Source organism: Triturus cristatus, chromosome 4_1 (genome assembly GCF_964204655.1).
Source record: "Triturus cristatus chromosome 4_1, aTriCri1.1, whole genome shotgun sequence".
NCBI classification, from domain to species: Eukaryota; Metazoa; Chordata; class Amphibia; order Caudata; family Salamandridae; genus Triturus; species Triturus cristatus.
The window spans coordinates 626996786-627140964 of NC_140585.1; positions in this window are offsets into that span (position 1 = coordinate 626996786).

Consider the following 144179-nt stretch of genomic DNA (forward strand, 5'->3'; position numbering starts at 1 on the left):
AGTTTAACTGAGACAAAATCCTAGTCCTAAAGTTAGGATTTTGTCTCAGTTAAACTTAAGTTTGTCTTAAGTTTAATTTAAGACCAAAATTTAAGATTAACTGAGACAAAATCCTAACTTTAGTACTCCTAAGTGCCTTCTGTGAATACCGAAAGTTGTAAAGTTAGGATTTTGTCTCAGATTACTTTTAAGAATCGGCCCTGCTTTTGTAAATATTGGAAGTACAGTGTTCAAAAAGGGAATGGCATACGTTGCATTGTCTCATGTAAGAACATGGTTTGTATTTGGTTTGTATTTGGTTTGTATTTAATAGATTTTGATGAGAAAAAGGTTAGTGCTGATGCAAATTGTGTAAGAGAGTACAATCGTTTAAGAAGACTTTATGCTCCTGATTTAGGTGAATATCCCTTATACGAGAAACGTGTAGTGTGTCCAAAACGAAATATGTCAAAGATGCTATTGAGGTTCAAAAAGAGAAAACAAATGAAGAGAAACTTGAAGGTGTAAAGAAAAAGAAAATGTAAACCGTTGATGAAATTGAAGGATACCATTTGGAAAATAGTTCAAGTATCAACTGTTATGCTAATGTGATTCTGAATGTTGTGTTTTATCTACAAGATCTTCATCATGAAATCATGGGACATCATGAAAAAAGATTCTGTTCTGAACTACATAATGTATTTCAACAGTTGGAAACTGACAGAAGTAAAATCCATACTGTTTCTGGCATTCGGCATCTTTTAGATATATGTACTGGGTCTTTGACATTTACTCTCAATATACATCAAGATGCGCAAGAATTTCTAAAGCTTCTGCTAGGAGTATTAGAACTTGAAGGGATACAGATTGAAAACGTTTTTGGACTAAGTTACAGATGGGATCATAAAAACGAAGAGTGTTCATTTATTTCTACCACTGAAATACAGACAGAACGATCCATATACTTGACAATGCCATACTGCAAATCAGTACCTTTTAACAAATTGATAAAAACAGCCAATCAGGACATGAGATGTTTGCATTATAGATCAGAGATGTTGTTTACATTACATATGGAAAGATTTTCAACATATCTGATTTTAATGCTACAACGTTGTAGAGCAAATGGAAGAACATTGGAAACCAAAGTAAAAAATGTAATGCAAGTTAGATATCTATTTCAGGAAGAACTTTTATAGAAGTGGCTATTATTTTCCATGATGGACCTACTACAACATCTGGACACTATACTGTGTATTTAAAGTGTAATAAAGGATGGACACATTGCAATGATGCCCACTTGGAATTCAAACCTAGATTGCCTTAAGAATTACCAAATTCGTATTTGTTTTTTTGAAGCCAAAGGTTTGAGTACATCATTCGGCCTATTGGGGAAGATGTGAACAGAAATTAGACAGGAGCGCAAACTATTAGTATTTATATTTGGTGTTTGGAATAATATTTGCGCTAATTTATATTGCATTTAGAAAATTGTGTTTAAAAGCAAATAGTGTATATATTTGTTGTCTATGTTGTACCAGATGTAAATCAAAGTCTACATTTTGGCAAATGTATTTGAGATAAATAATAAAGTTAATGTAGATGAAGGAAGTAATTAACAAAGTGTAGAAAGACAAATAAAGAGCTACACATACTGAAAATGATGCTTTACACTGATTTATTTCTTTTTTACAGTCAAGTTGATTGTTGTTTCACCTCAATTATGATACTACATTGAAATCACCTTGTATGGTGAAGTTAAGTGGAATCTGAGAACAGCAAAAAAAGGAAACTGAGAATGTACTGTAATTCTAAATTTATGTTGTGTTCTTAAAAATATAATATTATTATTTCTGTAATATATTATCATTAAATAACAGTTTTTCTTCTTCTTCTTTATAGTAGCTACTGTTGAAGTTTGAAACGTGTTTTAATGCTGTTTAGGACATTACTAGTCTAAAATACTTCTCTTGAGTAATGTATCTAAATTACTTGAAAGGTAAGAAAACATAATAGAAATATTCATGATAACGTGAAAAAATTTTGAAAGTTGATTTATATGTTCTTTGTTTCTAATATAAATAATGTTGCTCCTTTACACTATTTCAAAACTATCATCATGTTGCTCATGTAATTAGCCAGGCAGTCATCCTTTCATGTAGAGACTACCTGTGCTCTCATCAATTCTCTGTAGCACAGCTCTTGCACTAATAGGATAACCCAGGCATTATCCTTGCATTCTTCCTTTTACACAGGCAATACACATGCACTCATCCAATCACCTAGGCACTACCCCTGCACTCATGTAACGACATACACACTACTCATGCACTCATACAACCACTCAGGCAGTACTCTTGCACTCAACCATTTACTCAGGCACCACCAATGCACTCATCCATTCTCTCAGGCACTACCCATGCACTAATCCAATGACCCAGAGATTATTCTTGCAGTCATCCTTTTACTCAGGCACTACTCTTGCACTCATGAAGTGACTCAGGCACTACCCATGCACTCCTCCAATCACCCAGGCAGTACCCCTGCATTTATGCAATCACCCATGCCCTGCCCATGTACTCATGCAATCACTCAGGTAAAGTAATTTTGCTTTCCATCATTCACTCAGGCACTACACATGCACTCATGCAATCAAGGAGGCACTCCCTATACACACATCTAATCACTCAGGCACAACCCATGCACTCATCCATTCACTTAGGCACTACCCATGCACTCATTCAATGACCCAGGCATTACCCTTGTACTCATACTTTCACTTAGGTACTTCTCATACACTCATCCAATCACCCAGGCACTACCACTGCACTCATGCAATCATTTACGACTTTCAGTATTCACAGAAGGCATTTAGGAGTAATAACGTTAAGATTTTGTCTCAGTTAAACTTAAGTTTTGGTCTTAAATTAAACTTTAGACAATCTTAAGTTTAACTGAGACAAAATCCTAGTCCTAAAGTTAGGATTTTGTCTCAGTTAAACTTAAGTTTGTCTTAAGTTTAATTTAAGACCAAAATTTAAGATTAACTGAGACAAAATCCTAACTTTAGTACTCCTAAGTGCCTTCTGTGAATACCGAAAGTTGTAAAGTTAGGATTTTGTCTCAGATTACTTTTAAGAATCGGCCCTGCTTTTGTAAATATTGGAAGTACAGTGTACAAAAAGGGAATGGCATACGTTGCATTGTCTCATGTAAGAACATGGTTTGTATTTGGTTTGTATTTGGTTTGTATCTGATAGATTTTTATGAGAAAAAGTTTAGTGCTGATGCAAATTGTGTAAGAGAGTACAATCGTTTAAGAAGACTTTATGCTCCTGATTTAGGTGAATATCCCTTATACGAGAAACGTGTAGTGTGTCCAAAACGGAAATATGTCAAAGATGCTATTGAGGTTCAAAAAGAGAAAACAAATGAAGAGAAACTTGAAGGTGTAAAGAAAAAGAAAATGTAAACCGTTGATGAAATTGAAGGATACCATTTGGAAAATAGTTCAAGTATCTACTGTTATGCTAATGTGATTCTGAATGTTGTGTTTTATCTACAAGATCTTCATCATGAAATCATGGGACATCGTGAAAAAAGATTCTGTTCTGCACTACATAATGTATTTCAACAGTTGGAAACTGACAGAAGTAAAATCCATACTGTTTCTGGCCTTCGGCATCTTTTAGATATATGTACTGGGACTTTGACATTTACTCTCAATATACATCAAGATGCACAAGAATTTCTAAAGCTTCTGCTTGGAGAATTAGAACTTGAAGGGATACAGATTGAAAACGTTTTTGGACTAAGTTACAGATGGGATCATAAAAATGAAGAGTGTTCATTTATTTCTACCACTGAAATACAGACAGAACGATCCATATACTTGACAATACCATACTGCAAATCAGTACCTTTTAACAAATTGATAAAAACAGCCAATCAGGACATGAGATGTTTGCATTATAGATCAGAGATGTTGTTTACATTACATATGGAAAGATTTTCAACATATCTGATTTTAATGCTACAACGTTGTAGAGCAAATGGAAGAACATTGGAAACCAAAGTAAAAAATGTAATGCAAGTTAGATATCTATTTCAGGAAGAACTTTTATAGAAGTGGCTATTATTTTCCATGATGGACCTACTACAACATCTGGACACTATACTGTGTATTTAAAGTGTAATAAAGGATGGACACATTGCAATGATGCCCACTTGGAATTCAAACCTAGATTGCCTTAAGAATTACCAAATTCGTATTTGTTTTTTTGAAGCCAAAGGTTTGAGTACATCATTCGGCCTATTGGGGAAGATGTGAACAGAAATTAGACAGGAGCGCAAACTATTAGTATTTATATTTGGTGTTTGGAATAATATTTGCGCTAATTTATATTGCATTTAGAAAATTGTGTTTAAAAGCAAATAGTTTATATATTTGTTGTCTATGTTGTACCAGATGTAAATCAAAGTCTACATTTTGGCAAATGTATTTGAGATAAATAATAAAGTTAATGTAGATGAAGGAAGTAATTAACAAAGTGTAGAAAGACAAATAAAGAGCTACACATACTGAAAATGATGCTTTACACTGATTTATTTATTTTCTACAGTCAAGTTGATTGTTGTTTCACCTCAATTATGATACTACATTGAAATCACCTTGTATGGTGAAGTTAAGTGGAATCTGAGAACAGCAAAAAAAGGAAACTGAGAATGTAATGTAATTCTAAATTTATGTTGTGTTCTTAAAAATATAATATTATTATTTCTGTAATATATTATCATTAAATAACAGTTTTTCTTCTTCTTCTTTATAGTAGCTACTGTTGAAGTTTGAAAAGAGTTTTAATGCTGTTTAGGACATTACTAGTCTAAAATACTTCTCTTGAGTAATGTATCTAAATTACTTGAAAGGTAAGAAAACATAATAGAAATATTCATGATAACGTGAAAAAATTTTGAAAGTTGATTTATATGTTCTTTGTTTCTAATATAAATAATGTTGCTCCTTTACACTATTTCAAAACTATCATCATGTTGCTCATGTAATTAGCCAGGCAGTCATCCTTTCATGTAGAGACTACCTGTGCTCTCATCAATTCTCTGTAGCACAGCTCTTGCACTAATAGGATAACCCAGGCATTATCCTTGCATTCTTCCTTTTACACAGGCAACACACATGCACTCATCCAATCACCTAGGCACTACCCCTGCACTCATGTAACGACATACACACTACTCATGCACTCATACAACCACTCAGGCAGTACTCTTGCGCTCAACCAATGCACTCATCCATTCTCTCAGGCACTACCCATGCACTAATCCAATGACCCAGAGATTATTCTTGCAGTCATCCTTTTACTCAGGCACTACTCTTGCACTCATGAAGTGACTCAGGCACTACCCATGCACTCCTCCAATCACCCAGGCAGTACCCCTGCATTTATGCAATCACCCATGCCCTGCCCATGTACTCATGCAATCACTCAGGTAAAGTAATTTTGCTTTCCATCATTCACTCAGGCACTACACATGCACTCATGCAATCAAGGAGGCACTACCTATACACACATCTAATCACTCAGGCACAACCCATACACTCATCCATTCACTTAGGCACTACCCATGCACTCATTCAATGACCCAGGCATTACCCTTGTACTCATACTTTCACTTAGGTACTTCTCATACACTCATCCAATCACCCAGGCACTACCACTGCACTCATGCAATCATTTACGACTTTCAGTATTCACAGAAGGCATTTAGGAGTAATAACGTTAAGATTTTGTCTCAGTTAAACTTAAGTTTTAGTCTTAACTTAAACTTTAGACGATCTTAAGTTTAACTGAGACAAAATCCTAGTCCTAAAGTTAGGATTTTGTCTCAGTTAAACTTAAGTTTGTCTTAAGTTTAATTTAAGACCAAAATTTAAGATTAACTGAGACAAAATCCTAACTTTAGTACTCCTAAGTGCCTTCTGTGAATACCGAAAGTTGTAAAGTTAGGATTTTGTCTCAGATTACTTTTAAGAATCGGCCCTGCTTTTGTAAATATTGGAAGTACAGTGTTCAAAAAGGGAATGGCATACGTTGCATTGTCTCATGTAAGAACATGGTTTGTATTTGGTTTGTATTTGATAGATTTTGATGAGAAAAAGGTTAGTGCTGATGCAAATTGTGTAAGAGAGTACAATCGTTTAAGAAGACTTTATGCTCCTGATTTAGGTGAATATCCCTTATACGAGAAACGTGTAGTGTGTCCAAAACGGAAATATGTCAAAGATGCTATTGAGGTTCAAAAAGAGAAAACAAATGAAGAGAAACTTGAAGGTGTAAAGAAAAAGAAAATGGAAACCGTTGATGAAATTGAAGGATACCATTTGGAAAATAGTTCAAGTATCAACTGTTATGCTAATGTGATTCTGAATGTTGTGTTTTATCTACAAGATCTTCATCATGAAATCATGGGACATCGTGAAAAAAGATTCTGTTCTGCACTACATAATGTATTTCAACAGTTGGAAACTGACAGAAGTAAAATCCATACTGTTTCTGGCATTCGGCATCTTTTAGATATATGTACTGGGTCTTTGACATTTACTCTCAATATACATCAAGATGCACAAGAATTTCTAAAGCTTCTGCTTGGAGTATTAGAACTTGAAGGGATACAGATTGAAAATGTTTTTGGACTAAGTAACAGATGGGATCATAAAAATGAAGAGTGTTCATTTATTTCTCCCACAGAAATACAAACAGAACGATCCATATACTTGACAATACCATACTGCAAATCAGTACCTTTTAACAAATTGATAAAAACAGCCAATCAGGACATGAGATGTTTGCATTATAGATCAGAGATGTTGTTTACATTACATATGGAAAGATTTTCAACATATCTGATTTTAATGCTACAACGTTGTAGAGCAAATGGAAGAACATTGGAAACCAAAGTAAAAAATGTAATGCAAGTTAGATATCTATTTCAGGAAGAACTTTTATAGTAGTGGCTATTATTTTCCATGATGGACCTACTACAAAATCTGGACACTATACTGTGTATTTAAAGTGTAATAAAGGATGGACACATTGCAATGATGCCCACTTGGAATTCAAACCTAGATTGCCTTAAGAATTACCAAATTCGTATTTGTTTTTTTGAAGCCAAAGGTTTGAGTGCATCATTCGGCCTATTGGGGAAGATGTGAACAGAAATTAGACAGGAGCGCAAACTATTAGTATTTATATTTGGTGTTTGGAATGATATTTGCGCTAATTTATATTGCATTTAGAAAATTGTGTTTAAAAGCAAATAGTTTATATATTTGTTGTCTATGTTGTACCAGATGTAAATCAAAGTCTACATTTTGGCAAATGTATTTGAGATAAATAATAAAGTTAATGTAGATGAAGGAAGTAATTAACAAAGTGTAGAAAGACAAATAAAGAGCTACACATACTGAAAATGATGCTCTACACTGATTTATTTACTTTTTTACAGTCAAGTTGATTGTTGTTTCACCTCAATTATGATACTACATTGAAATCACCTTGTATGGTGAAGTTAAGTGGAATCTGAGAACAGCAAAAAAAGGAAACTGAGAATGTAATGTAATTCTAAATTTATGTTGTGTTCTTAAAAATATAATATTAGTTTTTCTGTAATATATTATCATTAAATAACAGTTTTTCTTCTTCTTCTTTATAGTAGCTACTGTTGAAGTTTGAAAAGAGTTTTAATGCTGTTTAGGACATTACTAGTCTAAAATACTTCTCTTGAGTAATGTATCTAAATTACTTGAAAGGTAAGAAAACATAATAGAAATATTCATGATAACGTGAAAAAATTTTGAAAGTTGATTTATATGTTCTTTGTTTCTAATATAAATAATGTTGCTCCTTTACACTATTTCAAAACTATCATCATGTTGCTCATGTAATTAGCCAGGCAGTCATCCTTTCATGTAGAGACTACCTGTGCTCTCATCAATTCTCTGTACCACAGCTCTTGCACTAATAGGATAACCCAGGCATTATCCTTGCATTCTTCCTTTTACACAGGCAATACACATGCACTCATCCAATCACCTAGGCACTACCCCTGCACTCATGTAACAACATACACACTACTCATGCACTCATACAACCACTCAGGCAGTACTCTTGCGCTCAACCATTTACTCAGGCACCACCAATGCACTCATCCATTCTTTCAGGCACTACCCATGCACTAATCCAATGACCCAGAGATTATTCTTGCAGTCATCCTTTTACTCAGGCACTACTCTTGCACTCATGAAGTGACTCAGGCACTACCCATGCACTCCTCCAATCACCCAGGCAGTACCCCTGCATTTATGCAATCACCCATGCCCTGCCCATGTACTCATGCAATCACTCAGGTAAAGTAATTTTGCTTTCCATCATTCACTCAGGCACTACACATGCACTCATGCAATCAAGGAGGCACTACCTATACACACACCTAATCATTCAGGCACAACCCATGCACTCATCCATTCACTTAGGCACTACCCATGCACTCATTCAATGACCCAGGCATTACCCTTGTACTCATACTTTCACTTAGGTACTTCTCATACACTCATCCAATCACCCAGGCACTACCACTGCACTCATGCAATCATTTACGACTTTCAGTATTCAGAGAAGGCATTTAGGAGTAATAACGTTAAGATTTTGTCTCAGTTAAACTTAAGTTTTGGTCTTAAATTAAACTTTAGACAATCTTAAGTTTAACTGAGACAAAATCCTAGTCCTAAAGTTAGGATTTTGTCTCAGTTAAACTTAAGTTTGTCTTAAGTTTAATTTAAGACCAAAATTTAAGATTAACTGAGACAAAATCCTAACTTTAGTACTCCTAAGTGCCTTCTGTGAATACCGAAAGTTGTAAAGTTAGGATTTTGTCTCAGATTACTTTTAAGAATCGGCCCTGCTTTTGTAAATATTGGAAGTACAGTGTTCAAAAAGGGAATGGCATACGTTGCATTGTCTCATGTAAGAACATGGTTTGTATTTGGTTTGTATTTGGTTTGTATTTAATAGATTTTGATGAGAAAAAGGTTAGTGCTGATGCAAATTGTGTAAGAGAGTACAATCGTTTAAGAAGACTTTATGCTCCTGATTTAGGTGAATATCCCTTTTACGAGAAACGTGTAGTGTGTCCAAAACGGAAATATGTCAAAGATGCTATTGAGGTTCAAAAAGAGAAAACAAATGAAGAGAAACTTGAAGGTGTAAAGAAAAAGAAAATGTAAACCGTTGATGAAATTGAAGGATACCATTTGGAAAATAGTTCAAGTATCAACTGTTATGCTAATGTGATTCTGAATGTTGTGTTTTATCTACAAGATCTTCATCATGAAATCATGGGACATCATGAAAAAAGATTCTGTTCTGAACTACATAATGTATTTCAACAGTTGGAAACTGACAGAAGTAAAATCCATACTGTTTCTGGCATTCGGCATCTTTTAGATATATGTACTGGGTCTTTGACATTTACTCTCAATATACATCAAGATGCGCAAGAATTTCTAAAGCTTCTGCTAGGAGTATTAGAACTTGAAGGGATACAGATTGAAAACGTTTTTGGACTAAGTTACAGATGGGATCATAAAAACGAAGAGTGTTCATTTATTTCTACCACTGAAATACAGACAGAACGATCCATATACTTGACAATGCCATACTGCAAATCAGTACCTTTTAACAAATTGATAAAAACAGCCAATCAGGACATGAGATGTTTGCATTATAGATCAGAGATGTTGTTTACATTACATATGGAAAGATTTTCAACATATCTGATTTTAATGCTACAACGTTGTAGAGCAAATGGAAGAACATTGGAAACCAAAGTAAAAAATGTAATGCAAGTTAGATATCTATTTCAGGAAGAACTTTTATAGAAGTGGCTATTATTTTCCATGATGGACCTACTACAACATCTGGACACTATACTGTGTATTTAAAGTGTAATAAAGGATGGACACATTGCAATGATGCCCACTTGGAATTCAAACCTAGATTGCCTTAAGAATTACCAAATTCGTATTTGTTTTTTTGAAGCCAAAGGTTTGAGTACATCATTCGGCCTATTGGGGAAGATGTGAACAGAAATTAGACAGGAGCGCAAACTATTAGTATTTATATTTGGTGTTTGGAATAATATTTGCGCTAATTTATATTGCATTTAGAAAATTGTGTTTAAAAGCAAATAGTGTATATATTTGTTGTCTATGTTGTACCAGATGTAAATCAAAGTCTACATTTTGGCAAATGTATTTGAGATAAATAATAAAGTTAATGTAGATGAAGGAAGTAATTAACAAAGTGTAGAAAGACAAATAAAGAGCTACACATACTGAAAATGATGCTTTACACTGATTTATTTCTTTTTTACAGTCAAGTTGATTGTTGTTTCACCTCAATTATGATACTACATTGAAATCACCTTGTATGGTGAAGTTAAGTGGAATCTGAGAACAGCAAAAAAAGGAAACTGAGAATGTACTGTAATTCTAAATTTATGTTGTGTTCTTAAAAATATAATATTATTATTTCTGTAATATATTATCATTAAATAACAGTTTTTCTTCTTCTTCTTTATAGTAGCTACTGTTGAAGTTTGAAACGTGTTTTAATGCTGTTTAGGACATTACTAGTCTAAAATACTTCTCTTGAGTAATGTATCTAAATTACTTGAAAGGTAAGAAAACATAATAGAAATATTCATGATAACGTGAAAAAATTTTGAAAGTTGATTTATATGTTCTTTGTTTCTAATATAAATAATGTTGCTCCTTTACACTATTTCAAAACTATCATCATGTTGCTCATGTAATTAGCCAGGCAGTCATCCTTTCATGTAGAGACTACCTGTGCTCTCATCAATTCTCTGTAGCACAGCTCTTGCACTAATAGGATAACCCAGGCATTATCCTTGCATTCTTCCTTTTACACAGGCAATACACATGCACTCATCCAATCACCTAGGCACTACCCCTGCACTCATGTAACGACATACACACTACTCATGCACTCATACAACCACTCAGGCAGTACTCTTGCACTCAACCATTTACTCAGGCACCACCAATGCACTCATCCATTCTCTCAGGCACTACCCATGCACTAATCCAATGACCCAGAGATTATTCTTGCAGTCATCCTTTTACTCAGGCACTACTCTTGCACTCATGAAGTGACTCAGGCACTACCCATGCACTCCTCCAATCACCCAGGCAGTACCCCTGCATTTATGCAATCACCCATGCCCTGCCCATGTACTCATGCAATCACTCAGGTAAAGTAATTTTGCTTTCCATCATTCACTCAGGCACTACACATGCACTCATGCAATCAAGGAGGCACTACCTATACACACATCTAATCACTCAGGCACAACCCATGCACTCATCCATTCACTTAGGCACTACCCATGCACTCATTCAATGACCCAGGCATTACCCTTGTACTCATACTTTCACTTAGGTACTTCTCATACACTCATCCAATCACCCAGGCACTACCACTGCACTCATGCAATCATTTACGACTTTCAGTATTCACAGAAGGCATTTAGGAGTAATAACGTTAAGATTTTGTCTCAGTTAAACTTAAGTTTTGGTCTTAAATTAAACTTTAGACAATCTTAAGTTTAACTGAGACAAAATCCTAGTCCTAAAGTTAGGATTTTGTCTCAGTTAAACTTAAGTTTGTCTTAAGTTTAATTTAAGACCAAAATTTAAGATTAACTGAGACAAAATCCTAACTTTAGTACTCCTAAGTGCCTTCTGTGAATACCGAAAGTTGTAAAGTTAGGATTTTGTCTCAGATTACTTTTAAGAATCGGCCCTGCTTTTGAAAATATTGGAAGTACAGTGTACAAAAAGGGAATGGCATATGTTGCATTGTCTCATGTAAGAACATGGTTTGTATTTGGTTTGTATTTGGTTTGTATCTGATAGATTTTGATGAGAAAAAGGTTAGTGCTGATGCAAATTGTGTAAGAGAGTACAATCGTTTAAGAAGACTTTATGCTCCTGATTTAGGTGAATATCCCTTATACGAGAAACGTGTAGTGTGTCCAAAACGGAAATATGTCAAAGATGCTATTGAGGTTCAAAAAGAGAAAACAAATGAAGAGAAACTTGAAGGTGTAAAGAAAAAGAAAATGTAAACCGTTGATGAAATTGAAGGATACCATTTGGAAAATAGTTCAAGTATCTACTGTTATGCTAATGTGATTCTGAATGTTGTGTTTTATCTACAAGATCTTCATCATGAAATCATGGGACATCGTGAAAAAAGATTCTGTTCTGCACTACATAATGTATTTCAACAGTTGGAAACTGACAGAAGTAAAATCCATACTGTTTCTGGCCTTCGGCATCTTTTAGATATATGTACTGGGTCTTTGACATTTACTCTCAATATACATCAAGATGCACAAGAATTTCTAAAGCTTCTGCTTGGAGAATTAGAACTTGAAGGGATACAGATTGAAAACGTTTTTGGACTAAGTTACAGATGGGATCATAAAAATGAAGAGTGTTCATTTATTTCTACCACTGAAATACAGACAGAACGATCCATATACTTGACAATACCATACTGCAAATCAGTACCTTTTAACAAATTGATAAAAACAGCCAATCAGGACATGAGATGTTTGCATTATAGATCAGAGATGTTGTTTACATTACATATGGAAAGATTTTCAACATATCTGATTTTAATGCTACAACGTTGTAGAGCAAATGGAAGAACATTGGAAACCAAAGTAAAAAATGTAATGCAAGTTAGATATCTATTTCAGGAAGAACTTTTATAGAAGTGGCTATTATTTTCCATGATGGACCTACTACAACATCTGGACACTATACTGTGTATTTAAAGTGTAATAAAGGATGGACACATTGCAATGATGCCCACTTGGAATTCAAACCTAGATTGCCTTAAGAATTACCAAATTCGTATTTGTTTTTTTGAAGCCAAAGGTTTGAGTACATCATTCGGCCTATTGGGGAAGATGTGAACAGAAATTAGACAGGAGCGCAAACTATTAGTATTTATATTTGGTGTTTGGAATAATATTTGCGCTAATTTATATTGCATTTAGAAAATTGTGTTTAAAAGCAAATAGTTTATATATTTGTTGTCTATGTTGTACCAGATGTAAATCAAAGTCTACATTTTGGCAAATGTATTTGAGATAAATAATAAAGTTAATGTAGATGAAGGAAGTAATTAACAAAGTGTAGAAAGACAAATAAAGAGCTACACATACTGAAAATGATGCTTTACACTGATTTATTTATTTTCTACAGTCAAGTTGATTGTTGTTTCACCTCAATTATGATACTACATTGAAATCACCTTGTATGGTGAAGTTAAGTGGAATCTGAGAACAGCAAAAAAAGGAAACTGAGAATGTAATGTAATTCTAAATTTATGTTGTGTTCTTAAAAATATAATATTATTATTTCTGTAATATATTATCATTAAATAACAGTTTTTCTTCTTCTTCTTTATAGTAGCTACTGTTGAAGTTTGAAAAGAGTTTTAATGCTGTTTAGGACATTACTAGTCTAAAATACTTCTCTTGAGTAATGTATCTAAATTACTTGAAAGGTAAGAAAACATAATAGAAATATTCATGATAACGTGAAAAAATTTTGAAAGTTGATTTATATGTTCTTTGTTTCTAATATAAATAATGTTGCTCCTTTACACTATTTCAAAACTATCATCATGTTGCTCATGTAATTAGCCAGGCAGTCATCCTTTCATGTAGAGACTACCTGTGCTCTCATCAATTCTCTGTAGCACAGCTCTTGCACTAATAGGATAACCCAGGCATTATCCTTGCATTCTTCCTTTTACACAGGCAATACACATGCACTCATCCAATCACCTAGGCACTACCCCTGCACTCATGTAACGACATACACACTACTCATGCACTCATACAACCACTCAGGCAGTACTCTTGCACTCAACCATTTACTCAGGCACCACCAATGCACTCATCCATTCTCTCAGGCACTACCCATGCACTAATCCAATGACCCAGAGATTATTCTTGCAGTCATCCTTTTACTCAGGCACTACTCTTGCACTCATGAAGTGACTCAGGCACTACCCATGCACTCCTCCAATCACCCAGGCAGTACCCCTGCATTTATGCAATCACCCATGCCCTGCCCATGTACTCATGCAATCACTCAGGTAAAGTAATTTTGCTTTCCATCATTCACTCAGGCACTACACATGCACTCATGCAATCAAGGAGGCACTACCTATACATACATCTAATCACTCAGGCACAACCCATGCACTCATCCATTCACTTAGGCACTACCCATGCACTCATTCAATGACCCAGGCATTACCCTTGTACTCATACTTTCACTTAGGTACTTCTCATACACTCATCCAATCACCCAGGCACTACCACTGCACTCATGCAATCATTTACGACTTTCAGTATTCACAGAAGGCATTTAGGAGTAATAACGTTAAGATTTTGTCTCAGTTAAACTTAAGTTTTGGTCTTAAATTAAACTTTAGACAATCTTAAGTTTAACTGAGACAAAATCCTAGTCCTAAAGTTAGGATTTTGTCTCAGTTAAACTTAAGTTTGTCTTAAGTTTAATTTAAGACCAAAATTTAAGATTAACTGAGACAAAATCCTAACTTTAGTACTCCTAAGTGCCTTCTGTGAATACCGAAAGTTGTAAAGTTAGGATTTTGTCTCAGATTACTTTTAAGAATCGGCCCTGCTTTTGAAAATATTGGAAGTACAGTGTACAAAAAGGGAATGGCATATGTTGCATTGTCTCATGTAAGAACATGGTTTGTATTTGGTTTGTATTTGGTTTGTATCTGATAGATTTTGATGAGAAAAAGGTTAGTGCTGATGCAAATTGTGTAAGAGAGTACAATCGTTTAAGAAGACTTTATGCTCCTGATTTAGGTGAATATCCCTTATACGAGAAACGTGTAGTGTGTCCAAAACGGAAATATGTCAAAGATGCCTTTGAGGTTCAAAAAGAGAAAACAAATGAAGAGAAACTTGAAGGTTTAAAGAAAAAGAAAATGTAAACCGTTGATGAAATTGAAGGATACCATTTGGAAAATAGTTCAAGTATCTACTGTTATGCTAATGTGATTCTGAATGTTGTGTTTTATCTACAAGATCTTCATCATGAAATCATGGGACATCGTGAAAAAAGATTCTGTTCTGCACTACATAATGTATTTCAACAGTTGGAAACTGACAGAAGTAAAATCCATACTGTTTCTGGCCTTCGGCATCTTTTAGATATATGTACTGGGTCTTTGACATTTACTCTCAATATACATCAAGATGCACAAGAATTTCTAAAGCTTCTGCTTGGAGAATTAGAACTTGAAGGGATACAGATTGAAAACGTTTTTGGACTAAGTTACAGATGGGATCATAAAAATGAAGAGTGTTCATTTATTTCTACCACTGAAATACAGACAGAACGATCCATATACTTGACAATACCATACTGCAAATCAGTACCTTTTAACAAATTGATAAAAACAGCCAATCAGGACATGAGATGTTTGCATTATAGATCAGAGATGTTGTTTACATTACATATGGAAAGATTTTCAACATATCTGATTTTAATGCTACAACGTTGTAGAGCAAATGGAAGAACATTGGAAACCAAAGTAAAAAATGTAATGCAAGTTAGATATCTATTTCAGGAAGAACTTTTATAGAAGTGGCTATTATTTTCCATGATGGACCTACTACAACATCTGGACACTATACTGTGTATTTAAAGTGTAATAAAGGATGGACACATTGCAATGATGCCCACTTGGAATTCAAACCTAGATTGCCTTAAGAATTACCAAATTCGTATTTGTTTTTTTGAAGCCAAAGGTTTGAGTACATCATTCGGCCTATTGGGGAAGATGTGAACAGAAATTAGACAGGAGCGCAAACTATTAGTATTTATATTTGGTGTTTGGAATAATATTTGCGCTAATTTATATTGCATTTAGAAAATTGTGTTTAAAAGCAAATAGTTTATATATTTGTTGTATATGTTGTACCAGATGTAAATCAAAGTCTACATTTTGGCAAATGTATTTGAGATAAATAATAAAGTTAATGTAGATGAAGGAAGTAATTAACAAAGTGTAGAAAGACAAATAAAGAGCTACACATACTGAAAATGATGCTTTACACTGATTTATTTATTTTCTACAGTCAAGTTGATTGTTGTTTCACCTCAATTATGATACTACATTGAAATCACCTTGTATGGTGAAGTTAAGTGGAATCTGAGAACAGCAAAAAAAGGAAACTGAGAATGTAATGTAATTCTAAATTTATGTTGTGTTCTTAAAAATATAATATTATTATTTCTGTAATATATTATCATTAAATAACAGTTTTTCTTCTTCTTCTTTATAGTAGCTACTGTTGAAGTTTGAAAAGAGTTTTAATGCTGTTTAGGACATTACTAGTCTAAAATACTTCTCTTGAGTAATGTATCTAAATTACTTGAAAGGTAAGAAAACATAATAGAAATATTCATGATAACGTGAAAAAATTTTGAAAGTTGATTTATATGTTCTTTGTTTCTAATATAAATAATGTTGCTCCTTTACACTATTTCAAAACTATCATCATGTTGCTCATGTAATTAGCCAGGCAGTCATCCTTTCATGTAGAGACTACCTGTGCTCTCATCAATTCTCTGTAGCACAGCTCTTGCACTAATAGGATAACCCAGGCATTATCCTTGCATTCTTCCTTTTACACAGGCAATACACATGCACTCATCCAATCACCTAGGCACTACCCCTGCACTCATGTAACGACATACACACTACTCATGCACTCATACAACCACTCAGGCAGTACTCTTGCGCTCAACCAATGCACTCATCCATTCTCTCAGGCACTACCCATGCACTAATCCAATGACCCAGAGATTATTCTTGCAGTCATCCTTTTACTCAGGCACTACTCTTGCACTCATGAAGTGACTCAGGCACTACCCATGCACTCCTCCAATCACCCAGGCAGTACCCCTGCATTTATGCAATCACCCATGCCCTGCCCATGTACTCATGCAATCACTCAGGTAAAGTAATTTTGCTTTCCATCATTCACTCAGGCACTACACATGCACTCATGCAATCAAGGAGGCACTACCTATACACACATCTAATCACTCAGGCACAACCCATACACTCATCCATTCACTTAGGCACTACCCATGCACTCATTCAATGACCCAGGCATTACCCTTGTACTCATACTTTCACTTAGGTACTTCTCATACACTCATCCAATCACCCAGGCACTACCACTGCACTCATGCAATCATTTACGACTTTCAGTATTCACAGAAGGCATTTAGGAGTAATAACGTTAAGATTTTGTCTCAGTTAAACTTAAGTTTTAGTCTTAACTTAAACTTTAGACGATCTTAAGTTTAACTGAGACAAAATCCTAGTCCTAAAGTTAGGATTTTGTCTCAGTTAAACTTAAGTTTGTCTTAAGTTTAATTTAAGACCAAAATTTAAGATTAACTGAGACAAAATCCTAACTTTAGTACTCCTAAGTGCCTTCTGTGAATACCGAAAGTTGTAAAGTTAGGATTTTGTCTCAGATTACTTTTAAGAATCGGCCCTGCTTTTGTAAATATTGGAAGTACAGTGTTCAAAAAGGGAATGGCATACGTTGCATTGTCTCATGTAAGAACATGGTTTGTATTTGGTTTGTATTTGATAGATTTTGATGAGAAAAAGGTTAGTGCTGATGCAAATTGTGTAAGAGAGTACAATCGTTTAAGAAGACTTTATGCTCCTGATTTAGGTGAATATCCCTTATACGAGAAACGTGTAGTGTGTCCAAAACGGAAATATGTCAAAGATGCTATTGAGGTTCAAAAAGAGAAAACAAATGAAGAGAAACTTGAAGGTGTAAAGAAAAAGAAAATGTAAACCGTTGATGAAATTGAAGGATACCATTTGGAAAATAGTTCAAGTATCAACTGTTATGCTAATGTGATTCTGAATGTTGTGTTTTATCTACAAGATCTTCATCATGAAATCATGGGACATCGTGAAAAAAGATTCTGTTCTGCACTACATAATGTATTTCAACAGTTGGAAACTGACAGAAGTAAAATCCATACTGTTTCTGGCATTCAGCATCTTTTAGATATATGTACTGGGTCTTTGACATTTACTCTCAATATACATCAAGATGCACAAGAATTTCTAAATCTTCTGCTTGGAGTATTAGAACTTGAAGGGATACAGATTGAAAATGTTTTTGGACTAAGTTACAGATGGGATCATAAAAATGAAGCGTGTTCATTTATTTCTACCACTGAAATACAAACAGAACGATCCATATACTTGACAATACCATACTGCAAATCATACCTTTTAACAAATTGATAAAAACAGCCAATCAGGACATGAGATGTTTGCATTATAGATCAGAGATGTTGTTTACATTACATATGGAAAGATTTTCAACATATCTGATTTTAATTCTACAACGTTGTAGAGCAAATGGAAGAACATTGGAAACCAAAGTAAAAAATGTAATGCAAGTTAGATATCTATTTCAGGAAGAACTTTTATAGAAGTGGCTATTATTTTCCATGATGGACCTACTACAACATCTGGACACTATACTGTGTATTTAAAGTGTAATAAAGGATGGACACATTGCAATGATGCCCACTTGGAATTCAAACCTAGATTGCCTTAAGAATTACCAAATTCGTATTTGTTTTTTTGAAGCCAAAGGTTTGAGTGCATCATTCGGCCTATTGGGGAAGATGTGAACAGAAAGTAGACAGGAGCGCAAACTATTAGTATTTATATTTGGTGTTTGGAATGATATTTGCGCTAATTTATATTGCATTTAGAAAATTGTGTTTAGAAGCAAATAGTTTATATATTTGTTGTCTATGTTGTACCAGATGTAAATCAAAGTCTACATTTTGGCAAATATATTTGAGATAAATAATAAAGTTAATGTAGATGAAGGAAGTAATTAACAAAGTGTAGAAAGACAAATAAAGAGCTACACATACTGAAAATGATGCTCTACACTGATTTATTTACTTTTTTACAGTCAAGTTGATTGTTGTTTCACCTCAATTATGATACTACATTGAAATCACCTTGTATGGTGAAGTTAAGTGGAATCTGAGAACAGCAAAAAAAGGAAACTGAGAATGTAATGTAATTCTAAATTTATGTTGTGTTCTTAAAAATATAATATTATTATTTCTGTAATATATTATCATTAAATAACAGTTTTTCTTCTTCTTCTTTATAGTAGCTACTGTTGAAGTTTGAAAAGAGTTTTAATGCTGTTTAGGACATTACTAGTCTAAAATACTTCTCTTGAGTAATGTATCTAAATTACTTGAAAGGTAAGAAAACATAATAGAAATATTCATGATAACGTGAAAAAATGTTGAAAGTTGATTTATATGTTCTTTGTTTCTAATATAAATAATGTTGCTCCTTTACACTATTTCAAAACTATCATCATGTTGCTCATGTAATTAGCCAGGCAGTCATCCTTTCATGTAGAGACTACCTGTGCTCTCATCAATTCTCTCTAGCACAGCTCTTGCACTAATAGGTTAACCCAGGCATTATCCTTGCATTCTTCCTTTTACACAGGCAATACACATGCACTCATCCAATCACCTAGGCACTACCCCTGCACTCATGTAACGACATACACACTACTCATGCACTCATACAACCACTCAGGCAGTACTCTTGCACTCAACCATTTACTCAGGTGTGGTAAATATTTCGTTACCGGTACTATTTTTTATGCGGTAAAGTCTATTAAGAATAACTCAGTAAATATAAGAGGCAGAATCCGTGGCATTAGAGGTTTTAAAAGGCTTTATTCCTATACAAAGGAATACAATTCGAATTGTAGGCTTTCTATTCCATCACCACGAGAGTTCAGGAAGGAAGGGCATACGTTATTGACAGGTAAGCAGTTTTATAGAAAATACATTACAGTGAGACAGATGCAAGAGGCGTAACAGCTGATAATACAGATAAACTGTGCATACGTAACTAATAAAGGCGTATACATGGGTGTAACTAAAATACGTCATTAAACATGATGTCACAAGTGGGTGGATCCATAAAAGAATCCTGCAATGTTAGCAGAAATATCTGGCAGAGATGCGCGCGCAACCGCATGACGTGTGATTGACGTGTGATTGACGTGCAACTAGAGGGTGAATGGGACTTGACTTTTAGCTCTACATGTGGAGACAGAAGTCTGGGGGTTATGTCAACCTAATCCCAAATCATATCTAATATCCTATGTTTAAAGAACTGTGTTATCCAAAAGGAAAGGTCTCTAGGATAGAATCTATTCTATACTGACTGTTAGTGCGTGTACAAGCGTCTAAGTGTCTACATGAGATGCGAGGGGGTAGGAATATTCCATGGTAACGGGGCTTATGAATTACTTGCATGGGGACAGCGAGGCCTGGCCCCTTTGCACGGTAGCTGGAGGAATGTTTACCTAAACTGCTAGACAGGAATGCATCGGATGAGGAGCGAAGTAGATAATCTTGAAGGTGAAATACAGTTTTTGGCAGGCAATATGCTGGATCAGGCACCGTTAGCCGCGCAGGGAGTAGGACAAAGTTCAGGGATACAAATGCAGGCTCAGACTGGAGCTTTCAGAGGCAGAAGGCAGGAAAAGGCTTGATGACAGAATTCAGGGCCTACTCGCCTGAATCTGTAAAATGTGGAAAGTGAACCACATAAAGTCGGTGGCCTTTCATACTTAGGAATGGAATATCTGACCCATTCATGGCGGATCTGAAAGAGGACATGTTGACGGTGGACGCACATGTATTTGCGTCTTCAAAACTGGAACTGGAGGGAACATACATGTACTTGTAGCATGCACATGGAGCCGTTGGGGTCTACGATAGGGGACATAACTGATCACAAAATTCATATTTCCTCATTCCCTCCTTGTCCCCTACGGACCCTCAGGAGATATCGATCTTCATCAATCCATCGATCTGTTCATATAGCATCATTTGTTCTTCTTTCTTCTTCCGGGATCTTGAACGAAAACTTGAATGTGGGATACACGATGTGGCACACAGACCACAAATCGCTGGCCCACATTGTAGACATAAACAGCAACTGAATAGTATGAGAAAGCCAATACCTAGGAAGGATAGGATTCTCCATCCCCAGGCTGACAACACGCCCCAGAACCAACCGGACCAAGTCCAGGTGCCTGGACTCTGGTGTATCTGGCTTATAATCTTATGAAGGCGGGTTATGGCGTTATATACTGACGGCAAATTTTCTGGTATGAAAATGCAACAACTTGATCCGATGACCCTACAAGCTCCGCCCCTATCGGCCAGGATGACGTCAAGGACAAGACGATTTTGAAGCACAACAATCCGCATAGCAGACTGCTCTTCTGTTAAATTGCCTAAGGCGGAAATAGTTTCATTCACTACTGCTTCAAGGGTTCTGGTTAATCTACGTATCAGCTTACTATTAGTGACTGTACCTATATATGGAAAGAAACCTTTATTGAAATCTGTGTATTTTTCCCATGCTGTTTCAGTGTAATCGACAATTGAGAGATCTCTCTGTTGTCTATTGTGTACTAAATGGGTATTTCTATGATAATCAGGAGGAGCTAGGAAAACAGGTGGCAGAAGGGAGGCTATGTAACAGGTACCATCCCAATCTAGAGGTAGACATATATATGCGGTCTGGCCACATATGAAGTAGGAATGATGGGAAGCTCTAAATGTAGACTTGCCTTGATCACTGAATTTTATTACAGTGGTGCATTTACTATGGCCCATGTGTATGGAACCATTCTTTCTTACACATAATTCCCCTTTTACTGGGAATACTGACATGGCGGGCAAGATTGGTGTAGCTTCAGATTCAACGTTCAGGATCATGAGGTTAAGTGTAAAATTACCTAATCCATATACTTCATTTTCTAGATCAGTTCCTGTTCTTTTGGGAAGTCCCTCCTTGTTAGGGTAGCAGACTTTAAGCAAAACTAGGTTCAGGTTTCCCCACACCCAGTTGTCTTGGTAAACTGCGGAATTTGAGTCTAGGGAATTAATCAAACTAAACCATGCTCCACAGGAGCCATTGTGTGTGAACGGATATGGAAAGAGGGGCAAAACTCCCTTATAGTTCTGATAGGGAGGGAGTCGGCCACATATCCAACAATTTGTGGCATTGCTGGTCTGATGGGAATGATGTAACATACTAATAAATGTGTTGTTGCGCAGCGCAAATCTATAGGACAACTCATGCGGAGGTAATTCGCTAAAAGAATGTTCTGCAGTTATGTTGTAAGCACGCTTAAGAATAGGGTAATACATATGCAATAGTATGCTGAAAATAATGATCAGAAGACTTAGAAAAAACAAAATTAATAATGTTACTGTGCAGTGACTACGAAGTGATTTACAATACGCATGTTTTTTCAGCTGCATCTGTTGATTTCTTTCTCTATTCCGGTCTAGAGGATACATGTCAGAGACAAATTCAACCGATTCACCTTGGAGAGGACTTAAACAATCAAATTGTCTGACTTGCTAGACCTCAATTTCAGTTTGTACAGTTCTGGTTTCGATTGCTCAACCAAGGGGAGCTTTGAGTCTGTCTGTGAGGGAATACAGGGTTGAGTATTCACACTGGATGGTAGTCCATAAAATTTCTTGATATGACTCGAGTGCAACCACCCTTTGCGACCCTCAATCTTCACGGCAGTCCTTGTAGTCAGTAGAACCAACTTAGGCGACTTCCACCTAGGATCCAGTTGGGTCTTCCGGTCGAAATTCCTGACCAAAACCAGGTCACCAGGAACCACGTCATGGGGCTTCACCTCAGTATTATCGGGAAAAGCTGCGGCTACCTGTGAACGACAAGATTGTAGTGCAGACATCAAGGAAGCCAGGTAATCTGTCAGCATATTACAGTCAACATCAGTGATTTTGCGAGGTATAGGCGTCCCCCACATATTTGGTGGTCTACCGAAGATCACCTCATACGGGGATAGCCCTGTTCGAGAATGTGCTACCATTCTCATGTAAAAGAGCGCAACTGGTAAGGCTACTATCCAATCGACTCCTTTTTCCCTACATATTTTGGACAATCTAATTTTCAGAGTTTGATTATGACGTTCCACGAGACCTGCGGCCTCGGGATGCCGGACACAGTGGAATTTCCATTGGTAGCCTAACAAAAGGGAAACGTGTTTCATTAGTTCGGATGAGAACGGCTGGCCGTTATCTGAGTAGACAACATGTGGTAAACCGTACCGTGGGAAGAATTCTCGAACTAACTGTTTGGCAGTAGTCGGAGCAGTGTAATCTGAAACCGGGTATGCTTCTGTCCAACGGGAAAGAGCACAGACAACTACGAGAACATATTTGAATCCTCGACATCGTTCCATCTGGATATAATCCATCTGGAGGACTTCAAAAGCATGATCGGGAGGTTGAAATCCACCCTGCTCTACGGGGATGCTTTTACCTGGATTAAACTGACAACATATCATACAGGTACGAACTTTTTGTTTAGCTGCTGCTCGCAAGTGTTTGTTGAACCAAATGTGTTGAATGCTGTCTAGCATAGCTTTTTCTCCTAGGTGTGCTGGACTATGTATTGTGTTAATGGTGACTTGAACCATAGAGTCGGGAAGAAACCATATAGATTTTTCCTTCGTCATCCATCCTTGATCCGTTTGGATCCCTCCTAATTCAGTCCATTTCTTTATTTCTTCTGGTGTAGCATGTGTCTGTATGTCAATTACATCAAGGGCGGGATCCTTAACTGTCATGCAATGTGTTGGTGTCAGAACTATTGTCTTTGTCATGTCAGTTGTGAGAGTCTGAGTCTGAGCAGTCTGTTTAGCTGTTCTGTCAGCTAGGTCATTACCCTGAGAAATGATATCGGTAACTTTTGTATGGGCTTTGCATTTCATAATCGATATTGCAGTAGGTAGATGAATCGCGTCTAATAGGGTTTGAATGAGGGGTCCGTGTTGGATGTGGGCACCGTGAGAAGTTAAATAACCTCTCTCTCACCACAGTACGCCGAAGTCATGGACGACTCCGAATGCATAACGTGAATCTGTGTATATGTTGACTTTCTTATTTTTGGCTTGAATACAGGCTTGTGTCAGAGCGATGAGCTCTGCTGCTTGAGCTGACAAAGTGTTAATACGATTTGTTTCAATGACTTCAGTGTCTGTTGTGACTGCGTAAGCGGCCACTAACTCTCCTGTACTTGTTCTCATACATGACCCATCTACATACAATGTCAAGTCTGGATCTGACAAAGGGATATCTGTCAAGTCTTGTCTGGGTTTCGTCGTGATAGTAATAATTTCGACACAATCATGTGCCAATGGATCTGTTCCGCCCACTGGTGACAGTGTGGCAGGATTTAACGTATTACAACGTCTGATTTCTATGTGTGGCTGAAATAATGTCAGTTCGTAACCGGTGAGTCTCGCTATAGTCAAGTGTTGTGTTTGTGTGCGGTTCAAGAGAACCTCTACTGCGTGTGGTACTTGTACTGTCAATTGGTGTCCTAGCACTATGGCATCGCTTTGTCTGATTGCTAAAGCTGTTGCTGCCACCGATTTCAGGCACGCAGGAAGAGCCTGAGCTACTGGATCTAATGTACTAGAGAAATAAGCGCATGGTTTGTGTGATCCTGCTTGTTCCTGAGTGAGTGCTGACAAGGCAGTACCTTCGCGTTCTGTAACAAAGAGTGTAAACTGTTTACTGTAACATGGTGTTGCTAAGACAGGTGCTTGGCATAAAGCTTTCTTTAAGCTTTCAAAGGCGTGTGTATGTTCTTGAGTCCAAGGGAGGACAGTCGATGTGGCTGCCTCCTGTGTTGTCAACTGGATGAGTGGTTTTGCTAGAAATGCATATTGAGGGATCCACTGCCTACAGTATGAAGTGAGGCCTATAAAAGCCCGCACCTCCTTTTGTGTCTTGGGTGGTGGCATGTTAGCGATTAACTGGATGCGGTCGGGTGTAAGCTGCCTTCCCTCCTTGGACAGCGAGTGCCCAAGGTAAACAACTCGCTGGACACAGAATTGCAGCTTAGAAGGGGACACCTTGTGCCCCTTGTCAGCCAAAAATTTCAGAACCGTCAGTGACGCTGTTTCACATTCAGGTTCGCTTCGGGCGGTGATCAGCAGATCATCGACATATTGAAGCAAGGCAGTGTTAACTGGCATGTGGATACTGTCTAGTTCTCGTTTCAGTGCTTGGCTATAGATGCTAGGGCTTTCTGTAAATCCTTGAGGTGCGCGTGTGAATTTAAAACTTCGTCCATTTAAACTGAACCCGAACAAGTATTGACTTTCCGGATCGATTGGGACGCTAAAGAAGGCATTTTTGAGGTCAATTACAGTGAAGAACTTTGCTTCTGAGTCAATAGCTGTTAGTAATGAAGAGATATCTGGGACCACAGGGTATTGTGGTACAATACATTTATTTAATTCGCGCAGATCAATAACTAATCGATATACTGGTGGTGCTTTTGGATCCGTTCTTTTAAGAATCGGAATTATCGGGGAATTACATACATTGGAGTCTGTCTCGACAACCACTCCTTGTGCAATGAGCTCGTCAATAATTTGCAGCAAAGCCACAACAGCATCGGGTGGTAACTTGTATTGTCGTATTCGTGGTAGTATTACTCCTGTTTTTAGTGTAACACGATATGGTGTAATATTCATGCAACCAACATCAGTGGGGCCTTGTGCCCATAAATGTGTAGGTAAATTCTGCAGTCGGTGATCCATATCTCTGGACACGTAGTGACCTTTGAAGTCACGTAGAAATAGTCGTACTCCTTCCGGAGAACAACATATTATAGCTCCTAGAGCTTTCAATGTTTTTATACCTAACAAGTTTTCTGGACATGATTTAGTAAGCAATAAATCTGTAGTACGTGTCAATGGACCGATCGTGAGTGGAAGAGGTTGTGTTACGTCATTTATTATAGGTTTTCCTGAGAATCCAAGGGAAATATTTTGTGAGCCTGAGAGGGGTGCCCCTGGAACTTCACTGCGTCTTATAGTTGTTCTGCTTGCCCCTGTATCAAGTAAAAACTTTCTGTCTTCCCCTAATAGTTCACTATGTACATAAGGTCCCTCTTGGTCTACAGGAACCTCTATAAGGGGTAAGCCAACTTCCCTCTCTAGGCTATGTCATGTATATCGCTGATAATCGGGATAATCTGCTTGTGCATACTGATACATCTGTTGTGTTGTTGCTTGTGTTGCAGCAATAGGCTGCGTTTGTGGTGATGCTACAATCTGTTGTGGAGCTCCCTGTTGCGGAGCTAGTTGTTGCGGAGCTAGCCTAGGTTGTGCATGCTGAGGTATTTGTTGTTTATTCTGATCCTGTCTAGGTGGACGGGGTCTCTCCTGTGTTCTACCTGTAGCAATATTATGTTTCAGGACTGGACAATCGTGTATATAATGACCTTGTTGTTTACAATAGTTGCATGTCCCTTTTGTAGGACCTGCGGAATCACCCTTATGATGAACATCGGCTGGAACTGACTGTGCAACAAGCATTTTCATTTTTGTATCTTTCATACGTCTTTGTTCGTGTTCTTGTTCTTCTCTAATTCTATTGTGGTGGTATTGTAACATCTGTAACATCTGTGATGGGGTATTACCTTGCCAGGTACTTTCGAATTTCAATACTCTATTCTTGACTTGTAGCAGAGAATTTTCAACTAATTTTGTCACAAACAGATGTGGATATGACTCACTACTGGCTTTTATACCACTATTTATACCAAAACATTTTTCAAATCGGGAATAGAAATCACTAGTGTCTTCATCTGGCTTTTGTTTACAGGCTGAGATTGCACCCCAGTCTTCCTTTTTCGTAGTTAATAAACGTGGCAGTACCTGTACTAGTAGTCCTGCTAGTGCTGTAGTCTTTTCCCCAAGTCCTGCTCCTGCAGCTCGGGCCCTTTCTTCGTTTTCTAATGCTGTCCAATCTATCTTTTGGTCTCCCACCTCCCATTCCTTTTCTTTGAGTTTCTCGTAAACACCGGCGGGTAATAGGACTTTTAATATTTTCATAATGTCGGGGTAGGTATACTCTCCCATGAGTAACATGTCTTTTATTTCACGGTGGAAACCTGCTGGGTCCTTGTCATGGCTTGGTACTACTTTCTTCATTTCTAATAATTCCAGTTTAGTTATAGGCGTGTATACAAACACGCGTGTAAAGTTATTACCGTCACCTCTGATTGGGTGTACTTCGCGTAACGGGTTCTGTCTATCTATGTGATACATTTTTCTTCCCATGATGGGAACTGGAACGTGTTCTGGGCATACGAAATTTAAATATTGGTTTCGGAATTCTAGAATTTCTTTGATCAAATCAGTGCTTGACCCTCTCCATATGTTCGTGAGTAGTTCTGTCAATATGTCAGGTAAGGGTCCTGGATCGGAGTGTTGGCTTTTATATAATATAAGGAGGTGTTGAATCATGTATATACTAGCTAAACGCTGTTCGTATGGGTCAAGATTCAGAAACGTGTGTGCAAGTACATCATCATTGTATTCGCCGGGACTGTCAGCCCATTGTACTGCTGACCTGGCTAATTCTTGTTCGTCCATGGAATCGAGCATATGGTACCCCCTTCGCTCTCGGAGTAATTTATCAGCGGCTTGGAATAAGTGTTCGGGGGACTTTGTATTTAACATAGGGTTTGGAAAATGTCTATTATATTCTGGACGTATTGGACGTATCTGATCATTAAAGCCTCTAGTATTATTATGGGGTCTTCCTCTACCTACATAAGCTATCGTTTCTACTTGTTCTGATTCTTGCTCCTCCTCCTCTTCTGATTCTACTCTGTCTGTTTCTCGTCTTTCTTTATGTATTCGTTCTACTTCCTTGCGGATCTTTCGACACATGGCGATTATACACGCCTGTCTATCATATTTCTCTTCTGATATGTTCTGACCCCATTTGACAAGTCTTTGCATGGTATCGTGATCTGCCCCGGGCCTGTCTTGATTCCTAATTACACAATTTATGAAAAAACGTAGTAGTTGTCTTTGTACATCCACTTTCTGGTATTCCATAGCTTTGTTAATACTTTCTGGACCTCGCCCTGTTTGGACAAAGCGATATATTTCGTCTAGGTGCTCACCCATTCCTGGTATGGTCATTAAATATAATGTAGCTCGTCTTATACGTAGTGATGATATGAGCAATTTGTCCTGTCTACCTGGTACCGGATCGTATCTACAATCCACAAGCTGTTCTTTAAACATGTCGGATGTCGCTAGTTGGGGTGTACGTTGGAGTGCTAAATCTCTAAGGGTCTGTTTATTTCGCGGCGGGGTGGCAAACATGTCTGTCGTACCTCCTGTAGCACCATCTGAGGTGCTAGGCACGAAAGGATTCGTTGGGCGCAGGATAGAAATTGTGGATGCGGGAAAAACTGTAGAAACGGACGGACCTGTGGGAACTTGTGTAGGAGTTTGTAGTTGCGGGGGTACAGACGGATGCTCTTGGTGTTGGACACCATCGGCAAGCGGTATGTGTGGTATGGCATTAGCATACTCGGGAGCTACGTCATCTAAATAGGAAGAAAGAAAAACGTCCTTTGCTGTTTTGGGATGTGCTTTGGGATGTGTTTTTATCGGGAGTAATGGAGGAGTTAAATCTTTTGGTATTTCCGGGGTAGCCTTAGGTAACCCTTCGGCCAGAAGAGGATACATACCATTCATAAGAGTGTTTCTTTGTCTATCTATTTGTTCTGAGTTTACTCGGGTACCTTCCTCAAGTAATAGATTTTCTCGAGTTTTATTTGAATTCTCTCTACCTTTCTCTTCCTGTCTGAGTGCTTTTTCTGTACGTCTGTATGATTCTTTACGCCATAATTCAATGGCATCTTTCTGTGACTGTCTGGCTTTCTTTTTCCATAATTCTTCTTCTACTCTCATGATGCAATCTGCATCCCAGGTTCCTGCTGCGGGCCATCTCTGACTCTCTGGTAATTCTTTGGTGTAGTCCACCCATAAATCAAGAAATAATACGGCATCTAGACCAAGCTTATGATACATAAAGTATCCTGGAGTGTCCCTCGGTGGGATGGGAACAGCTTCTTCGAGTACCCCTTTTCTGGTTTTGATCTGTCTTAGTTTCGAAAAGAGCGGCATTTTTAGATCTGGTTACTTAATCTTAAACACACTTAATACAAATAAACACAATGATGAACAGTCATTCACACCACAATGTATAGAACATATTAAAACATTTAACATTTAACAGTTTTAACGAACAATGATAACTAATAGAAAACTAGTTACTGACATAATACTGATACTAGATAATACTTATTTATATGCAAGACATACTATATATACTGCTAAACAGTACAGATACACTGCTGAAACAGTGCAGACCGGATTTGTGTACCCAAACCCGTCTTGACCGGCACAGACTATGTGCACGTAAAATGCCTCCCCGGTAATGGTACTCACCGGGTAGCTCGGAACGGAAGGCCTCGGAACGGAACTGAAACTGGACCGGACTGGACTTGACTCGACTGGACTCGGAACTTCGGAACCTGGTGGGCCTCTGTATACCTCGGATCTTGCTCTCTCAGCTAGGCTCTGGTCGGGATACTTCGCACTTCTCACCGCCTCGTCTGGGTGTTGATCGCAGCCTCAGTCGCTCCCGCTTGGCCGGAGGGAGATACAGGAAATCCTGCAGGTACGCGTTTTTGTCCGTTCAGCTGTGGCAGGAGACTGGGCCTGCAACGCACCGCCGGCGCGTGAGATGAGACAGTGTCCCTGTTCGGGCGCCAATTTATGTGGTAAATATTTCGTTACCGGTACTATTTTTTATGCGGTAAAGTCTATTAAGAATAACTCAGTAAATATAAGAGGCAGAATCCGTGGCATTAGAGGTTTTAAAAGGCTTTATTCCTATACAAAGGAATACAATTCGAATTGTAGGCTTTCTATTCCATCACCACGAGAGTTCAGGAAGGAAGGGCATACATTATTGACAGGTAAGCAGTTTTATAGAAAATACATTACAGTGAGACAGATGCAAGAGGCGTAACAGCTGATAATACAGATAAACTGTGCATACGTAACTAATAAAGGCGTATACATGGGTGTAACTAAAATACGTCATTAAACATGATGTCACAAGTGGGTGGATCCATAAAAGAATCCTGCAATGTCAGCAGAAATATCTGGCAGAGATGCGCGCGCAGCCGCATGACGTGTGATTGACGTGTGATTGACGTGCAACTAGAGGGTGAAGGGGACTTGACTTTTAGCTCTACATGTGGAGACAGAAGTCTGGGGGTTATGTCAACCTAATCCCAAATCATATCTAATATCCTATGTTTAAAGAACTGTGTTATCCAAAAGGAAAGGTCTCTAGGATAGAATCTATTCTATACTGACTGTTAGTGCGTGTACAAGCGTCTAAGTGTCTACATGAGATGCGAGGGGGTAGGAATATTCCATGGTAACGGAGCTTATGAATTACTTGCATGGGGACAGCGAGGCCTGGCCCCTTTGCACGGTAGCTGGAGGAATGTTTACCTAAACTGCTAGACAGGAATGCATCGGATGAGGAGCGAAGTAGATAATCTTGAAGGTGAAATACAGTTTTTGGCAGGCAATATGCTGGATCAGGCACCGTTAGCCGCGCAGGGAGTAGGACAAAGTTCATGGATACAAATGCAGGCTCAGACTGGAGCTTTCAGAGGCAGAAGGCAGGAAAAGGCTTGATGACAGAATTCAGGGCCTACTCGCCTGAATCTGTAAAATGTGGAAAGTGAACCACATAAAGTCGGTGGCCTTTCATACTTAGGAATGGAATATCTGACCCATTCATGGCGGATCTGAAAGAGGACATGTTGACGGTGGACGCACATGTATTTGCGTCTTCAAAACTGGAACTGGAGGGAACATACATGTACTTGTAGCATGCACATGGAGCCGTTGGGGTCTACGATAGGGGACATAACTGATCACAAAATTCATATTTCCTCACAGGCACCACCAATGCACTCATCCATTCTCTCAGGCACTACCCATGCACTAATCCAATGACCCAGAGATTATTCTTGCAGTCATCCTTTTACTCGGGCACTACTCTTGCACTCATGAAGTGACTCAGGCACTACCCATGCACTCCTCCAATCACCCAGGCAGTACCCCTGCACTTATGCAATCACCCATGCCCTGCCCATGTACTCATGCAATCACTCAGGTAAACTATTTTTGCTTTCCATCATTCACTCAGGCACTACACATGCACTCATGCAATCAAGGAGGCACTACCTATACACACATCTAATCACTCAGGCACAACCCATGCACTCATCCATTCACTTAGGCACTACCCATGCACTCATTCAATGACCCAGGCATTACCCTTGTACTCATACTTTCACTTAGGTACTTCTCATACACTCATCCAATCACCCAGGCACTACCACTGCACTCATGCAATCATTCAGGCACTACTCTTGCACTCAACCATTCACTTAGGCACTACCCATGCACTCATCCATTCGCTTAGACACTACCCATGCACTCATGTAATCACCAGGGATTACTCTTGCAGTCATCCTTTTCCTCAGGCACTACCCATGCACTGATCTAAGCACCCGGACATTACTCTTGCAGTCATGCAATCACCCAGACACTATCCATGCACTTATCCAATCACCCAGGCAGTACCTCTGCACTTATGCAATCACCAATGCACTGCTCATGTACTCATACAGTCACTGAGGAACTATACTTGCACTCAACCATTTACTCAGGCACTACCCATGCACTCACACAATCAAGAAGACACTACCTATACACATATCTAAACACTTGGTCATTACCCATGCACCACTCTTCCACTCAACCATTCACTCAGGTACTACCACTGCACTCATACAATCACCCAGGCACTACCCTTGTACTCATGCAATCATTCAGGAACTACTCTTGTACTCAACCATTCACTCAGGCATTACCCATGCACTTCTACAAAGAGCTGCAGTTCCACTAGTCATTACTAGATGTCCCTCACGAGTCAAATGCAAAAGCTTCATGAAAGGGTTTCAATGCTTTTGCATTTGACTTGTGAGGGACATCTAGTAACGACTAGTGGAACTGCAGCTTGATGTAATAATAATTTCAATGCTTTTGCATCTGACTTGTGAGGGACATCTAGTAACGACTAGTTGAACTGCAGCTCTTTGTAAAATTGTTTTGATATTGGACACTGTAATATTCACTGCCCACTGCTAATCTCATCCCATAATGCTTTGCAGGGCCTTTGGTTGGGATTGTATTTTTGCCCATAACTCTGCTTCGGGTGGTCCTAGAAGGAAGGGACCACCTCTGAATCATTCACCAGTATGATATGCTCTTTGTGTTCAAGGCATCTGCTTAGTCCTCCCCCGAGGTTAGGGGGGGACCCCAAAATCATCACCTCTCTCATTGCCTAATAGTTGCATTCACAGTTCACTTTTGTGAATTGGTTATATGCTTTTTAGCATGTAAAATTGCTTTATCAAATCTTTTGTGGGTATTGTTGAAATTGCAGCTACGCTACGTGTTATAGCACAGTTTTTGTACTGTGCTACATGCATTGTGCGTAGTAGTGCAAACTATGTATGCTCCGTGAGCGAAGTGTAGTACTATGCCCAGGGTTAAACAATACTAGATGTAGGTCAGATTGAGGAGAATGGTTGTTGCAGGGGCACAGCGTCAACTCTGAGTGTTTACATCTTCTCTCAGGGTAACCCAACATCAAAGGGATGAGGTTCAGGTGAAATCTCAGTAGTATGTATCTATGATGCACTATTGTAGTGGATGCTAGGTAAGAATATCCTCTCTCTAATCTGGGGGGATCTGATCATAAGCGAGGGCCACCTTTTGTCTATGATTAATTTCCCTGCGGATATGACTAGCCCTCCGCAAATATGTCTCAATTAATTTCTTTTCTTAAATCCTTCTGCATGCCGTTTGATCCTTGAATAATTCTCCCAGCCCAATTGCTCTCATTTCTGACTGAAACATAACTAAACCATCTGATCTTATTATAATAGTCAAATTTCAGACAGTCTTTAATTATATTTTGTGTTAAAGTGACTGTGGTCCTACACGATATGGAGAACCATAAAATAATTGACACTAGTCTAATGGTATCTATCATGTAAGGTAACCCTAATTCAAAGTGTAGGATGTAATTTGAGAAAGAAGGAGGTAAAGACATCCAGGATTTAAAAAAAGCTATCTTCCAATATTTGGAGTTGGTCGATGTGTACCATGGGCCAGACTCCCGCTCCGTATGTAACTGCTGCCTTTGTCTTGGCCTGGTAAATATTTTGATTGGGTCCAGGGGACTGGCGCCTAACTTTTTGGAGAAAGCCTTGATAGCTTTCAAACTTCTTTCCTTACCTAACACTTCCTGCTACCAGATCTGTCCAAGTTTGATTTTTATCAAATAAAACTCCCAAATATGGAAAGGACTCTACCACTTCTATTTTCCCAGAATCCATATGGAAGTCAGGGGATTTTTCACCTTTTCCGGTTCCTGCTATGATGATGAAAGATATTCTTTCATTTACTTTAAGATCCAGGAAGACCATAAATGATGCATATGATGATATGAGACTTTGGAGAGCTAACCCCGTTCTTGCAATTAACACCGCATCATCAGCATAGGCTAATATTGGTAGGGGGGTATTGTCAAACATGGTCACATTCAGGGATGAGCCCGAAAGGGCTGCCTCAACCCCATTTGTGTAGATGGAAAAATTGAATGGGGCGAGGAAACATCCCTGCCTGACACCTCTGCTGATCTTAAATGAGCGGATACATTCCCCATTTTTGCCATAACAGACACAAGCAGTGGCATTGGCGTAAAGTTGGTGAATAAAATTAATTTTGAGAGGATCAATCTCCATCTCCTCCATCAGAAGCCAGAGCTTCTTATGGCTCATGCAATCGAATGCCGCTGTCAGGTCCATGAATACCATGTAGATTTACCTGCATTTCGCTGTCGTGTATTTATCTTTACAAAGTGATAGGTTTAGGTACTGCTCTATAGTGCCCTTCCCCCTCTGAAAGGCATACTGTGCCTGCATCAAGATGTTATTTTCTTGAGCTCACTCTTCTAGCCTAAATAGGAGGAGCTGACTGTTGAATCCAGTAGGGAGATGGGCCTATAGTTATTTGGGCTGCCCCTGTCCCCTTTTTTACATTTTTGGACTATAACACTGTGTTTCCAAGATGGTGGAGGCCCGTCTATCGCTATGCTGTTGAAAACTTTAGTTAATAGTGTTGCCCACAAGTCATAGAAAGAGATCAATCAGTACCCCATCAGGCCCTAGAGCCTTCCCTGGAAAACAGGCCGCCAACCCTCTTCTGAGAGTGAAAAAATCAAACCACCCAGCAATGAGGGGACTATATCAGAGGGGACAATCACAGGGGAAGCATTGGAGACAAAACTGAGTTTGGAATGACCCACCCATGATTCTTCACCAACAGGTGAGTCCAGGGACGAATCCTTAGGATCTTTAAAATAAGGTGTGTTTATTACTCTCCAATAATCTCTACTGTTGCCTGACCTAGCTGCTTGCTCAAGACCATCCCAGTCTTCCTCCCTCATATCCATCTCTCTTTTCCTTCTGGTGGACTTATAGTCTCTACGTAGTGATCTTATTTGTGCTGGAGTTCTGTGATGAATTTTCCAGCGCCAACGACATCCCACCTTCGCAAGCCCTGACAACTGGGCCAACGTGAGCATCGAGGACACAATCAAGACCATGGGAACAATCCACTCCGGAACCCCATCCGACCCTCTCCCACACCACATCTTCAACAAAGCCAACAATTCCATCGCACCCCACCTGCACAAAATCATCAACCTCTCCTTCGAGACCGCCACCTTCCCTGAGAACTGGAAGCACGCAGAGATCAACGCCCTACTGAAGAAACCCAAGGCAGATCCGAGCGACCTCAAGAACTTCTGACCCATCTCCCTGCTTCCGTTCCCAGCAAAGGTCATCGAGAAGATAGTTAACACCCAGCTCACCCGTCACCTCGAAGACAACAACATCCTGGACCCGTCCCAATCAGGATTCCGCAGCAACCACAGCACCGAGACCGCCCTCATCGCCGCCACAGAGGACATCAGGATCCTGCTAGACAATGGCGAGACGACGGCCCTCATCCTCCTGGACCTCTCTGCCGCCTTCGACACCGTCTGCCACCGCACACTACGCATGCGCCTCCATGACGCAGGGATCCGAGACCAGGCCCTGGACTGGACCACCTCCTTCCTCTCCGGCAGAACTCAGAGAATCCGCCTCTCCCATTCCAATCCGATGCCTCCGAGATCATCTGCGGCGTCCCTCAAGGATCTTCCCTCAGCCCAACGCTGTTCAACGTCTACATGGCACCACTAGCACGCATCGCCCGACAGCACGACCTCAACATAATCTCCTATGCCGACGACACTCAGCTGATCCTCTCCCTCACCAAGGACCCCCTCACCGCCAAATCCAACCTCCACCAGGGAATGAAGGCCGTCGCAGACTGGATGGAGGACAGCCGCCTCAAACTGAATACAGACAAGACAGAAATCCTCATCCTCGGGTCCAACCCCTCCGCATGGGACGACTCCTGATGGCCCACATGACTGGGGTCCCCCCCGGTCCCCACCGACCACGCACACAACCTGGGAGTCATCCTCGACTCGAAACTCTCCATGACCAAACAAATCAACGCAGTCTCCTCCACCTGTTTCAACACCCTCCGCATGCTCCGAAAGATCTACAGATGGATACCGACAAACACGAAGAAAACAGTCACCCAGGCCCTAGTCAGCAGCAGACTCTACTACGGAAATGCCCTCTGTGCCGGTGCCTCGTTCAAGCTCATCAGCAGACTACAGAGAATCCAGAAAGCCTCTGCACGCCTGATCCTCGACGTCCCAAGCCGTGACCACATCACCCCCACCTGAGGAACCTGCACTGGCTCTCCGTCAACAAAAGAATCTCCTTCAAGCTCCTGATCCATGCACACAAGGCACTCCACAATACCGGCCCAGCCTATCTCAACAGTCGACTCTCCTTCTACGTACCCAACAGGAAACTGTGCTCCGCCGACCACGCCCTGGCCACGGTCCCACCATCCAGAGAACTACTTCCGGAGGCAGATCCTTCTCCCATCGTGTGGCCAGGACCTGGAACACCCTCCCCCTCTACCTGCGACAGACCAAAGACCTGCTGACCTTCAGGAGACAACTCAAGACCTGGCAATTCGACCAATAGCAGCAGCTCCGCCCCCCACACCTTGAAACCCTCACGGGTATGTAGTGCGCTTTACAAATTATGTGCTTGATTGATTGATTGATTGCATTTACAGGTTCTTTTCTCGCTTTGGAGCAAGGGGAGTCAAACCAGCGCTTAGATGATTAACAATTTGCTGGTTTATGGCGGGTGAGAGCCACTTTTACTTTCCCTATGAGGACTCGAAACTAGGCCTGGGCCAAAATTCCATTCCGTTCGCGGAAATTGCGATAATTTGGCATTTTCGCGTTCCGCGGAAAGCGCAAAAATGTCAAAATATCCACATTCCGCAGCTTAGCGATAATTTGTTTCTTGCTCGCGCTGTAAAATAATACATTCTCGCGTGCGCACGATCGCCTTACCTGAATCCCCGCATTCGCCGACAAGTTTTCCCGATCCGGTCTCGTTCTCCACGAGATGTTTGATTGTTGGTAGCCATTTGCGCTGTCTCGTGACAGTTCGCGCCCGCATTAACGTCATGCGTCGCGCGATCACGTCTTTCTTCTCGCGATCATGCACCGCGAGACAAGTGAAAACAAGATGGCCGCGCCCGCGAGCAACCGCATGGGTAAGTTGGCGAGCCACGACCATGCAGAAAATACCGCGAACGGGCGGGAAAAAAACTTCTGCATCTTCGCGATATTTCCGCGTGTTTGCGGAGATTTTTAACATTTTCGCGATAATTTGCGAAAGTGAATTTCGCAAATTCCGCCCACCCCTACTCTAAAGTGTGATGCAAGTAGTTATGGGCAGGTCTCTTGATCCACACAGTTAAAAATGTCAACCACTATATTCGCTATAATCACAGTGACCAGGTTCCGCTTCTCAACTTGAGCCCATTTTAGTTGGTACCCGTTTTTCCTTGCTAGGGAGATGTTTGCTACTTTCTGTTGCTGTTTCACTTCCTTACGGAGGAAACTTAGGTAAATAGTCAGAATGACATGGTCGCTAAAGCTTGTGAATAAGTTATCTACATGGGACACCTTTTTGTTAAAAGAGATGGAAGCTAAAATAAAATCAATGGTGGACTCATAGTTGATCCGCCTAAATGTTTTCCCTGTGTGGCCTGCGTTCATATTGTTGGCTATATCCAAGTTCCTAATATATAAGATCCTATTGAGACTATCACCTTATTCGTTATGAGCAAAATGAAGGAATGGGTTGCCCTGAGGATCTTTCAGCCCACAAACCTGATTCTCATTATGCTTTAAGAGGTGAATATTGAAATCGCCCACCCACATGATGTTAAGTGCGCCCTTTTAGACGAACGAGGTAAGTTTGTCTATCTCGCTATTCAGTTCAGCTAGCACTAGCTTCATGTTTCCCCTAAATTCATTATTGTAGTAATTAATTAAAAGCCAGACTCCATCGCTTGTGGACTCTATCAGAAGTAAATGGAAATGGGTATTCAAGCAATCAACCTTCCTTACATTTATTGGGATAGTAGTAGAAATGAAGGTTAAAAGTCCCCTTTTGCTCTGCCTGACACTGAGGAATCTGCTGCTGTCTGAAAGGAGCGATACCCAGTGAGAAAAACGGGTTCCTTAACCCATGTTTCCTGAAAGCAAATAATGTACTGTGTCTGCCAGAGTTTGTGCCACTATGAGTTACAACCGCAATGGAGCGCACACCGCTAGCCCCCCCTCCGGGTCGCCCCAAGGGAAGCTGGTACATGAAGTTCCCGAGTGGTTCACCCCAGTGGGTGCAAGTAAGTACTTGTTTGATCTCTAGACCCAATACATGTCCCGGGTTTTAAAATATCGCCCGAGACATGGCTCGGGTTTCGGGATAACTTCCCTCCTTGTTTCTAAAAATGGCTCCCTCGAGCTTTGAGCTGACGAGCTCCTGGACGACGCACCTGCGTGCCTGTGCGGGCACTGAGGCCTTTGACGGTTGCTTGGCGGCCCTCTCTTCCACCCCTAACTATTTTCTCTACTGATAAGGAAAGTTATCCCGAAACCCGAGCCATGTCTCGGGCGATATTTTAAAACCCGGGACATGTATCGGGTCTAGAGATCATCAGTTCAACAAGTACTTACTTGCACCCTCTGGGGTGAACCACTCAAGAACTCCATCAGAGATCATCAGTTCAACAAGTACTTACTTGCACCCACCGGGGTGAACCACTCAAGAACTTCATGTACCAGCTTCCCTTGGGGCGACCCGGAGGAGGGGCTAGCGGAGTGCGGTCCATTGCGGTTGCCACTATGAGTTACCCAGCTTGGATGCGATGTCAGCCACATTCCAAGATGCTAAACTAATCAAATTTCTGCTAGCCTCCCTCCTAGTGAAAGAGATCTCAGAACTCCCCTTTTACAACAAGCACTGGTTTGACTGATATATCTGCTCTCTCATCAGCTCTAGGGTCACCTGGGGTCAGTCAATCACAGGCTTCCAGGTCTTACAGGACAGCGTATTGGTTACCCAACCTCAGCCCTGGAATGCTAGTAGTTCCCTCACTATGATTCAATAAGGGTCATATCCTCGCCCAGGACCTCTGTTCATTTTCATGGAGACCACCACAATTGTAAAAGTTCTCCGGCAATAGAGGGATGATCCGAGTACCCTTTGAGGGAATTTTATGTAGCTGGCATAAGAGTGTTCTAAACACATGTGCATTGTTAAAGTTTATCACCACACAGTCACCCACTATGGATTTAGTAGAGATGCCCAGCCACCCCACTCTCCTGGCCATAATAATTTTGTTTGACAGTGGACAGACCCTCACCCCCAAGTCAATTAGGTGGCACGATAGCCAGTGCAGGCATTTGTCCATTAGTTGCGTTGCCAATTCGGGCTGGTTTTTCGGCAGAGGTGGTACATTTGTCAAAACCAATACTAATGGGGAGACCACTGGTGGGAGGTGAAGGGCCTGCTGTGTGTAATTTGATCCCACCATAAAGCTGTCAGATCCTCCTGACAGCCATAGATCAGTCCTTGCAACCCCCAACACTGGAATCGGCACGTGGTTCAAACTACTTGGCCCAGGTAGTAGTGAGGTTGGCTCTTCCGCTAACCTGTTGGAATGACCTTTAACTAGGGGTGGCAACTTTAGCGACACTGTGGGATGAGTTTGGTTGCAGTGCAAGGGTTGGCAGGTAAGGCCAAACCTGAAATAGTATGAGGCGTAAGTTGATTACTTTCTGCAACTTGTCGTACAAGGCCAGGGCAAAGGGCTCTGTCAGGCACCTGGCGGTTGCTCTCTGAACCTATATACAGGACAGTCTCTCTACAATCTGCATTAATGTTGCTAAAATAGTGGCCATCATTTTTTCCCAAACTTTTTACAATACGTCATCAAATACCCGTGGCGGGGGCGTATTTGAAGTAGTTAGAGTTGAGGAACACACCGTGCCAAATCCCGTGATTGCCATGTTATTAGCCCCCTTTATTTTTTTGACTTGGGTAACTCTTATAGGCTTCGGCTTTGGAACCCCACAGTCCTGTGTCTCTTAGCTGGCAGATCATTTGTAAGGTCAGGGTGGGGACAGCGATCATGCTCCTTCATAGGTGTATGATGGGGTTGGTGCAACAGGAAATGTCCAGATGGCTTTGTAACAGAATAACAGATGGTGATGGTTGCCAGGGCTGATTGGTAATGATATCAACATTTGAGTCCCCTAAGGAAGCTGGTGAGGAAGAGGTTACAGCTACAAACACTGCTCAGTTAGTTCAATTTTGTGCGTAAGTACGTTCGCTGCTCTGGTAAAAAATGTACTGAGCATGCCCACTGTTCCTCCGCCCACTTTCTCACTAAGCCCTTTCTGCTTCACCATTTCTCACTAAAGACGGTTGGACAAACACTACTGGGAGAGAAATATAAACACAGTACCTTGTAAGAGCACCATATGTTAAAGGGGGGGCCCAACCCAGTCTCCTTTGGGCTGCAACAGGCGTAGACAGGCCTGCCTTTGGCCTGGGCATGGCCCAGGAGCGTCCCCATGCATCCCGCGGGGACACGGCACACTTTAATGCACAAATCCTGCAGCAAAGGTGTCTGGGAGATTAAGTCCTCCTGAAGGGTAGTTGCGTCCTCTCCAGGCAAGTGGCAAATGTCTCAGTGGCGGCTACAACAACCACGGGGACACAGCAAACTTTAATGTGTGGATTCTGCAGCGGAGGTGTCTGGGAGATGAAGTTCTCCCGCAGGGTAGTTGCGTCCTCTCCAGGCAAGTGGGAAATGTCTCAGTGGTGCCTATAACAACCGTGGGGACACGGCGTGCTTTAATACGTGAATCCTACAGCAGAGGTGTCTGGGAAATGAAGTTCTCCTGCAGGGTAATTGTGTCCTCTCCAGGCAAGTTGCAAATGTCTCAGTGGCAGCTAGACATGCACTCATATAATCACTTAGGCACTACTCTTGCACTCAACCATTCACTCAGGCAGTACCCATGCAATCATCCATTCACTCAGGCACTACCCGTGCACTCATGCAATCAAGAAGGCACTACCTATACACACATCCAATCAATCAAGCATTACCTACACAGTCATGCAATCACCCAGGCACTACTCTTGCACCCAACCATTCACTCAGGCACTACCCATGCACTCACCAAATCACTTAGACACTACCCATGCACTCATCCATTCACTCATGAACTACCCAAGCATGCATCCAATCATCCAGGCAATACACCTGCACTCATAGAAACCCTCAGGCAGTACTCTTGCACTCATCCTTTCACTCAGGCAGTGACCATGCATTCATGCAATCACCCAGACACTACATATACACTCATACAATGACCCAAGCACTATGAATGCACTAATGCAATCATTCAAACACTACTCTTACACTCAACTATTCACTCAGGTATTATGTATAGTCATCCATTCAGTTTGCCACTAATTATGCACATGTCAAATCACCCAAGCACTATTCCTTCAGTCATTCATTCACTTACGTATTATGCATGTGCTCATCCATTCACTGAGACACTACTTATGTACAACTCTAACAAACATCATGCACCCATTCATACAATCAATCACTTTCACTACATACAATTTTTCTATTTTTAACCAATATAGGTAGTTCTATGAGAACAGTTTGTTTTTGGTTTTTTTCAGAACAATTTTGTTTTTTTTTGTATTTTCTGAATTCTTTTTATTTTTTGGGGTGTTTTTAAAGAAAAAACAAAAGTTAAATAGTCCAACTGTGGTGTTTCCTTTAAATGAAGTAATACAAGCAACAAAACTCATAAAAAAATAAGCACTTAATTGCTTTCACAATAGTCTTGATGGCATCAATGGAGAGCTCTCAAACACAAAAAGTCGTCAACTCCGGAACAATTAGAAGTTGTGGAGTGGTCAATACAACCCCTGCAGATGTAGATGATTGACTTCCATCTTCACTGGCTGCTTGGTCTTTTTTTGGTGCTCCATCATCTCTCGTGCGAGACGAACAGGGTGGATGGTTTTCAGGTGCTTATTCATTGTAGAAGTACCACATGAGTACTTCTTCTCTCATCCTCTGGAGAGGACTTTTGGCAGATTGTGCAGGTCACCTTCCGAGCATTCACTTTCTTTTCGCCTTTGGGGATAGTAAAAAAACCCACACAATACTTTCTTTTCTCTTCTTCACTGGCTTCTCCACCCCTTCCATCTCCTCCAGCTGCTCTTCAGGAAACGCTGATGCCATTTTAGATTTTAAAAATGAAGAACACCAAAAAAGGTAGGGGCAGATTTATGTTTCCTGGCGCATCCCTGCATATCAGCAGGGATGCACCAGGAAAGATGCGTCACACAAGTTTACCCTTGCGCCACCACAGATGCGCCGCATTTACAATGCAGCGCATCGTGGCGCAAGGATAAACAGATGCGTGACGCATCTGATGGCATAAGGGCGGCGCATTGCGGGAGTTGTGTCGCAAGCACGATGCAACTCCAGCAATGCTCAGGGGCTGCCCATACCTAACATACTGCGTCGTGCCTTACGCCTGCTTCAAGCAGGCACAGGGTTTTGATACAGCAGCGTCGGAGAGGTGACTCAGTGAAATCTTGTAGATTTCACTGTGTCACTTTTCCGAGGCTTTTTCCGACGGAACGCCCACCCTGCATACATTAAACCTGACGCAGGTTTAATGTAGCGCAGGGCTTTACAACGTGACGCATCTCCCTAGATGCGTCACATTGTAAATAAGGCGCAACATGGCGCATGGTTTACGCCGCCGCTGCGTCACAGAAGTGACTCAACGGCGGCATAAATGTCTCGCAAGGGGCTTGTAAATCTGCCCCGTAGTCTTAAAGGCAGACACATCCAAAATGAAAGGACTGGAACAGGTGTTGGTTCCACCTACCAAGAGAATGCAAATCTCTTTAACCAATGACAAGCTTTCTTTCTATGTCACCTGGATTCATGTAGGGGTCGCGCACCCATCGATTATGCGTCACGCTCCCATAAAATGTAGCAAATGTAATATAAAACTGTAAATTACTATTAGGATATTGTATTTGAAAGTATTTCAATGGAAATTCTTTATGCAAAACAGATATTTAAAGACTTGAACCATTCATATTTCATACTTTTTAAAATTATGCCAGGGTCACGACCCCTATGCTATCCCAGAAATACGTCCTGGCAGGATTCACGACTCCTACACGTCCGGTGCGCGATAGTGCCACGTACATAAAAATGTGGTTTGAATATCTTAAAAATATTGCACAAGAACATTAATACTAATTTTTGGGATCGAAAAATAAACCTCTTTGTTTAAAAAATATAGATCCGCGACCGGTACGCGATAACATCGCGTCCACAAAAATCTGTCAAAAACATTTTAAGACAAATTTATAACTTCTTTATTACTATTTTCATGTTCTCAGTAATAAACTTCTTTGTCAAAAAAAGTATTAATTTGTTCTAAATATGTATTTTAGAGTGATATTCGTATAGCTGATTTGCGCACCCACTGCGTAGGTTCGCAGACAGTACGCGACCCTTTATTGTAAATTAAAAAAAGAATATATATATATATATTATCTACTGGCGGTCGCCAGTAGATAGTTATAGTTAGGTCCGTGTTTCCATAGGAAATCTCAAAATTCTATTTTGAATAACTTTGGCGCCGGTTGACGAATCCTCGCGAAATTTTCAAAACTAATGGGGCGCTCCGCTCAGCTCCTACCCAGAAAGTCTCGGGATGATTCGTCAAGCGGGGGCCGAGAAAAAGGGGGGTCCCAAAACGCGTTTTCCCCATGCATTTTCCCATAGGACATTTAGTCGAAGGTACAGCCCGAACGGCTGAACAGAATTACTTGAAATTTGGCAGAGAGGTAGTCCTCAGGTCAGGCATGTGCCTTTTGCATGTATGGAGTCAATCTGTTCAGTATTTCCTGAGAAAATTGCAGTTAAAAGTACATAAATATCTATAGGCGCGCACCGTGCGCGCACCGTGCGCGCACCCTAATGTGCGCGAGCGTAATTCTGATTGGTGGTTACATGTCAGTCAACGTTCGAATCGGTCAAAATCAGGAAGTGTCGGCCGCCATTTTGTTTGTTTTGGGTGCGAGAGTGAAAAAGAGAGGTGGCGAACGTGAAAAGGGGGCAGGGTAGAGAGTTCCTGACCCCCTAGCCTTTGTCAGGGGGTCCCTAAAGGACCCTGAAGGGTGAAAAAACATTTTCTTTTTTTTTTTTGTAAATCGCGGGGTGCGCGCACGGTGAAAAACCTTTAAAAAAAAAAAAATAATACATACATAACTTAGCATTTAAAAAAACTTACAAATTCACTTAAAAAACATAGGTTTCACACATGTTATAGTTAGGTGAACATTTCACTCGTAAAAAACCAATAAAATTCCCCCGTTATAGTTAGTTCAGATAACTATAACTCGCGCGACCGCCAATCTATCACAAAGATGATGTCATCAGTCATGTCATGAGTGATGCCACTGACCATATCATGAGTGATGTAATATGTGATGTCATGAGCAGTGGATTGCAGGCGCGCGAGTTATAGTTATCTGAACTAACTATAACAACTGAATGATGGGACAAGCTATATACGAGTGACAAGGAGGGTGTTTGAGGAAAGTGTCAGCACATATAGGTCACTCTTGAACAAATAGTACCACAGAGGGATGTTGAACAAAGAAGAATTTGCTTATTTGGAATGTAAATACCCCCGGGTACCTACCTTCTACCATCTTCCTCAACTGCACAAAAATGCGATGTGTCTACCAGGCCGTCCAATTGTCTTGTCGATAGGGAGCCTGACGGAACATATGTCAAGGTTCGTGGATTATTTTCTGTTTGATTTTGTCAAAAAACTTGCCTCATATACAAGAGACACTTAGGATTTTTTAACTAAGATTGAAATTTTGATCTGGGATGATGACATGGTCATGATAACACTTGACATCTCAAGCCTCTATACGAGCATTGACCATCTCCAAGGACTAGAGGCAGTGAAATGACTTTTAGGAAGGAAACCTATGAATCTAGCTGAACACAATAACATGATCATAGAATTTGTGGAATTTTGTCTGTGGAATAATATTTTCCTCTTCCAGGACCAACTTTTTAAACAGATACGCGGTGCTGCGATGGGCACCTGCTTCGCCCCCAGTTACGCGAAGCTTTTCGTGGGCTGGTGGGAGGAGAAGGTGGCCTGGGCAGCAGTGGGCAATACACAGTGGACCCATAGGGTTCCAAGCTGGAATAGATATATAGATGATCTATTTATCATCTATGGAGGCACAGAACAATCAGCTAAAGAATACATTGAGGTTTTGAATATGAACGATCTCAATCTTAAGTTCACAGGTGAGGTGAGCATGGAGGCTGTTAATTTTTTGGATCTCAAGGTGTTCCCGGCGGGCGGAAGACTGTGCACGGCGTTGCACAGGAAACCGACTGCAGGGAATTCCGTATTACATGCAGGCAGTTGCCATCCGGTAAAAACAATAACTAGCATTCTGTATGGCGAACTACTAAGAATTATAAGAAATTGTACATGCCCCTGTGACTATAAAGTAGCAGCAAAGGAGAGTATGAGCAGATTTAAAGGGAGAGCTTATCGTGTGGAGACTTTAGATGAAGCCATGTCAAAAGCAGAAAAGAAATCTAGAAAAGACCTGCTAGTTGACAGTACAGTGAGTATGCAAGAAAAAGAAAGGATAAAAGACACCAAAACTAATAGTCTAAGGATGATCACAGACTACTCAGGGGATAGGGCAGCAATCAGGAAAATCTTTGCAAAAAATTGGCACATTTTAAGATCCGACCCAGTGATAGGGAAGGACCTGCCAAAGCACCATTACTTACGTTTAAAAGAGCTAAATCCCTACGAACTACATTGGTTCAGAGTCATTGTGAAAATGACAGTAAAGTCTCACCGTTTGGTAAACTTATGGGATTTTACCCCTGTCTCAAATGTAGAGCTTTCAGAAATAGTAAGAAAGTACTGGAGTACAAAGTACCGGGAATGAGAGAACACAGAAAGATAAAGAGTCTGATGAACTGTAACACCACCCACACGGTATACTGTTTGGTGTGTCCGTGTGGGTTGCACTACATTGGAAGCACTATCCATCCCACCAAAATCAGAATTTTGGAACACCTCAGGGCAATACAGAATAAGCATTCCACCTATCCGGTGGCGAGGCATTTTGAGGTGTTCCATCAAAGTAAGAGATCTTTTGAGTTTCTTCTGTATGGACCAAGTGCCCATGAATGTTAGAGGGGGCAACAGGCAATTACAGTTACGCAGACTGGAGTCACGATATATCATTGATAATCAGACCAAGAGGCCAGGTGATCTCAACAGTGGGGAAGAAATGGCTGTGCATTTATAATGTTCTCTGTATTAATGTGATTATATAAATGTGTGCGATATTGTGACAATTAAATGATGGGGAAGCTATTGAGGTACTCATATATGAGGGAGGTAATACACCATGTACTTTAGAGGTTGTAGTAAGAGGATCAGCCCATCCAGGGCGAGATTGATCTAATGTCCAGTACCTCCAGTCTTATTGGCATATAAGAAAAGGTATAAAATTAATGTATAATTAAAGTTTTATTTAAGCCCATTCAGGGCAAATAATAATGTACGCCATGAAAGTTCATGATGTAGGACTCTTATTAACCCCTTCTGTGCCCACGATGAGCTGGACTCGTCATGGAGCACAGTCGCGCTGTGCCCATGACGAGTCCAGCTCGTCATGGAACCCACCCACGGGGGAAGCGCTGGCACACCCCCCATGAGTGGTCGATCTTTTTTTTTTTACTGGGAAGGCAGGGGAAGACCTTCCCCTGCCTCCCCCCGCCCCCCACCACGTCATCAATGACGTCAGCGCATGAGCCGCGCTGACGTCATTGGAGGTTTCCCGTTTGCTCTCCGTGGCGCAGGAAGCAAATGGCTTCCTGCGCGTCGGAGAGTGAATGTGAGTTTTGGGGCTGGGGAGGGGTTTTTTTTGCATCGGTGGGTTTGGGTTATGGTGGGGGCACTTTGGTATGCCCAGGCATGCCACGAGGCTCGGCTTCGTTCCTGTGTGCCTGTTGTTGCTTCCCTGTGAAATGGATTCAAATTTGAAAAACGCTCGTTTTTCTAGTTGCTTCCTGTGAAATGAATCCAAAAATGCCGAGAAATGCCCTTCTTTGTAATTTTTCAAATCCAAAGTGCAGCAGCATGATTTTCGCATCGGTGGGTTTGGGTTAGGGTGGGGGCACTTTGGTATGCCCAGGCATGCCACGAGGCTCGGCTTCGTTCCTGTGTGCCTGTTGTTGCTTCCCTGTGAAATGGATCCAAATTTGAAAAACGCTCGTCTTTCTAGTTGCTTCCCTGTGAAATGGATCCAAAAATGCAGAGAAATGCCCTTCTTTTTTTCAAATCCAAAGTGCAGCAGCATGTAGAGAAATAGAATTTCTTATATGAGAATAATAGCAAGACAGAGGGGTTGCAAAGTGGCCAGATTGGTTTTTTTTACATCCAAATACACCAGCATCACTTTACAGAGTTTGCCAGTGAAGTGCTACTTTCATTTTCTCGTCTTTCTTTGAAGAGCATTGTTGTCTCCAGGTTGGGAGAGTGTACCATTCCTGGAGGTACTGCAATACCTGGTTGATGGGTGGATTGGAAAACACAATGTGTACCATGGCTCTGTGTTTATGGATGTGGTCTTTTTATACCATACTGCTTATGTTTTGTAAGGATGTAAGCAATGGACAGTGAAACGGTTCCCTTCAGGGCCCTCTAGTCAGTCAGTCAGTCAGTCAGTTAGTCAGTCAAAATACTTTTAATCGATAAAATTAATATCATAAAAAGAGACATTCACAGAAATATTACATCAATAAAAAAGGAGCACAGACATGGCATCAATAGTTATCATTATAGAGGCAATAAACAGGGACAAGAGACACAGTCCCCACAAATTCATACAGGGGTATACATAAAAAATCTAGACAGTTAAAATCATTGATAAATATTAAGGTTTAAGAACATATTAAGAATCATAACCTCCTATGAAAAACCCAATAAAAACTACAGCATCATATCAGATCAGAGTGTGTCTAATCCTGCGCCTGCTTTTCTGTTCTTTTTCTTATTGTTAATACAAACAGCAGCAACTAAGAAGTTAGCAACATGAAAAATTGTCCGGGCATTACTCATTGATTGTAGATATACAAGCGCTGGTCTAACCTGAGTAAACCCTATTTCTTTGAGCAGCGGTAATAAATACTTTTTCCTGATATCAGAGTAAAACCTACAAAACATAACGAAGTGTAAGGTATCTTGAAAGGTTATCACACTTGCAGGACTCCGCTTTATCAGGAAGGCCCCAATTGGGGAGGTCACCCAATAAAAAATGAATTAAGTTAAATCGAAATCTGATTAACAGAAAACGATGATAGGGGCGTGTTACTAACTTCAGATAGGGTTCAGATAGGGTTCCGGACCAGGTAGGCTCACTAGCCCAAAATGCAATCTTACTAAAGGTTTCTTCAACTCTAGTTCTTCTCTTTCTGCAAGTTGGAAAATAATCATGGCAGTTTTTATCAAACCCAGGTCTGCTTTCTTAATGGATTCTGGAGTCGAGAAAATCCCTGGCCTACCGAGTTTATTAAGGGTTGTTTTAATATAAGCTAACCAAGGGATTTTACTGGCTAAGTCTAAGGCCAGACAATCTTTAAGAATCATATGGTTTAAAGAGATCTCATCGTTAAGCCATGTCTTGAGCCAACATATTATTGGGGCCATTTTTACTTTATCTAAAACATATTCCAGCCCCATCTCCACGTGGATCGAAAAGGTGGGGGTTGACTGTGGCACTGAAAGTAAGGATCTAAGAAAAGTATTTTCCACCACTTGAATCTGCTGGGTTTCAGTGGCATACCCCCATATCTCAGAGCCATAAGTAGCTATTGCAAGGCATTTTGCCTTGTAAACCTTTATAATAGCTTCCATGGGTCTGGCTCCTAAGCGTTTTGAGAAACCCATGAGAGCTGATGAGGATCTTGCAAATACATTTCTTTTGTGTTTCATTTGCGGGCCCCAGGTCCCCTTCTCATCAAATAAAATTCCTAAATATGTGAAAGCAGGGACCCTGCTAACCAAGTCTTTACCACAGAGGAATGTCAATGTATTTTTCTTTTTACTTTGTTCCCCCACTATCATAACGTGTGATTTCTTGGCATTTGTTTTCAAATCAAGAAATTCCATGAAAGTGTTACATTTCATTAATAGTTTGTTTAGCCCAATGCCTGTGCGTGCAAGAAGAACTGCATCATCAGCATAGAGGAGAACTGGTATGGTTGTGTCTCCTACTCTCGGGACATCTAATGTGGCTCTCTTCAGAGCAGGTTCTAAAGCGTTAATATATAGTGTAAAGAGCAGGGGGGCCAAAATGCATCCCTGCCTGACACCTCTTTCTGATTTAAAATACCTTGTGCAGCTGCCATCTTGGGTAACTCTTATAGAGGCGATCAAACCACAATGTAGATCAGCAATAAATTTGACCAAGGTGTGATCGATCCCCATATCAATTAAAATTTGCCAACGCTTAGACCTATTAACTAAATCAAATGCAGTTGAGAGGTCCATAAAACCCAGGTAGAGGGAACCCTTTTTGGCCACAGTATATTTACTGATAAGGAGTTGTAGATTAAGACATTGATTTAATGTGCTCCTTTTTGCTCTAAATCCTTATTGAGCGTTAGAGAGGATCCCTCTACCCTCAAAATAGTCTGTAAGTCTATCTAAAATAACTCTGCCCAAAATCTTTACAGCAGAATCTATCTGGGAGATTGGCCTGTAACAAGCTGGATCATCCCTCTGTCCTTTTTCAAGTACCGGGATGATAATGGACTTTGACCAGGATGTTGGCATAGTTTTTGGGCCTAAAGCGTTGAAGATGTTAGTCAATAGCCTTGCCCAGAATTTAGGAAAGCTTTTATAAAGGTCCGCCGGGACCCCATCTGGTCCTGGTGCCTTATTAATCTTGGTCTCCGTTATTGCTTTTAGTACTTCTTTCTCTGGAAGACCAATCCTAACGATGAATCTGAGTTATAGATATGATCTAGCGAACTCTCAGTCCCCTCCCTGCCGTATATTTGCTCAAAGTGGGCAATCCATACTTCATCTTGGATAATACAATCCAGATGAGAGTTATCCTCACTGGAGAAGTAGGGATCATTGATGGTTTTCCAGAACTTTCCACTGTCCCTCAAGATCTCCGGGGACGTAAGTTTATCCCATGCCTCATCCTTAATCTGTTTTTTTCTTATCCAGATAGCTTGTTTATAGGATTTCCTCAGCCTATTTATGTGCTCCCTGTTTCTAGGGATCTGCTTTAGTGCTTTTACAAGGGCAGAGTGGGCCCTGGTACAATCTTTGTTGAACCATCTTTTCCCTCTGATGCTGGGATCTGAGGGCATTTGCTTTGTCAATTTACTACAGATTTGCTTACAGATACTTTCAAAAGCATCTATAATCAGTGTATTTGACGCGTCAGTGTCCAAACAGGTATTAACTTCCTTCTCTGCGTTGTACAGAACATCCCCAACAAAGATTTCTGGGATCACTTTCATCCATTTTAATCTCCTTCCTTGGTCAGTTGTTATCACCTCTCGACTGATAACCCTATGGTCAGACGCTATGGTTAATAATTGTGCCCCCTGGGCCATTTCTAAAATAACGGGGTTATGATCACTAAAAACAGAAAACCCAACCTTATATGAGATAACACTACTTAAGACTGCAGCGGACATAAAAATATAATCTATGATAGTTCCGATGGCTGTTCCTTTAAAGGTGGCTACCCTCAGGGCGCTCTTAACACACCCCGATTCATAGAGGTTTAAGGCGGCCATAAGCTTCTCGAGGGACTCACCTTGCTCCGTATGTTCAAAGTGTACCAGAGCAGAGTATTGGGGACCATCTAGGTTATCAAAGATACAGTTTTTATCGCAGGGGTGAATGTTAAAATCTCCCATAACAATAATCTCAGCTTGCGGGTTATCTACTTGATAAGCAGTCAGAAACTCCTCTAGGTTGAGTAAAAATGTATTAGTGCTAACACTATTGGGAGAATTATAAAAATTGGCCAATAAAATTTTCCCTGCATGTGGGCGAGATAGTTCTACTGCCAAACAGTTATGGCAGTTTGCATCAATTTGTTTTAATGAGCCACGCACATTTAGGGAAAAACACATTAATAGACCTCCCTGTGCCCTACCATAATGTGCCTGTTTAGCAGAAATAAAAAAGTGTGCATACCCATCTATATAAAAATTATGATCTGTGTCCCACGTTTCCTGGAATGCCAGAATATCATAAAGCCTTATCTCTTCCAACCAGATTTTGTCCCTGCATTTACTTCTCAATCCCGCTATATTCCAGCTCAGGATCTTACAGATAGAAGTGTGGGGGACAGTGTTAATCTCTGGATTGTCTAAAACAGTTGCACTATTTGTGATAGCCATCTCTGGGCAACTAGGGGGTATATGGGTTTCCTCCTGACTGAAATCAGGCCCATGAAGTCAGTCGCAATCCTCCAGACCAGAGAGCACTTCAAACCTGTTATATAGCTCTAAATTTTCCCCTGACCTCCGCATATTTTGTCCTCCATAATGCTGGATACAGCCCCTATCTAAGGGCACCACCACATAGAAGTAGGAAAGGGGAAGGGGGTGGATGGTTAATGTAAAATCATTTTGAACCCAATCACAGATATATTCCACCGTTCTCTTATCCCTAAAGTTAATGATAATGCAATCCATAACTTCTCAGGTGAAACCACTCGCTGATTTCTGAATAGTTAGTGAGAGATCGTTTAGGTAACCATGTTGTTTCTGCTTACATTTCACATGCTTTGCATTCCCTATGAGTGGTTGCTTTTTTTTTTTTTTTTTTTTTAGGCAGCATATTACTCTTATCAAGTGCATAATTTGAATTGAGCCACATCCAAGTGTTTATAGCGGGCACAATACCTCAATTTTAGCTGAAAAAATCACTTTTTTCACACATTTTTGTGTGGGAAAGTTGTGGCATCAATGGGCTCACTCAAATTTCCCACCTCTCAGCGTTCCCCTGGGTCTCCCGGTAAAAATGGTACCTCACAGTGATTTTTTCAGCTAAAATTGAGGTTTGCAGGGGATTCTGGGTAAGGAAACGTTGGGGGATCCACGCAAGCCATACCTCCCTGGAAGCCCCCGGGTGTCTAGTTTTCAGAAATGTATGGGTTTGGTAGGCTTCCCTAGATGGCCGCCGAGCACCGGGCCAAAAACCCAGGCGACCTCCCTTGCAAAACCAGGTGGTTTTGAGATAGGCAATTTTGATGTCACCTCACTACGTCTTGGGCCCTTGCCTGTCGCGGGTACTTGGGCCTCCCACACAAGTGAGGCACCATATTTACCAGAAGACCCAGGGGAACGCTGGGAGGTGAGAAACTTGAGTGAGCCCGGTGATGCCACAACTTTCCCACACAAAAATATGTGAAAAAAGTGTTTTTTTCAGCTAAGATTGAGGTTTGCAGGGGATTCTGGGTAAAGAAACTTTGGGGGATCCATGCAAGCCATACCTCTCTGGAAGCCCCCGGGTGTCTAGTTTTCAGAAATGTATGGGTTTGGTAGGTTTCCCTAGATGGCCGCCGAGCACCGGGCAAAAAACCCAGGTGACCCCCCTTGCAAAACCAGGTGGTTTTGACATACTCAATTTTGATGTCACCTCACTATGTTTTGGGCCCTTGCCTGTCGCGGGTACTTGGGCCTCCCACACAAGTGAGGCACCATTTTTACTGGGAGACCCAGGGGAACGCTGGGAGGGGGGAAATTTGAGTGAGCCCGGTGATGCCACAACTTTCCCACACAAAAATGTGTGAAAAAAGTGATTTTTTCAGCTAAAATTGAAGTTTGCGGGAGATTCTGGGTAAGGAAACTTTGGGAGATCCATGCAAGCCATACCTCCCTGGAAGCCCCCGGGTGTCTAGTTTCCAGAAATGTATGGGTTTGGTAGGCTTCCCTAGATGGCCGCTGAGCACCGGGCCAAAAACCCAGATGACCCCCCTTGCAAAACCAAGTGGTTTTGAAATAGGCAATTTTGATGCCGCATCACTAAGTTTTGGGCCCTTGCCTGTCGCGGGTACTTGGGCCTCCCACACAAGTGAGGCACCATTTTTACCGGGAGACCCAGGGGAACGCTGGGAGGTAGGAAATTTGAGTGAGCCCGGTGATGCCACAACTTTCCCACACAAAAATGTGTGAAAAAAGTGGATTTTTCAGCTACAATTGAGGTTTGCAGGGGATTCTGGGTAAAGAAACTTTGGGGGATCCATGCAAGCCATGCCTCCCTGGAAGCCCCCGGGTGTCTAGTTTTCAGAAATGTATGGGTTTGGTAGGTTTCCCTAGATGGCCGCCGAGCACCGGGCAAAAATCCCAGGCGACCTCCCTTGCAAAACCAGGTGGTTTTGAGATAGGCAATTTTGATGTCACCTCACTACGTTTTGGGCCCTTGCCTGTCGCGGGTACTTGGGCCTCCCACACAAGTGAGGCACCATTTTTACCGGGAGACCCAGGGGAACGCTGGGAGGTAGGAAATTTGAGTGAGCCCGGTGATGCCACAACTTTCCCACACAAAAATGTGTGAAAAAAGTGATTTTTTCAGCTAAAATTGAGGTTTACAGGGGATTCTGGGGAAAGAAACTTTGGGGGATCCATGCAAGCCATACCTCCCTGGAAGCCCCCGGGTGTCTAGTTTTCAGAAATGTATGGGTTTGGTAGGTTTCCCTAGATGGCCGCCGAGCACCGGGCCAAAAACCCAGGCGACCTCCCTTGCAAAACCAGGTGGTTTTGAGATAGGCAATTTTGATGTCACCTCACTACGTTTTGGGCCCTTGCCTGTCGCGGGTACTTGGGCCTCCCACACAAGTGAGGCACCATTTTTACCGGGAGACCCAGGGGAAAGCTGGGAGGTGGGAAATTTGAGTGAGCCCGGTGATGCCACAACTTTCCCACACAAAAATGTGTGAAAAAAGTGATTTTTTCAGCTAAGATTGAGGTTTGCAGGGGATTCTGGGTAAAGAAACTTTGGGGGATCCATGCAAGCCATACCTCTCTGGAAGCCCCCGGGTGTCTAGTTTTCAGAAATGTATGGGTTTGGTAGGTTTCCCTAGATGGCCGCCGAGCACCGGGCAAAAAACCCAGGTGACCCCCCCTTGCAAACTCAGGTGGTTTTGAGATACTCAATTTTGATGTCACCTCACTATGTTTTGGGCCCTTGCCTGTCGCGGGTACTTGGGCCTCCCACACAAGTGAGGCACCATTTTTACCGGGAGACCCAGAGGAACGCTGGGAGGGGGGAAATTTGAGTGAGCCCGGTGATGCCACAACTTTCCCACACAAAAATGTGTGAAAAAAGTGATTTTTTCAGCTAAAATTTAGGTTTGCAGGGGATTCTGGGTAAGGAAACGTTGGGGGATCCACTCAAGCCATACCTCCCTGGAAGCCCCCGGGTGTCTAGTTTCCAGAAATGTATGGGTTTGGTAGGCTTCCCTAGATGGCCGCTGAGCACCGGGCCAAAAACCCAGATGATCCCCCTTGCAAAACCAAGTGGCTTTGAAATAGGCAATTTTGATGTCCCCTCACTACGTTTTGGGCCCTTGCCTGTCGCGGGTACTTGGGCCTCCCACACAAGTGAGGCACCATTTTTACCGGGAGACCCAGGGGAACGCTGGGAGGTAGGAAATTTGAGTGAGCCCGGTGATGCCACAACTTTCCCACACAAAAATGTGTGAAAAAAGTGATTTTTTCAGCTAAGATTGAGGTTTGCAGGGGATTCTGGGGAAAGAAACTTTGGGGGATCCATGCAAGCCATACCTCCCTGGAAGCCCCCGGGTGTCTAGTTTTCAGAAATGTATGGGTTTGGTAGGTTTCCCTAGATGGCCGCCGAGCACCGGGCAAAAAACCCAGGTGACCTCCCTTGCAAAACCAGGTGGTTTTGAGATAGGCAATTTTGATGTCACCTCACTACGTTTTGGGCCCTTGCCTGTCGCGGGTACTTGGGCCTCCCACACAAGTGAGGCACCATTTTTACCGGGAGACCCAGGGGAACGCTGGGAGGTAGGAAATTTGAGTGAGCCCGGTGATGCCACAACTTTCCCACACAAAAATGTGTGAAAAAAGTGATTTTTTCAGCTACAATTGAGGTTTGCAGGGGATTCTGGGTAAAGAAACTTTGGGGGATCCATGCAAGCCATACCTCCCTGGAAGCCCCCGGGTGTCTAGTTTTCAGAAATGTATGGATTTGGTAGGTTTCCCTAGATGGCCGCCGAGCACAGGGCCAAAAACCCAGGTGACCCCCCTTGCAAAATCAGGTGGTTTTGAGATAGGCAATTTTGATGTCCCCTCACTACGTTTTGGGCCCTTGCCTATCGTGGGTACTTGGGCCTCCCACACAAGTGAGGCACCATTTTTACTGGAAGACCCAGGGGAACGCTGGGAGGTGGGAAATTTGAGTGAGCCCAGTGATGCCACAACATTCCCACTCAAAAATGTGTGAAAAAAGTGATTTTGTTCCGCTAAAATTGAGGTTTGCAGGGGATTCTGGGTAAGGAAACGTTGGGGGAGCCATACAAGCCATACCTCCCTGGAAGCCTCCGGGTGTCTAGTTTTCAGAAATGTATGGGTTTGGTAGGTTTCCCTAGATGGCCGCCGAGCACCGGGCCAAAAACCCAGGTGACCCCCCTTGCAAAACCAGGTGGTTTTGAGATAGGCAATTTTGATGCCACCTCACTACGTTTTGGGCCCTTGCCTGTCGCGGGTACTTGGGCCTCCCACACAAGTGAGGCACCATTTTTACTGGGAGACCCAGGGGAACGCTGGGAGGTAGGAAATTTGAGTGAGCCCGGTGATGCCACAACTTTCCCACACAAAAATGTGTGAAAAAAGTGATTTTTTCAGCTAAAATAAGGTTTACAGGGGATTCTGGGTAAAGAAACTTTGGGGGATCCATGCAAGCCATACCTCCCTGGAAGCCCCCGGGTGTCTAGTTTTCAGAAATGTATGGGTTTGGTAGGTTTCCCTAGATGGCCGCTGAGCACCGGGCCAAAAACCCAGGTGACCCCCCTTGCAAAACCAGGTGGTTTTGAGATAGGCAATTTGATGTCACCTCACTACGTTTTGGGCCCTTGCCTGTCGTGGGTACTTGGGCCTCCCACACAAGTGAGGCACCATTTTTACCGGGAGACCCAGGGGAAAGCTGGGAGGTAGGAAATTTGAGTGAGCCCAGTGATGCCACAACTTTCCCACACAAAAATGTGTGAAAAAAGTGATTTTTTCAGCTAAAATTGAGGTTTACAGGGGATTCTGGGTAAAGAAACTTTGGGGGATCCATGCAAGCCATACCTCCCTGGAAGCCCCCGGGTGTCTAGTTTTCAGAAATGTATGAGTTTGGTAGGTTTCCCTTGATGGCCGCCAAGCACCGGGCCAAAAACCCAGGTGACCCCCCTTGCAAAACCAGGTGGTTTTGAGATAGGCAATTTTGATGTCACCTCACTACGTTTTGGGCCCTTGCCTGTCGCGGGTACTTGGGCCTCCCACACAAGTGAGGCAACATTTTTACTGGGAGACCCAGGGGAACGCTGGGAGGTAGGAACTTTGAGTGAGCCCGGTGATGCCACAACTTTCCCACACAAAAATGTGTGAAAAAAGTGATTTCTTTCAGCTAAAATTGAGGTTTGCAGGGGATTCTGGATAAAGAAACTTTGGGGGATCCATGCAAGCCATACCTCCCTGGAAGCCCCCGGGTGTCTAGTTTTCAGAAATGTATGGGTTTGGTAGGCTTCCCTAGATGGCCGCCGAGCACCGGGCCAAAAACCCAGGCGACCTCCCTTGCAAAACCAGGTGGTTTTGAGATAGGCAATTTTGATGTCACCTCACTACGTTTTGGGCCCTTGCCTGTCGCGGGTACTTGGGCCTCCCACACAAGTAAGGCACCATATTTACCAGAAGACCCAGGGGAACGCTGGGAGGTGAGAAACTTGAGTGAGCCCGGTGATGCCACAAGTTTCCTACTCAAAAATGTGTGAAAAAAGTGATTTCTTCAGCTAAAATTGAGGTTTGCAGGGGATTCTGGGTAAGGAAACCTTGGGGGAGCCATGCAAGCCATACCTCCCTGGAAATCCCCGGGTGTCTAGTTTTCAGAAATGTATGGGTTTGGTAGGTTTCCCTAGATGGCCGCCGAGCACCAGGCCAAACACCCAGGTGACCCCCCTTGCAAAACCAGGTGGTTTTGAGATAGGCAATTTTGATGTCCCCTCACTATGTTTTGGGCCCTTGCCTGTCACGGGTACTTGGGCCTCCCACACAAGTGAGGCACCATTTTTACCGGAAGACCCAGGGGAACGCTGGGAGGTGGGAAATTTGAGTGAGCCCGGTGATGCCACAACTTTCCCACTCAAAAATGTGTGATAAAAGTGATTTTTTCTGCTAAAATTGAGGTTTGCAGGGGATTCTGGGTAAGGAAACGTTGGGGGAGCCATGCAAGCCATACCTCCCTGGAAGCCCCCGGGTGTCTAGTTTTCAGAAATGTATGGGTTTGGTAGGTTTCCCTAGATGGCCGCCGAGCACCGGGCCAAAAACCCAGGTGACCCCCATGCAAAACCAGGTGGTTTTGAGATAGGCAATTTTGATGTCACCTCACTACGTTTTGGGCCCTTGCCTGTCGCGGGTACTTGGGCCTCCCACACAAGTGAGGCACCATTTTTACCGGGAGATCCAGGGGAACGCTGGGAGGTAGGAAATTTGAGTGAGCCCGGTGATGACACAACTTTCCCACACAAAAATGTGTGAAAAAAGTGATTTTTTCAGCTAAAATTGAGGTTTACAGGGGATTCTGGGTAAAGAAACTTTGGGGGATCCATGCAAGCCATACCTCCCTGGAAGCCCCCGGGTGTCTAGTTTTCAGAAATGTATGGGTTTGGTAGGTTTCCCTAGATGGCCGCCGAGCACCAGGCCAAAAACCCAGGTGACCCCCCTTGCAAAACCAGGTGGTTTTGAGATAGGCAATTTTGATGTCACCTCACTACGTTTCGGGCCCTTGCCTGTCGCGGGTACTTGGGCCTCCCACACAAGTGAGGCACCATTTTTACCGGGAGACCCAGGGGAACGCTGGGAGGTAGGAAATTTGAGTGAGCCCGGTGATGCCACAACTTTCCCACACAAAAATGTGTGAAAAAAGTGATTTTTTCAGCTAAGATTGAGGTTTGCAGGGGATTCTGGGTAAAGAAACTTTGAGGGATCCATGCAAGCCATACCTCTCTGGAAGCCCCCAGGTGTCTAGTTTTCAGAAATGTATGGGTTTGGTAGGTTTCCCTAGATGGCCGCCGAGCACCGGGCAAAAAACCCAGGTGACCCCCCTTGCAAAACCAGGTGGTTTTGAGATACTCAATTTTGATGCCGCATCACTAAGTTTTGAGCCCTTGCCTGTCGCGGGTACTTGGGCCTCCCACACAAGTGAGGCACCATTTTTACCGGGAGACCCAGGGGAACGCTGGGAGGTAGGAAATCTGAGTGAGCCCGGTGATGCCACAACTTTCCCACACAAAAATGTGTGAAAAAAGTGATTTTTTCAGCTAAAATTGAGGTTTGCAGGGGATTCTGGGTAAAGAAACTTTGGGGGATCCATGCAAGCCATGCCTCCCTGGAAGCCCCCGGGTGTCTAGTTTTCAGAAATGTATGGGTTTGGTAGGTTTCCCTAGATGGCCGCCGAGCACCGGGCAAAAAACCCAGGCGACCTCCCTTGCAAAACCAGGTGGTTTTGAGATAGGCAATTTTGATGTCACCTCACTACGTTTTGGGCCCTTGCCTGTCGCGGGTACTTGGGCCTCCCACACAAGTGAGGCACCATTTATACCGGGAGACCAAGGGGAACGCTGGGAGGTAGGAAATTTGAGTGAGCCCGGTGATGCCACAACTTTCCCACACAAAAATGTGTGAAAAAAGTGATTTTTTCAGCTAAAATTGAGGTTTGCAGGGGATTCTGAGTAAAGAAACTTTGGGGGATCCATGCAAGCCATACCTCCCTGGAAGCCCCCGGGTGTCTAGTTTTCAGAAATGTATGGGTTTGGTAGGTTTCCCTAGATGGCCGCCGAGCACCAGGCCAAAAACCCACGTGACCCCCCTTGCAAAACCAGGTGGTTTTGAGATAGGCAATTTTGATGTCACCTCACTCTGTTTCGGGCCCTTGCCTGTCGCGGGTACTTGGGCCTCCCACACAAGTGAGGCACCATTTTTACCGGGAGACCCAGGGGAACGCTGGGAGGTAGGAAATTTGAGTGAGCCCGGTGATGCCACAACTTTCCCACACAAAAATATGTGAAAAAAGTGTTTTTTTCAGCTAAGATTGAGGTTTGCAGGGGATTCTGGTTAAAGAAACTTTGGGGGATCCATGCAAGCCATACCTCTCTGGAAGCCCCCGGTTGTCTAGTTTTCAGAAATGTATGGGTTTGGTAGGTTTCCCTAGATGGCCGCCGAGCACCGGGCAAAAAACCCAGGTGACCCCCCTTGCAAAACCAGGTGGTTTTGAGATACTCAATTTTGATGTCACCTCACTATGTTTTGGGCCCTTGCCTGTCGCGGGTACTTGGGCCTCCCACACAAGTGAGGCACCATTTTTACCGGGAGACCCAGGGGAACGCTGGGAGGGGGGAAATTTGAGTGAGCCCGGTGATGCCACAACTTTCCCACACAAAAATGTGTGAAAAAAGTGATTTTTTCAGCTGAAATTTAGGTTTGCAGGGGATTCTGGGTAAGGAAACGTTTGGGGATCCACTCAAGCCATACCTCCCTGGAAGCCCCTGGGTGTCTAGTTTCTAGAAATGTATGGGTTTGGTAGGCTTCCCTAGATGGCCGCTGAGCACCGGGCCAAAAACCCAGATGACCCCCCTTGCAAAACCAAGTGGTTTTGAAATAGGCAATTTTGATGCCGCATCACTAAGTTTTGGGCCCTTGCCTGTCGCGGGTACTTGGGCCTCCCACACAAGTGAGGCACCATTTTTACCGGGAGACCCAGGGGAACGCTGGGAGGTAGGAAATTTGAGTGAGCCCGGTGATGCCACAACTTTCCCACACAAAAATGTGTGAAAAAAGTGATTTTTTCAGCTAAAATTGAGGTTTGCAGGGGATTCTGGGTAAAGAAACTTTGGGGGATCCATGCAAGCCATGCCTCCCTGGAAGCCCCCGGGTGTCTAGTTTTCAGAAATGTATGGGTTTGGTAGGTTTCCCTAGATGGCCGCTGAGCACCGGGCAAAAAACCCAGGCGACCTCCCTTGCAAAACCAGGTGGTTTTGAGATAGGCAATTTTGATGTTACCTCACTACGTTTTGGGCCCTTGCCTGTCGCGGGTACTTGGGCCTCCCACACAAGTGAGGCACCATTTTTACCGGGAGACCCAGGGGAACGCTGGGAGGTAGGAAATTTGAGTGAGCCCGGTGATGCCACAACTTTCCCACACAAAAATGAGTGAAAAAAGTGATTTTTTCAGCTAAAATTGAGGTTTGCAGGGGATTCTGAGTAAAGAAACTTTGGGGGATCCATGCAAGCCATACCTCCCTGGAAGCCCCCGGGTGTCTAGTTTTCAGAAATGTATGGGTTTGGTAGGTTTCCCTAGATGGCCACCGAGCACAGGGCCGAAAACCCAGGTGACCCCCCTTGCAAAACCAGGTGGTTTTGAGATAGGCAATTTTGATGTCCCCTCACTACGTTTTGGGCCCTTGCCTATCGTGGGTACTTGGGCCTCCCACACAAGTGAGGCACCATTTTTACTGGAAGACCCAGGGGAACGCTGGGAGGTGGGAAATTTGAGTGAGCCCGGTGATGCCACAACTTTCCCACTCAAAAATGTGTGAAAAAAGTGATTTTTTTCAGCTAAAATTGAGGTTTGCAGGGGATTCTGGGTAAGGAAACGTTGGGAGAGCCATACAAGCCATACCTCCCTGGAAGCCCTCAGGTGTCTAGTTTTCAGAAATGTATGGGTTTGGTAGGCTTCCCTAGATGGCCGCTGAGCACCGGGCCAAAAACCCAGATGACCCCCCTGGCAAAACCAAGTGGTTTTGAAATAGGCAATTTTGATGCCGCATCACTAAGTTTTGGGCCCTTGCCTGTCGCGGGTACTTGGGCCTCCCACACAAGTGAGGTACCATTTTTACCCGGAGACCCAGGGGAACGCTGGGAGGTAGGAAATCTGAGTGAGCCCGGTGATGCCACAACTTTCCCACACAAAAATGTGTGAAAAAAGTGATTTTTTCAGCTAAAATTGAGGTTTGCAGGGGATTCTGGGTAAAGAAACTTTGGGGGATCCATGCAAGCCATGCCTCCCTGGAAGCCCCCGGGTGTCTAGTTTTCAGAAATGTATGGGTTTGGTAGGTTTCCCTAGATGGCCGCCGAGCACCGGGCAAAAAACCCAGGCGACCTCCCTTGCAAAACCAGGTGGTTTTGAGATAGGCAATTTTGATGTCACCTCACTACGTTTTGGGCCCTTGCCTGTCGCGGGTACTTGGGCCTCCCACACAAGTGAGGCACCATTTTTACCGGGAGACCCAGGGGAACGCTGGGAGGTAGGAAATTTGAGTGAGCCCAGTGATGCCACAACTTTCCCACACAAAAATGTGTGAAAAAAGTGATTTTTTCAGCTAAAATTGAGGTTTGCAGGGGATTCTGAGTAAAGAAACTTTGGGGGATCCATGCAAGCCATACCTCCCTAGAAGCCCCCGGGTGTCTAGTTTTCAGAAATGCATGGGTTTGGTAGGTTTCCCTAGATGGCCGCCGAGCACCAGGCCAAAAACCCAGGTGACCCCCCTTGCAAAACCAGGTGGTTTTGAGATAGGCAATTTTGATGTCACCTCACTAAGTTTTGGGCCCTTGCCTGTCGCGGGTACTTGGGACTCCCACACAAGTGAGGCACCATTTTTACCGGAAGACCCAGGGGAACGCTGGGAGGTAGGAAATTTGAGTGAGCCCAGTGATGCCACAACTTTCCCACACAAAAATGTGTGAAAAAAGTGATTTTTTTAGCTAAAATTGAGGTTTGCAGGGGATTCTGGGTAAAGAAACTTTGGGGGATCCATGCAAGCCATGCCTCCCTGGAAGCCCCCGGGTGTCTAGTTTTCAAAAATGTATGGGTTTGGTAGGTTTCCCTAGATGGCCGCCGAGCACCGGGCAAAAAACCCAGGCGACCTCCCTTGCAAAACCAGGTGGTTTTGAGATAGGCAATTTTGATGTTACCTCACTACATTTTGGGCCCTTGCCTGTCGCGGGTACTTGGGCCTCCCACACAAGTGAGGCACCATTTTTACTGAGAGACCCAGGGGAACGCTGGGAGGTAGGAAATTTGAGTGAGCCCGGTGATGCCACAACTTTCCCACACAAAAATGTGTGAAAAAAGTGATTTTTTCAGCTAAAATTGAGGTTTGCAGGGGATTCTGAGTAAAGAAACTTTGGGGGATCCATGCAAGCCATACCTCCCTGGAAGTCCCCGGGTGTCTAGTTTTCAGAAATGTATGGGTTTGGTAGGTTTCCCTAGATGGCCGCCGAGCACAGGGCCAAAAACCCAGGTGACCCCCCTTGCAAAACCAGGTGGTTTTGAGATAGGCAATTTTGATGTCCCCTCACTACGTTTTGGGCCCTTGCCTATCGTGGGTACTTGGGACTCCCACACAAGTGAGGCACCATTTTTACTGGAAGACCCAGGGGAACGCTGGGAGGTGGGAAATTTGAGTGAGCCCGGTGATGCCACAACTTTCCCACTCAAAAATGTGTGAAAAAAGTGATTTTTTTTTCAGCTAAAATTGAGGTTTGCAGGGGATTCTGGGTAAGGAAACTTTGGGTGAGCCATACAAGCCATACCTCCCTGGAAGCCCCCGGGTGTCTAGTTTTCAGAAATGTATGGGTTTGGTAGGTTTCCCTCGATGGCCGCCGAGCACCGGGCCAAAAACCCAGGTGACCCCCCTTGCAAAACCAGGTGGTTTTGAGATAGGCAATTTTGATGTCACCTCACTACGTTTTGGGCCCTTGCCTGTCGCGGGTACTTGGGCCTCCCACACAAGTGAGGCACCATTTTTACTGGGAAACCCAGGGGAACGCTGGGAGGTAGGAAATTTGAGTGAGCCCGGTGATGCCACAACTTTCCCACACAAAAATGTGTGAAAAAAGTGATTTTTTCTTCTAAAATTGAGGTTTGCAGGGGATTCTGGGTAAAGAAACTTTGGGGGATCCATGCAAGCCATACCTCCCTGGAAGCCCCCGGGTGTCTAGTTTTCAGAAATGTATGGGTTTGGTAGGTTTCCCTAGATGGCCGCCGAGCACCGGGCAAAAAACCCAGGTGACCCCCCTTGCAAAACCAGGTGGTTTTGAGAGAGGCAATTTTGATGTCACCTCACTACGTTTTGGGCCCTTGCCTGTCGCGGGTACTTGGGCCTCCCACACAAGTGAGGCACCATTTTTACCGGGAGACCCAGGGGAACGCTGGGAGGTAGGAAATTTGAGTGAGCCCGGTGATGCCACAACTTTCCCACACAAAAATGTGTGAAAAAAGTGATTTTTTCAGCTAAAATTGAGGTTTGCAGGGGATTCTGGGTAAAGAAACTTTGGGGGATCCATGCAAGCCATGCCTCCCTGGAAGCCCCCGGGTGTCTAGTTTTCAGAAATGTATGGGTTTGGTAGGTTTCCCTAGATGGCCGCCGAGCACAGGGCCAAAAACCCAGGTGACCCCCCTTGCAAAACCAGGTGGTTTTGAGATAGGCAATTTTGATGTCCCCTCACTACGTGTTGGGCCCTTGCCTATCGTGGGTACTTGGGCCTCCCACACAAGTGAGGCACCATTTTTACTGGAAGACCCAGGGGAACGCTGGGAGGTGGGAAATTTGAGTGAGCCCGGTGATGCCACAACTTTCCCACTCAAAAATGTGTGAAAAAAGTGATTTTTTTTTCAGCTAAAATTGAGGTTTGCAGGGGATTCTGGGTAAGGAAACTTTGGGGGAGCCATACAAGCCATACCTCCCTGGAAGCCCCCGGGTGTCTAGTTTTCAGAAATGTATGGGTTTGGTAGGTTTCCCTAGATGGCCGCCGAGCACCGGGCCAAAAACCCAGGTGACCCCCCTTGTAAAACCAGGTGGTTTTGAGATAGGCAATTTTGATGTCACCTCACTACGTTTTGGGCCCTTGCCTGTCGCGGGTACTTGGGCCTCCCACACAAGTGAGGCACCATTTTTACCGGGAGACCCAGGGGAACGCTGGGAGGTAGGAAATTTGAGTGAGCCCGGTGATGCCACAACTTTCCCACACAAAAATGTGTGAAAAAAGTGATTTTTTCAGCTAAAATTGAGGTTTGCAGGGGATTCTGGGTAAAGAAACTTTGGGGGATCCATGCAAGCCATACCTCCCTGGAAGCCCCCGGGTGTCTAGTTTTCAGAATTGTATGGGTTTGGTAGGTTTCCCTAGATGGCCGCTGAGCACCGGGCCAAAAACCCAGGTGACCCCCCTTGCAAAACCAGGTGGTTTTGAGATAGGCAATTTTGATGTCACCTCACTACGTTTTGGGCCCTTGCCTGTCGCGGGTACTTGGGCCTCCCACACAAGTGAGGCACCATTTTTACCGGGAGACCCAGGGGAACGCTGGGAGGTGGGAAATTTGAGTGATCCCGGTGATGCCACAACTTTCCCACACAAAAATGTGTGAAAAAAGTGATTTTTTCAGCTAAAATTGAAGTTTGCAGGAGATTCTGGGTAAGGAAACTTTGGGAGATCCATGCAAGCCATACCTCCCTGGAAGACCCGGGTGTCTAGTTTTCAGAAATGTATGGGTTTGGTAGGTTTCCCTAGATGGCCGCCGAGCACCGGGCCAAAAACCCAGGTGACCCCCCTTGCAAAACCAGGTGGTTTTGAGATAGGCAATTTTGATGTCACCTCACTACGTTTTGGGTCCTTGCCTGTCGCGGGTACTTGGGCCTCCCACACAAGTGAGGCACCATTTTTACCGGGAGACCCAGGGGAACGCTGGGAGGTAGGAAATTTCAGTGAGCCTGTGATGCCACAACTTTCCCACACAAAAATGTGTGAAAAAAGTGATTTTTTTCAGCTAAGATTGAGGTTTGCAGGGGATTCTGGGTAAAGAAACTTTGGGGGATCCATGCAAGCCATACCTCTCTGGAAGCCCCCGGGTGTCTAGTTTTCAGAAATGTATGGGTTTGGTAGGTTTCCCTAGATGGCCGCCGAGCACCGGGTCAAAAACCCAGGCGACCTCCCTTGCAAAACCAGGTGGTTTTGAGATAGGCAATTTTGATGTTACCTCACTACGTTTTGCGCCGTTTCCCGTTGCGGGCACTAGGCCAACCCACACAAGTGAGGTACCATTTTTCTCGTAAGACTTTGGGGAACGCGGGGTGGGTGGAAATTTGTGGATCCTCACAGATTCCGGAACTTTCCACTACAGAAATGTGGGGAAACTGGGTTTTTTTTGACAATTTTTTAGGTTTGCAAGGGATTCTGGGTAACAGACCCTGGTGGGAGGCAGTCAAGTCACCCCATCCTGGTTTCCCCTGGGTGTCTACTTCTCAAAAATGTATAGGTTTGCTAGGTTTCCCAAGGTGCCCGCAGAGCTAGGGATCAAAAACTACAGCTAGTCATTTTGCTAAAAAAGGGTCATTTTTCTCTGCGAAATTGAGATGTGACCACGTTGCGTTTTGCGCCGTTTCCTGTCGCGAGTACTTGGACCTCCCACACAAGTGAGGCCCATTTTTACCGGCAGACCCAGGGGAACGCTGGGAGGTGGGAAATTTGAGTGAGCCCGGTGATGCCACAACTTTCCCACACAAAAATGTGTGAAAAAAGTGATTTTTTCAGCTAAAATTGAGGTTTGCAGGGGATTCTGGGTAAGGAAACGTTGGAGGATCCACGCAAGCCATACCTCCCTGGAAGCCCCCGGGTGTCTAGTTTTTAGAAATGTATGGGTTTGGTAGGTTTCCCTAGATGGCCGCCGAGCACCGGGCAAAACACCCAGGTGACCCCCCTTGCAAAACCAGGTGGTTTTGAGATAGGCAATTTTGATGTCACCTCACTATGTTTTGGGCCCTTGCCTGTCGCGGGTACTTGGGCCTCCCACACAAGTGAGGCACCATTTTTACCGGGAGACCCAGGGGAACGTTGGGAGGGGGGAAATTTGAGTGAGCCCGGTGATGCCACAACTTTCCCACACAAAAATGTGTAAAAAAAGTGATTTTTTCAGCTAAAATTGAGGTTTGCAGTGGATTCTGGGTAAGGAAACGTTGGGGGATCCACTCAAGCCATACCTCCCAGGAAGCCCCCGGGTGTCTAGTTTCCAGAAATGTATGGGTTTGGTAGGCTTCCCTAGATGGCCGCTGAGCACCGGGCCAAAAACCCAGGTGACCCCCCTTGCAAAACCAAGTGGTTTTGAAATAGGCAATTTTGATGCCGCATCACTACGTTTTGGGCCCTTGCCTGTCGCCGGTACTTGGGCCTCCCACACAAGTGAGGCACCATTTTTACCGGGAGACCCAGGGGAACGCTGGGAGGTGGGAAATTTGAGAGAGCCCGGTGATGCCACAACTTTCCCACACAAAAATGTGTGAAAAATGTGATTTCTTTCAGCTAAAATTGAGGTTTGCAGGGGGTTCTGGTTAAGGAAACGTTGGGGGATCCATGCAAGCCATACCTCCCTGGAAGCCCCCGGGTGTCTAGTTTTCAGAAATGTATGGGTTTGGTAGGTTTCCCTATATGGCCGCCGAGCACTGGGCCAAAAACCCAGGTGACCCCCCGTGCAAAACCAGGTGGTTTTGAGATAGGCAATTTTGATGTCACCTCACTACGTTTTGGGCCCTTGCCTGTCGCGGGTACTTGGGCCTCCCACACAAGTGAGGCACCATTTTTACCGGGAGACCCAGGGGAACGCTGGGAGGTAGGACATTTGAGTGAGCCCGGTGATGCCACAACTTTCCCACACAAAAATGAGTGAAAAAAGTGATTTTTTCAGCTAAAATTGAGGTTTGCAGGGGATTCTGAGTAAAGAAACTTTGGGGGATCCATGCAAGCCATACCTCCCTGGAAGCCCCCGGGTGTCTAGTTTTCAGAAATGTATGGGTTTGGTAGGTTTCCCTAGATGGCCGCCGAGCACAGGGCCAAAAACCCAGGTGACCCCCCTTGCAAAACCAGGTGGTTTTGAGATAGGCAATTTTGATGTCCCCTCACTACGTTTTGGGCCCTTGCCTATCGTGGGTACTTGGGCCTCCCACACAAGTGAGGCACCATTTTTACTGGAAGACCCAGGGGAACGCTGGGAGGTGGGAAATTTGAGTGAGCCCGGTGATGCCACAACTTTCCCACTCAAAAATGTGTGAAAAAAGTGATTTTTTTCAGCTAAAATTGAGGTTTGCAGGGGATTCTGGGTAAGGAAACGTTGGGGGAGCCATACAAGCCATACCTCCCTGGAAGCCCTCTGGTGTCTAGTTTTCAGAAATGTATGGGTTTGGTAGGTTTCCCTAGATGGCCGCCGAGCACCGGGCCAAAAACCCAGGTGACCCCCCTTGCAAAACCAGGTGGTTTTGAGATAGGCAATTTTGATGTCACCTCACTACGTTTCGGGCCCTTGCCTGTCGCGGGTACTTGGGCCTCCCACACAAGTGAGGCACCATTTTTACCGGGAGACCCAGGGGAACGCTGGGAGGTAGGAAATTTGAGTGAGCCCGGTGATGCCACAACTTTCCCACACAAAAATGTGTGAAAAAAGTGATTTTTTCAGCTAAGATTGAGGTTTGCAGGGGATTCTGGGTAAAGAAACTTTGGGGGATCCATGCAAGCCATACCTCTCTGGAAGCCCCCGGGTGTCTAGTTTTCAGAAATGTATGGGTTTGGTAGGTTTCCCTAGATGGCCGCTGAGCACCGGGCAAAAAACCCAGGTGACCCCCCTTGCAAAACCAGGTGGTTTTGAGATACTCAATTTTGATGTCACCTCACTATGTTTTGGGCCCTTGCCTGTCGCGGGTACTTGGGCCTCCCACACAAGTGAGGCACCATTTTTACCGGGAGACCCAGGGGAACGCTGGGAGGGGGGAAATTTGAGTGAGCCCGGTGATGCCACAACTTTCCCACACAAAAATGTGTGAAAAAAGTGATTTTTTCAGCTAAAATTTAGGTTTGCAGGGGATTCTGGGTAAGGAAACGTTGGGGGATCCACTCAAGCCATACCCCCCTGGAAGCCCCCGGGTGTCTAGTTTCCAGAAATGTATGGGTTTGGTAGGCTTCCCTAGATGGCCGCTGAGCACCGGGCCAAAAACCCAGAGTACCCCCCTTGCAAAACCAAGTGGTTTTGAAATAGGCAATTTTGATGCCGCATCACTAAGTTTTGGGCCCTTGCCTGTCGCGGGTACTTGGGCCTCCCACACAAGTGAGGCACCATTTTTACCCGGAGACCCAGGGGAACGCTGGGAGGTAGGAAATTTGAGTGAGCCCGGTGATGCCACAACTTTCCCACACAAAAATGTGTGAAAAAAGTGATTTTTTCAGCTAAAATTGAGGTTTGCAGGGGATTCTGAGTAAAGAAACTTTGGGGGATCCATGCAAGCCATACCTCCCTAGAAGCCCCTGGGTGTCTAGTTTTCAGAAATGTATGGGTTTGGTAGGTTTCCCTAGATGGCCGCCGAGCACCAGGCCAAAAACCCAGGTGACCCCCCTTGCAAAACCAGGTGGTTTTGAGATAGGCAATTTTGATGTCACCTCACTACGTTTCGGGCCCTTGCCTGTCGCGGGTACTTGGGCCTCCCACACAAGTGAGGCACCATTTTTACCGGGAGACCCAGGGGAACGCTGGGAGGTAGGAAATTTGAGTGAGCCCGGTGATGCCACAACTTTCCCACACAAAAATGTGTGAAAAAAGTGATTTTTTCAGCTATGATTGAGGTTTGCAGGGGATTCTGGGTAAAGAAACTTTGGGGGATCCATGCAAGCCATACCTCTCTGGAAGCCCCCGGGTGTCTAGTTTTCAGAAATGTATGGGTTTGGTAGGTTTCTCTAGATGGCCGCCGAGCACCGGGCAAAAAACCCAGGTGACCCCCCTTGCAAAACCAGGTGGTTTTGAGATACTCAATTTTGATGTCACCTCACTATGTTTTGGGCCCTTGCCTGTCGCGGGTACTTGGGCCTCCCACACAAGTGAGGCACCATTTTTACCGGGAGACCCAGGGGAACGCTGGGAGGGGGGAAATTTGAGTGAGCCCGGTGATGCCACAACTTTTCCACAAAAAACATGTGTGAAAAAAGTGATTTTTTCAGCTGAAATTTAGGTTTGCAGGGGATTCTGGGTAAGGAAACGTTGGGGGATCCACTCAAGCCATACCTCCCTGGAAGCCCCCGGGTGTCTAGTTTCCAGAAATGTATGGGTTTGGTAGGCTTCCCTAGATGGCCGCTGAGCACCGGGCCAAAAACCCAGATGACCCCCCTTGCAAAACCAAGTGGTTTTGAAATAGGCAATTTTGATGCCGCATCACTAAGTTTTGGGCCCTTGCCTGTCGCGGGTACTTGGGACTCCCACACAAGTGAGGCACCATTTTTACCGGAAGACCCAGGGGAACGCTGGGAGGTAGGAAATTTGAGTGAGCCCAGTGATGCCACAACTTTCCCACACAAAAATGTGTGAAAAAAGTGATTTTTTCAGCTAAAATTGAGGTTTGCAGGGGATTCTGGGTAAAGAAACTTTGGGGGATCCATGCAAGCCATGCCTCCCTGGAAGACCCGGGTGTCTAGTTTTCAGAAATGTATGGGTTTGGTAGGTTTCCCTAGATGGCCGCCGAGCACCGGGCAAAAAACCCAGGCGACCTCCCTTGCAAAACCAGGTGGTTTTGAGATAGGCAATTTTGATGTCCCCTCACTACGTTTTGGGCCCTTGCCTATCGTGGGTACTTGGGCCTCCCACACAAGTGAGGCACCATTTTTACTGGAAGACCCAGGGGAACGCTGGGAGGTGGGAAATTTGAGTGAGCCCGGTGATGCCACAACTTTCCCACTCAAAAATGTGTGAAAAAAGTGATTTTTTTTTCAGCTAAAATTGAGGTTTGCAGGGGATTCTGGGTAAGGAAACTTTGGGGGAGCCATACAAGCCATACCTCCCTGGAAGCCCCCGGGTGTCTAGTTTTCAGAAATGTATGGGTTTGGTAGGTTTCCCTAGATGGCCGCCGAGCACCGGGCCAAAAACCCAGGTGACCCCCCTTGCAAAACCAGGTGGTTTTGAGATAGGCAATTTTGATGTCACCTCACTACGTTTTGGGCCCTTGCCTGTCGCGGGTACTTGGGCCTCCCACACAAGTGAGGCACCATTTTTACTGGGAAACCCAGGGGAATGCTGGGAGGTAGGAAATTTGAGTGAGCCCGGTGATGCCACAACTTTCCCACACAAAAATGTGTGAAAAAAGTGATTTTTTCTTCTAAAATTGAGGTTTGCAGGGGATTCTGGGTAAAGAAACTTTGGGGGATCCATGCAAGCCATACCTCCCTGGAAGCCCCCGGGTGTCTAGTTTTCAGAAATGTATGGGGTTGGTAGGTTTCCCTAGATGGCCGCCGAGCACCGGGCCAAAAACCCAGGTGACCCCCCTTGCAAAACCAGGTGGTTTTGAGATAGGCAATTTTGATGTCACCTCACTACGTTTTGGGCCCTTGCCTGTCGCGGGTACTTGGGCCTCCCACACAAGTGAGGCACCATTTTTACCGGGAGACCCAGGGGAACGCTGGGAGGTAGGAAATTTGAGTGAGCCCGGTGATGCCACAACTTTCCCACACAAAAATGTGTGAAAAAAGTGATTTTTTCAGCTAAAATTGAGGTTTACAGGGGATTCTGGGGAAAGAAACTTTGGGGGATCCATGCAAGCCATACCTCCCTGGAAGCCCCCGGGTGTCTAGTTTTCAGAAATGTATGGGTTTGGAAGGTTTCCCTAGATGGCCGCCGAGCACCGGGCCAAAAACCCAGGTGACCCCCCTTGCAAAACCAGGTGGTTTTGAGAGAGGCAATTTTGATGTCACCTCACTACGTTTTGGGCCCTTGCCTGTCGCGGGTACTTGGGCCTCCCACACAAGTGAGGCACCATTTTTACCGGGAGACCCAGGGGAACGCTGGGAGGTAGGAAATTTGAGTGAGCCCGGTGATGCCACAACTTTCCCACACAAAAATGTGTGAAAAAAGTGATTTTTTCAGCTAAAATTGAGGTTTGCAGGGGATTCTGAGTAAAGAAACTTTGGGGGATCCATGCAAGCCATACCTCCCTGGAAGCCCCCGGGTGTCTAGTTTTCAGAAATGTATGGGTTTGGTAGGTTTCCCTAGATGGCCGCCGAGCACCGGGCAAAAAACCCAGGCGACCTCCCTTGCAAAACCAGGTGGTTTTGAGATAGGCAATTTTGATGTTACCTCACTACGTTTTGGGCCCTTGCCTGTCGCGGGTACTTGGGCCTCCCACACAAGTGAGGCACCATTTTTACCGGGAGACCCAGGGGAACGCTGGGAGGTAGGAAATTTGAGTGAGCCCGGTGATGCCACAACTTTCCCACACAAAAATGTGTGAAAAAAGTGATTTTTTCAGCTAAAATTGAGGTTTGCAGGGGATTCTGAGTAAAGAAACTTTGGGGGATCCATGCAAGCCATACCTCCCTGGAAGCCCCCGGGTGTCTAGTTTTCAGAAATGTATGGGTTTGGTAGGTTTCCCTAGATGGCCGCCGAGCACAGGGCCAAAAACCCAGGTGACCCCCCTTGCAAAACCAGGTGGTTTTGAGATAGGCAATTTTGATGTCCCCTCACTACTTTTTGGGCCCTTGCCTATCGTGGGTACTTGGGCCTCCCACACAAGTGAGGTACCATTTTTACTGGAAGACCCAGGGGAACGCTGGGAGGTGGGAAATTTGAGTGAGCCCGGTGATGCCACAACTTTCCCACTCAAAAATGTGTGAAAAAAGTGATTTTTTTTTCAGCTAAAATTGAGGTTTGCAGGGGATTCTGGGTAAGGAAACTTTGGGGGAGCCATACAAGCCATACCTCCCTGGAAGCCCCCGGGTGTCTAGTTTTCAGAAATGTATGGGTTTGGTAGGTTTCCCTAGATGGCCGCCGAGCACCGGGCCAAAAACCCAGGTGACCTCCCTTGCAAAACCAGGTGGTTTTGAGATAGGCAATTTTGATGTCACCTCACTACGTTTTGGGCCCTTGCCTGTCGCGGGTACTTGGGCCTCCCACACAAGTGAGGCACCATTTTTACTGGGAAACCCAGGGGAACGCTGGGAGGTAGGAAATTTGAGTGAGCCCGGTGATGCCACAACTTTCCCACACAAAAATGTGTGAAAAAAGTGATTTTTTCTTCTAAAATTGAGGTTTGCAGGAGATTCTGGGTAAAGAAACTTTGGGGGATCCATGCAAGCCATACCTCCCTGGAAGCCCCCGGGTGTCTAGTTTTCAGAAATGTATGGGTTTGGTAGGTTTCCCTAGATGGCCGCTGAGCACCGGGCCAAAAACCCAGGTGACCCCCCTTGCAAAACCAGGTGGTTTTGAGATAGGCAATTTGATGTCACCTCACTACGTTTTGGGCCCTTGCCTGTCGCGGGTACTTGGGCCTCCCACACAAGTGAGGCACCATTTTTACCGGGAGACCCAGGGGAACGCTGGGAGGTAGGAAATTTGAGTGAGCCCAGTGATGCCACAACTTTCCCACACAAAAATGTGTGAAAAAAGTGATTTTTTCAGCTAAAATTGAGGTTTACAGGGGATTCTGGGGAAAGAAACTTTGGGGGATCCATGCAAGCCATACCTCCCTGGAAGCCCCCGGATGTCTAGTTTTCAGAAATGTATGGGTTTGGTAGGTTTCCCTAGATGGCCGCCGAGCACCGGGCCAAAAACCCAGGTGACCCCCCTTGCGAAACCAGGTGGTTTTGAGATAGGCAATTTTGATGTCACCTCACTACGTTTTGGGCCCTTGCCTGTCGCCGGTACTTGGGCCTCCCACACAAGTGAGGCACCATTTTTACTGGAAGACCCAGGGGAACGCTGGGAGGTGGGAAATTTGAGTGAGCCCGGTGATGCCACAACTTTCCCACTCAAAAATGTGTGAAAAAAGTGATTTTTTTCAGCTAAAATTGAGGTTTGCAGGGGATTCTGGGTAAGGAAACGTTGGGGGAGCCATACAAGCCATACCTCCCTGGAAGCCCTCTGGTGTCTAGTTTTCAGAAATGTATGGGTTTGGTAGGTTTCCCTAGATGGCCGCCGAGCACCGGGCCAAAAACCCAGGTGACCCCCCTTGCAAAACCAGGTGGTTTTGAGATAGGCAATTTTGATGTCACCTCACTACGTTTCGGGCCCTTGCCTGTCGCGGGTACTTGGGCCTCCCACACAAGTGAGGCACCATTTTTACCGGGAGACCCAGGGGAACGCTGGGAGGTAGGAAATTTGAGTGAGCCCGGTGATGCCACAACTTTCCCACACAAAAATGTGTGAAAAAAGTGATTTTTTCAGCTAAGATTGAGGTTTGCAGGGGATTCTGGGTAAAGAAACTTTGGGGGATCCATGCAAGCCATACCTCTCTGGAAGCCCCCGGGTGTCTAGTTTTCAGAAATGTATGGGTTTGGTAGGTTTCCCTAGATGGCCGCTGAGCACCGGGCAAAAAACCCAGGTGACCCCCCTTGCAAAACCAGGTGGTTTTGAGATACTCAATTTTGATGTCACCTCACTATGTTTTGGGCCCTTGCCTGTCGCGGGTACTTGGGCCTCCCACACAAGTGAGGCACCATTTTTACCGGGAGACCCAGGGGAACGCTGGGAGGGGGGAAATTTGAGTGAGCCCGGTGATGCCACAACTTTCCCACACAAAAATGTGTGAAAAAAGTGATTTTTTCAGCTAAAATTTAGGTTTGCAGGGGATTCTGGGTAAGGAAACGTTGGGGGATCCACTCAAGCCATACCCCCCTGGAAGCCCCCGGGTGTCTAGTTTCCAGAAATGTATGGGTTTGGTAGGCTTCCCTAGATGGCCGCTGAGCACCGGGCCAAAAACCCAGAGTACCCCCCTTGCAAAACCAAGTGGTTTTGAAATAGGCAATTTTGATGCCGCATCACTAAGTTTTGGGCCCTTGCCTGTCGCGGGTACTTGGGCCTCCCACACAAGTGAGGCACCATTTTTACCCGGAGACCCAGGGGAACGCTGGGAGGTAGGAAATTTGAGTGAGCCCGGTGATGCCACAACTTTCCCACACAAAAATGTGTGAAAAAAGTGATTTTTTCAGCTAAAATTGAGGTTTGCAGGGGATTCTGAGTAAAGAAACTTTGGGGGATCCATGCAAGCCATACCTCCCTAGAAGCCCCTGGGTGTCTAGTTTTCAGAAATGTATGGGTTTGGTAGGTTTCCCTAGATGGCCGCCGAGCACCAGGCCAAAAACCCAGGTGACCCCCCTTGCAAAACCAGGTGGTTTTGAGATAGGCAATTTTGATGTCACCTCACTACGTTTCGGGCCCTTGCCTGTCGCGGGTACTTGGGCCTCCCACACAAGTGAGGCACCATTTTTACCGGGAGACCCAGGGGAACGCTGGGAGGTAGGAAATTTGAGTGAGCCCGGTGATGCCACAACTTTCCCACACAAAAATGTGTGAAAAAAGTGATTTTTTCAGCTATGATTGAGGTTTGCAGGGGATTCTGGGTAAAGAAACTTTGGGGGATCCATGCAAGCCATACCTCTCTGGAAGCCCCCGGGTGTCTAGTTTTCAGAAATGTATGGGTTTGGTAGGTTTCTCTAGATGGCCGCCGAGCACCGGGCAAAAAACCCAGGTGACCCCCCTTGCAAAACCAGGTGGTTTTGAGATACTCAATTTTGATGTCACCTCACTATGTTTTGGGCCCTTGCCTGTCGCGGGTACTTGGGCCTCCCACACAAGTGAGGCACCATTTTTACCGGGAGACCCAGGGGAACGCTGGGAGGGGGGAAATTTGAGTGAGCCCGGTGATGCCACAACTTTTCCACAAAAAACATGTGTGAAAAAAGTGATTTTTTCAGCTGAAATTTAGGTTTGCAGGGGATTCTGGGTAAGGAAACGTTGGGGGATCCACTCAAGCCATACCTCCCTGGAAGCCCCCGGGTGTCTAGTTTCCAGAAATGTATGGGTTTGGTAGGCTTCCCTAGATGGCCGCTGAGCACCGGGCCAAAAACCCAGATGACCCCCCTTGCAAAACCAAGTGGTTTTGAAATAGGCAATTTTGATGCCGCATCACTAAGTTTTGGGCCCTTGCCTGTCGCGGGTACTTGGGACTCCCACACAAGTGAGGCACCATTTTTACCGGAAGACCCAGGGGAACGCTGGGAGGTAGGAAATTTGAGTGAGCCCAGTGATGCCACAACTTTCCCACACAAAAATGTGTGAAAAAAGTGATTTTTTCAGCTAAAATTGAGGTTTGCAGGGGATTCTGGGTAAAGAAACTTTGGGGGATCCATGCAAGCCATGCCTCCCTGGAAGACCCGGGTGTCTAGTTTTCAGAAATGTATGGGTTTGGTAGGTTTCCCTAGATGGCCGCCGAGCACCGGGCAAAAAACCCAGGCGACCTCCCTTGCAAAACCAGGTGGTTTTGAGATAGGCAATTTTGATGTCCCCTCACTACGTTTTGGGCCCTTGCCTATCGTGGGTACTTGGGCCTCCCACACAAGTGAGGCACCATTTTTACTGGAAGACCCAGGGGAACGCTGGGAGGTGGGAAATTTGAGTGAGCCCGGTGATGCCACAACTTTCCCACTCAAAAATGTGTGAAAAAAGTGATTTTTTTTTCAGCTAAAATTGAGGTTTGCAGGGGATTCTGGGTAAGGAAACTTTGGGGGAGCCATACAAGCCATACCTCCCTGGAAGCCCCCGGGTGTCTAGTTTTCAGAAATGTATGGGTTTGGTAGGTTTCCCTAGATGGCCGCCGAGCACCGGGCCAAAAACCCAGGTGACCCCCCTTGCAAAACCAGGTGGTTTTGAGATAGGCAATTTTGATGTCACCTCACTACGTTTTGGGCCCTTGCCTGTCGCGGGTACTTGGGCCTCCCACACAAGTGAGGCACCATTTTTACTGGGAAACCCAGGGGAATGCTGGGAGGTAGGAAATTTGAGTGAGCCCGGTGATGCCACAACTTTCCCACACAAAAATGTGTGAAAAAAGTGATTTTTTCTTCTAAAATTGAGGTTTGCAGGGGATTCTGGGTAAAGAAACTTTGGGGGATCCATGCAAGCCATACCTCCCTGGAAGCCCCCGGGTGTCTAGTTTTCAGAAATGTATGGGGTTGGTAGGTTTCCCTAGATGGCCGCCGAGCACCGGGCCAAAAACCCAGGTGACCCCCCTTGCAAAACCAGGTGGTTTTGAGATAGGCAATTTTGATGTCACCTCACTACGTTTTGGGCCCTTGCCTGTCGCGGGTACTTGGGCCTCCCACACAAGTGAGGCACCATTTTTACCGGGAGACCCAGGGGAACGCTGGGAGGTAGGAAATTTGAGTGAGCCCGGTGATGCCACAACTTTCCCACACAAAAATGTGTGAAAAAAGTGATTTTTTCAGCTAAAATTGAGGTTTACAGGGGATTCTGGGGAAAGAAACTTTGGGGGATCCATGCAAGCCATACCTCCCTGGAAGCCCCCGGGTGTCTAGTTTTCAGAAATGTATGGGTTTGGAAGGTTTCCCTAGATGGCCGCCGAGCACCGGGCCAAAAACCCAGGTGACCCCCCTTGCAAAACCAGGTGGTTTTGAGAGAGGCAATTTTGATGTCACCTCACTACGTTTTGGGCCCTTGCCTGTCGCGGGTACTTGGGCCTCCCACACAAGTGAGGCACCATTTTTACCGGGAGACCCAGGGGAACGCTGGGAGGTAGGAAATTTGAGTGAGCCCGGTGATGCCACAACTTTCCCACACAAAAATGTGTGAAAAAAGTGATTTTTTCAGCTAAAATTGAGGTTTGCAGGGGATTCTGAGTAAAGAAACTTTGGGGGATCCATGCAAGCCATACCTCCCTGGAAGCCCCCGGGTGTCTAGTTTTCAGAAATGTATGGGTTTGGTAGGTTTCCCTAGATGGCCGCCGAGCACCGGGCAAAAAACCCAGGCGACCTCCCTTGCAAAACCAGGTGGTTTTGAGATAGGCAATTTTGATGTTACCTCACTACGTTTTGGGCCCTTGCCTGTCGCGGGTACTTGGGCCTCCCACACAAGTGAGGCACCATTTTTACCGGGAGACCCAGGGGAACGCTGGGAGGTAGGAAATTTGAGTGAGCCCGGTGATGCCACAACTTTCCCACACAAAAATGTGTGAAAAAAGTGATTTTTTCAGCTAAAATTGAGGTTTGCAGGGGATTCTGAGTAAAGAAACTTTGGGGGATCCATGCAAGCCATACCTCCCTGGAAGCCCCCGGGTGTCTAGTTTTCAGAAATGTATGGGTTTGGTAGGTTTCCCTAGATGGCCGCCGAGCACAGGGCCAAAAACCCAGGTGACCCCCCTTGCAAAACCAGGTGGTTTTGAGATAGGCAATTTTGATGTCCCCTCACTACTTTTTGGGCCCTTGCCTATCGTGGGTACTTGGGCCTCCCACACAAGTGAGGTACCATTTTTACTGGAAGACCCAGGGGAACGCTGGGAGGTGGGAAATTTGAGTGAGCCCGGTGATGCCACAACTTTCCCACTCAAAAATGTGTGAAAAAAGTGATTTTTTTTTCAGCTAAAATTGAGGTTTGCAGGGGATTCTGGGTAAGGAAACTTTGGGGGAGCCATACAAGCCATACCTCCCTGGAAGCCCCCGGGTGTCTAGTTTTCAGAAATGTATGGGTTTGGTAGGTTTCCCTAGATGGCCGCCGAGCACCGGGCCAAAAACCCAGGTGACCTCCCTTGCAAAACCAGGTGGTTTTGAGATAGGCAATTTTGATGTCACCTCACTACGTTTTGGGCCCTTGCCTGTCGCGGGTACTTGGGCCTCCCACACAAGTGAGGCACCATTTTTACTGGGAAACCCAGGGGAACGCTGGGAGGTAGGAAATTTGAGTGAGCCCGGTGATGCCACAACTTTCCCACACAAAAATGTGTGAAAAAAGTGATTTTTTCTTCTAAAATTGAGGTTTGCAGGGGATTCTGGGTAAAGAAACTTTGGGGGATCCATGCAAGCCATACCTCCCTGGAAGCCCCCGGGTGTCTAGTTTTCAGAAATGTATGGGTTTGGTAGGTTTCCCTAGATGGCCGCTGAGCACCGGGCCAAAAACCCAGGTGACCCCCCTTGCAAAACCAGGTGGTTTTGAGATAGGCAATTTGATGTCACCTCACTACGTTTTGGGCCCTTGCCTGTCGCGGGTACTTGGGCCTCCCACACAAGTGAGGCACCATTTTTACCGGGAGACCCAGGGGAACGCTGGGAGGTAGGAAATTTGAGTGAGCCCAGTGATGCCACAACTTTCCCACACAAAAATGTGTGAAAAAAGTGATTTTTTCAGCTAAAATTGAGGTTTACAGGGGATTCTGGGGAAAGAAACTTTGGGGGATCCATGCAAGCCATACCTCCCTGGAAGCCCCCGGATGTCTAGTTTTCAGAAATGTATGGGTTTGGTAGGTTTCCCTAGATGGCCGCCGAGCACCGGGCCAAAAACCCAGGTGACCCCCCTTGCAAAACCAGGTGGTTTTGAGATAGGCAATTTTGATGTCACCTCACTACGTTTTGGGCCCTTGCCTGTCGCCGGTACTTGGGCCTCCCACCAAAGTGAGGCACCATTTTTACCGGGAGACCCAGGGGAACGCTGGGAGGTGGGAAATTTGAGAGAGCCCGGTGATGCCACAACTTTCCCACACAAAAATGTGTGAAAAATGTGATTTTTTTCAGCTAAAATTGAGGTTTGCAGGGGGTTCTGGTTAAGGAAACGTTGGGGGATCCATGCAAGCCATACCTCCCTGGAAGCCCCCGGGTGTCTAGTTTTCAGAAATGTATGGGTTTGGTAGGTTTCCCTAGATGGCCGCTGAGCACCGGGCCAAAAACCCAGGTGACCCCCCTTGCAAAACCAGGTGGTTTTGAGATAGGCAATTTTGATGTCACCTCACTACTTTTTGGGCCCTTGCCTGTCGCGGGTACTTGGGCCTCCCACACAAGTGAGGCACCATTTTTACCGGGAGACCCAGGGGAACGCTGGGAGGTGGGAAATTTGAGTGAGCCCGGTGATGCCACAACTTTCCCACACAAAAATGTGTGAAAAAAGTGATTTTTTCAGCTAAAATTGAAGTTTGCAGGAGATTCTGGGTAAGGAAACTTTGGGAGATCCATGCAAGCCATACCTCCCTGGAAGACCCGGGTGTCTAGTTTTCAGAAATGTATGGGTTTGGTAGGTTTCCCTAGATGGCCGCCGAGCACCGGGCCAAAAACCCAGGTGACCCCCCTTGCAAAACCAGGTGGTTTTGAGATAGGCAATTTTGATGTCACCTCACTACGTTTTGGGTCCTTGCCTGTCGCGGGTACTTGGGCCTCCCACACAAGTGAGGCACCATTTTTACCGAGAGACCCAGGGGAAGGCTGGGAGGTAGGAAATTTCAGTGAGCCTGTGATGCCACAACTTTCCCACACAAAAATGTGTGAAAAAAGTGATTTTTTCAGCTAAGATTGAGGTTTGCAGGGGATTCTGGGTAAAGAAACTTTGGGGGATCCATGCAAGCCATACCTCTCTGGAAGCCCCCGGGTGTCTAGTTTTCAGAAATGTATGGGTTTGGTAGGTTTCCCTAGATGGCCGCCGAGCACCGGGTCAAAAACCCAGGCGACCTCCCTTGCAAAACCAGGTGGTTTTGAGATAGGCAATTTTGATGTTACCTCACTACGTTTTGCGCCGTTTCCTGTTGCGGGCACTAGGCCAACCAACACAAGTGAGGTACCATTTTTCTCGTAAGACTTTGGGGAACGCGGGGTGGGTGGAAATTTGTGGATCCTCGCAGATTCCGGAACTTTCCACTACAGAAATGTGGGGAAACTGGGTTTTTTTTGACAATTTTTTAGGTTTGCAAGGGATTCTGGGTACAGACCCTGGTGGGAGGCCGTCAAGTCACCCCATCCTGGTTTCCCCTGGGTGTCTACTTCTCAAAAATGTATAGGTTTGCTAGGTTTCCCAAGGTGCCCGCAGAGCTAGGGATCAAAAACTACAGCTAGTCATTTTGCTAAAAAGGGTCATTTTTCTCTGCGAAATTGAGATGTGACCACGTTGCGTTTTGTGCCGTTTCCTGTCGCGGGTACTTGGACCTCCCACACAAGTGAGGCCCATTTTTACCGGCAGACCCAGGGGAACGCTGGGAGGTGGGAAATTTGAGTGAGCCCGGTGATGCCACAACTTTCCCACACAAAAATGTGTGAAAAAAGTGATTTTTTCAGCTAAAATTGAGGTTTGCAGGGGATTCTGGGTAAGGAAACGTTGGAGGATCCACGCAAGCCATACCTCCCTGGAAGCCCCCGGGTGTCTAGTTTTTAGAAATGTATGGGTTTGGTAGGTTTCCCTAGATGGCCGCCGAGCACCGGGCAAAACACCCAGGTGACCCCCCTTGCAAAACCAGGTGGTTTTGAGATAGGCAATTTTGATGTCACCTCACTATGTTTTGGGCCCTTGCCTGTCGCGGGTACTTGGGCCTCCCACACAAGTGAGGCACCATTTTTACCGGGAGACCCAGGGGAACGTTGGGAGGGGGGAAATTTGAGTGAGCCCGGTGATGCCACAACTTTCCCACACAAAAATGTGTGAAAAAAGTGATTTTTTCAGCTAAAATTGAGGTTTGCAGTGGATTCTGGGTAAGGAAACGTTGGGGGATCCACTCAAGCCATACCTCCCAGGAAGCCCCCGGGTGTCTAGTTTCCAGAAATGTATGGGTTTGGTAGGCTTCCCTAGATGGCCGCTGAGCACCGGGCCAAAAACCCAGGTGACCCCCCTTGCAAAACCAAGTGGTTTTGAAATAGGCAATTTTGATGCCGCATCACTACGTTTTGGGCCCTTGCCTGTCGCCGGTACTTGGGCCTCCCACCAAAGTGAGGCACCATTTTTACCGGGAGACCCCGGGGAACACTGGGAGGTGGGAAATTTGAGAGAGCCCGGTGATGCCACAACTTTCCCACACAAAAATGTGTGAAAAATGTGATTTTTTTCAGCTAAAATTGAGGTTTGCAGGGGGTTCTGGTTAAGGAAACGTTGGGGGATCCATGCAAGCCATACCTCCCTGGAAGCCCCCGGGTGTCTAGTTTTCAGAAATGTATGGGTTTGGTAGGTTTCCCTATATGGCCGCCGAGCACTGGGCCAAAAACCCAGGTGACCCCCCGTGCAAAACCAGGTGGTTTTGAGATAGGCAATTTTGATGTCACCTCACTACGTTTTGGGCCCTTGCCTGTCGCGGGTACTTGGGCCTCCCACACAAGTGAGGCACCATTTTTACCGGGAGACCCAGGGGAACGCTGGGAGGTGGGAAATTTGAGAGAGCCCGGTGATGCCACAACTTTCCCACACAAAAATGTGTGAAAAATGTGATTTTTTTCAGCTAAAATTGAGGTTTGCAGGGGGTTCTGGTTAAGGAAACGTTGGGGGATCCATGCAAGCCATACCTCCCTGGAAGCCCCCGGGTGTCTAGTTTTCAGAAATGTATGGGTTTGGTAGGTTTCCCTATATGGCCGCCGAGCACTGGGCCAAAAACCCAGGTGACCCCCGTTCAAAACCAGGTGGTTTTGAGATAGGCAATTTTGATGTCACCTCACTACGTTTTGGGCCCTTGCCTGTCGTGGGTACTTGGGCCTCCCACACAAGTGAGGCACCATTTTTACCGGGAGACCCAGGGGAACGCTGGGAGGTGGGAAATTTGAGAGAGCCCGGTGATGCCACAACTTTCCCACACAAAAATGTGTGAAAAATGTGATTTTTTCAGCTAAAATTGATGTTTGCAGGGGATTCTGGGTAAAGAAACTTTGGGGGATCCGCGCAAGCCATACCTCCCTGGAAGCCCCCGGGTGTCTAGTTTTCAGAAATGTATGGGTTTGGTAGGTTTCCCTAGATGGCTGCCGAGCACCGGGCCAAAAAATCCAAGTGACCCCCCTTGCAAAACCAGGTGGTTTTGAGATAGGCAATTTTGATGTTACCTCACTACGTTTTGCACCGTTTCCTGTTGCGGGTTTGCTAGGTTTCTCAAAGTGCCCACAGAGCTAGGGTTCAAAAACTACAGCTAGACATTTGGCCAAAAAAGGGTCATTTTTCACTGCGAAATTGAGGTGTGACCACGTTGCGTTTTGCACCGTTTCCTGTCGCGGGCACTAGGCTGACCCACACAAGTGAGGTACCGTTTTTCTCGTAAGACTTTGGGGAACGCGGGGTGCATGGAAATTTGTGGATCCACGCAGATTCCGGAACTTTCTACGACAGAAATGTGGGGAAAATGTGTTTTTTTTGACAATTTTTTAGGTTTGCAAGGGATTCTGGGTAACAGACCCTTGTGGGAAGCAGTCAAGTCACCCCATCCTGGATTTCCCTGGGTGTCTAGTTTTAAAAAATGTATAGGTTTGCTAAGTTTCCCAAGGTGCCGGCAGAGCTAGGGTTAAAAAACTAGAGCTAGGCAGTTTGCCAAAAAAGGGTAAATTTTCACTGCGATATTGAGTTGTGACCACGTTGCATTTTGCGCCCTTTCCTGTCGCGGGCACTATGCCTACACACACAAGTGAGGTACCATTTGTATCGGAAGGCTTAGGGTAATTCAGATTTGTAAAGGAACTGTTATTATCTATTGACTTTTGATGCATTTCTGCCTTCCAAATGAAAGACATTGTGTAAAAAATAAGTCATTCTAAAAAATGACTGATAATTCTCATGCTAGTATGAGTATTCCAAATTTCAGAAATGTGCAAATATCTACTGTTTCTAAACTCTATATTTTGTTCCCATTTCAGAAATACATAGGTGTCTTTCATACCGATTTTTCCATGTACACATTTTTACAGAATAATTACTATATACCCGGTACATAATAAAAAACTAAGCCTGGGCGAAGCACTACGCTACGCTCGCGTAGTTTGCGAAGTTTGTGCTACTTCGCATTACGCGAACTGCACGTAGCACAGTGCGAACACGCGTAGCATAGTGTTGCGTAGTGCTGCGGTCATTTTTTGCTTGCTCGCGGTCCTCAACGTCAAGTTGGCGACCGCGAGCAAGCAAAATGACATCCCAGCGAGACTTTTTCCTTGTTCGCGATCAGCAACATCAAGTTGGCGATCGCGAGCATGGAAAAAAAAACTCCCGGTGAGATTCCCAACGCGAGGAGGTCAGGTTTCTCATTGCGAGGGGTCGCGTATTCTCGCGACCGCTCGCGATGAGAAACTACCAGTTCGCGTTGAGAAAGCTGCCGCTCGAGTAAAAATCTACTCGAGCAGCAGAAAACTACAGCTCGCACTGTGCAAGATGCCATTTTCAATGATTGCACAGTGCCGGTTGCTTGTCCGCACTGTGCAATCATTGAAAACAACATCTTGCACAGTGCGAACATGTTACTACGCAGTTCGCGAAGTGCTACGCGTAGCTCGCGTAGTGCGAACTTCACTTTGCGTAACTTCGCGAAGTGCTACTTCGCGGACTACGCCCACCCTTATAAAAAACCATTGCAAGTTGCTGCTCAGTTTTTGGCTCTGGGCTCGTCGGGTTCTTGGTGAACCTACAAGTCCTATATATCCCCACAACGAGTAATGTCCAGCGGATGCAACGGTATATTGCTTTCAAAGAGCTGTCATAATTAGAAGTTACAGGTGAAAACATTGACACAAAAGGCTGTTTTTTTCAACTCATTTTCAATTTATCCTATATTTAACTGTTTGTTTCTATAAAAAAAACCTTGATGGATCTACACAAATGACCCCTTGCTAAATTCAAAATTTTGTCTTCTTCTCGAAAATGTATAGCTTTCCAGGATCCATTATTGCTTTTGTACCCATTTCTGCCATTAACTGGAAGGAGGTCAAAAGCACAAAAAATAGCAAAAATAGGCTATGTCCCAGAAAAATGCTAAAACTCTGTAAAAAATGTTGGATTTCTGACAAAAGTCTGGTATCCCCGAAAAGCTGGGAAAATGGTGATTTCAACCCCACAAACCCTTTTTTGAGAACATTTGCAGGGAAAAACCCAGATGATTTCATTTTTCCGAAAAATAACTAAATTTTGCTGTATTTTGGCTCATTTCTGTGACCCCTCCAGGGGAATCCACAAACCCTGAGTACCTTTAGAATCCCCATGATGTTGGAAGAAAAGGACGCAAATTTGGCGTGGATACCTAATGTGGTCAAAATGTTAAAGGGGCCTAAGCGCGCACTACGCCAAATAGCCAAAAAAAGGCTTGGCACAGGAGGGGGAAAAGGCCTAGCAGCGAAGGGGTTAAGACAGTGTATTTGAGTTTGAATAATTTTGAATGTAACCTATATTAAGTTACCTATTCAGCAATGGCCGACACTCTGACTGAAGTAAGTCGAGGTGTCCTCTGTTTATGTCGACTACTATCGCTGTATTTAAATCTGTGGCATGTCGGCGCCGGCCTCTTTTGACAAAGGCGGCAAGCCGAAACGCGTCTAACTGTGTATACATTTTTTCCGATTAAACTTTGGAATTAATACGTTCCTGCGAGTGCTGGTATTTTGAATAGCGTGAGCTGTGGACGAAAATCCAGCGCGGTGTCCGTCACCGCGCATGAAAGCACCCGATCGTGAGTGAAAGGGAAGCTAGACGGAGAGTGAGCGTGATATATATATATATATATATTATCTACTGGCGGTCGCCAGTAGATAGTTATAGTTAGGACCGTGTTTCCATAGGAAATCCGCAACATTCTATTTGGAATAACTTTGGCGCCGGTTGACGAATCCTCGCGAAATTTTCAAAATAGGTGGGGCGCTCCGATCCGCTCCTACCCTGAAAGTCTCGGGGGGATTCGTCAAGCGGGGGCTGAGAAAAAATGGGGGTCCCAAAACGTGTTTTCCCCATGCAATTTTCCATAGGGACCTTTAGTCCAAGGTACAGCCCGAACGGCTGAACAGAATTACTTGAAATTTGGCAAAGAGGTAGTCCTCAGCCCAGGGATGTGCCTTTTGCATATATGGAGTCAATCTCTTCAGTAGTTCCTGAGAAAATCAAAAGTAAAATCATATATATATGTGGGCAGAGCCTAACCACACATCTCATCCTGAGATCTGATTGGCTGTCAGCACTTCATCCAAGAAGTGTTGGCAGCCATCTTAGGACCAATATACATGATAGCACCTCATTAAAAAGCATTGCAGTTAATAGACGGTTTTAAGACTTTAGTTACATTATAAATCATGTGTTGATGGTACCATACTCATTTTAGGAATTGTGGTATGTTCTAAGGTGATTTCACCATGTGAAAAAGCCTTCTGCTGGGATATCATGATTGAGAGAAAAATATTTTCTCATGCTTTTCCCACAGAGGTTTGGAAGGTGATCTATAAGCTAAACTGAGAGCTTATTTTCTGTAAATTCACATTATCTTTCTCAGTCATGTGAGAATGAAGTCTGACATTCTCAGTAAAACATGTACATGTACATGTTCAAAAGAACCACGGTCCACCACCACCAGCAACAGGCTGCATGAAGAAGCTGGAACTCACCGCATCCCTCAGCCAGCACCCTCCCGCCAGCTCACCGAACCCCAGCCAAGCCGCCGACAACCTCACGAAATGGATCTCCACCTGCGCGGACGAGCTCGCCCCTCTGAGGACCCCACCCAGCAGACCTGGAAGCAAGAAGGCCCCGTGGTTCACCGACGAACTCAAGAGCTCCAAGAAGAACTGCTGAGCCCTCGAGAAAGCCTGGAGAAGAGACCCAACGCCGGACAACATGACTACCCTCAAGCTCGCCACCCGAATGCACCATCAACTGATCCACGCCACCAAGAAAACAGCATTCAAGGACCGGCTGGACAACAACGCACACAACAGCAAGGAACTCTTCAACATCGTCAGAGAGCTCTCCAACCCCAACGCCGGAACCAACGACATCACCCCATCGCAAGAGCTCTGCAACTCCCTCGCCTCCTACTTCCACAACAAGATCGCTGACATACACAACAGCTTCAGAACACAACCAACGCTCCCCACGACCAAACCAACGCCCCCCACCACCACCCTCAATGCCTGGACACCGATCAACCTCGAAGACACCATCAGCACGATGAACTCCATCCACTCCGGATCCCCAACCGACCCCTGCCCTCACCACATCTTCAACAAGGCCGACGCTGTCATCGCACCCCACCTGCGGGACATCATCAACACCTCCCTCGACACCGCCACCTTCCCTGAGAGCTGGAAGCACGCCGAACTCAGCGCTCTACTAAAGAAACCAACGGCGGACCCCACCGAACTCAAGAACTACCGCCCCATCTCGCTCCTCCCGTTTCCAGCCAAAGACATCGAGAAGACCATCAACAAGCAACTGGCAGCCTTCCTCGAGACGACTGGTTCCCTCGACCCTTCCCAGTCAGGCTTCCGGGCCAACCACAGCACCGAGACCGCCCTCATCGCTGCCACCGACGACATCCGAACCCTGCTGGACAACGGAGAAACAGTGGTCCTCATCCTCCTGGACCTCTCCGCGGCATTCAACACTGTCTGCCACCGCACCCTAGTGCAGCGCCTCAGCAACGTCGGGATCGAGGAGAAGGCACTGGAATGGATCATCTCCTTCCTCACCGGAAGGACACAGAGAGTCCGCCTGCCCCCGTTCAGATCAGAAGCCACGGAAGTCATCTGCGGCGTCCCTCAGGGCTCCTCGCTAAGCCCCACCCTCTTCAATGTCTACATGAGCCCCCTTGCGGCCATCGCACGCCAACACAACCTGAACATCATCTCCTACGCTGATGACACCCAGCTGATCCTCTCCCTGACCAACGACCCCGCCACCGCCAGAGCCAACCTACACGAAGGGATGAAAAACGTGGCCGAGTGGATGACGACCAGCCGCCTGAAACGGAACACAGACAAGACGGAAGTCCTCATCCTGGGCTCCTCACCCTCCGCCTGGGACGACTCCTGGTGGCCCCCCGCCCTGGGCAACGCACCCAAACCGACAGACTACGCACGCAACCTGGGCTTCATCCTGGACTCCTCCCTCTCCATGACCAGACAAGTCAACGCCGTCTCCTCGTCCTGTTTCAACATCCTGCGCATGCTACGTAAGATCTTCCGGTGGATCCCCACCGAGACCAGGAAAACGGTCACCCAGGCCCTCGTCACCAGTCGACTGGACTACGGCAACGCCCTCTACGCCGGTACCACCGCCAAGCTCCAGAAGAGACTCCAGCGGATCCAGAACGCCTCGGCGAGACTCATCCTCGAAGTCCCCAGACAAACTCACATCTCCAGACACCTGAGAGACCTGCACTGGCTCCCGATCAACAAAAGAATCACCTTCCGGCTCCTCACCCACGCACACAAAGCCCTACACAACCAAGGCCCGACCTACCTCAACAGCCGCCTCAACTTCTACGCTCCCAAACGCCACCTCCGCTCGACCAGTCACGCCCTCGCAGCCGTCCCCCGCATCCACAGAGCGACAACAGGAGGAAGATCCTTCTCCCACCTGGCCGCCAAGACTTGGAACGCCGTCCCCACCGACCTACACCTGACCCAAGACCACCTCTCCTTCAGGAAGAAGCTCAAGACCTGGTTGTTCGAGCAGTAGCGGACCCCGCCCCCCTAGCGCCTTGAGACCCTCCGGGTGAGTAGTGCGCTTTATAAATGCCTATGATTGATTGATTGATACATCCAACAAGGGCAGAGACTGTCAGTTGATTCCTTTGTGTTCTACTGCAGCTTCCCAGAGTGTTCCAAAGAACAACTAGAGCGCTAACAGTCCTACTTATGATAAACGTATGGCACACCTGAAGCCATCTTGGTTGGATTAAAGTGGTAACTCTTAAAACATTTAATTTAAAAAGGAACAAAATGAGGGGGTTCATTTTTCCATAAAAAGTATGATTAGTGCTGCAGAAAGAAAAATTAGGGCACATTTTGAGTGACTTCTCAAATCCTCTTCTATTTCATTAAAAAATTCTGACATGCAGACTGAAACATGCACTTTCAATACCAGCAGCAGTTTTCCCTGGTGAGCAGTAGCTTTACTACAGTGATCTAATGAGCAAAAAGAGTGCTAACATTCTGAATTTATGGCAAATGTGTGACACATCTGAATGCCTTCTTGATGGAATCAAAGTAAAAAACTGAAAGTATTTCCTACTGAGGAGACTGCAGTAAATGAGGAAAATAGGAAACTTCATAACAAATAAGTCTCCCAAGATGGCCACCAGAGACAAAAGAGCCCAAATGTAGCCCAAATATCACCCAGATGTAGCCCAAGTATAGCCCAATGACAGAATGTCCCAGAGTGTTCTTAAAAACAACTAGAGCGCTTACTGTCTTCATTATGACAAAAGTATGGCACACCTGAAGCCATCTTGATTGGAATAAACTGGTAACACTTAAAACATTTAATTTAAAAAGGAACACAATGAGGGGGTTCATTTTGCCATAGAAATTATGATTAATGCTGAAGAAAGAAAATGAGGGCACATTTTGAGTGACTTCTCAAATCCTCTTCTATTTCATTAAAAAATTCTGACATGCAGACTGAAACATGCACTTTTAATACCAGGAGCAGACTTCCATGGTGAACAGTAGTTTTACTACAGTGATCTAATGAGCAACTAGAGTGCTAACATTCAGAATTTATGGCAAATGTGTGACATATCTGAATACCTTCATGATGGAATCAAAGTAAAAAACTGAAAGCATTTCCTACTGAGGAGACTGCAGTACATGAGGAAATTAGGAAACTTCATAACAAATAAATCTCCCAAGATGGCCACCGGAGACAAAAGAGCCCAAATGTAGCCCAAAATCACCCAGATGTAGCCCAAATATAGCCCAATGACAGAAGTGTGCAAAACACTTATTATTTTGTGTTTTTGCAGTGTTATATAGTGCAGACTTGTCAGGTATTGGAGTGCTTTACATGAGCATTGATTACATCACACAAGAACAAATTCATTTTGGTTGTAGACATGGGGAGACTAAGTGATTTGACCAGAATCACAGAATGTCGAGCTGAAGCAGAAACTCCAACATGGTTCCCCAGTTGCAAAGTCTGCAGTTGTGGAAGTAACACCACATCCTCTCCCCTAAGTGCAACATTTAATCAAGTGGTCAACTGGATAAAAAAACATAAAGATAACAAAAAATTTAAAATTGCTTTGTCGCTATTTGAAAACTCAGAAAATATGTCCTTATGTTAGTCTTTTAGAGCACTAACCATAATTTTGATGCCAATAAGACCATCTCATATATGTAATTTCTAAAGGAAATGCTCTAGGTATTACAGTTTTGATTACATCAAGATGACGTCAGGCGTTCCACACTTTTGTAATAAATATAGAATGTTAGCAATCTAGTTGTTCATTAGGATACTGTTGAGAGGCAGAGGCCAGGGGCACGGACTCTGAAAATTGAAGGCAGGTAGGAGGGTGCAAAGGCAACAATTTAACCACACTGAGCAGGCAGGAAGGGCCGTGGCAGCACAACAAACTATGGAGGGCAGTGGAAAGGGGACAGGGGCAACAAACCAACAATACAGGACTTGCAAGAGAGGCTGTGGCAATGTAATAGACCATTGTGGGCAGAAGGAAGAGGCAATGGTAGTACAACCATACATGCCAACAGACCCGATTCAGCCAGGAAACGTCCAATGTTTTTAAGCTCAAATGGGCTTTATTTGATCTGTCTCCTGTCTACAATCTCCTCTTTTTCAATGTAACTCAAAGGGGAAAATCAATACCCCAGTTTTTTTTCAAAATCTCCCTCTTACCAAGTTCAAAATGTTCGCAAGTATGGTACATTGGATCATGGAAGGAAATGGGGTAGGGACATGGACTTGGATAACAGAGGACAGGAGGGACATGGAGAGGTGCACCAATCTGACCCTACAGGGCAGGCATCAGGGTTTGCAGCAGCACAATACACCACACAGGGCATGCGGGATGGGAGTGCAGCAAAACAATCCATAGAAAGCAAGAGGGAGGGGACAGGACCATGCACATGGACAACAGAGAACAGAGGGGCAAGAGGCAATGGTAGCTAGCTGACCATAATGGACAGACAGGAGAGGAAGCTGCAGCATAACAGACCATAAAGGGCAGGAGGGATGGATCAGGGGCATTACAATGGAACAGACAAGCCAGGAGGGAGGGAGTAGGGGTCTGCACATGTAAACAGAGGGCTGGGGGCAAGGGGGCAGGGCAGGAGCAGCAAGATAGCCATGGAGGTCAGGCAGGATGGGCACTAGAAGCAAGACACACCATGAAGAGCAACAGTGAGACTGTGATGGCATACACACAGACCATGGAGGGAAGGTGGGAGGGGGTCAGGGGCAGCCAACTGACCATACAGGGAAGGTGGGAGGGGCCATGGCAGCACAGAAGACCATGCATGGCAAGTGGGAGGGTTAGTGGCAGCATAATGGCTATGATGGGCAAGAAGGAGGGTGCAGGGGCATGCACAAAGGACGATGGAGGATAGAAGGGAGGGTCAGGACCTGTGCACAGACAAGAAAGTTCAGGGGAAGGGGCCTCACAACAGACCGCACGGGGCAGGCAGGAGGAGCAGTTGCAGCACAACAGACCAGGGAGGGCAGAAGGGTGTGGCAGTACAATGGACCATGTAGGACAGGAGGAAGAGGATAGGGGCATGGCATGTGGACAGGCAGGGTGGAGGTGGCAGGGACAGGTTACAGTCATCTGACAATGCTAGGCAGGTGGGAGGGGAGTGGCATCTCAATAGAACACTCAGAGTAGATAGGAGTGGCAGGTCCATGGAACATGGTGGGCAAAAAGGATGGAGCAGGGACATGCACAAAGACATCGGAGGGCAGGGGGAAGGAGAATAGGAGCAGCAAGCTAAGCACAGAGGCTAACCAGGAGGTCAATGATGAGGCATAGAATTGGGCAATGGAGGGCAGGAGGAGTGGACTGGTACATCATACTAAATTGAGGGCAGTGGCAGCACATCAGACCATGCATGGCAGGAGGGAGGAGGCTAGTCCATGGATTCACACAACAGAGGATAGGGAGGAGGGGGATGGGGCAGCAAGCTAACTGTTCAGAGAAGGCGGGTATTAGGAACTTTATTGTTTTTAAAACATGTGTCTGTGCGAACTACTTAAAATATGAACAAGTATGCAGCATAATCTCACTTTTATTCAGGAAGAAGAGGACGTTTGTGACTGTGACTCCGGGCTCACTTGGCAGAAACTCCTGACCCTCCACCCCCTATCGCAAAATGTAATGCCCGTGAAAAGGGTAGGTGAACACAGTGTTATATAGAACTTAGTGCTGAGAGCACGATTGAAAATGAAAACTAGATATAGTGTATGGTATAAACTATGCACCAAAAAGTATGATATAAGATGAACCGGGCGTGAAATATAATATGCAATACATTGTGCGCAGTGACAGATCCATTGGAGAGCGCGAGATAGCACAGGCACTAGCGCGTGCTATGCGATATGCGCCTTGGAGTGTAATATGCACAGGGCAGTGTTGTGTAACCTAACTAGTCTCTAAAGTTGTAATATAACATATGTGCTGGGGAGTGTAACGTTGCATATGCACTGTGACAAAGATATGGATCCCAGATTGTAATATGTATGGCATAGCACTGTGCGTTATAACATAGGCATCGAGGAAGGCACGTTAGATGGGGCAATATAACCCGTGCGAAGACAAGTGTGGCATGACATATTAACGGGGTGGTGTTACAGTGCACACGGGATAGAGAGTGTCATAGCATATGCACTAGCTAGTGGAATACAACACAGAGGTGTGTGGCACTCAGCAGGCAATGGTGGGTGTAACACAGCATTGGGCTCTGCCAGGAGCGCGCTGTGACTCTCAAGTGATGTTCATCCCTTTTCCAGAGAGTAAAATAAAAAGTATTACACATCCGGCAGTGGATGTGTGTTTTATTAACGGTGAGGGGGGTTTCTTGCATAGTTTTGGTCGAATTTTTGTCGAATCTCCTTTGAATGGCTTGGTGTGCATGTGTATTAAATGTGCCCGTCAATAGCTACCCATGTTTGTATAAATAAACGACAAGGGTGTCTACCGGGATTAGGCACGGTAGGGCATCAGACATGTCAGAGCTTCACTAGTGGTGTAAATACATTACACATGGATTCATTGTATGCATAGTCGCCTTTTAATGAATATCACGCAAATCGTCATGGTGATAGGTACGTACGGTTTGTCCAGCATGTCCTAGGTGTGTCTATAAATATATATTTTTTTTAAATAATAAAAAACAGTGGCCGGCCCTGGGGATTGGGGTCAAAAAAGTATAATTAGGAGACAGGCCCTGGGGGATGGGGTCATCAGGGCCGATAAATTAGAATAAGAAGGGGAACCACACAGCCCCCTTCTTAAAAAATTAAAATAAATAAAAGACTGGCATCGCGCCGGAGGCCACGCCCCCTCCTTGCAGCACTCTGCAAACGCGCCACCTGGCGAGTTGTAAGTTGGGGAATTAATTCCTCTTCAATACTGAGGGTCCCTGAGGGCTAACTAGCCCAACAGGCATCTCCAGTATGCGCCAGGGAGCTGTGCTGCAGACAGGTGTTCTGAGGCCAAGCCCCTTTTTACACCTCTCTGCAACGCAGCTCTGTGGCGCTTACTGGAGGTACCTAGTGGTCTAGTTTGACCCTAGGGACCCTTAGGATTCAAGGGGACTTAATCTCTCAATTTAGAACAACCACAGGCCGCGTTTACACAGTGGTGAAGGGAGGGGATGGGGCCTGAGGTGACGGGTGAAAACACGCACTATGGCACGTTTTAAATTGGGGATATAATTTCCCTTCAATACTGAGGGCCCCTGGGGGTTAACTAGCCCACCAAGTGCTTCCAGTAAGCGCCACTGAGCTGCATTGCAGAGAGGTGGTCCAGGCCGTGCCACTTTTTACACCTCTCTGCAACGCAGCTCTGTGGCACTTACTGGAGGTACCTAGTGGGCTAGTTGGACCCTAGGGACCCTCAGGATTCAAATGAACTTAATCTCCCAACTAAAAACAGACACAGGGCGTGTTTACACAGTGGTGAAGGGAGGGGACGGGGCCTGAGTTAACGTGTGCAAAAACGCCCTGTGGCCTGTTTTAAGAGGTAGTTTTAATCCCCCTGCCCTATTATATACTAGGGGCTTACAGAGGAGGTCATGCATATCACAGGGGGACCCCAACGCATAATGTTCCCTAGTGTATGTAGGTGTTTTCACTGTATTCTAAGTGTCTTTTAACATAGCACTGGCTCTAGGACTAGTTAGTCAGACTCAGTTACCACCAGTATCCGTCTGAAAAAGTTGAGGGTACAGGATGATTTTGCAACAAGGCTTCTTTCTGCTCTTCTTTTTGTTCTTTCTGCACGTTATCCTTCTTCCTGCACTTTTCTTCGTCTTTGAGGACTTCTGTTGCTTCTTTCTGCACTTCTTTTTTTCCTTTCTGTGCATTTTTTCTTCTTTCTTCACATGTCCTATCTCTGTAGGCATAGTTAGAAATTAGCATTTAAAAAACCTTTGAAATTCACAGAAAAAACCATAGGTTTCAGGCACGTTATAGTTAGGAATTAGCATTTAAAAAACCTCAGAAATTCACTAAAAAAACCATAGGTTTCAGGGGTGTTATAGTTAGCTGGACTTTTCACTTGTACAAAACCATTGAAATTCCCCCGTTATAGTTAGTTCAGCTAACTATAACTCGCGCACCCGCAATGCACTGCTGATGACGTCACATATTACATCACTCATGACATGGTCAGTGACATCACTCATGACATCACTGATGACATCTCAAATGACATCACTGACGACATCACTGATGACATCATCCTTGTGATAGAGTGGCAGACCTCCTCTCACCCTAATATAACCTTTGATACACACATTCAAAAACAGAGACTAACATTTTCAAAACAATGGACATACCAATACCAGTTACAACAACCTCTTCAGTAATTCTAAGATCCACATACACATCCACTCATTCACCAACAGTCCTATACAGTCACTCATACATGTACTCACTCATCATATGTACTCATACACCTATACATCCTGTTACACAATGCCACTCATCCATAGAGTTACTCACACACATAGTCACTCATGCTAATAAAGAATCAAACATACACTTACTTGCATATACAGTTATACACACACCACCACACTTACTTCTACGGAAACTTACACATACTTAGTCTTTTAAACAATCACTTATAGAAACACATACTTATTCATACAGGAACTCTTTCAATCTCTCACTCTCACATATACTCACTTATATACACCAATAGTCACATATACTAGTTTAAAACATATGTAGTTACTCATAAAGACACTATTGAGACAGTCATTCACTCACTAACACACCCTTACACACACTCATCCACCCATACAGTCCTGCACACATGCTGTCTTCAACACATACAAACAGTGAGTCACTCATTCATGCACCTAGGCACTACGTAATACCCCCACCGAACCATGTAGACACTCAGACTGATACTCAAAAAACCAACTAATAACCTATATAGACACCCATGTAGCTACTCACCAAACCATGCAGTCACTTATACACAAATTGATAGACTGATACAGATATTTACATATTTAAACATTACTCACTAAGGTATGTATTCACTATGATACACTTAATCAGTCAGTTACACAATCAATTTTTCAAAAACAAATCATCCATTTAGACACTTATATACCCATTTATTCTTCCATCGACCTTGAGATATACATATATAAAACATATTTAATTTTCAGAAAAACACACATTCACTGGATGATGTCATCAGTGATGTCATTTGAGATGTCATCAGTGATGTCATGAGTGATGTCACTGACCATGTCATGAGTGATGTAATATGTGATGTCATCAGCAGTGCATTGTGGGCGCGCGAGTTATAGTTAGCTGAACTAACTATAACGGGGGAATTTCAATGGTTTTGTACATGTGAAAAGTCCAGCTAACTATAACACCCCTGAAACCTATGGTTTGTTTAGTGAATATATATATATATATATATATTAAGAAGATAGTTATCATAAAGAACAAATCATCTTTCATACTACCAAAAGCAATCATACAAATTTAATTTAGCAAAATTTTGTAAAACATATATGCTAAAAAATTCTTTATAAATATTCTTTTGGTATTCAAAATTCTGTTAGATAATGTCACTGTACAAAATTACAAACAAGAAATCAATCTTAATTCAAATAAATACCACTATATAAATCTTTGATCAGCTATGTTATATATATTTTTAAAAAGTGATTATAATTATTTTAAAAATGTATAAAAATACAAGAAAAATCATAGCAAAAAAAAAGAAAAAAATTGTTGCAAACATCTATTCATAAATAAAAATGTTTAAAAAACCTTAGTAATTCACTGAAAAAACACAGGTTTCAGGGACAATATAGTTAGGAATTAGCATTAAAAAAAAACCTTAGAACTTCACTGAAAAAACCCACATGTTTCAGGGACGTTATAGTTATAAATTAGCATTTACATTTTTTTAGAACTTCTCTGAAAAAACGAGAGGTATCATGCACATTATAGTTAGGAAATTGCATTTTTTTTAAACTTAGAAATTCACTGAGAATACCACAGGTTTTAGGGCCGTTATAGTTAGGCTGACATTTCACTCATCCAAAACCATAGAAATTCAGCTGTTAACTATAACTTGCGCCCCTTCAATGCACTACTGATGATGTCACATAGTACATCACTCATGAAATGGACAATGACATCACTGATGACATCTCAAATGACATCACTGATGACATCAGCCACATATTCACTGATGCACCTAGTCAAACCTCAATATAAGCTATTAGACAACTACTCCAAATTTCAGACAATCATTCTTTTAACCATTGGAAAACCGCTACTATTATGTACATAGCCACTCACTGAGTAATAGGTCTACATACACAATCAGTCACTCACCTATACATGCACTCATACAGCCAGTCACTCACCAATACAACTGCTGAGATATCAACTCTTATACCCATACAGCCACCCATACACCATCAGTCACCCATAGAGCTACTCATACACCTACTCACTCACCCAAACACTCAATCACATAGTCACTTACTCATCCATACAGAAACATACACACACTCACTACTCATACATATACTAGCAAATACTTACTCTCCTAACAGTCACTGACAAAAGCAAGCACTCATCCATACAGCCACTTTTACAATCACTCACTCACACATAGAGTTACTTACATACTCAAAAACTCACATATTCTACCTTTCACATATGCAGTTACTCAGCCACATACAACTGAGGCATCCATTCACTCACCGACACAGCCATATGCACACTCACTCACCCATACTGTCCTTCACAGATGCATTCATGAACCTGTGTATCTACTCAGGAACCCCTGTGCAGCCACTTACACACCAACTGATAGACTGATACACACATTCACACAGGTTAGTCACTCCTCCATACATTCACTAAAACATGTTTAATCACTCACTTATACAGTCAATCACACACCAACTAAATCATTCACACAGACACTCATACACCCATGCATTCCTTAAATATACCTTGGAGTATATATATAACCTACTGGCAGTCGCCAGTAGGTGGTTATAGTTACGACCCATTCTCCATAGGAAACCCGCAACATTCTATTTGGAATAACGTTGGCGTCGATTGACGAATCTTCGCGAAATTTTCCAAACTTTTGGCCAGCTCCGGTCCGCTCCTATCCTGAAAATTTCACGGTGATTCGTCAAGCGGGGGCGAGAAAAAAGGGGGGTCCCAAAACACGTTTACCCCATGCATTTTCCCATAGGACCTGTTGACGCAGCTACAGCCCGAACTGCTGAACGGAATTACACCAAATTTGGCAAAGAGGTAGTCCTCAGTTCAGACTTGTGCCTTTTGCTTAAATGGTGTAAATCCATTAAGTAGTTCCTGAGAAAATTAGAGGTAAAAAGATAGATATATCTGGGTGGAGCCTAACCACACATCTCATTGTGAGATCTGATTGGCCGTCAGTACTTCATCCAAGAAGTGTTGGCAGCCATCTTGGGACCAATATACATGATAGTGCCTCATTAAAAAGCATTGCAGTTAATAGAAGGTTTTAAGACTTTAGTTACATTATAAATCATTTGTTGATGGTACCATACTGATTTTAGGAATTGTGGTGTGTTTTAAGGTGATTTTACCATGTGAAAAAGCCTTCTGCTGTGATATCATGAATCATGTTTGAGAGAAAAGTATTTTCTCATGCTTTTCCCACAGAGGTTTGGAAGGTGATCTATAAGCTAAACTGAGAGCATATTTTCTGTAAATTCACATTATCTTTCTCAGTCATGTGACAATGAAGTCCGACATTCTCAGTAAAACATGTACATCCAACAAGGGCAGAGACTGTCAGTTGATTCCTTTGTGTTCTACTGCAGCTTCCCAGAGTGTTCTAAAGAACAACTAGAGCGCTAACAGTCCTACTTATGACAAACGTATTGCACACCTGAAGCCATCTTGATTGGAATAAAGTGGTAACTATTAAAACATTTAATTTAAAAAGGAACAAAATGAGGGGGTTCATTTTGCCTTAGAAAGTATGATTAGTGCTGCAGAAAGAAAAATTAGGGCACATTTTGAGTGACTTCTCAAATCCTCTTCCATTTCATAAAAAAATTCTGACATGCAGACTGAAACATGCACTTTCAATACCAGCAGCAGACTTCCCTGGTGAGTAGTAGCTTTACTACAGTGATCTAATGAGCAACTAGAGTGCTAACATTCAGAATTTATGGCATATGTGTGACACATCTGAATGTCTTCTTGATGGAAGCAAAGTAAAAAACTGAAAGTATTTCCTACTGAGGAGACTGCAGTAAATGAGGAAATTAGGAAACTTCATAACAATTAAATCTCCCAAGATGGCCACCAGAGACAAAAGAGTCCAAATGTAGCCCAAATATCACCCAGATGTAGCCCAAGTATAGCCCAATGACAGAATGTCCCAGAGTGTTCTAACGAACAACTAGAGCGCTAACAGTCTTACTTATGACAAAAGTATGGCACACCTGAAGCCATCTTGATTGGAGTAAAGTGGTAACACTTAAAACATTTAATTTACAAAGGAACAAAATGAGGGGGTTCATTTTGCCATAGAAATTATTAGTGCTGCAGAAAGAAAAATTAGGGCACATTTTGACTTCTCAAATCCTCTTCTATTTCATAAAAAAATTCTGACATGCAGACTGAAAGATGCACTTTGAATACCAGCAGCAGACTTCCCTGGTGAGCAGTAGCTTTACTACAGTGATCTAATGAGCAACTAGAGTGCTAACATTCAGAATTTATGGCAAATGTGTTACATATCTGAATACCTTCTTGATGGAATCAAAGTAAATGTAAATGTCAAATGTAAATGTCAAGGTACTTATAGAGCGCACTGTCACCAGACGGATACCTTGCGGTGTCGCCTTTTGCGGTTTCCTGGCGCTGATACTCATACTGCTGTGGAACCCCTCCTGGCTTTCCCTGTGAAGTGTCCACTCCTGGGCACCCCCAGGGTGAAGCCAGGCATCCTTAGCGCTGTTGGGGCCGGTGTGGAGGCTAAGCAAGCTGTTGCTCAGAGTTGCAGCGTGGGGCTCGTGATTAGAATAGGCACCGAGGCGAGAATAGACAGGTCCGAGGAAATTGAGCCCGAGCCCCGCCGAGGCGGGAATAGAACCCTGGTCCCTGGCCAAAACTCTGCTTCAGGGTCTGCCGCTCTAACCATTGAGCCACACTCCTCCAAACTGAAAGCATTTCCTACTGAGGAGACTGCAGTAAATGAGGAAATTAGGAAACTTCATAACAAATAAATCTCCCAAGATGGACACCAGAGACAAAAGAGCCCAAATGCAGCACAAATATCACCCAGATGTAGCCCACATGTAGCCCAATGACAGAAGTGTGCAAAACACTTATTTTTTGTGTATTTGCAGTTTTATATGGTGCAGACTTGTCAGGTATTGGAGTGCTTTACATGAGCATTGGTTACATCACACAAGATCAAATTCATTTTGGTTGTAGACATGGGGAGATTAAGTGATTTGACCAGAATCACAGAATGTTGAGCTGAAGCAGAAACTCCAACCTGGTTCCCCAGTTGGAAAGTCTGCAGCTCTGGAAGTAACACCACATCCTCTCCCCTAAGTGCAACATTTAATCAAGTGATCAACTGGATAAAAAACATAAAGATTACAAATAATTTAAAAGTTCTTTGTCGCTATTTGAAAACTCAGAAAATATGTCCTCATTTTAGTTTTTTAGAGCACTAACCATAATTTTGATGCAAATAAGACCCTCTAATATATGTAATTTCTAAAGGAAATGCTCTAGGTATTACAGTTTTGATTACATCAAGATGACGTCAGGTGTTCCACACTTTTGTAATAAATATAGAATGTTAGCAATCTAGTTGTTCATTGGGATACTGTTGAGAGGCAGAGGCCAGGGGCACGGACTCTGAAAATTGAAGGCAGGTAGGAGAGTGCAGAGGCATTAATTTGACCACACTGGGCAGGCAGGAAGGGCAGTGGCAGCACAACAGACTATGGAGGGCAGTGGAAAGGGGGCAGGGGCAACAAACCAACAATACAGGACTGGCAAGAGAGGCTGTGGCAATGTAATAGACCATTGTGGGCAGAAGGAAGAGGCAGTGGTAGTACAACCATACATGCCAACAGACCCATTTCAGCCAGGAAACGTCCAATATTTTTAAGCTCAAATGGGCTTTATTTGATCTGTCTCCTGTCTACAATCTCCTCTTTTTCAATGAAACTCAAAGGGGAAAATCAATACCCCAGTTTTTTTTCAAAATCTCCCTCTTACCAAGTTCAAAATGTTTGCAAGTATGGTACATTGGATCATGGTAGGCAGGAGGAATTCGGGTAGGGACATGGACTTGGATAACAGAGGACAGGAGAGACATGGAGAGGTGCACCAAACTGACCCTACAGGGCAGGCATCAGGGTTTGCAGCAGCACAATACACCACACAGGGCATGCGGGACGGGAGTGCAGCACAACAATCCATAGAAAGTAATAGGGAGGGGACAGGACCATGCACATGGACAACAGAGAACAGAGGGGCAAGAGGCAATGGTAGCTAGCTGACCATAATGGACAGACATAAAGGGCAGGAGGGACGGATCAGGGGCATTACAATGGAACAGACAAGCCAGGAGGGAGGGAATAGGGGTCTGCACATGGAAACAGAGGGCTGTGGGCAAGGGGGCAGGGCAGGAGCAGCAAGATGACCATGGAGGTCAGGCAGGATGGGCATTAGAAACAAGACACACCATGGAGAGCAACAGTGAGACCATGATGGCATACACAAAGACCATGGCGGGAAGGTGGGAGGGGGTCAGGGGCAGCTAGCTGACCACACAGGGAAGGTAGGAGGGGCCATGGCAGCACAGAAGACCATGCATGGCAAGCGGGAGGGTTAGTGGCAGCACAATGGCTATGATGGGCAAGACGGAGGGTGCAGGGACATGCACAAAGGACAATGGAGGATAGAAGGGAAGGTCAGGACCTGGGCACAGACAAGAGATTTCAGGGGAAGGGGCCTCACAACAGACCGCGCGGGGCAGGTAGGAGGAGCAGTTGCAGCACAACAGACCAGGGAGGACAGAAGGGTGTGGCAGTAAAATGGACCATGGAGGACAGGAGGAAGGGGGATAGTGGTGTGGCATGAGGACAGGCATGGGTGGAGGTGGCAGGGACAGGTTACAGTCATCTGACAATGCTAGGCAAGTGGGAGGGGAGTGGCAGCTCAACAGAACACTCAGAGTAGATAGGAGTGGCAGGTCCTTGGAACATGGTGGGCAAAAAGGATAGAGCAGGGGCATGCACAAAGACATTGGAGGGCAGGGGGAAGGAGAATATGGGCAGCAAGCTAAGCACAGAGGCTAAGCAGGAGGTCAATGATGGGGCATATAATTGGGCAATGGAGGGCAGGGGGAGTGGACTGGTACATCATGCTAAATGGAGGGCAGTGGCAGCACATCAGACCTTGCATGGCAGGAGGGAGGAGGCTAGTCAATGGATTCAGACAACAGAGGATAGGGAGGAGGTGGATGGGGCAGCATGCTACCTGTTCAGAGAAGGTGGGTATTAGGAACCTTATTGTTTTTAAAATGTGTGTCTGTGCGAACTACTTAAAATATGAACAAGTATGCAGCATAATCTCACTTTTATTCAGGAAGAAGAGGACGTTTGTGACTGACTCCAGGCTCACTTGGCAGAAACACCCCCTGACCCTCCACCCTCCATCGCAAAATGTAATGCCCGTGAAAAGGGTAGGTGAACACAGTGTTATATAGAATATAGTGCTGAGAGCACGATTGAAAATGAAAACTAGATATAGTGTATGGTAGAACTATACACTAAAAAGTGTGATTTAAGATGAGCCGGGGTGTGAAATATAATATGCAGTACATTGTGCGCAATGACAGATTCATTGGAGAGCGCAAGATAGCACAGGCACTAGCGCGTGCTATGCGATATGCACCTTGGAGTGTAATATGCACAGGGCAGTGTTGTGTAACCTAACCAATCTCTAAGGTTGTAATATAAAATATGTGCTGGGGAGTGTAACAGTGCATATGCACTGTGACAAAGATTTGGATCCCAGATTGTAATATGTATGGCATAGCGCTGTGGGTTATAACATAGGCATCGAGGAAGGCACGTTAGATGGGGCAATATAACCTGTGCAAAGGCAAGTGTGGCATGACATATTCACGGGGTGGTGTTACAGGGCACATGGGCTAGAGAGTGTCATAGCATACGCACTAGCTGGTGGAATACAACACAGAGGTGTGTGGCATTCGGCAGGCACTGGTGGGTGTAACGCAGCATTGGGCTCAGCCAGGAGTGCGCTGTGACTCTCAAGTGAGGTTCGTCTCCTTTCCAGAGAGTAAAATAAAAAGTATTACACATCAGGCGGTGGATGTGTGTTTTATTAACTGTGAGGCGGGTTTCTTGCATAGTTTTGGTCCAATTTTTGTCGAATCCCCTTTGAATGGCTTGGTGTGTGTGTGTATTAAATGTGCCCGTCAATAACTACCCATGTTTGTATAAATAAACAACAAGGGTGTCTACTTGGAGAGTACCCACCGGCGGGGGTGCCGGGATTAGGCACGGTAGGGCGTCAGACATGTCAGAACTTCACTAGCGGTGTAAATACATTCCACGTGGATTCATTGTATGCATAGTCACCTTTTAATGAATATCATGCAAATCATCATGGTGATAGGTACATACAGTTTGTCTAGCATGTCCTAGGTGTTTCTATAAATAGATATATTTTTTAAATAATAAAAAACAAAAGCCGGCCCAGGGGGATGGGGTCCCCGGGGCCATAAGTGGCCTGAGGATGGGGGCAACCCAGCCCCCTCCATTAAGAATTTAAAAATAAAGGCCGTGACCCGGGGTTGTTATTTTTTGCAACAAAAACATTAGGGTGCAGGCCCTGGGGAATGGGGTCTCCAGGGCCAATAAATTAGAAAAAGAAGGGGGGCCACACAGCCCTCCTTCTTAAAAAAATTAAATAAATAAAAGACCGGCATCGTGCCGGAGGGCACACCCCCTCCTTGCAGCACTCTGCAAACGCGCGTCCTGGCCAGTTGTAAGTTGGGGAATTAATTCCCCGTCAATACTGAGGGTCCCTGAGGGCCAACTAGCCCAACAGGCATCTCCAGTATGCGCCAGGGAACTGCGTTGCAGACAGGTGTTCTGAGGCCACGCCCCTTTTTACACCTCTATGCAACGCAGCTCTGTGGAGCTTACTGGAGGTACCTAGTGGGCTAGTTTGACCCTAGGGACCATTAGGATTCAAGGGGACTTAATCTCTCAACTTAGAATGGCCACAGGGCGCGTTTACACAGTGGTGAAGGGAGGGGATGGGGCCTGAGGTGACGTGTGCAAACACGCCCTGTGGCACGTTTTAAGTTGGGGAAATAATTCCCTTTCAATCCTGAGGGACCCTGGGGGCCAACTAGCCCAACAGGTGCTTCGAGTAAGCGCCACTGCTCTGCGTTGCAGAGAGGTAGTGCAGGCCATGCCCCTTTTTACACCTCTCTGCAATGGCGCTTACTGGACGTACCTAATGGCCTATTTTGCCCCTAGGGACCCTGAGGATTTAAGGGGACTTAATCTCCGAACTTAAAACGGCCACAGGGTGTGTTTACACAGTGGGGAAGGGAGGAGACGAGGCCTGATGTGACGTGTGCAAACACACCCTATGGCGCGTTTTAAGTTGGGGAAATAATTCCCCTTCAATCCTGAGGGCCCCTGGGGGCTAACTAACCCACCATGTGCTTCCATAAACCGCCACTGAGCTGCGTTGCAGAGAGGTGGTCCAGGCCGTGCCACTTTTTACACCTCTCTGCAACGCATCTCTGTGGAGCCTACTGGAGGTACCTAGTGGGCTAGTTGGACCCTAGGGACCCTCAGGATTCAAATGAACTTATTCTCCCAACTTAAAACGGCCACATGGCGTGTTTAAACAGTGGGGAAGGGAGGGGACAGGGCCTGAGGTGACGTTTACAAAAACACGCCCTGTGGCGCATTTTAAGAGGTAGTTTTAATCCCCTGCCCTATTATATACTAGGGGCTTACAGAGGAGGTCATGCTAATCACAGGGGGACCCCAACGCATAGTGTTCCCTAGTGTATGTAGGTGTTTTCACTGTATTCTGAGTGTCTTTTAACATAGCACTGGCGCTAGGACTGGTTAGTCAGACTCAGTTACCACCAGTATCCGTCAGAAAAAGTTGAGGGTACAGGATGATTTTGCAACAAGGCTTCTTTCTGCTCTTCTGTTTGTTCTTTCTGCACGTTATCCTTCTTCCTGCACTTTTCTTCGTCTTTGAGGACTTCTGTTGCTTCTTTCTGCATTTCTTTTTTTCCTTTCTGTGCATTTTTTCTTCTTTTTTCACATGTCCTATCTCTGTAGGCATAGTTAGAAATTAGCATTTAAAAAACCTTTGAAATTCACTGAAAAAACCATAGGTTTCAGGCACGTTATAGTTAGGAATTAGCATTTAAAAAACCTTAAAAATTCACTGAAAAAACCATAAGTTTCAGGGGCGTTTCAGGTTGTTGTAACTGGTATTGGTATGTCCATTGTTTTGAAAATTCCAGTTTCTATTTTTGAATGTGTGTATCAAAGTTTATATTAGGGGGAGAGGAGGTCTGCCACTGTATCACAAGGATGATGTCATCAGTCAAGTCATCAGTGATGTCATTTGAGATGTCATCAGTGATATGATGAGTGATGTCACTGACCATGTCATGAGTGATGTAATATATGACTTCATCAGCAGTGCATTGCTGGTGCGCGAGTTATAGTTAGCTGAACTAACTATAACGGGGGAATTTCAATGGTTTTGTACGAGCGAAAAGTCCAGCTAACTATAACGCCCCTGAAACCTATGGTTTTTTCAGTGAATATATATATATATATAACATTCTTAAAATTTTTAGAAACACTAAAAAGTCACGCATTTCAACCAAAGACCTATTGTGGGTTGAAACGCATTGGTGATGGTTGGTGGTGACCATTTGCACGATAAAATAAATTCCATTTAACTGACGACTTCCTGGGAGTGCGGTGATTTCCTTCTTGCAAAGGAACATTAGTGAAAAAAAAAAAAAAAAATATATATATATATATATATATATATATATATATATATATATATATATATATATATATATATATATATATATATGCAAAAAAGAAGCAGAGAACTCTGGGTAGTTCTCAAGTTTAGGTGGAAAGCAGCTCCTGTATGGAGCACTCTCAACACCAGCGACACTCTAGATCTGCTCACCTCAAATATCTGTTTTTGTATCAAAATCTTTAAGCATAGGATTAGCACAGTGCCATCCACGCCGAGATAGAAAAGGACAAAGTCTTTTGCCATTTGTACAGCAAAGTCTTTAAGCATAGGACTAGCACAGTGCTGCCCTTGCCGAGCTGTAAAATGACAAACGCCAATTACCACTCCAGGTACAGTATTACAGCTTTGAATTGGTAAAATACCAATCAAGCCAACCTGAAATGAGTAAAAGCAACCCCTGGCACAGTGTTTCGCTCTAATTAGAGCTCTTCAGAGAGGTATAGCTTTGTCCAGACACAAGGGAGCACCCAATATAAGTCAAAGAAATACCCTTTCAGGCATAGAGTGACGAATAAATTATGCAAAAAAGAAGCAGAGAACTCTGGGTAGTTCTAAAGTTTAGGTGGAAAGCAGCTCCTGTATGGAGCACTCTCAACACCAGCGACACTCTAGATCTGCTCACCTCAAATGTATATATATATATGCATATATATATATATATATATATATATATATATATATTACCTACTGGCGGTCGCCAGTAGGTAGTTATAGTTAGGACCCCTTTTCCATAGGAAATCCGCAACATTCTATTTTGAATAACTTTTGCGCCGGTCGACGAATCCTCGCGAATTTCTCAAAATAGGTGGGGCGCTACGCTCCGCTCCTACCCTGAAAGTCTCGGGGGGATTCGTCAAGCGGGGGCTGAGATAAAAGGGGGGTCCCAAAACGCGTTTTTCCCATGCATTTTTCCATAGGACCTTTAGACAGGGCTACAGCCCGAACGGCTGAACAGAATTACTAGAAATTTGGCAGAGAGGTAGTCCCTAGGTCAAGGAAGTGCCTTTTGTAGGTTTGGTGTAAATCTGTTCAGTAGATTCTGAGAAAATAGCCTTTAAATCAATATATATATCTGAGCCAGCTTACGGTACGCTTACCGTAAGCTTACCGTACGCGTACGGTGGCGTGCGCGAGCGCGATTCTGATTGGCTCTTAGATCTTAGTAAACATTCGAATCGGCCGAAACCAGGAAGCGGCGGCCGCCATTTTGTGTGTTTCACTCAGAAAAAAAAGAGTGAAAAAAAGAAAAGGGGGCAAGGAGGAGAGTTACAGACCCCCTTACATTTGTGAGGGGGTCAAAGAAGGACAGAAAAGTACAAAGAAAACATTTATTGATTTTTAAAAAAATCACGGGGTACGCGTACGGTAAGCTTACGGTAAGCGTACGGAAGAAAAAAAAAATTAAAAAAGAAATGAAATGCAGATTTAAGAGTTTAGATATTAGGGGGCTCTAAAAAGAGCCGTTGTGTTTATGAAGTGATTTTTTAAGTGGTACCTACAAGTAAGTACCGATGCAGAGTCTAAGGTTCAAGAGGAAGACTCTGTTCCCTTCATCATTGAAGTGCACACCATCTCCTCTATAAATGTCTTGCATGTCATAACGCAAGTTGTTGTGGTAAATGGCACCCATACCATAGTCACGGAGGAAAGCAGAAACAGATTTGTTGACGTGCTTCCTTGCTTTGTCAATTTGCGGATAGAAATGATTGGACCAGTTCCATTTTTGCCTTTGGCATATGTTGGAAAACACAAAGGCAGTTTTAGGGAAAAGAGAAAACAGTTGTGCAAAGGTGTCCTTCATAAGCATTTCCAGACCTACCCCAGTCAAAGTGCCTAGGTCATTGCCACCACAGTGCACTATTATGAGGTCAGGGTGTTGGTTTTGCATGAAGGATTTCACCAATGGCATCAATTGGTGCCACTTTAACCCTCTCTGACCAATCCATTTAATGTCTACATTTGGCAAAGCAAGGTCTCTCACCATACCTGTTTTCTCTGCAAACTTTTCACTCCAGAAGACATAGCTGTGGCCTACAATCCACACTGTGAACATCTTCAAAGGAGATCTGGATGCACTCAGGAGGTGTAATTCAGTAGAATGGGAAAAAGAAATGAAAAACAGTTTGGAAATGGAGGCATACATATTTTTTTTTTTTTTAAAAGAACTGATTGGCTGTTTCATACCATTCTACACTAAAAACTAGGCTGTATGTGTAAATTGATAGAAGCATGTTTTGTATTGGTACAGAAAAATGTGTTACCAAAGAACAGTACTATGGATTTGCTGTAAGGTTTGAAAAGTCAAGCACTCTTGCTCTGTGGAATTGAAACATTGTTTGGCGAACTTCTGACCTAACTCCACACACCAGTGTTCCATGAGGTGTTGCTATGGTAGCAGGCAGAAGTCAAGTTGGGGGAAGGGTACTTTAAGAAAAGGGTTGGTTTTCAACCAATAGAAATGTGTGATTACATTTGAAAAAAAGGGGGAAGCACTGAGATTTGAAACTTACATGTATATGTGTGGAAAAATAGAGGGAAACTTTGCCATTTTCTGGTTCTGCTGAGAGGAGAGAGGTGTAGAGAACAGAGATCCTGGCTCTGATAATCTGCTGTTTGAGTGCCACATTTCTTTCACAACTAACTAATTTTAAAGGTGAGTTATGAGTTTGAGAGGGGATGTATATGGTAAATTAAGAAATGAATAATAGAATTGGAATTCCTTTTGTAGAAGTTGTGTTTATTATTTTCTGTTTTGGGAGAAATTTAAATGTGAGGAACATGTAAAATATTATGGACTATTTTTTCATGATAAATTAAGGTGTACTGGTAAAAATAAGGAATACTTTAAGGGTTTGAGGTTGCAGTCAGTAATGCAAATACATTCAGCATCACTAAGGCTGGTTGCCCTTGCTGGAGTGTAGGCAGTCACCGAGGATACACATGGTGGTGGTCTGAAAAAGCAGTTTGGACATGGGCTTTTTAAAAAAATCTAAAAAGTGGATTCATAATGTGTCAGTCTGTAAAAGTGATTTTCACTTGCCAAAAAAAAAGAGCAGTAAGTGTGCATTTAAATTGGCAAAGAAATTTCGTTTTGTGACTAATGTGAAAACATGACTCTGTGTGCAAATAGGAATTACAGGCAGAGATTTATTGCGTTTTGCTCTGGTGATTTCACAGTTGCATTAGTAGGAAAAAGGGGGAGCGATTTTTTGGGGGAAGAAGCAGACTCTTAGCACACACCCAGCTCCTTTCCATGTATAATCATGCACAGTATTTAGAAGCGAGTGGGGTTTTGAGGTTTCAGTCTGTAATGCAAATACATTCAGCATCACTAAGGCTGGTTGCCCTTGCTGGAGTGTAGGCAGTCACCGAGGATACACATGGTATATTTTTTTAGAATATTATGCATTTCTGTAATGTTAAGTTTAAGTGAGAAGAGATTCTGGGCTTTTTTAATACAATCTTTGAGATTGTTATTTTTTTTTTGCCCGCTGTTAAATGATGAATGCAATTGCTTTCACAATTTAAAGTGAAATGCAATATATTCTGAAAACAGCAAAAATAAGGCAAAAATATTTTTTGGTAAATATGTAAATACGTGTACTGTATTTTAAAATGTTTAAAAAATATTAATACTTTTTTCTTTTTTTTCAGATTGATATAGAAAATTTTCGAAAACTAGAACCATTTTTATAGCAATTTTTTTTAAAAAAAACAAATGAATAAATATTTTTTGGAGTGGGTATGGTAAGTCAATAATAATAATTGTAGTGTTTCAAAGTCCTTGTAATGTGATTATTGATTTTTAGTGTTTTTTAAAAAAAAAAAAAAAATTACGCGCACCGTACGCGTACGGTAAAAAAGAAAAAAAAAGTTTTTAAAAACATCTATAAAAAAAAGATGAAAGATAAGGTTGGCTCTTAAAAGAGCCGTTGTGTTCATGCAGGGAGAGAGGAAAGAAAGAATGGGAAAAATAGTCTCTGTGACAAGTGTGCTGATCTATTTTGAGGTTCACTAGGGAAACACTGGTCTCCCTATGACAAATTAGATCATGACAAGAGGCACATCGAATATCAACCCTCAGAAATCGAGGGTTAATTTCCAGAGGGCCAGCAAAAGGAGATGCTCCCCCCACAGATGAAGGGCTCACCTGACCTGCAGAAGAAGGAGTCAGCCCTGCAGATGATGGTCCAGGCTGAGCTGCTGTGGATGTGCTTGGTTGACTTTCTGAAGGGTTACCTCCAAAAAGTCGAGCATGTGTCCTTCTGTGTACATCCCTGAGGTGCCTCATCATGGTATGATTCCCAAAGGAATACTTCCTGTCAGGATTACCTCTTGAAAGTACACGCTGACACAGCTTGCAAGTCACTAAGGGTGCATTTACCTTTAGCTGGCCTTCAGGAAAAGTAAAATAATCCCATACATAAGAGGTCTTTTGTTTCCTCGCTCTCTGCCTCAAGGTAGTGCTGCTAGTGCTAGCCTCACTCTCAGAAGAGCTCTGCTGTTCTGCCATCGTATCACAAAGACAACCCAGCTCCTTCTCCTAAGGGATCACAAGCAGAAATGAGGGGAATAGGTGTGGTGTAGGAGAGTTCTAGAACTGAAAGTAGTTTCAACCAATCAAAAGTTTGTGTTTCATGATCACATGACCTACCGTACGCTTACGGTACGCTTACGGTACGCTTACGGCAAAAGTGCGCATGCGCGTAAAAAAGACACGCGCTTGCGCGCATGCGCATAACAGTCACTACCCGACACTTCCGCGTAACGTGCGTGTGTAGCGTACACGCGTACGCGTCCCACGCGGAGTACGCGCGGCTACGCAAATTGCGTAACTATACGCAAACAGCGTAGATAAATTACGGGCGTTGCGTAAACCGTACGCTTACCGTAAGCTTACGGTACGCGTACTAAAACAAAAAGGAAAAAATGTACTGCAAAAAATTATAACATGTTTATTTTATGAAATATATTTAAAAAAACATATTAAAGAATTTTAAAAATTTAACCATAGTCTTTATAAAAGGTTAGAACATTAAATTAAAAATATGTTTAAAAAAATAGAAGAAAAAAAAAAAATAGCATTTAAAAAACCTTGCAAATTCACTGAAAAAACCATGGGTTTCACACACGTTATAGTTAGGAATTAGCATTTAAAAAACCTTGCTAATTCAATGAAAAAACCATAGGTTTCACACACGTTATAGTTAGGAATTAGCATTTAAAAAACCTTAGAAATTCAATGAAAAAACCAAAGGTTTCACACACGTTATAGTTAGCTGGACATTTTACTCGTAAAAAACCATTGAAATTCCCCCGTTATAGTTAGTTAAGCTAACTATAACTCGCGCGCCCGCAATGCACTGCTGATGACGTCACATATTACATCACTCATGACATGGTCAGTGACATCACTCATGACATCACTGATGACATCTCAAATGACATCACTGATGACATCACTGATGACATCATCCTTGTGATAGAGTGGCAGACCTCCTCTCACCCTAATATAACCTTTGATACACACATTTATAAATAGAGACTAAACTTTTCAAAACAATGGACATACCAATACCAGTTACAACAACCTCTTCAGTAATTCTAAGATCCACATACACATCCACTCATTCACCAACAGTCCTATACAGTCACTCATACATGTACTCACTCATCATATGTACTCATACACCTATACATCCTGTTACACAATGCCACTCATCCGTAGAGTTACTCACACACATAGTCACTCATGCTAATAAAGAATCAAACATCCGTTTACTTGCATATAGTTATACACACACCACCACACTTACTTCTACAAAAACTTACACATACTTAGTCTTTTAAACAATCACTTATAGAAACACATACTTATTCATACAGGAACTCTTTCAATCTCTCACTCTCACATATACTCACTTATATACACCAATAGTCACATACACTAGTTAAAAACATATGTAGTTACTCATAAAGACACTGTAGAGACAGTCATTCACTCACTAACACACCCATACACACACTCATCCACCCATGCAGTCCTGCACACATACTATCTTCAACACATACAAACAGTGAGTCACTCATTCATGCACCTATGCACTACGTAATACCCCCACCGAACCATGCAGACACTCAGACTGATAATCAAAAAAACAACTAATAACCTATATAGACACTCATGTAGGTACTCACCAACCCTTATAGCCACTTATACACAAAGTGAAAGACTGATACAGATATATGCATATTTAAACATTACTCACTAAGCCATGTATTCACTATGATACACCTAATCAGTCAGTTACACAATCAATTTTTCAAAAACAAATCATCCATTTAGACACTTATATACCCATTTATTCTTCCATCAACCATGAAATATACATATATAAAACATATTTAATTTTCAGAAAAACACACATTCACGGGATGATGTCATCAGTGATGTCATCAGTGATGTCATTTGAGATGTCATCAGTGATGTCATGAGTGATGTCACTGACCATGTCATGAGCGATGTAATATGTGACGTCATCAGCAGTGCATTGCGGGCGCGGGAGTTATAGTTAGCTTAACTAACTATAACGGGGGAATTTCAATGGTTTTTTACGAGTAAAATGTCCAGCTAACTATAACGTGTGTGAAACCTTTGGTTTTTTCATTGAATTTCTAAGGTTTTTTAAATGCTAATTCCTAACTATAACGTGTGTGAAACCTATGGTTTTTTCATTGAATTAGCAAGGTTTTTTAAATGCTAATTCCTAACTATAACGTGTGTGAAACCCATGGTTTTTTCAGTGAATATATATATATACATATATATATATATATATATATATATATATATATATATATATATATAATTACCTACTGGCGGTTGGACCCAGTTACTATAGGAAAATGGCAACATTCTGTTCACAATTACTTTGGCGCCGATTGATGAATCTTCGTGAAATTTTCAAAACCAATTCTTTGCTGAGATCAGCTCCTATGTTGAAAGTTTCGGGGTGATTCATCAAGGGGGGGATGAGAAAAAAGGTGGGTCCCAAAACGTGTTTTTTCAATGTTAATTTCCATAGGAAAATTTAGACAAGGCTACAGGTCGAACGGGTGAACGGAATTACCCAAAATTTGGCAGGATGAAGGGTCTTGGTCTAAAAAGCACGCTTTTGTTTATTTGGTGTAAATCCGTTCAGTAGTTTTTGAGAAAAATCGATATTTACAGATATCGATAATTGGGAATTCTGCCATCTGATTGGCTGAGGCGTTACGAGCACGAGCTTGCTGCTGATTGGCTGTGAGCACTGTGAGCTATTGCAACTAGGAAGTGTTGGCTGCCATTTTGTGATTCCGTTGAAGTGAGTAAGGGGGAAAAAGGACAAAAAATGTGGCAAAGAGTTGGGTAGGAGCACTGTAACCTCTGTGGGGTGTTTAGGGTGTGTTATAGAGGGGGTGCGAAGTGCACTAATCATACCTACTGGTGTGAAAGTTCTAGGTTATGAAAATTAAGTGAGGTATTGGCTAGTGTGTGATGTTTCTAAGGTGAGCATGTGCGTGGTTTGAGGATTAAAGCGTGAGCCCATACTGTGTGTCTTATGCTGTGAAGTCATGTGCCCTGGCCGCTGCAGTACAGTTGTCGAAGTAGTGTCAGCATGTGTTTATACCTACTAGGGTGAACTACTGACCCGTAGTGGTGTGAAAGTCCTGGGTATGGAAAATATGTGAGGTATTGTCTAGAGACTCATGGAAGGAGGAAGTGTTGGCCGCCATTTTGTTATTCTGTTGAAGCGAGTAAGGGGAAAAAGGGGCGAAAAAAGTGGGAAATAGGAGGGTAGGAGCACTGTGACCTCTGTGGGGTGTTTAGGGTGTTGTATCAAGTGGGTGCGAAGTGAAATATTCATATCTACCTGTGTAAAAGTGCTAGGCTACGAAAATTAGGTGAGGTATTGCCGAGAGTGTGATGCTGGTGCGGGACTCAGGGATTAGAGCGTGAGTCTAAATTGTGTGTCTTATGCTATGAAGTCATGTGCCGTGGCCGCTGCAGTACAGTTGTGGAAGTAGTGTCAGCATGTGTTTATAACTACTAGGACAAACGACAGACCCGTACTGGTCTGAAAGTTCTGGGGTACGGAAAATATGTGAGGTAGTGTATAGAGTCTCATGCTGCTAAACTGAGCTGCTGCTGGACTCGGGGATGAAAGCGTGAGCCCAAACTGTGTGTCATATGCTGTGAAGTCATGTGCTCTGGCCACTGTGCCACATCTGTGCTAGTAGTGTCAGCATGTAGTTATAGCTACTTGGAGGAACTTTTGTTTTGAACATTGTAACTTGTGTATGGTGCTTAGGGGGTGTCATATAGGCAGTGCAAAGATAAATTTGGGTGTATGACATGAATTTGGTATTTGAAAAGTGGAAAGCACTGACTTCTACGGGTCTGATGGCGCTGGGGGCGTAAGATGAGGTGCTGCTGGAGTTGGGAATAAAGCTGATGAATTACTGTCCCCTATTGTGAACTTTTAATGTGCACGTGCAGTTGAATGTTTGATAAAATGTTGCGAAAGTAGATCGTTAGCTTAAAAAAAACAAATGATGAACTTTTAACCTGCAGGTGTCGTAGAAGGTTCCAGAAAGTGTGGTGATAAAATAGGTTGAACTTGTGACCTTTATGTGGCGCGGAATAATAAGTAGCTTTTCGGAAGTAAAATTCAAAATCAACCAATGGAGATAAGTTTTGGAATGTCGTTGAAGGAATGAAGTATTCTGATTTGTTCTTTACATGTATTTATGTGTGGAGCGACAGAGAAACTGTGCCATTCCTGGTTTCATTCTTGATGAAGTCAGAGCTTTACATGTACTATGTGAGAAAGAGAGAATTGTATGAGTTTGTCATTTGAAATCTGGATAACAACTACCAAGGCGAGTTAGAAATCAAGAAGGTGTGTTATGTGTTTATAGTATTGCTTAAGTATTTGAGGGGATGTTTTTAATTTTGAAAGTATTTTTTATTTCAAAGTTATATAGTGTTAGTAAAGTGTGGTGTTTGATATTGGTTATGAAATATGCATAAAATTTGAGCTGTTGTTATATAAGTATTTTATATATATTTAGGAATTTTTCACAGAGAAGAAGTGTAGTTTGTCATCTTTATAGGAGTGTATTGTTTTGAAAATGAGGTACAGCGTTAATTTTAGTTTTTATTGTATTTGGGGAGATAAAGAAAATGTCGCTCGTTTGCAACTGATACTTTTTGTGAAAATAGTGGGGTGGGGGGTGGTGGTAGGAGACGTATGTGTTATTAAGTTAAAAGCGATAAAACGAAATGAGGAAATGTTATGTGGGCAGGTTGTGGTCTTACTTTTGACACTGAGATGTAGGTTTGAATGTAAGTCAGGGTAGGTTGTTGTACAGTGGGGCCGTGTACAGTGTTTTGAGATTACATGGAGAGGAGATGGAGATAGGAAAAGTGTTACGTTCCTTTTATATGTACGCATAGTTTGAATCATGTGATCCTAAGTTGAGATAAATATGAATATGGTTTCTGGTTTGCATTTGGGTATAGTGAATAGTTATTGTAGTTTCTGACTAGTGAATAATTAAAAGGTAGATATACTAAAATATGTGGTAGTAAACATATAAATTATTGTCTGTTCTTATGGAGTAGAAGTAGTTGGGGAGTGCTTATTTAGAAGATATGTTTTATAAATGTGTGAGAGATAAAAAAAATGTAAATGTGCGGTATATTTTCTGTATGAGTTTGTTGACATTAGAGAACTACATGTGATTATAAGTGATACTATTTGTCAGGCTGTGTCGCTGTGGTGGATATATGTAGGTGTTGAAGTGGTTCATGTTTTACTGATGGTGAGCTTCACTATCCCTTTTGAGACACTCGTCAATATATTCATTCCATTTAATATCTTTAATATAGATACAGTAAAGGGACTGTATATCAAAAGTTTGGTAATTAGAACTTTGTTTACTCTCCCCATCCCTCCTATACACTCTACAGAGTGTTTAAACGACTTTCGTAACATATAGATGTCTAGCTAGTAAAGGTGGTGTAGTTCGACTGGGCCCATTTATAAACCGTGCTATGGGATGGTTTATGTTTTACCTGCCAATTTGCATGTTTGAATACTTTTCCTGATGAAATTAATGTCGTATAAGGGTATAGTGGTGCTACTGGGAATGGTGGGGGTTTCTGTTTGATTTCATACGGTTAAGCACGGTAGGGGGTGGGTGTGGGGGAGGTGTTTATGTTGCTGATTGAAACAAAGAATAGAGTAATGTGCAGAAGTCGAGCTACTAAAGGTGATCTAGTACCACTGAGAGCACTTATAAAGCGCCCTATGGCATGGGATATGTTTTAGTGGCAAATTTGCATGTTTTAATATGTTTTGCTGATGAGCGTTTCGGGAGACATCTGTTGAAATTAAGCCTCTGTTTGGCAATAGTGCCGCTTCTACGTTTGCTGGGGCTCTTTCTTTTATTGCGTAAAGTTAAGCAAGGGCGGGTCTTCAGATGGTGTCGTGGTACTGTGACTATTAATAAAGCATCTTATGGTATGGTGTATGTTTGAGTTGCAAAATTGCAGGTTTTGATAGGTTTTACTGATGAGTGTTCCGGCAGACACCTGTTGACATTAATCTATGTATGGCTATAGTGGCGGTAACGGGAGTGCTGGGGCTTGTTGTTTGATTTTGTAAGGTAAAGCAAGGAATGGGTGTGGGTGGGGGAGGTGCGTACGTTGCTGATTATAAGATGGAAATTTGTAACGTGGGCATGTGTAGTTACTAAAGGTAATGTAGTTTCACTGGGCCTATTTATAAACAGTGCTATGGGATGGTTATTGTTTTACTCGCCAATTTGCATGTTTGAATAGTTTTTGCTGATAAGTGTTCCGGTAGACACATGTTAAAATTAAACCTGTGTATGGGTATAGTGGCGCTACTAGGAATGGGGGCGTTTCTGTTTGATTATGTACTGTTAACCAAGGGCGGGAGTGTGTGTGGGGAGGTAGTTCTCTTGCTGTTTGAAATACAGAATATAGTAACGTGGAGATGTGGAGCTACTAAAGGTGATGTAGTACCACTGGGAGCACTTATAAAGCGCCCTATGGCATAGTATATGTTTTACCCGCAAATTTGCATGTTTTAATACAGTTTGCTGATGAGCTTTTCAGGAGACATCTGTTGAAGTTAAGGCTGTTTAGGGCTATAGTGGCACTTCTACGTATGCTTGGGCTCTTTCTTTTATTGCGTAAAGTTAAGCAAGGGTGGGTGTTGAGGTGGTGTAGTGGTACTGTGACTATTTATAAACCGTCTTATGGTATGGTGTATGTTTGAGTCGCAAGTTTGTAAGTTTGAATAGCTTTTGCTGATGAGCGTTCCAGCAGACACCTGTTGACATTAAGTCTATCTATGGCTATAGTGGCGGTAACAGGAGTGCGGGGGCTCGTTTGATTTCGTAAGGTTAAGCATGGTATGGGTAGAGGATGTGCATATGTTGCTGAATATAAGACTGACATTTGTAACGTGGGCATGTGCAGTTAGTAAAGGTAATGTAGTTTGATTGGGCCTATTTATTAACCGTGCTATGGTATTGTTTATGTTTTTCCTGCAAATTTGCATGTTTGAATACTTTTTGTTGATAAGTGTTCCGGCACACACCTGTTAAAAGTAGGCATGTGTATGGGTATAGTGGCGCTACTAGGAATGGTGGGGGATTCTGTTTGATTTCGTACGGTTAAGGAAGGGCGGAGGTGGGTGTGGAGGGTGGGTATTAAAACACAGAATTTAGTAACGTGCAGATGACGAGCTACTGAAGGTGATGTAGTACCACTGGGAGCACTTATAAAGTGCCCTATAACATGGTATATGTTTTACCCGCAAATTTGTATGTTTTAATACGCTTTGCTCATGAGCATTCCGGTATATGGTAGTTGAAATTAAGTTCTTGTATTGGTATAGTGTGTTTACTAGGTTTGGTGTGGCTCTTAATTTAATTTTGTAAAGTTAAGGAAGGATGGGGAAGAGGGTGGTGCAGTGGCAGTGTGCCCATTTATGAATCGCTTTCTGGTATGGTATATGTTTTCTTGCAAATTCCCATGTTTTAATACATTTTGGTGATGAGTGTTCCAACAGACAGGTACCAGAAATTACACAACATTTCTGTGGATAAGACATCTTCGTGCTGATAGACACTCTTGTACTGTGGTAGAAGGCTGATAGCGTTGATGGAAAGTTATGAAACTTGGTACCATTGTAGATTTTAATGGAAGGTTACACTGTTTGTTTGTTACTATGGTGTAGTTAGGGTTCTAAGTGGGAGAAAAAAAAGGGGGGCAAAGCTCTTAAAGGGGTGGGGGCTATGCAAGTTGGGGCGTGGTCTAAATCAAGATAAATATCATTGTGTGCTTTAGAAAATCCTCTCCAATTATCGTAGGTTTGCTAGCGTGATGTCTCCAGTTCTCAGTAGTGAGCAAAATAAGCATGCGTACATCGATGTGCATGCTGTCACTGCAGTGTAATATATAAAAAAAATGTGACTATCTTTGAAAGGGCCGAAAATAGAGCCTGGTAGAGAGTCATTTGGAGGCTGCCTGAAAATAAGTGCCGGTCCCCAGACCCGGCCCAATTAAAGCGCAGTATCCATACATCCTTAGCACTGCGCCATTCAACCATCTTTTAATTGATGGATATATTCCTACTTATTTATATACATAAATCTGTTTGCCAGCTTATCTTAAGCATCTATGAGCGCACTCCCCTATAGTAAGCACTGTACCATTCATGCAGCGATATGCCTATATATGCATGGATATATCTGTCCCAGAATCAATCCTAAGCATTTATCAGCCCACTCGTCTATCGTAAGTACTGGTCTTTGCATTCATTCATCCTTCCATCCATCCATACATTGATACATTGATCTATGTATCTATCCATTGATGCATCTTGCCATGCATCCACTCGCCCTTTATTCAACTATATGTTCTTATTTCTGTGCATCGTCCGCCCCTGATCTTATATACGACATATTTTACTCATCCAGCTACCCTCTTAAGGCATTGAAAAAGCTTGCGAAAACCATTGACAGTCAGATTTTTTAATAAAGAATAACAAATTTTTGAGTTACTCTTTGTGGAGCATACTTCAACACCCTTCTCTTGTGGTGTTTTAAACAAAGGTACATCTAGTGAAAGAAATGTAAAGGAGCTTTTAAGTGTAATACGTTAATTTAGAAACATAACGTTTTGTCGAGTTGTTTATAGGTACACTGTTTTAAAGTGGCAATGAATGACAGATACTGAATACCTGTATTTCTTATATTTGAGAAAGTATACCAGAGAGCTAATTTGGGGTGGTGAGAATCTTGAGTTCTATATTTTCATGTGAAGTATGGTATAGGAATATAAAAGTAATTGGAAAGCCTTTATGTTCTTATTAAAAAGGGGGTGTGAGAACATAGTGAGGCAGGCAAAGTGTGTGTTTTCGTAGCACTAAAACAAGACTGTGTGTAAGGTGAGAGCAGGTTTGTGCTGGAGTTGCCTTGTTGTGGTCGTTTGCAGAGGCGCAACCAGAGGGACATTTCGGGGGAGCCTAATTCTTTCAGCAATAGGCAGAGTGGGCATGTAGGGGTTGTAAAAAGGGGTGAAAAAGAACACAGTCTCCTTTATAAAAATTTTATGTTTTGAAGACCGGTGAAGTACTCAGGTGCGGCTCTGTGTGTGCGCCCGGGAAGCTGTGTCAGAGAGTCCAGGGCAATGGGCATTGCACGCCTGGTGGTCTGTCTGCTAATCACCCCACGATGATGTTGCTGGTGCTTTGCAAAAAGAGAAGGTAAATACTGAGAGAAAATGTTTCTCTTTAAAGAATTTCCATTCTCCTACAATGAGAGTCACTTGGCATGATGTCTGCACTCAGTGAGCAATATGCATGCTCTCACAGTGTCACTGCAGTGCAATAAAGAAAAGAAAAAAGGGATTACGTTTGTGAGGTCGGAAAATAGAGCCCTATAAAGACCAGTTTCGAGGATCCCAAAAATAAAGTGCTGGTGGTCACATACCTACAGACACCCCCTCCACTTAAAGCCCTGGGTGCAGTGTTATGTTTGCGAAGTTGTTGATAAAATTGTTAGGTAATAATGGAAATTTGTATGTATGCTGTTTGGTTGATAATATCATACTAAGTACATAGATTAAAATTATTTTTATAAAGTTGTATGCGGTGGTTTGCAGAGAAAGTGGTGTGGGGTGGTGGGGTGTGGCGGAGAGGGGAAAAGTATGAGGTAGTTCACCCCTCTTCAGCCAGGATAGCTTGATTCCAGTGGCATGGAGAGCACGGGACTCACATCGGAGCATACCCGTCCCACTCGGGGTGACAAATGCAAAAACAACAGTTGATGGACAGAATGCAGAACAATGTCATACATTCACCCCAGTACAGAGATCTGGGCCTAAATCCATTGTTTTTTTGCTCACCATGCCATTCCAGTTTGAACCCAGCCATATGCAAATCAGTCTTGACCCTGTGCCTCATGGGAACAGTCCATCCCGAACTGCCAAGCCAGGTCCTCCCTGGACTGGAAACAAGCATCCTATGACCGGTTTCGGGGTTTCACCCCTCTTCAGCCAGAATAGATTGATTCCAGTGGCATGGAGAGCATGGGACTCACGTCTGTGCATACCTGTCCCACTCGGGGTGACAAATGCAAAACAACAGTTGATGGACAGAATGCAGAATAATGTCATACATTCACCCCAGTACAGAGATCTGGGCCTAAATCCATCGTTTTTTTGCTCACCATGCCATTCCAGTTTGAACCCAGCCATATGCAAATCAGTCTTGACCCTGTGCCTCATGGGAACAGTCCAGCCCAAACTGCCAAGCCAGGTCCTCCTGGACTGGAAACAAGCATCCTAGAACCGGTTTCGGGTTTCACCCCTCTTCAGCCAGGATTTCTTGATTCCAGTGGCATGGAGAGCACGGGACTCACGTCTGAGCATACCCGTCCCACTCAGGTTGAAAAATGCAAAAACAACAGTTGATGGACAGTATGAAGAAAATGTCATACATTCACCCCAGTACAGAGATCTGGGCCTAAATCCATCGTTGTTTTGCTCACCATGCCATTCCAGCTTGAACCCAGCCATATGCAAATCAGTCTTGTCCCTGTGCCTCATGGGAACAGTCCAGCCCGAACTGCCAAGCCAGGTCCTCCCTGGACTGGAAACAAACATCCTAGGACCGGTTTCGGGGTTTCAGTTTAGTAAAACATTCTATTCGTAATCTTATAAACCACAAGAAACTTAGTTGTGAAACTCCAGATAAGCGAGAATTTTACTATTTAGCACTTCTGCAGCTACTTCAACCATGGCGTAGAGAAAGGGAATTACTTGGAGAGTTTGACTGCTGTGAAGATTCTTTTAATGCTTGTAAAGATAGCATTTGATGTCCAATTTTCTCTGCATATTTAAAAATGTTGAATGATGAAGTTGAACAGGAAAACACTATTATAGCTGAAATAGCTCATGAACGTTTTCAAGATAGTTAAAGTAGTGGTCCATGTAGTCAAGATCCTCTTGGACAACCAATTCTGGAAAATGAAGCAGCGATTGCTATGCATGAAGTCGAAATTGCAATGCAACAAGCACACGAGGAGAATATAACATTGGAATAGTTAGAAGAACAAGTAAATGTTGAACAGAAGGAAATATATGTGCAAGTGAGAGAACGGATAGAACATGGTCTGTTGCATGAAAAAAAAGAATGTCTGTGTTCATCTTTTAAACCTCTTCTGATGTACATCACTGGTCAAAATGGGACAGGTACATTTTTTTAATTATCGTTTTGACCAGTTATCTTAAAAAACTACTGGTTCACATCTATGTTGTGTGGTAGCAGCTCCAACTGGATTAGCTGCACACAATGTTAAAGGAGTTACTTTGCATAGATTATTGATGTTACCACTGAAGCATGATAATAAATTAGAATATCAGAAGTTGTCTGGAGAAGCTTCTTATGAAGTGTCAAGAGTGCTGAAGAAAATGAAACTTTTAATTATTGATGAGGTGAGCATGGTCTCAAACCTAATGCTTGCTTTTGTACACTTAAGAATACAACAGGTATTAAAAACAGATTACGACGTTCTCTTTGGAAGAAAACATTTAATTCTATTTGAAGATCTGCTACAACTAACGCCTGTAAAAGGAGAACCAGTGTGTAAACTATTCTACATGAAGACACAAAGAAATCTCTGGGAAGTATTGGAAATGTGAATCTGTGGTTAAATTTTGAATATAAAGAACTCACTCAGAATATGCGACAAGCAAGAGATGAAGATTATTTAAAAATTCTGAATGATGTAAGAATTGGTGTTCTAAGCAAACATGGTAAAGGAGCTTTTCAAAGTCATCTACTAAAGAACTTGTTTACAAATGAAAACACAACAGCAGAAGTAATGTACAAGAAAATGAAAGAAAAAAAGTCTATAGTTTGCTTAATGCCTACAGTGGAAGAGTGTTATACATTTAATTGAGAGCTTATGAAATTGGAAAATCAAGAAATAGTTCACATTGAAGCTATTGATAAAATAGAGCATCAAAGAATAACAATTGTTCTTTCAGAAAAACTACAGACTAAATTGGATTCTTGGAAAAGTCTGTATCAAAAACTGCTGGCTTAGAAAAAAATGTAGATGTATGTTTAAACTGTCGGTTAATTTTGAAGCATAATCTGAATGTAGAAGAAGGTTTAGTGAATGGAGCAATGGGGAAAGTTGTTGATTTTGTGAAATAACAAAATAGAAATTGAATTGAATTTTTGAAAGTTAAATTTTATCAGATTGCAGAGTTAAGACAGATTGGACGTTCTGCCGCACATTTTTTGCTTGTAAAAGACTTGTATGTTCGTGGAAAACAGTTTCCCTTCTGTTTAGCATATGCAATAACTATTCACAAGTCACAAGATTTAAGTGTAGATAATGCTTTAGTAAATGTTGGAAAAACTGTGTTTAAAGAGGGAATGGTATATGTTGCATTATCTTGAGTTAGAACGTTGTCTGCTTTGTATTTAATTGATTTTCATGAGAACAAAGTTAGTGCTGATGTTAATTGTGTAAGAGAATATAATCGTTTGAGAAGGCTTTATGCTCCCCATTTAGGTAAATATCCTATTTATGAGAAACGTGTTGTGTGTTCAAAATGCAAATATGTTGAAGAGTTAACTGTGGTTGAAATGCAGAAAGAAAATCAGTAGAAAAGAAAAGATGTAAAGAAGCAGAAAATACAAACAAGTGATGATGTTGTTGGATACCAATTAGAAAATGCTTCTGGTGTCAACTGCTATGGTAATGTCATTCTAAATGTTATATTTTATCTTGAAGATGTTTGTGGTGAAATTATTGAAAGTCAGGAAAAAAATTATGTTCTGCACTCTACTCTTTATTTCAAGTATTGAGAACTGATAGAAGTAAGGTTCATTCTGCTTCTGGTATTCGCCAACTGTTGGATAGATGTACTGGATCTTTAAAGTTCAGTGCTAATATACAGCAAGATGCAGAAGAATTTTCTGCTGGTTATGCTTGGAGTACTAGAAGATGAAGGAATTCAGATTGAGATTTTATTTGGACTCAGTTACAAATGGGAACATAAATGTGAAGAGTGTTCGTTAACTTCAAGCACTATATTTGACAAAGAACGATTTTTATATTTAACAATACCTGACTGCAAATCTGTACCATTTTCCAAATTAGTAAAAGAAGCTGATCATGAGATGATGTATTCTCATTGTAAATCATGAATGCTCTCTGCAATATGCCTACAAAGATATGGAAAATATGTGATACATTATCTGGCGTATTGGGAAAATGTGCAGAGAAACTATGTAAGATCTTTAAGGAATTCATACAGGATGCTTTCAAAGCAAAATTTTTGATACATTATCTGGTGTATTGGGAAAATTGGCAATAAAAAATTATCGGCGCTTTAGCGGCTGTTTTCGGCCGTAAAGCGGCGATAATTTTATCGCTATAGTAGCAAGGTCACGCTAACGCGTGAAACCTTGCTTTAGCGTGGGGATTTCTAACGCCCAGCTTTGCATCTCTAATGAGATGCAAAGTGGGTGTTCCTGACCAGACATGATAGGAGAAATGTCGCTAAGCGACATTTCTCCTATCATCAAGCCCCATGCTATGAAGCATAGCGTCAGAAAAAGTAGCGATAACACCTGTTATCGCTACTTTCCTAACACCTGCTTCACGACTGACTTAGCCATGATATCCTATGGAAGGAGGATATCATGGCTAAGTTTGTGAGTCCCTATCAACAAGCTAACGTAAGATTATTGCTGGGTTTTCAGCGATAATCTCACGTTAGCCAGTTAGCGTGAGGATTTTTATCGCTATTGAGATAAGCGTTGCTAATAGCACGCTATCTCAGCGATAAAAATCCACGTTAGCCGGCGATAATTATCCTAGCGCTAAGTGCGCTTTGCGATAATTATTGCCGGTTGTTTTTGATATGGCCCCAAGTAAGATCTTTAAGGAACTCATACTGGGTGCTTTCAAAGCGAAATTTTTGATACATTATGTGGTGTATTGGAAAAATTGTGCAGAGAAACTATGTAAGATCTTTAAGGAATTCATACTGGTTGCTTTCAAAGTGAAATTATTGATACATTATGTGGTGTATTGGAAAAATTGTGCAGAGAAACTACGTAAGATCTTGAAGGAATCCATACTAGATGCTTTCAAAGCAAAATTGTTGATTCATTATCTGGCGTACTGGGTGAATTTGCAGATAATCTACGAAGTAAAGGTAAGCTTTGAACATTTGAAGTATTATTGGATGTGTTATTTGTGTTGATTTTGTATTATATTTGAGAGAATTACGAGTTTTTTGTTTTTTTTAACAATCTAGTTGATTATGTTTTTTTCCCCTGCTGTTTACGATGAAACTACACTGGGAACACTGTGAATAGTGAAGTTAAGTAGTAGCTGATGACAGCAAAAAAGGGAGAAAAATTGTAATCTGAATGTTAAATTGTTTTGTATTATTTAAAAACTCATTGTAAGTTGTGAAATGTATTAGGTTACATAGTACTTATGCAGTTTGTTTTATGTAGTTGAAATAGTATTAATGACAAAAACACAATAGTAGTTCGATATTTAAAAAAACCTTTGAAATTCATTGAAAAAACCATAGGTTTCAGAGACGTTTTACTTAGAAATTAGCATTTAAAAAAAACTTTGAAATTCACTGAAAAAACCGTAGGTTTCAGGCATGTTATAGTTAGAAATTACATTTAAAAAACCTTAGAAATTCACTGAAAAAACCATAGGCTTCAGGGACATTATAGTTAGGAATTAGCATTTAAAAAAACCTTAGAAATTCACTGAAAAAACCATAGGTTTCAGGGACACTATAGTTAGGGATTAGCATTTAAAAAACCTTAGAAGTTCACTGAAAACACTATAGGTTTCAGGGACGTTATAGTTAGTTGGACATTTGACTTATATAAAACCATAGAAATTCGCCTGTTATTGTCAGTTGAGCTAACGATAACTCGTGCCCCTGCAATGCACTGCTGATGACGTCACATATTACTTCACTCATGACATGGTCAGTGACATCACTGATGGCATCACATCCCACTACGCCACACCAGTTTGGACCCAGCCATATGCAAATCAGTCTTGACCCTGTGCTCCATGGGAACAGTCCAGACCGAACTGCCAGGCCAGGTCCTCCCTGGACCAGAAACAATCATCCTGGGACTAGTTTTTTGAGGGGACTTGTCCTGGGTGCCCTTCCTACCCACTGTTTAAGTACTGAGTCCAACCTCTGACATTCGGAGGAGGTGCAGGTCGATCCTCGCCATAGAATAGTGGACAACGTCCGATAACCCCTGGTTGAGGTCAACTGCTGATGGCGCAGTGTTCATGTCCATTTCAGGAAATATGGACAAATATTGTTCTAGTTCATCTAGGTCATCAAATTCCCAGTTTTTCCACTGATGGTGAGAAGCATTGAGATGGCTTCCAATAAGCCATAGCAGATGTCAAGTTTTTGTAGAACTGGTCAAAGCGCCAGGAATTTCTTCTAGCGGTTAACAGTAAAGTTAGCTGCCATGTAAACCTCGGTATCATCATTGGGAATGGGACACATCTGCTGGTTGGTTGCAATGATGACCTGCTGAGCTTGTTAATCACGACAGAAGCATGCCATAATCATTGGGGGTATTATGGCACGTGTCACCTCTGAGCCGAATCCTATGCACGCTTTGGAATTCTAGCAGAGGATTGAAGGTTAGTCTGATAAGTTCCAGCACATCTGGTAGTTTGGAGAAGCAGACATTATTTTGACTGCTGTGTTGCTTCCATTTCTGTCAGCTTCTTATGGAGATACCACACTCCGCTATTGACGTCAGGGCTGGTCTCAACACTAATACGATAGTCCAAGGCCACCACCTTTCAATCAGCAGTGTCAAGCCTTGTTTTAAAAGTGCATAGGTCTGTCCTGAGGGACTTAAGATCGGTGGCCATCAACGCACTAGCTGTGTGTATTGAGTCTATTGTGACTTTAATGTCTCTGAGTTTTTTAATGATTGTCTCTAAGGTGATGTCCGCCATTGTTTGTGTAGGGCATTTCAGCATACCCGCCATCATGTCCAAAAGCTCACACATGGGTTTCCCATCAGAACCAGGATGCATTGTCTTGGAGAAAGCAAAAAAGGTGGTGTCCAGGTTGGCGATAGGCCTGGGCAAAAATTTCGTTCCGTTCGCGGAAATTGCGATAATTTGACATTTTTGCGTTCCGCGGAGAGCGCGAAAATGTCAAAAATTCCGGTTTCCGCAGCTTGGCGATAATTTGTTTCTTGCTCGCGCTGTAAAATGATACATTCTCGCGCGCGCGCGATCGCCTTACCTGAATCCCTGCGTTCGCCGACAAGTTTTCTTGATCCGGTCGCGTTCTCCATGAGATGTTGTATTGTTTTTAGCCATTTGCGCTGTCTCGCGACAGTTCGCGCCCGCAGTGACGTCATGCGTCGCGCGATCACGTCTTTCTTCTCGCGATCATGCACCGCGAGAACAACTCAAAACAAGATGGCCGCGCCCGCAAGCAACCACATGGGTAAGTTGGCGACCCGCAACCATGCAGAAAATCTCGCGAACATGCCGGAAAAAAACTTCCGCATCTTCGCGATATTTCTGCTTGTTTGCGATAATTTTAAACATTCTCGCGATAATTTGCGAAGGTTAATTCCGCAAATTCCGCCCACCCCTAGTTGGCGATGCATGGTTAGATAGGGGTTCTGCTGTGAGCTGTCCCCGTTCTGGTATCAAGGCCACACAACAATTAACTAGTTGAGGAACAGCTACCAACCTTGATTTCCTCAATGGCACTTGACCAGTAGTAGTGTGTCCAGACGTGCTCAGAGGGTGCCCATCCGGCTGGTGAATACAGATATGCACCATGGGTACACACCCTCAGACTGGCTAGGCCTCCTAAGCTGCGAATGAACTGTCATGGCCTGCATAGCGGGCTAGGTGCATTGAGAAATTTACAATCACTCACTCATTGCCACATACCTCCAAAGCATGGTGTGGTTGCACAAAATAAATAGCTGGGCCGACCAACAGGAAAGACAGGCCTCGCATTGAGCATTACGATGGTACATTGACCTTATTCGAGTGAATAACTTGTAGAAGACAAACCGTGGCCTCCGGTGTCTGTCCCAATGTCTAATGTCATCTAAGGCTGTACGTGGGGCAAGGGGATGTCTGGAAGAGGGACTACCATCAGTGCCAGAACACTGACTCCAGCTCCCTTAAGGCAGTGTGCACTGGGCCTAGCCACTCGGGGAGAACAATGAGCCGGGGCCCTAGCACCTTCGTGGGGGCTGCAAGTAAGTTCTGAATGGGAGCCCTTGACTCATCTGTAACACAGAAGCACCTGCTAGTGAGTTAGCGAGGTACACAGGGCCAGCCATTAGCCAAGATTGAGTACCAGGCAGCCCAGGAGCTTCACTGGGAGCCGGCCATCTTTAGTGCGGTAAGCCACCACCCCACTCTGAAGGTCCTTTTTTTTCACCCTGGTGCTCATCTTCTGGAAGGTTGGAGAAGCTTCTTTAAAGGTTCTTTTAAGTGCATGGAATTTCATGACTTCCCTGCCCTGTCTCTAAACCGGCTGCAGTGACAATGCTGGGTCGTTAGGCCCTTTGTATGAAGGCAGAGCACAGGCTATTCAGTTGTACATGGGGCTGTGCTCAGCTCGCCACTGCATCTAGCCAACAGATGGCCAATTGCGGTACACTTTAATCCCTCAATTTTGTGACTGGGAGTAATTCACAAAGTCTGTCAGCTACACCCAGTCATGTGACCCAAGACAAACTGGGGACACGAAGGGCTAAGGGGAGGCAATGAGGTTTTGTTAAATGGTAGCAGCAGTTTCAGTCGATAACCCTTCAAGTATTGCCCGGCGGTAATCGCCTCTCATACCATTCGATAATTTACCAATGACAGAGGCAGGCGCCGGAGACTGGAAGGCAGGAAACAAAGTTTTATTCCGTCGGAGCAGAACACATCAGATCAGACAGCAAGGTATCGTCACGAGGTGCTCTAACTGCATCTCTGAGGCATGGCCTCTTATACACAGGTTTATGACTTTATTGTACATGGCACATTCTTGAGATTACTTTGATGTATAAAAGAACGTCTTCGGAATCCCCACTTCGAACTCGTTCCCACACATATCTACAGTGGAAGTCCCCACCCCATCTACAGTAGGAGATGGCTATCACGCAGCTGGACATTCCGCCAATTCCCGGGGGTGTGTGCAACCGGCCGGGTCTCAGGGGGTAGGGGCTTTGATCCACTGTAATCCCTTTGATGTGGGGTGTTTCCCTTACAGTAGGGGCAATAAACTGCATCCGCAGGGCTAGGTGATGGCCTGGGACCGGTTCGGATAATGGGGCGCAGAGGAAGGGGGTTATCAAAGAGATGCATGACCATGTATGGGATGTCGGTCGTGCGTGGGATGTGGTTCCATGGCAGGGTCGCGCAGAAGGAGAGGGTTTATGGCCCGTGTATGAGAGAGCGGGGGTGGCTGGCGCGCGGGGGATGCTTGCAGCGCCAGGGGAAAGCGCTGGCGATCGAGAATGAGCGGGGAGAGAGTGGGGTGCCTAAAATGGCGGCCGTGCATTCGCTGTGCGTGGCGCTGGGGAGAGGCAAGATGGCGCAGATAATGTTCAGTTACAAGCTAAATTTCCACAGTCCTCCCTTTTAACATATCTCGCCAGCTTGTCTAGTTCGGATCTATCCCCATAATACTACGAATTTCCACCTCATACAGAGCTTTCATTCGCTCTGTTTCAAAGTCCAAAGTCTTAGGGCAGATGCAGTTCATAAAAAGCGAACATAAAGGTGGCAGACACTGAATCCCCAAGCAACATCCACATAGTATCACAATCGGTATTAGGATAAATGAAAACAGCCTCCATCCCCAACTTTTAATAGTGTCCCAAAACCAACTCCCCAGTGACCATTCTTCTTGCTCTTGATGGACCTCTGCGGATAGTCTGTGGAGGTGTTCAATTGCTTTGTAGACTGAGGGTGAGTTATCCGGTACGTAGGTACAACAGCTGGACCCAATGATGCGGCATGCTCCTCCACGATCAGCCAGAACCACATCTAGAACGAGGCGGTTCTGAAGGGCCACTAAGCGGACGGCCTGGAGCTCGGCGGTGTTGTTGGCGAGGGCGCCAGCCGTAATGTTCATCGCCGTTTCGACTGCCTGGGTTAAGTGGCGGATGGCACGGCTGTTTGCCATTGGACCCCAGAGTGGAACAAGGCCTTTTACTGCGTCCATGAACTGTGCTCCGGCGGAGTCGGCTTGCACAATGTCTTTGGCCCGTTTCTGTCGGTGATGGTTTGCTGGAGCCACATATGTCGGAGGAAGGACAAAGGCGATGTAGCAGGTGCCTCCCCAACCTTTCGGAAGCCAGGTGTAGGCCTTAGTACCACAGACGAAGTACATATTCGGGGAGGCAACAAAGGAGGGTGGGTCAACTGAGTCCAATGTTCGGGTGATGAGGCAGGAGCTGTGGCCCACCAGCTGCGCCCCCAGGCCTTCGAGGCACACAAATCCAGTGATGTTGATGACGGACAGGGCCACTGTTAGGGTGGCGGCCGTCCGTTTCCGGAGGTAAGAGAAGGTGGGTCTGGCTGGGTTGTTGAACACTTGCATTTCAACTCGTTCTTTGGCAGGGATGTCCATGTGAAAGGAAGTGTTCGATCTCAGAGGGCAGAAGAGGGCAGAAGTTCTTCCAGTTTTGTTCAGCCAGAACCCATGGTAGAAGTGTGACATGGTTCTGCCGGAAGTGGCATTGTCCTTGTAGCTTTCTTGCAGGAGGATTAGCCAGGCGAGGCAGGAACCATGGACAGAAAAAGGTGAAGGGATGAAAGGGATAGAGTGTCCAGTAGCATGTGGTAGCAACCCACAGATCCAGCAATTAGTGGCGTTGGCGGCAAGATTGTGTTGGTGGAGCAACTGCACAAAAGAGTTATTCCAGAACTCCTTACGCCTTTCTCGGAGTTGGGGTGAAAGTGAGATCAGATGGTGTTCTTTCGTGGTGGTAGGTTGAACGGTGGTCAGCAATGTCTTATGAGCGGGTGTGCTCTCCTCCATGATCCAGAAGGTGACCACGAGGAGAAGGCAAAAGAGAAGGGTAATGAAAAGTGCAATAGTCTTTAAGCTGTGCATTCGGTCAGTCTTTGGGTTTTTGTAGTGGATCTTCGGACGTCCGGTTGCTTCCATCATCTTCATGTCGGGCGCTTCCATCACCTTCAAGAGACTCGGTAGCGGGCAGAACCACAGACTTTGTTTAGTTTCTCTCCTGGTGGCCTTTGAGGTGACTAGGCTACCGCTCTGAGATTTCCACTTAGCCTGTGGTCTGCTTATCCGAAGTTCTCTCCTTTCGTCGCAAGTTATACCCTTCCTTGGATGGCACGGTGGGATCAGGATATCTTACTAACTCAAGTGTCTCTGTATCTGGGCAGCGGCTCAGGGATGGTCGGTCTTTGTCCAGAAGTTCTTCTTGGGCGGTGATGTTGTCCGTGGTTGTCAGGGTCGGTGATACCTTCTTGCAGTGGTGTGCATGCAGCCAATTGCGTTTCCCCTCCACTCGAAGAGCTGTTCGGGTGGTGATCAGGACTTGCAGGGGGCCCGTCCACCGGGGCTCCAGACTCTTGGTGCGCTGGAAGTTACGCACTAAGATGAAGTCACCGGGTTGGATGTCGTGTCCGGGGCCCCTGGAAACATCTGGAATGGCGTGCAGCACCTGCTGATGGATAACAGACAACGTTTTAGTTAGGTTATACAAATAGTCAGACATGAGGACGTCCGGGACGTCGTGGATGGATGTTGGCTTTGGAGCAGCCCAAAGGTTCATGGGCCGCCCGAAAACGACCTCGTTGGGGGTTAAGTGGTGTTTAGTGGGGGTGGAACGCATTGATAGCAATGCTAGCGGGAGAGCGTCTGGCCATCTCAGTCCTGTGGTGGCGACTATTTTTGCTATCTTAAGCTTCAATGTGGCGTTGTGTCGCTCAACCAAGCCTGCAGATTGGGGATGGAAGACCGCATGGAATTTCTGTTTTACACCCAACCCTTTTAAGATGAGTTGGATAACTTCGGCTACGAAGTGGGGGCCGTTGTCGCTCCACAAAATTCGACAAAGGCCGTATCGGGGGAAGAATTCCTTCAGTAGTACTTTTGCGGTAGTCATAGCGGTGTTGTCATGGGTTGGGTAGGCTTCCACCCACTTGCTGAAGGCACACACAACGACAAGTACGTACTTCAAACCTTGGCACCTTTCTAACTGGACATAGTCCATTTGTAGGACTTCAAAGGGGTGATTGGGGACCCCAAACCCTCCCCGGGGTACAGCAGTTCCTTTCCCAGGGTTGTGTTGGAGGCATACTAGGCATTGTTGGACCAGACGTTTGGCTGAGTCTGGGATTTTGTCGTTGTGCCAGACTTTGGAGATGAGCTCGATCATGGGGGCAGACCCTATGTGTGCGGGGGAGTGTGCCATGGTCAGCATGGGGATCAAGTATGAATCTGGTAGCAACCATTTGTTCAAGTCTTTAGTTCGCCAGCAACCGTCATCGTCCTTCAATCCCACCCGGGCCCATTCAGTTAATTCGTGTGGTGTGCTGGCTAGTTGGATATCCCTAATTGTTTCCCTAGCATCCTTCCATTTCTCAGTTTGTGACCTGGTCACGTACATACGGGTCGTGGACCTATTCTCGGCTGTGGTTCGGGCAGTAATGTCAGCCAGTGCATTTCCCTGTCCTATAATGTCTGTCACCTTCTTGTGTGCCTGGCATTTGATCACAGCTAACCGTGTGGGGAGGAGGACTGCTTCGGTCAGGGCAGAGACTAGATCTCCATGCAGGATGGGTGTGCCATGAGAAGTCAAGAATCCCCTCTCTTTCCATAAGAGCCCAAAGTGGTGAACTACCCCGAAGGCGTACTGACTGTCTGTGTAAATGTTTGCGGTTGTCCCTGCTGCCAGGATGCAGGCTCGTGTGAGAGCAATTAGTTCCGCCGCCTGTGCGGATCGCTGTGTGATGCGGGCTGTCTCAACAACTGTTCGGGCTGTGGTGACTGCATAGGCAGCTGAGGTGGTGCCATCGGGGAGCTTGATGCATGAGCCATCCACCCACAGTTCTCCGTCAGGGTCCGGGAAGGCAGTATCCCGGAGGTCAACCCTACTCTTGGTTTGTTCGTCGGTGAGGGTCACGCAATCATGTATAGGGGACGCATTGGGGTCAGGGAGAGGCAGTAGAGTAGCTGGATTCAGAGTGGTGCATCGTTTCAATGTGATGTGGGGTGCAAGCAGAGTCAGTTCATAACCAGTCAGTCGTGCGCTAGTCAGGTGTTGAGTCTTGGTTTGGTTCAGGAGGGTGTCAACCGCATGGGGTACCAATACTGTGAGGGGGTTTGAGAGCACGATCCCCTCGCTTTGCCGGATAGAGATAGCCGCGGTGGCTACTGCTCGAAGGCAGGCAGGCAAAGCTCTGGCTACAGGGTCAAGAGTGGCAGAGAAGTAGGCACAAGGGCGTTGCTTAGGGCCTATGGACTGGGTTAGGACAGACAACGCACATCCCTCCCTTTCGTGGGTGTAGAGGGAGAAAGGTTTAGTGTAGTCTGGGGTTCCTAGGACTGGGGCCGAGCAGAGGGCGTCTCGTAATTCTTTGAAGGAGGATTGACATTCGGGTTTCCAGGGGAGGGGGAAGGGGACATCTTTAGCCAGCAGGGAAAGCAGAGGTTTATGATAAGACTGAAATTTGGCAACCATTGTCGACAAAAGGAGGTGAGGCCTACTAGGGACCGTACTTGCTTCTGAGTCTTGGGAACAGGAGTTTCTAGGATGGTCTGAATTCGGTCAGGGGTAAGTTTTCTCCCGTCTTTGGATAGTAGGTGGCCTAGATATGTTACTTGTGGTTGGCAGAATTGCAATTTCTTCCTGGAGACCTTGTGACCGTTCTCCGCGAGGAAGCGGAGGAGGTGAATGGTGGCTGTGACGGCAAGTGGAGTGGTGTCGGCCGCCAAAAGAATGTCATCGACGTACTGTATCAACACCACTCCATCGGGTAGTTGGACTGCATCTAGTTGCCTCTTGAGGGCTTGGCTATAAATACTGGGACTCTCAGTGTAGCCTTGGGGTGCCCTGCAGAATCTGTACGAACGGGCTTTTAAAGTGAAGCCGAACAGGTAGCGGCTGTCTGGGTGGATGGGGATGGAAAAGAATGCGTTCTTGAGATCAATAACAGTAAAGGTGGTGGCAGTGGATGGAATCAGGGTGAGGATGGTGGTGATGTCTGAGACCACGGGGTACTGGGGTATGACTACTTTGTTAACCTCTCGCAAATCAACAATGAAACGGTAGGCTTTCTCATCTCCCTCGCCTTGCTTCTTTACAATGGGTAGGATAGGGCTGTTGCAAACATTACTGACTACTTCTTCTACCACTCCTGCCTCGACTAGGGACTCGATGATTTCCACCAATGCCTTCTCGCCTTCGGGTGATATCCGATACTGTGGAAGCTTTGGGAGCACTGCGTCCGGTCGGACGGTTATGTGTACCGGGTCGATCACCATGCGCCCTACATCTGAGTCGGTTTTAGCCCATAGATGTGAAGGTAATGTGTCGAGTAGGGACATGTCAGCATCGGTTATAGAGAGCATACGCCGTGTGTGACAGGGTCTGGACAGATCTGGGTTATCGTGTAGGATGACTCGAACTCCGTCTGGGGAGCATCTGATGGTAGCTCGAAAATGTTTTAGCAAATCAAGTCCCATAATAGCATCGGGGGTGTTGGAGGAGAGCAGAAAGGTCGTGTCAGTGGTGTTATCTTCTAAGTCAAAGGAGATTGGTGCTGATAAGGGGTTAGTGGAGGGCGTTCCATCGAAGCCTATTGAGGTTACATGTGAGCCAGACAAGGGTGCCCTAGGAATCAGTCGTTTGGATAACGCACTACGTGTCGCCCCAGTGTCTACCAGGAATGGAGATTTTGTGCCCAAGACCTTAGCAGTGACGTAAGGACCTTGCTGGTCAACACGGAGTTCGACTGGATCCCTCCCTTGCCCCTGGCGGTCCTATGCGAAGTCATGGGTGCTTTCATAGTCGGACTGTTGACACTGGTTTTGTCGGGGGCGATCAAAGGTGTTTGGTCTGCCTGGCCTGTCGTTGATGGCGTCGTTCGTGTACCCTCGTCCCTGTCCTCTATTTCTGGGGTCATATGCTGTGTCTCTGGGGTCCCTATTTTTGTTCATTTCCAGAAGGACCGGGCACTGGGATTTCCAGTGTCCGAACCCTCTACAGAACGCACATTGATTCCCATCTAAGTCTCTCCGTCCGTTGTAGGGTGCAGGGGTATGGTCTCTAGGGGGTAGCTTTCTAGGGGCGGTTGGTTGGTAATTCCCTTTCGGGGGTTCTCTTCCTATGGTCACCCCTTGCAACTGTGCTATCATTACCCTCTCCTTTAGTTCCTTTTTCTTCCTTTCTGACGCCCTATCGTTCTCATTCTTTTGGTTTTCGTAGTATTGGGCCATCTGGAGGATAGCTGCGGGTTTGGAGGCTGCCCAACTACTCTCGCTGGTCTGTAGCTTCTGAGAAACTTCTTGTGATAGACCCTTCACATAATTCTGGACAAAGAGGTGATGTCCGGTTGCAGTGGTCATGTCCTGGCCACTATAATCGGAAAACACAGTCTCGAACCGAGAGAAGTATTCAGACACATCCTCCTGGGGTTTCTGGCGACAAGCCGTCACTATTGACCAATCTACCTTTCTTTCTGGGATTAGAGTCTTCAACTTAAGTACAATCTTGTCTGGGAGCTCTAATATGGCTTTCGGGGGTTTCTGTCCCGGTTCTCGCTGTTTATCTATGGTATCGAGTTGTACCCAGGTATATCCGAACGGCTCAGCGTGGTCAACTTTCCGGATTTGTTTCCACACATCAGCCAGCAGACATAATCCGAAGAACAAGTCGATATCTGCTAAAGTCATTATTGTTGAGCCTAAGGCTGTACCTAGTTCGGTGTAGAAGGCAGTCGGGTTCTTTCTTAAGTCGGGTAGAGTTTTTCTAAAGGTCAAAATATCTTGTCGGTCCCATGGCTGGTAGACCCAATTATATACAACCCTCCCCTTCGCATCTTGGTGGTTGATGTCGTCATGTGTTCCCTGACCTCGTGGGGGGACCCAGTAGGGCCTCTTTGATGGGCATCATGGTATCAGTCCTTCCTTCCTGGGGCTTAGCCGCTATGGGGGTTTCTGTTTTGGTTGTCTGCCTGTGTTCTTTAAGGTGTCGATAGACCTCAAGTGTACGAGTGAAGAGGTTCATCACATCGCCCTCTCCTTCTTCCCCAATGTCTACCTTCCTATATAGGGCCGCTAAGCCTTCGGGACCTTTATCGCGGTACCTATCCTCATATGCATTCAGGGCGTGGTAACAAAGTCGTATGACAAAGTGTCGTCTACGGCTGTCGGCATACGAGTTATACACATCTGTTATATACTCCTCACTTTCCTTTCGCTCCACCAGTGTCCCTACTATCTTGTCGATTCCTGCTCGTTCATCCTTTGTTAGTCGATTCATTCTGGTGGAATCTTTCTTTCTTATCTCAGGGACGTTGTGTTCAGTACAAGAGGCTCGGCCGGCGCGGAGGCCGTGAGGACCGAGGCCCCTGTACTGCTTTCGCTCGTGTTTGGGGGTTGTGGGTGTTGCACTACCGATTGGGAGGGTGCGTATGGAGGGGGCATGTAAATGATTGGGGGACCTAATAGTAATTCGTCATTCGTTCGTTGCTTAGAGGACAACTCAGGGTAGAGCATAGAGGGGGTCCTAACAGCGTACTGGCCTGAGGTTTCGGGCTCCTGTCTTAGTTTAGTTTCCCTTCTCTCCTTTATTTCTTCTTCTAACTTTCTAGCGGCAAGGTGAGCTGCCTTTCGTAATTCCTTTTCTGCCTTTACTTCTTCCCTCTTTTTCCGTTGCGTTGCTTCTTTGCGCCACATGCCGATACTGTCAAGCATAGTAGGCGTCGTCTTATTGCTACGCAGAGCCATTTCTAGCACTTCTATCTTATGGTCGTCGAAGGATCCCATCAGTGGCCACTGACTCTCGGGGTCCTTCCTGGTATATTTATGCCATAGCTTGCTATAAGCTACGGCGACTAGTCCATATTTAGTGAACATGTCCTTATTAGGGGTGCCTTCCAGTGGAGCCGGATGGTCCACCTCTAATAAGCGGTCCGGGCAGAACCAACTACCAATCAGTGGGGAGAAGATAGGCATGACGGGTTTCAATGGGGACAAAAGTCAGCACTACCTATCTTTTCACTGCTTGCAAAGACTAGACAGAATATCTCTATTCCTCGTTATTTGTAAGCAGAGAATACCTCCAAAGAACCAATATCGAACAACTAGTGTTCGGACAATCAATCAATCAATCAATGGGGAGATAAAGATAGGCACGACGGGTTACAACGGGGACAAAAGTCTGCGTTACCTACCCTTCACTATTTGCAAAGACTAGACAGAATATTTCTATTCTACGTTATTTGCAAACAGAGAATATCTCAAAGAGCACTATTCTTCAAAACAATCAATGTTCGGACAATCAATCAGTGGGGAGATAAAGATAGGCACGACGGGTTTCAACGGGGACAAAAGTCTGCGTTACCTACCCTTCACTATCTGCAAAGGGAGAGAGAGAGAGTATTTCTACTCCTCCCCGTTTGTAGACAGGGAATATCTCAAAGAGAACAATCAATGAGCAATACTAGTATTTTCAAAACTTCAAACAATCAATCAATTATTTCGCAATTTGTCGTGTATCACGACCTTACCCGGACCGCGTGGACAGTTTCTCGTCTTCCGCCTCCAGCGCCCGATCGTCCTCTACTCTCCGTTATTGCTGCGGCACTCCTGATGGTTCCCAGTCAGGACCGTAGATCACTCAAGAGAGGTCTGCTCGGAACCAGTGAAGTTCGGATGATCGGCTGCCAGACGAGGGTCTATTGGGCAGGAGCTCTCCCGATCGTTGCAGTCGTTCACTCTGTCGTCAGGACCTCTCCCACTGGATCCACGTGTCTCTGATGGGCCCCACGCTTGGGACGCCAATTGTTAAATGGTAGCGGCAGTTTCAGTCGATAACCCTTCAAGTATTGCCCGGCGGTAATCGCCTCTCATACCATTCGATAATTTACCAATGACAGAGGCAGGCGCCGGAGACTGGAAGGCAGGAAACAAAGTTTTATTCCGTCGGAGCAGAACACATCAGATCAGACAGCAAGGTATCGTCACGAGGTGCTCTAACTGCATCTCTGAGGCCTGGCCTCTTATACACAGGTTTATGACTTTATTGTACATGGCACATTCTTGAGATTACTTTGATGTATAAAAGAACGTCTTCGGAATCCCCACTTCGAACTCGTTCCCACACATATCTACAGTGGAAGTCCCCACCCCATCTACAGTAGGAGATGGCTATCACGCAGCTGGACATTCCGCCAATTCCCGGGGGTGTGTGCAACCAGCCGGGTCTCAGGGGGTAGGGGCTTTGATCCACTGTAATCCCTTTGATGTGGGGTGTTTCCCTTACAGTAGGGGCAATAAACTGCATCCGCAGGGCTAGGTGATGGCCTGGGACCGGTTCGGATAATGGGGCGCAGAGGAAGGGGGTTATCAAAGAGATGCATGACCATGTATGGGATATCGGTCGGGCGTGGGATGTGGTTCCATGGCAGGGTCGCGCAGAAGGAGAGGGTTTATGGCCCGTGTATGAGAGAGCGGGGGTGGCCGGCGCACGGGGGATGCTCGCAGCGCCAGGGGAAAGCGCTGGCGATCGAGAATGAGCGGGGAGAGAGTGGGGTGCCTAAAATGGCGGCCGTGCATTCGCTGTGCGTGGCGCTGGGGAGAGGCAAGATGGCGCAGATAATGTTCAGTTACAAGCTAAATTTCCACAGTTTAAATGTCAAGTAGACATGGAAGTGTAAACCTGCACTCAGATTGCAATGGCAGGCCTTGGAAATGTTGTAGAGTTCTACTTAAGTGGGTGGCACAATGAGTGCTACAGGCCCACTAGTAGCATTTAATTTACAGGCACTGGGGGTATGGTATACCACTCTACAAGGAACGAATAAGTAAATTAAATATGCTAGTTAGGTATATGCCAGTCAAACCATGTTTTGGGGGGTGACCAAAAGCACTTTAGCACTGGCTAGCAGTGGTAAAGTTCACAGAGTCCTAAAACCAACAAAAACCAATTTCAGCACAAATTAGAGGTAAGTAGGCTAAAGGTTTAAGGGAAGACCACCCTAAGTCTGACAGGTATAACATGTGTCGACCCAGGTGGAAATGGGGAGAACTACCCGACCTCTTGGCAGTTCTCATCACCAAGGTGGAAGAACCTGGATAGACCATCATCATTGGAGTGGGCTGACCCAGGTCTGTGTTCCATGTTAAAGTGCATTTCCTATAGGAATATGGACCACCTCAATAATTTTAGATTATCACTCCAAATTTGCATTAGCCACCTGAGGGGCCTATGATCTGCTAAAGCCCAGAAGTGAATCCCAAACAAGTATAGTCTAAGCTTCTTCAGTGCCCAGACAACAGCAAAAAGTAAACAAAACAGTGATGGATAGAATGCCTGAATGAATCTCTGCCACTAGTATTCACTCAGGGCTGCATCACAATCCATCGTTATTTTGCACACCATGCCTCCTCAGTTCGGACCCAGTTTTATGCAAATCAGTCTTTACTCTGCTCCAATAGGAACAGTTCAGCCCAAACTGCCAAGCACAGTCCTCCCTGAACAGAAGCACAAGCAACTCAGGACCAGTTTTGCCCTAGTAAAGGGCTCATCAACTGGGTACAGCTTGGTTTCAGTGACACAGTGTGCATGGGACTCAAGTCTGGGCATACCCGTTCCACTTAGGGTGACACAATAAGTTCACAAAACAGTGATGGATGGAATGCTTGAATTAACCTCAGTCACTGGTAATCACTCAGGCAGCATCCCAATCCATTGATATTTTGAATACCATGCCACTTCAGTTTGGACCCAGCTATGTGCAAATCAGTCTTGACCATGCTCTAGTAGGAACAGTCCAGCTCAAATTACCAAGCCAGGTACTCCCAGAACCGGAGCACAAGCAACCCAGGACCAGCTTTGCCCTAGTTTTGGGCTCATCAACTGAGTACAGTGACAAAGTGTGCACGGGACACATGTCTGGGTATACCCATCCCACTTAGGGTGATGCAATGAGTACACTAAGCAGTGATTGAATTAATCTTGGTCACTTGTAATCTATCATTTTTTTGCACACCATGTCACCTTAGTTTGGCCCCAAGTATGTGTAAATCAGTCTTGACCCTGCTACAATAAGAATAGTCCAGCCCAAACTGCCAAGCCTGGTCCTCGTAAACACAAGCAACGCAGGGCTGGTTTTGCCCTATACCAGAGCAAAGGCCTCTCTTTCAATAGCACTCCACCTCTGTTCCCTGGGAAGTAACCTCTAAAGGACTAAAGCTAAAGGTTGGTCTAGGTCAAGTGTCTCCATCCAGTCAATCACAAGCTACCAGTAGCTTGCAGAATCCTTTAGAGTAGCTCCCAGCCTTGAGTTCCTCTTTATCTAAGAACTTCAATAAATAAGTGTTGTGTTTCCCTTTTAAACTTAAGGAAAAACTATGTTTATTTTACATTATTATCAGGCTGCAGATAACACAGACTGATAATGAGCAGTGTTCCACTCAGATTTATGGTCCGTGTGGGTCACAGAGGTTCAGAATTGAAGTTTTTCCAAACTCATTATTGGAGCATGAGAACAAAATGATATTTCTGAATTCTTTTCAATAAGAGAAAATGAAACGAAAAGTTTATTTAATGATTATGTTAATTCTTCATTTTAATGTTCTCCCTTTTCATAGTGTAAAATGTATAAACTGCAGGCATCTTGCTCCCAGTGGCTGGTAGACACAGTGCCATATTTATAGCCGAAATAAAAATACAACCATTTTCTTTTAAATGGGAGACATTTAAAGTGAAGAAAAAAGTTTCTACTAAACATTGTCTTAATGTTTTTTAATACTTTAAATAAAGCTAATTAAGCCTCAATGTTTTATGAACCATGTTTCTTCACTTTAAACTCTTTACATTAAAAAAGAACTGTATTTTCCTGCTACAAATATGATACCACGTCTACAGGCCACTGAGAGTATATGCCTGCTGTTTGTAAAGACACTTTGACATTAAAATGATGAAGTTTATGTAATGCATATAAACATCAAATTAACTCTTCAGTCAAATTTTCTCCCACTTCAAAGTGTCTCAATTACACACAGCAGGCATCTTGTTCCCAGTGGCTGGTAGACATGCTGTCATATATATTGCTGAAAACTGCTGAGATTTTTTTAAATGTGAGATGTTTAAAGTGCAGAAAAATGTTCCATTAAAGAGCAGAAATCTTTCTTTATTGCAAACATTTTACAGAACATTTTCTGCACTGCAAATTTCTCCCATTTAAAAACATGGTTGTATGTTTCTGTTGTATACACTGGTGAAGCTAGGGAGGGGCGGGGGGCTGTCCGCCCCAGGTAGCACTATTTTGGGGGCGGCGGCCTTTATAATTTATTTGGGGACACTCACTGACACTACTGTCAGTCACTGCAGTAGTGTCAGTTTCCCCAAATAAATTCTAAAGACCGCCACCCGTGCCGCGCGGCCCCCGTGTAAAGAGCAAGCGCACCTGCTTGCAAATGCTGCCTGCAGTGCAGCATGCGCTACGTAACCCGTTTGTGGTAGCTTTTTGGTCCCGTTCCATGGCCGTCAATCTTGTAGCGTGCGAAGGGGCAACCAATGACGGCCATGGGCATAATGTTTGGCCAGCCCTTGCTGAAAAGAAGCGCAGCAGTGACGAGTGATGAGTCACGCGCTCCATCACCACGCTGCGCGCTCGCCTCTCGTGAGCGGCCGCCACTGCGCATTTCTATCTCTGGAGGCGGGCCGGACCCGGGCGGCAAACTCAAATTGCCGCGGCAACTCACGGCCTGAACCTGCTTTGCTTGCACCTCTGCAGACCGGAGTCGATACCTTCAATTATTGAAGCCTGAAAGTGCAAGGCCAGAATTGGTTGAGAAAAGTGGATTAACCGTTATGGGGGCCCGGCAATCAACCTGCTGCACAGCTCTGCAAATGTATTCAAATATGGTGCTTGCAGCATCACGCCTGCTGCATGCCACTCGCACCGGCCCCGCTGGGTGCTATCACCTTTTTTCCATAAACCCCCACAATTTAGTAGCCAGACCGGAGAGAAATCAAGTGAGTGACCAGGGGGCAGCAGCCGCCAGGACATAGCCTGCGTGTCACTAGACAGCCCCGCCCACCCAGGGACTCACCGGTAAACCCGAATTACCAAAGCGCACACCTAATTGAGCATGCAGCCACTGCCTTGAGAGACTGCACGTCAAGCAATTCTTGGAGTGCCACCGCTACACTCCTCCAGACTCTGCAACCACCCAAGTAAATGCCATCAGCCTCTGTGATTTTCACAATAAATGGCAGCTCGCGGTCAGGCAGCGAGATCATTGTGAGGTGGCACATGTTTGAACTCTTTCTCAGTCAGTGTGTGATATCTGGCACCCTTTTGTCCCTGTCACGTTCAAAATTTCCTATAGAAAGGCTTTTTGAAGTTTTAATAATGGTCATTAGGATACTGATGATATCATTTGAATTGACCTTTGTATGTTACAAGCGCGTAACCATGACGACACAACACACAAATCTCTTCAATCAGCCTTAACCCTCATGCCATATAAGCATCTAGATTTCGACCAAAAAAATAGTATGTGTGAGATAGCTCGGTGGGTTAAAGCCTGTGCGTGCCTGCCTGTGTTAGTACTAAGGTGACACTGCGGGATATTTTCAGTTTCAAATATCCTGCTGGCTTGGGCCCCTAGTTGCTATTTTCAAATGTGTGCTCTATTTCTTTAAGTACACGAGGTAAAATGCTTGTGAATACTGCAAATCACTTCCGTTTTTTTATTAATTAACTACCTATGAAACCACTTCAGCTGTTGTCAGAGGAGATGTGCTACAAATAACAAATACAATTTTGCTAGACTGGAATACCCACGAAAGAGTCATTGTGTTGGTGTGTTGTTTGTCTGATGTAAACTGCTCTGGCACCCTCCATTGGTATGAGCACCACTAGAAAACAAATGAACAATTTGTGAGAGGGGCTGCCTGAAAGATAATAGAGTGATTTACAAATAAAGATATAAGGCATATAAATGATACCACACAATGGCGTTGGGCCATATATGATAGACAAAGATCATAAAAATAGAAATTACAGCAGTCACAAATATTGAGTAACAGCAAAGCCACAGGTAATTTGCGTTACAACAAACAAATGATGGACGGAATGCTGACAATGCAGACATTCTCCCCCAGTCAAGAGATCTGGGTTAAATCCATCGTTCTTTTGCCCACTACACCACCCCAGTTTAGACATGGCCATATGCAAATCAGTCTTGACCCTGTGCCTCATGGGAACAGTCCAGCCCGAACTGCCAAGCCATGTCTTCCCTGGACCGGAATCAAGCATCCTAGGACCGGTTTCTGGCTATCAGCCGTCATCAGCCAGGATAGCTTGACTCCAGTGGCATAGTTAGCACGGGTCCCACGTCTGGGAATACCCATCCCACTTAGGGCGAAAAGCGTTACAACAAACAAATGATGGACGGAATGCTGACAATGCAGACATTCTCCCCCAGTCAATGGAATGTATGACATTGTTCTGCATTCTGTCCATCAATTGTTGTTTTTGCATTTGTCACCCCGAATGGGAAGGGTATGCTCAGACGTGAGTCCCTTGCTCTCCATGCCACTGGAATCAGGCTATCCTGGCTGATGAGGGCTGAAAGCCCGAAACCGGTCCTAGGATGCTTGTTTCCAGTCCAGGGAGGACCTGGCTTGGCAGTTCGGGCTGGACTGTTCCCATGGGGCACAGGGTCAAGACTGATTTGCATATGGCTGGGTTCAAACTGGAATGGCATGGTGAGCAAAAAAACGATGGATTTAGGCCCAGATCTCTGTACTGGGGTGAATGTATGACATTGTTCTGCATTCTGTCCATCAATTGTTGTTTTTGCATTTGTCACCCCGAATGGGAAGGGTATGCTCAGACGTGAGTCCCTTGCTCTCCATGCCACTGGAATCAGGCTATCCTGGCTGATGAGGGCTGAAAGCCCGAAACCGGTCCTAGGATGCTTGTTTCCAGTCCAGGGAGGACCTGGCTTGGCAGTTCGGGCTGGACTGTTCCCATGGGGCACAGGGTCAAGACTGATTTGCATATGGCTGGGTTCAAACTGGAATGGCATGGTGAGCAAAAAAACGATGGATTTAGGCCCAGATCTCTGTACTGGGGTGAATGTATGACATTGTTCTGCATTCTGTCCATCAATTGTTGTTTTTGCATTTGTCACCCCGAATGGGAAGGGTATGCTCAGACGTGAGTCCCTTGCTCTCCATGCCACTGGAATCAGGCTATCCTGGCTGATGAGGGCTGAAAGCCCGAAACCGGTCCTAGGATGCTTGTTTCCAGTCCAGGGAGGACCTGGCTTGGCAGTTCGGGCTGGACTGTTCCCATGGGGCACAGGGTCAAGACTGATTTGCATATGGCTGGGTTCAAACTGGAATGGCATGGTGAGCAAAAAAACGATGGATTTAGGCCCAGATCTCTGTACTGGGGTGAATGTATGACATTGTTCTGCATTCTGTCCATCAATTGTTGTTTTTGCATTTGTCACCCCGAATGGGAAGGGTATGCTCAGACGTGAGTCCCTTGCTCTCCATGCCACTGGAATCAGGCTATCCTGGCTGATGAGGGCTGAAAGCCCGAAACCGGTCCTAGGATGCTTGTTTCCAGTCCAGGGAGGACCTGGCTTGGCAGTTCGGGCTGGACTGTTCCCATGGGGCACAGGGTCAAGACTGATTTGCATATGGCTGGGTTCAAACTGGAATGGCATGGTGAGCAAAAAAACGATGGATTTAGGCCCAGATCTCTGTACTGGGGTGAATGTATGACATTGTTCTGCATTCTGTCCATCAATTGTTGTTTTTGCATTTGTCACCCCGAATGGGAAGGGTATGCTCAGACGTGAGTCCCTTGCTCTCCATGCCACTGGAATCAGGCTATCCTGGCTGATGAGGGCTGAAAGCCCGAAACCGGTCCTAGGATGCTTGTTTCCAGTCCAGGGAGGACCTGGCTTGGCAGTTCGGGCTGGACTGTTCCCATGGGGCACAGGGTCAAGACTGATTTGCATATGGCTGGGTTCAAACTGGAATGGCATGGTGAGCAAAAAAACGATGGATTTAGGCCCAGATCTCTGTACTGGGGTGAATGTATGACATTGTTCTGCATTCTGTCCATCAATTGTTGTTTTTGCATTTGTCACCCCGAATGGGAAGGGTATGCTCAGACGTGAGTCCCTTGCTCTCCATGCCACTGGAATCAGGCTATCCTGGCTGATGAGGGCTGAAAGCCCGAAACCGGTCCTAGGATGCTTGTTTCCAGTCCAGGGAGGACCTGGCTTGGCAGTTCGGGCTGGACTGTTCCCATGGGGCACAGGGTCAAGACTGATTTGCATATGGCTGGGTTCAAACTGGAATGGCATGGTGAGCAAAAAAACGATGGATTTAGGCCCAGATCTCTGTACTGGGGTGAATGTATGACATTGTTCTGCATTCTGTCCATCAATTGT